Genomic DNA, 144179 nt, shown 5'->3' with positions numbered 1-144179 from the left:
ATTTGCTGGGAAGTGCAATGAATCTGTAGATTGCTTTAGGAAAGATCGCCATTTTACAATGCTAAACCTACAAAGCTATAAGTATGGTAAATATTTCCATCTATGTTAATTCTGACAAACCATGAGCTTTCCACCTTCTAATATCTTCTTCTAACTCTTTCTTCAGAGACTTGATATTTTTTCCTCATAAAAGTTGCTTGCTTATGTTCACACCAATGTACTTTATGTCTTTGACCAACTACAAGAACACATCAAAGTTATCATCCACTTTGACAAAATAGGCTTCATACCAGGTATGTGACAGTGGTTCAATATACAGAAATCTGTGAATTTGATCCACCATATTAAAAAAAGGAAATAAAAAAAAACTACATGATGATCTCCTGAAATGCTGAAAAAGCATTTGGAAATATCCAACATCCGTTCAAGTTTAAAGTATTGGAGAGAACAGGGATATAAGGCACATATCTAAATATAATAAAGGCAAAATACAGCAAGCCTATAGTCAACATCAAACTAAACAGAGAGTAACTTAAAGCAATGACACTGAAATCAGAGACAAGGCAAGGATGCCCACTTTCTCCATATTCTTCAACATAGTTGAAGTCCTTGCTAGAGAAATAAGACATTTGAAGGAGATAAATGGGATACAAATCAGAAAGGAAGAGTTCAAAGAATCACTATTTGCAAATGATATGATAGTATACCTGAGTGACCCAAAAAAATTCTACCAGGGAACTCCTAAGCTGATTAACACCTTCAGTAAATTGGCTGGATACAAAATTAACTGAAACAAAATCAGTAGCCCTCATGTATACAAAAGACAAAAGGGCTGAGAAAGAAATTAGGAAAATAACACCCTTTGCAATAGCCACAAATGACAAAAAGTTCCTTGATGTAAATGTAAGCAAGCAATTAAAAATTTCTATGAAAAACATTTCAAGTCCCTGAAGAAAGAAATAGAAGAAGATAATCAGAAGACAGAAAGATCCCCCATGCTCATGGCTTGGAGGGATTAACATGATAAAAATGGCCATCTTACCAAAGCAACCTACAGATTCAATGCAATTCGTATAAAATTACCAACACAATTCTTTACAGACATTGGAAGAAAAATCCTCAACTTCATATGAAACCACAAGAAACACAAAATTGCTAAAACAATTCTCTATAATAAAAGATCTTTGGAGTTATGTCCATTCCTGATCTCAATCTGTTCTATAGTGCAACAGTAATAAAAACTTCATGGTACTGGCATAGAAATAGACTGGTGGATCAATGGAACCAAAGTGAAGAACCAGAAATAATCTCACACACTTAGGGACACCTGATCTTTGGCAAAGATGCCAAAACCATACAATGGAAAAAAGATAGCAATTTCAACAAATGGTGCTGGTCTAACTGGTTGTCTACATATAGAAGAATTCAAATAGATCCATACTGATCACACTGCACAAATCTAAAGTCCAAGTGGATCAAAGATATTAACATAAAACCAGAAATATGAAATTGGTTAGAATAAAAATGGTGAAGAACCTATGATTCATTGGTACAGCAGATAACTTCCTGAACAGAACACCAACAATATAGGCTCTAAGAGCAACAATCAATAAATGGGACCTCATGAAACTGAAAAAGCTCCTGTAAAGTGAAAGACATGTCATCAAAACAAAACAACTGCCTACAGATTGAGAAAGAATCTTCACCAACACTTTGACAGAGGGCTAATATCCAGTATATATAAAGACCTCACAAAGCTGAAGAGCAACAAAACAAGTAATCCAATTAAAAAATGGGGAACAAAGCAAAATAGAGAATTCTCTGTAGAGGAATACCAGAATTTTGAATGGCAGAGAAACACTTAAAGAAATGATCACCATCATTAGCCATCAAGGAAATGAAAATCAAAATGACCCTGACATTACACCTTACACCCATCAGAATGGCCAAGATCAAAAACTCAAGTGACAACACATGCTGGAGAGATTGTGAACAAAGAGAACCCTCCAACACTGCTGGTGGGAATGTAAATTTGTACACCCACTCTGAAAATCAATCTGACACTTTCTCAGACAACTAGAAATAGCGCTTCCTCAAGATTCAGCTATCAACTTCTAGGCATATATTCAAACCAGACTCAAGTACACAATAAAAAATGTCTGCTCAACCATGTTTATAATAGCTTTATTTATAATAGCCAGAAACTGGAAACAACCCAGACACTCCTCAACTGAAGGATGGATACAGAAATTGTGATATACCTACACAATGGAATATTACTCAGCATTAAAAATAAGGAAATCATGAAATTTGCAGGTAAATGGTGGGAACTGGAAAATATCATCCTGAGTGAGCTACCCAGAACCACCAAGACACACATGATATATATTAACTTATACAACCTACTAAAATCTGTACACATAATAAAACTAATCAAAAGAAAGGACTGTGGCCAAAATGTTCAATCCCCATGCTGAAAGTCAAAGAGGATGGATATCAGAAGAAGGAGTAAATAGGGAACAAGTTAGGAATCTGCCATAGAGGGCCTCTGAAAGGCTCTGCCCTGCAGACTACCAAAGCAGATGCTGAGACTCATGGCCAACTACCACAGACACCATGAGCTCAGGTGGCACCATTGAACAAGCAGTCCTGGCTCTAACACTACAGAGGGTTCATCCAGAGGACCACAGCAGGAAACACAACTGCTCTTGTGTCCTAGGCATTTAACACAGATCAGTTTCTCTGTCCTGAAGGTCCAATTTTAACTGTATTTCCCAAGAACAAGATTGCTCACTGACCACTGAGGTAGCAATGTAATCACTAGTTCATGGCTATGATTCTCTGCTACATAATGAGTTCCTGGAAAGCATGCCTTACAAAGTCAAACTCTGTCCTCCTTTAGCAGAATGTTTTCTCCATGTTAAAAGTCATTGTAAAAGTTTTCAGCTTATTATTTTTATTGTTTTGTGGGAATTTCATATAATATATATTACACTCCTTTTCAATTCCTCCCTCTTTCAAATTCCTACCCATGAGTCACAATAATTCTTTTTCTTTAAAATACATCAATTGAAGTATATGTTGTTTATATACTCATTGGAACATTATCAGAGTCCCAGTGCCTAGTCCCTTAAAGAAAACTGAGTTCATCCTTGCTACACCTTGTCACCACCCACATAAAGAAGTCATCAGTCCTGTCGCCTCTATTCTTCATCACCTTGATCACAGTTTTTCTTATGTATATATTTATTGTGATTTTGAATCCTCTCTGCTTCCCCCTCTCTCTTCTCCTTTCAGTCCCATGCACCCTCTTTCTTCTACCCCTATGCCATTCATCTAATTCCCTGATATGGGCGATACTTTTCTGGCTTCTGTCTGACACTATCTTATCAGGTCTCATCAACGCTGGCTGCATAATCTTCCTTTTTGTGATCCTCCTTGTGTCCTCAATTGCCCCTACTTAACACATCTCCCGGCCTCCTCTCCTGCACATTCCAAAAGCTTTGAGTGGAGGGAGAATTTCATCAGGATATCCTCTTTGGAGCTGGGTGTTTTAAGGTCTGTCTCTGCATAATAATGGACTGTGGGTCTCAGTATGAAATCACATTTGATGCAAAAGGAAGCATTGCTGTGGATAAAAGAACATGGTACCTCTGTATCTCTTGAGAACAGAGAGCAACTTTTTTTTTTTTTTTTTAATAACAACAGCCTGGTTTGCCTGAAAATTTCCATAGGATACATTGGCCCAAAAACTCAATTCACTGCCACCCAATTCCCCTAGTGGAAGACTGGTTTGGTCACAATGGAAGGCCTATTGAAACTTTATCCCCCACTATAAAGAGGCCTCTTAATAAGTGAATACATACGATATTTGTTTTTCTCCATTTTATTTACTTTTCCCATACGATTTTTCCTAGTCACATCCATTGGCCTGGAAACATCATGATATCATTTTCTTATCTGAAGAATACTCCGTTATGGAAATATTCCACATTTTCCCCAAAAGAGATTCTCAGTCCTATTGTTTAGATCTTGGAAGTTGTTGGGACTTGAATCATTGTACTAAATTACAAACTATCAGGATAACTAAGTTCTTTTAGCCTAGAAATGCCTCCATCTTCTTCCACTTCCTGGTGATTTGAATTGAATGTTTCCTTGAAGCTCATCTATTTATATGTGAAGTCCCCATTGAGGAAAATGTCTAGGAAGTGTTAGGATGAGGACTTGTGAGATAATATAATTTCTATTGGAGTTTTATTATAGGAGGGTATGCTTTGAGGATGATATCCCAATGAAAGTGACCAGACAGAATGGAGTCTCTCTCTCTCAGTCTAGGTCAATTTATGTTTCTGTTTTTCTCAGTCTCTATTTACAAATCTGTTTCTCTAGATCTTTCTTTCTCTGTCACCCTCCCTCTGCCTGCACCTTGTGGTTAAGTATGAAAAGCTGTCTATTTTGCTGAAGGACTACAACAAGATGACTGCTTGCTGCTGTGATATCATGCATTTTCTCCATAAAAATACAAGCAAGGTCCCAATTAAATGTTTTTTGTTCAAAGAGTTGCCTTGGTCAGGGAACATTTTCCCAGTAAGTAATTCACTTACTGAGGACATATCTGTGCACTTAATAAATAATAAGGGAATCTGTGATGATGTGAAAGTCATATGTCCAGTGCTCATGACTTTATTAATGCTCACTTGAGAGAAATATGTGACAGATTAACTGAACTAAGAGTCTTGGACACAGGAACTGTCATTTCTGGGTTGTGTGCTTTCAGCTGCCCAGATTGAGGCATGTAGGGCTGCTAATCCTTTCTCTAAAGCAGACACTCACTTGGCCCTTTTAATAACTGTCTCCAGAAACTCTTACTGGCTTCCAGCTGTTTCATGACCTCATTCTCCCTCTCATCCAATCAGCATCTAACAATTGTGGTATCATATTGGGATGTCATGATGAATTTTCATGTCATGATGCCATTGTGATATCATAATAGCTTTGTGATGTCATCATAGCATTGGATGTCCTAGAATCATTGTGAAGTTTTACTATTGTGAAGTCCTGAGAGCTTTTTGATTTCAAAATTCCATTGTGACATCATAACACAATCATGTTGAAGTAACCAATACCAAGATATAATAGCATTGTGATGTCATAATAACTTTGTTTAATCATAACACCACTGGGATGTCATAATAATATAATGTATAGCATTGTGATGTCAAAATACCTTTGTGATGTCATAATACCATTGTGATTTCCTATCATTGTGATGTTGTAATAGCATTGAGATATAATAGCAATGTGAGGTCATAAGAGGATTCTAATGTCATAAAAACATTTAGATGTCTTAATATCATTGTACCGTCATTGTAATATCATAATTCCATTGTGATATCCTAACACAAACATATCCTAAGAGCATTGTGATGTCATCATCATTGTTATGTCATAACATTGTGAAATCACAGTATCATTGGAATGTCATAAAATTGTGATGTCATAATAACATTGTGAGGTCATAACACCATTGTCACATTAAAATACCATTGTGATGTCACGTCATTATGAGGATATTCTAGCATTGGAATTTCTTACCATTGTCATGTAAGAATTTAATTAGATGTCATAATAGCACTGTGATATCATAAGGCAATTTTGAAATTATAATAGCATTGGGATATCATACTATTTTGATATCATTATAGCACTGTGATATTGTAATACCACTGGTATTTCTTGACACTGTTTCTTTTTTATAACACAATTTTGATGTCACAAAAACATATTTGATGACACCTTTGTGATGACATAATATCATTGAGATGTCATAATAAATTTGTGTCATAATACTATTGTGGTGTGATTGTATCAATAATATATCATAATACCATTGTTATGTCATAATAGCATTTGGAGGTCAGAATGCCATTGTGAAATCATAACTCATTTGTGATTTTATACCATAATCATTTACAAAAAGCTTAGTGATGTCATAATTCCACAGGGATATCATGACACTGTTGTTATTTCATAATACTATTGTGGTGCATAACACCATTGTTATGATGAAATACTATTGAGATGACATTATAAAATTTTAATGTCATAATACCATTGTGATGTCATAGTAGCATTTTGCTGTCATAATAGCATTTTGCTGTCATAATGCCTTTGTGATGTCATAACACCATTGTGATGTCCTATCACTGTAATGTCATAATAAACTTTTGAGGTCCTAATGCCATTGTGACGTCAAAATTCTATTGTGATTACATACCTCAATCATGTTGAAATACCAATGTGTTGTCATAATAGCATTGTGATATTATAATGTCATTGGTGTACCATAATACCTTTGAGATATCATGACACCACTGTGATGTCATAATACTATTATGATGTCATAATAAGCTTGTGATATAATAATACAATTGTGATGTTATATTTGAGATGTCATACTACCATAGTGATGTCATCAGAGCACTGAGAATTCATGACACAATTGTGATGACATAAAAAATTTTGAGATATAATAAATAATGAATAAATAAAGATAATAGTAATAAAAAGTTGTGAGTTAATATTAAATTTGTGATGTCATAATTGAATTGCAATGTTATAATACCATTAGAAGTGAAATACCATTGTGATGTCATAATAGCATTTTGATGTCATAATGCCATTATGATGGCATAGTAGCATTGTGTTGTCCTAATAGCACTGTGATGTTGCAATACCATTGTGAAGTGATTATGCCATTTTGATGTCATAATACCATTGTGATGTCATATCATTGTGAACACAAAATAACACTGTGGTATCATAATAGTATTGTGATGTTATAATAGAATTGGGATATCATAATACCATTGTGATGTTATAATAGTATTTGGATGTCATACTGTTGTAATGTCCTAATATAATTATGATGTCATCATGGCATTGTGATGTAATAATGCCATTGTTATATCATAATATCATTGTACTGTGATGATGATGTACTGTAATAAGAGTACTGTGATGATGCAATAGTATTTTTAGGTCATAATGCCATTGTGATGTCATACCACAAATATGTTGAAATAGCATTATGATGTCATAAGAGCATTGTGATGTCATAAAAGCTTTGGAATGTCATGACAACTTTGTGATGTCTTAATAGCATTGTGATGTTCTAATCGCATTGTGAAGTAATCATAGCTGCTGCCAGAATAGCATTGTGATGTCATAATTGCATTGCTATGTTATATTATTTTGATTTTTCTAATTTCATTGTGATATTATACCATATGATGTCATAATTCCATTGTGATGTCATACAATCATTATGATATGAAATTAACTTTGTGATAACATAATAGCATTTTGAGGTCATAATGAAATTGTGATGTCAAAATTCCATATATATGTCATACAACAATCATGTTGTAATAGCATTTTGGAGTCATAATAACATTGTGATGTCATAATAGCACTGGGATGTCATGAGACTATTGTGATGTCATCATGGAATTGTGATGTCATAATTCCTTTCCGATGTCATACTATCATTGTGATGTCAAACTGCCATAGTGATATCATAATAGCATTTTGAAGATATATAATACCATTGTGATCTCAAAATTCTATTGTGATGTCATGCGAGCATTTTGAAGACAATATACCATTGTGATGTCAGCATAGCATAGGTTTAGCATTAGCTTTAGGGTTAGGGTTAATTAAGGTTAGGTTAGGATTAGGTTTAGGGTTAGGGTTGGGGATAGTGTTAGGTTTTAGGCTTAGGGTTAGTGTTAGGTTAGGGTTAGGGTTAGTTGTACCTGTATTTTGACATTTGTTTTGTCTATCTATTGTTTGTGTCCTTTCATATACAGGATGGACAGTTTTGCATTTTAAACATATGAAGTATAAATTTTGATGGTTTAATACTTAACTAAGCTAGTGTGTACTTTGCCAGCTGTAATCCTTCTTTGTCTATTTTGCATTAGAAATGACCAATATTTATCCCCCCATGAATATATCTCATGTTGAATGGATATAAGCTTTCAGAGCAGTGTGACATATTAATTTAGTCAGCATTTAAAAGTATATATATATATATATATATATATATATATATATATATTAGGCGTGCAGTTGTGCAGTTTGCATGTTTGTCTCCCATCCTAATTTTAGGTCCTCACATTGACCATCAGAATCTCTTAAGCCAAAATGCCCGTTTACACCAGTTCTCCTGTGCAACTCTCACTTTCTGAGATTGGCTGGACTTTTTAGAGCATTGTGACAACATCTCTCTTCATATAAACCTAAAATTGATGTGTATTCTATCTTTAAAACAACAAGGACATAAGTTAATCTATCATTATGAAAAAAGAACTTACATGATAAGTTACACTCACTGGCTTTCATCTATTTCATGACATCATTCTGCCTCTCAGCCAATTAGCAGCTGAGAGAATCTTGAAGTTTCCATAGAGATGAGTAAAAAATGGTCCTTTGTGTCCAGTATCTCTGATCCTGTGAACAAATGATTTTTTTCTTGTGAAACACAACAAGACTTTATCTCATTCCTTTATCCAGATTACACATCTTTAATCCTGTTTACCTTTGTGACAATAATAGGTAGAAAATGAAAGTTTGATGTTTATTGAATTGGATACCTTCCTAAGTAGGGAAGCTTCAAATTGATGTGCAATTAAGGGGAATATACCAAATGACAAGGTGGTCTCCTACTGTGGTTGTGGATCTGAAATTTTCATTTTTAACTGACCAGTTACTGGCGTGCTCACTAAACATACCTTCACATTATTTTTGATATAATTGGCTGGCATTGCCTACGGAATCCCTGGGGTATTGATTCTCTAAGAACAGGGGAAGAGACTGGAACCAGACAATTTCTGGGATTGTTTGGCTGGAAGAGTAAAAGATCAGTATATACAAAAGGAGAACTTAGGGGAAATTAAATATTTGACAGCCAGTGCTCTTCAACACTTGTGTTGCCAACCCACTATGAGCAGGTTTTCCTTGTCTGACCTGGCTAGATTGGCAGCAGTATCCTATTCAGTAGTCAGTGAGAAACCCTCCTGGTCCTGGGTTTTAAAGTAAAAAAATCATCAGTCAACAGAGAAATGGATCCCTGTTACATGCTGAGGATACAAGATCTGCTCTATTTCCTATATGTGTTCTCCATACAAACCCTAAAAATATAGTGTTAGTGCTAGAACAACTTGTTCAGAGGTGCCACCTGAGTTCATGTGGTCTGAGGTAGCTGGGTAAACACTAGTTCATAGATAGTAATCTCTACTCCATAATGAGTTCCTGGAAAGCATCCCTTCCTTTATCAGAATCTTTTCTCCTAGATAAACAAACTACTATACCCAGCAAAATTTTCAATCAACATAGACAGAGAATTCAAAATATTCCATGACCAAACCAAATTAAAACGATATCTACATAGTAACCCAGCTCTACAGAAGTTACTAGAAGGGAAACTCTAAACCAAAGAAAGCAACTACATCTAAGGAAACAGAGGAAATAGATAACTACACAACAACAACAAAACCTAAAGAATACAAGCAATGAAACTCAGTGACACCACCAACCCCACATCTAAAGTAAGTAACAATTGTTGGTCACTAGTCTCTATCAACATCAATGGACTCAACTCCCCAGTACAAAGACACAGACTAACAGAATGGTTGCGGAAACAAGATCCAACATTCTGTTGCACTACCTCAGAGTAAAGGGCTGGAAAAATGTTGTTCAAGCAAATGGTTCCAGAAAACAAGCTGGAGTAGCCATCCAAATGTCTAATAAAATAAACTTTCAACCCAAGTTAATAAAAAACATAAGGAGGGCCACTATATTCTCATCAAAGGAAAAATCCACCAAGAGGACATCACAATTTTGAATATCTATGCCCCAAATACAAGAGCATGTACATTCATAAAATGAAACAATATTAAAGCTTAAATCACACATTGATCCTAATACTTTAAGAGTGGGAGACTTCAACACTCCACTCTCACCAAGGGACAGATCAACTAGAAAGAAAACAAATAGGGAAATAAAAACACAGAGTCCCTAAGAGACATCTACAGATCTTTTCATCAAACTCAAAAGAGTATACCTTCTTTTTAGCACGCATGAAACCTTTTCCAAAATAGACCATATAGTTGGTCATAAAGCAAGCCTCAACACATACAAAAAGATTGAAATAAACCCGTGTATTCTATTTGACCACCATGGACTAAATCTGGACATCAACAACAACAGAAATAACAAAAAGCCGACATGCATATGAAAACTGAACAACTTGTTAATCAATGACAGCTGGGTTAAGGAAGAAATAAAGAAAGAAATTAAAGACTTCCTAGAATTCAATGAAAAGGAAGGCACAACATACCCAAATTTATGGGACACATGAAAGCAGTGCTCAGAGGAAAAATTATAGCACTAAGTGCCTGCAAGAAGAAATTGGTAACATCACATACAAACAACTTAATGGCCCAACTGAAAACCCAGAAAAAAACAGAAGCAGATACACCCAAGAAGAGCAGACAGCTGGAAATAATCACATAGTTGGTCACAAAGCAAGCCTAAACATATTCAAGAAGATTGAAATTATTCCTTATATCCTATTTGATCACCATGGACTAAAATTGGACCTCAATGACAAAATTAGCAAAAGGCCTGAACACACATGGAAATTGAACAACTACCTTCTAAATGACAGCTAGGTCAGAGAAGAAATAAAGAAATTAAAGACTTCCTAGAACTCAATGAAAATGAAGGCACGACATACTCAAATTTATGGGACACTTTGAAAACAGTGCTCAAAGGAAAATTTATAGCCTGCAAGAAGAAATTTGTAACATCACATACAAACAACTTAATGGACCAACTGAAAACCCTAGGAAAAAAGAAGCAGATATACCGAAGAGGAGCAGATGGCTGGAAATAATCAAATTCAGGGCTGAAATCAATCAATTAGAAATGAATAAAATGATTCAAAGAATCAATGAAACAAAAAGCTGGTTCTTTGAGAAAATCAACATGATAGACAAACCCTTAGCCAAACTAACTAATCCCTTGTATTCTATCGGACCACCATGGACTAAAGCTGGACATCAACAACAATGGAAACAACAAAAAGCCGACACGCACATGGAAACTGAACAACTTGTTACTCAATGACAGCTGGGTTAAAGAAGAAATAAAGAAATTAAAGACTTCTTAGAATTCAATGAAAATGAAGACACAACATACCCAAATTTATGGGACACATTGAAAGCGGTGCTCAGAGGAAAATTTATAGCACTAAGTGCCTTCAAGAAGAAATTTATAACATCACATACAAGTAACTTAATGGCCCAACTGAAAACCCTAGAAAAAAAAAAGAAGCAGATACACCCAAGAGGAGCAGAAGGCTGGAAATAATCAAACTCAGGGCTGAAATCAATCAATTAGAAACAAGTAAAACTATTCAAAGAATCAATGAAACAAAAAGCTGGTTCTTTGAGAAAATCAACAAGATAGACAAACCCTTAGCCAAGCTAACTAAAAAGCAGAGAGAATCTATCCAAATCAGCAAAATCAGAAATGAAAAGGGGGACATAACTCCAGACACTGAAGAAATCCAAACAATCATTAGCTCATACTACAAAAGCCTATATGCCACAAAATTTGAAAATTTAAACAAAATGGACAATTTTCTTGATAGATTCCATCTACCAACATTAAGTCAAGATCAGATAGAAAGACTGAATAGCCCTATATCCCCCAAGGAAATTGAAGCAGTCATTAACAGCCTCCCCTCCAAAAGAAGCCCTGGGCCAGATGGTTTCAGCGCAGAATTCTACCAGACCTTCAAAGTGCTAATACCAATTCTCCTCAAACTATTCCACAAAATAGAAACAGAAGGAACATTACCAAACTCATTCTATGAGGCAACTATTACCTTGATACCCAAACCACACAAAGACCCAACAAAAAAAAATCAGACCTATCTCTCTTATGAATATTGATGCAAAAATACTCAATAAAATACTTGCAAACCGAATCCAAGAACACATCAAAGATATCATCCATCATGACCAAGTAGGCTTCATCCCAGTCATGCAAGGGTGGTTCCACATATGGAAATCCATATATGTAATCCACCACATAAACAAACTGAAGGAGAAAAACCACATGATCATCTCCTTAGATGCTGAAAAAGCTTTTGACAAAGTCCAACACCCATTCATGTTTAAAGCCTTGGAGAGATCAGGGATACAAGGAACATATCTAAAGATAGTAAAGGCAATATAGAGCAAGCCTATAGCCAATGGAGAGAAACGTAAAACAATCCCATTGAAATCAGGGACAAAACAAGGATGCCCATTCTATCCATTCCTCTTCAACATAGTACTTGAAGTCCTGTCCAGAGCAATAAGACAACTAAAGGAGATCAAAGGGATACAAATTGGAAAGGAAGAGGTCAAATTGTCACTCAGTATTTGCAGATGACATGATAGTATATATGAGTGGCCCAAAAAATTCAACCAAAGAACTCCTCCAGCAGATAAACACCTTCAGCAAAGTTGCAGCATACAAAATCAACTCAAAAAATAAATAAATAAATAAATTAGGGAAACAACACCTTTCACAATACCCACTAATAACATAAAGTACCTTAGGGTGACACTAACCAAGCAAGTGAAAAACCTGTTTGAGAAAAACTTCAAGTCTCTGAAGAAAGAAATTGAAGAAGATATCAGAAGATGGAAAGATCTCCTATGCTCATGGATTGGTAGGATTAACATTGTGTAAATGGCCATCCTGCCAAAAGCAATCTACAGATTCAATGCAATTCCCATCAAAATACCAACTCCATTCTTTATAGACATTGAAAAAAAGATTCTCAGCTTCATATGGAGAAACAAAAAACCCAGAATCTCCAAATCAATCCTGTACAGCAACAAATCATCTGGAGGCATCTCCATCCCCGAACTTAAGTTGTACTACAGAGCAATAGTAATAAAAACTGCATGGTATTGGCATAAAACCAGAAAGGAGGATCAATGGAACCACATACAAGATCCAGAAATAAACCCACACACCTATGAATACTCGATTTTTAACAAAGAAGTCAAAACCATTCAATGGAAAAAAGACAGCATCTTCAACAAATGGTGCTGGTCCAACTGGATGTCTACACGTAGAAGAATAAAAATAGAGCCATACTTATCACTCTGCCCAAAACTAAAATCCAAGTGAATCAAAGACCTCAACATAAAACCAGATACTCTAAATCTGTTAGAAGAAAAATTGGGGAACAGCCTAGAACTCATTGGCACAGGAGACAAATTCCTGAACAGAACTCCAACAGCATAGGCTCTAAGAGCAACAATCAATAAATGGGATCTCATGAAACTGAAAAGCTTCTGTAAAGCAAAGGACACAGTCATAAAAACAAAAGGAGTGCCTACAGATTGGGAAATAATCTTCACTAACCCTTTATCTGACAGAGGACTAATATTCAGTATATACAAATAATTAAAAAGCTGAAAAGCAGCAAACCAAGTAAGCCAATTAAAAATGGGGAACAGATGTGTATTAGACTGCATGGCAAGATGGCAGCACTGGGAGGACTCTCATTCTGAGCAGCAGCAGCAGGATCAACACAGTGACCAGTCATAAAACACAGTCATTGTGATTCCCAGGTGAGAGGATACCCCACGATGGGGGATTCAATCAAGTTTTAACTCACCTAGCTAAAACGCGGAAGAGATCTCAGTTCCGCCAGACTCATGGCTGCCAGCAACCAGCCCCAGCCCAAGCCCAAAGCCACAAACCAGTGTCTCTGCTCATGGTCCCAGACTGAACCATGCACACCACACTATCAGAGACTGGAATTTTCAGTCGAAAGATAACCCCAGAATACAGGAAACGACGGGGACCGGCCTTAGGTCACCGAGACATCCCCTGGAAAAGACTCCGGTTCCACGGCACCCCAGGAGCCAGCCCGGAGCCAAAGCTAGGGACCCAGGCTCCTGCACAGAGCCATGCCTGCCTGTGCGCCTGACTTGCTGCCTGAGATAGAACTGTGGGCACCAGGACACCAGCGAATGAGTTTCACTGTCAGGTGCAAACACACAAGGAGGGAAACAGCTGGTCTAATCTCAGAGCACTCAACCAACACACCCAGCCTGAAAAGGTACCCGGAAAATTACCCATCTTAGGGAGGCACCTAGGCTCCCAAAGGCCGCAAAGGCAGACACAGGCAGTTTCTGTGCACCACACAGCTGGCAGAGACTGAGCCGCCATCATTCAGCTGTGCTCCAGGCACAGGCAGTTTCTGTGGCCAGCGAGCTGGCGGACACTGAGCAGTGTGCACCAGAGCAAAAAAAAAAAAAAAAAAAAGACACTGGGAGTCCTTGTCTCCAGAGAATCCACAGGGAAGGAAGGAACCTGTACTGACGTAAATCACCCAATCCTTCCCTAGAAAAAGTCTAGCAAACCAGTGGGGCTGAGGCACGATCACTCAGCTGTGCTCCAGACACAGGCACAAACAGTTGCTGTGCGCCTGATGTCCAACTGGGTCACAGCAGCTGATCATTAAATTTACAACAAGAAACCCAGAAACAGGGCAGCTGCCCTCAGGACTTCCCTGGGTGAGAGAAGAACCCTCCCGACTAACAAAGACCACAGTTACCACTCAGGTCTATATCCCTGAGGTGAGCAACTCCTGAAAAAACACCGGCCATCCAGGGACTATACCCAAAAAGCTGAGAAGAAATCCTTCAGGAAAAACGAGCTTTCTGCAAAGGGGATTCTCTCCACCACAGGATCCCCAGGAACCACCAGAAAATAACCCCAAACACCTAAGATAGCACAATGGGTAGACGCCAGCGTAAAAGCTCAAGCAACAAAAGACAGAGCAATATGGCATCTCCAGAACCCAGTTACCCAAGGACAAGTAGCCCTGGACACCCCACCATAACTGAAATCCAAGAAGATGACCTAACAACTATATTCATGAAGATGATAACAGAGGAAACAAATAAGATATGTAAAGACATAGAGGAAGATAAACTCAAACAGAATATTGCCATCCATAAAGCAATAGAGGAAGCTGCACCCAAACAATTTATGGCCTTTAGAAAGGAAATGCTTAAAGCACTGAATGAAATAAAAGAAACAGAGTTGAAGGAACTAAAAGAAAAACAGGAAAGTACAATCAGACAGGTGAAGGAAGTAAACAAAACAACTCAAGACATAAAGATAGAATTGGAAAAGTTAAAGAAAACACAAATGGAAGAAATAATGGAAAGGAAGAATCTAGGGAAGAAAACAGAAAATACAGAGGTAAGCATAACCAACAGACTACAAGAGATGGAAGAAAGAATCTCAGGTGTAGAAGATACAATGGAAGAAATCGATTTATCTGTCAAAGAAAATGTTAAATCCGAAAAATTCCTGACACAAACCATCCAAGAAATGCAAGACAATATGAAAAGACAAAAACCTAAGAATAATAGGTAGAGAGGAAAAAGAAGACTCCTTTCTCCAAGGCCCAGAAAATATTTTCAACAAAATCATTGAAGAAAATTTCCCCAAGCAAAAGGAGAGGCCAATTATAATACATGAGGCCTACAGAACACCCAACAAATTTGACCAGAAAAGAAAATCCTCCCGCCACATAATAATCAAAACAGTAAGTATACAGAACAAAGAAAAAATACTAAAAGCTGCAAGGGAAAAAGGCCAAGTAACATATAATGGCAAACCCATTAGAATCACACCTGACTTTTCAACAGAGAATATGAAAGCTAGAAGGGCCTGGACGGATATCATGCAGACCCTAAGAGAACACAGATGGCAGCCCAGGCGACTATACCCAGCAAAACTCTCAGTCCTCATAGATGGAGAAAACAAGATATTCAATGACAAAAACAAATTTCAACAATACCTACAAACAAATCCAGCATTACAGAAGACAATAGAAGGGAAAATACAACCAAAGAAAACTAGCTACATTCAAGAAAACACAGGAAATAAATAACCTCACTTCAGTAAAACAAAAAGCAACCAAGCACACAACCTGATGCCCACAGCCAATATCAAAATCAAGGGATCTAATAGCCAATGGTCATTAATCTCTCTCAACATCAATGGCCTCAACTCTCTAGTAAGAAGACACAGACTAACAGAATTCATATGTAAACTAAACCCAGCAATCTGTTGCATACAAGAAACACACCTAAGACACAAAGATAGACATTACCTGAGGGTAAAGGGTTGGAAGACGACTTTCCAAGCAAACGGACCCAAGAAGCAAGCAGGAGTAGCCATTCTAATATCTGATAAAATAGACTTTCAACCAAAATTAATCAAAAGAGATGGGGAAGGACACTTCATACTCATCAAGGGAAAATTCCACCAGGAAGACATCACACTCCTGAACATCTATGCCCCAAATACAAGGGCACCCACATTTGTGAAAGAAACATTGATAAAATTTTGAGCACATATAGATCCCCACACATTAATAGTGGGAGAATTCAACACCCCACTCTCAACAAAGGACAGGTCAACAAAATAGAAATTAAACAAAGAAACAATGTCTCTGACAGAGGTCATGAATCAACTGGACCTAAGAGACATTTACAGAACTTTACACCCAAACACAAAAGAATTCACCTTCTTCTCAGCACCTCATGGAACCTTCCCCAAAATAGACCATATAGTGGGTCACAAAGCAAGCCTCAACAGATACAAGAAGATTGAAATAATATCTTCTATCTTGCCTGATCATCATGGAATAAAGTTGGACCTCAACAATAACAGAAATAACAAAAATCCTACACACACATGGAAACTGAACAACTTGTTACTAAATGACAGCTGGATCAGGGAAGAAATAAAGAAAGAAATTAAAGTCTTTCTAGAAATCAATGAAAATGAAGACACAACATACCCAAACTTGTGGGACACAATGAAAGCAGTGCTAAGAGGAAAGTTCATAGAACTAAGTGCCTTCAAGAAGATATTCGAGACAGTGCATTCAAGCAACTTAATGTCTCACTTACAAACCCTAGAAAAAGAAGAAGCAGACACACAAGAAGGAGTAGACGGCTGGAAATAATCAAACTCAGGGCTGAAATCAATCAATTAGAAACAAATTAAACAATTCAAAGAATCAATGAAACCAAGAGCTGGGTCTTTGAGAAAATCAACAAGATCGACAAACCCTTAGCCAAGCTAACTAAAAGGCAGAGAGACACCACCCAAATCAACAAAATCAGAAATGAAAAGGGGGTTATAACTACAGACACTGAGGAAATCCAAACAATCATTAGTACTTACTTCAAAAGTCTATATGCCACAAAATTTGAAAATCTAATGAAATGGACAATTTTCTTGATCGATTTGACTTACCAAAGCTGAATCAGGACCAGGTAAATCAACTAAATAGACCTCTATCCCCCAAGGAAATAGAAGCGATCATCAAAAAATCCCATCCAAAAAAAGCCCAGGACCAGATGGCTTCAGCGCAGAATTCTACCAGACCTTCAAAGAAGAGCTAACACCAATTCTCTTCAACTATTCCACAAAATAGAAACAGAAGGAACATTACCAAACTCATTCTATGAAGCCACAGTCACCTTGGTACCTAAAACTGAAGAGCTTCTGCAAAGCAAAAAACACAGTCATCAAAACAAAGCAACCACCTACAGATTGGGAAAGAATCTTCACCAACCCTTTATCTGACAGAGGATTCATATCCAGTATATATAAAGAACTAAAGAAGCTGAAAAGCAGCAAACCAAGTAATCCACTTAAAAAATGGGGAACAGAGCTAAACAGAAAATTATCTGTAGAGGAATATTGAATGGCAGAGAAGCACTTAAAGAAATGCTCACCTTACTAGCCATTAGGGAAATACAAATCAAAACAACCATGAGATTTCACCTTACACCAATGAGAATGGCCAAGATGAAAAGCTCAAGTGACAACACATGCTGGAGAGGTTGCAGAGAAAGGGGAACCCTTCTCCACTGCTGGTGGGAATGTAAACTTGTACAACCACTCTGGAAATCAATCTGGCGCTTTCTCAGACAACTAGGAATAGTGCTTCCTCAAGATCCAGCCATACCACTACTGGGCATATATCCAAAAGAGGCTCAAGTACACAAAAAGTACATTTGATCAACCATGTTTGTAGCAGCTTTATTTGTAATAGCCAGAAGCTGCAAACAACCCAGATGCCCCTCAACTGAAGAATGGATGCAGAAATTGTGGTACAACTACACAATGGAATATTACTCAGCAATGAAAAATAAGGAAATAATGAAATTTGCAGGTAAATGGTGGGATCTGGAAAGGATCATCCTGAGTGAGTTGTCCCAGAAGTAAAAAGACACACATGGTATATACTCACTCATATAGACATACAACATAGGAGAAACTCACTAAAACCTGTGCATCTAAAGAAACTAAGCAAGAGAGATGACCCTAACTAAAATGTCCAATCCCCATCTGGAAAGGCAAAGAGGATAGACATCAGAAGAAAAAGAAAACAGGAAACAACCTAGGAACCTACCACAGAGGGTCTCTGAAAGCCTTTGCCTACAGACTATCAATGCAGATGCTGAGCCTGATGGGCAACTGTTGGGCAGAGTGAATGGAATTTTAGGTAAGAACTGGGAAATAGTAAGAGCTGGAGAGGACAGGGTCTCCACAAGGAGAGCAACAGAACCAGAAAATTTGAACACAGGGAACTTCCCAGAGACTCATACTCTAACCAAGGACTATTCATAGAGATAACCCAGAACCTCTGCACAGATGTAGCCCAGGGCAGTTCAGAGTCCAATTGGGTTACATAGTAATGTGAAGAGGGACTGCCTCTGACATAATCTGATTGGCCTGCTCTTTATCACCTCCCCCTGGGGGGGGAGCAGCCTTACCAGGCCATAGTAGAGGACAATGCAGCCACTTTTGATGTGAACTGATAGAATAAGATCAGAAAGGAGAGGAGAACCTCCCCTATCAGTGGACTTGGGGAGTGGCATGCATGCAGAGGGAGGAAGGAAGGGGAGGAGGGAGGGACTTATGAGGGGATGCAGAATGAATAAAGTGTAATTGATGAAAAATTAAAAAAATAATAAAAACATTTTAAATGCAAAAAAGGGGGGGAACAGGGCTAAACAGAGACTTCTCTTTAGAGGAATATTGAATGGCAAGAAGCACTTAAAGAAATGCTCATCCTCCTTAGCTATGAGGGAAATGCAAATCAAAACAACCCTGAGATTTCACCTTACCCCCATCAGAATGGCCAAGATCAAAAACTCAAGTGACAACACATGCTGGAGAGGTTGTAGAGAAAGGGGAACAATTCTCCACTGCTGGTGGGAATGTAAACTGGTACAACCACTCTGGAAATCTATCTGGCACTTTCTCATATAATTAGGAATAGTGCTTCCTCAAGACCCAGCTATACCACTGCTAGGTATATACCCAAACTTTGCTCAAGTACACAAAAGAGATACTTGCTCAACCATGTTTATAGCAGCTTTATTTGTCATAGAAAGAATCTGGAAACAGCCCAGATGTCCATCAATGGAGGAATGGATACAGAAATTGTGGTATTTTTATACAATGGAATACTACCCAGCAATCAAAATGGAGGAAATCATGAAATTTGTAGGCAAATGGTGGCATCTAGAAAAGATCATTCTGAGTGAAATATCCCAGAAGGAGAAAGACAAACAGGGTATATACTTGCTTATATAGACTTTTAAGATATGATAAACATAATGAAATCTATACACCTGAAAAAGATAATCAAGAGAGAGGACATGGGGTAAGATGATCAATCCTCATTTAGAAAGACAGATGGGATGTGCATTGAACGTATGACAGGAGTCTACTGAGTGCATCTGAAAGACTAACTAGCAGTGTTTTCAAAGCAGATACAGAGATTCATGACCAAACCTTTGGCAGAGTACAGGGAATCATAAGAAAGAAGGGGAGTTAGTATGATGCGGAAAGGATAGGAGCTCCACAAGGACCAAATATATCTGGGCACAAGGTCTTTTCTGCGACTGACATTCAACCAAAGACCATGTATGGATATAACCTAGAACCTCCACTCAGATGTAGCCTGTGGTGTCTCAGTAACCAATTGGTTTCCCATAGTGTGGGGAACAAGGACTTTTCTAACAGGAACTCAATGACTGGCTCTTTGACCTTCCCATCCCACAAGGGAGGAGCAGTCCTGTTAGGCCACAAAGGAGGGCTTTGCAGCTAGTCCTGAAGACACCTGATAAAACAGGATCGGATGAATGGGGAGGAGGTCCCCCATCAGTTGACTTGGAAAGGGGCATGGTGGAGATGAGGGCGGGAATGTGGGATCGAGAGGAAATGAGGCAGCAGGATATGGCTGGCATACAGAGTTAATAAAATGTAACTGATAAGAAAAATAAAATTATATAAAAAACCACATCATAAAGTGTCATCAATAGGAATGACCAAAAGGAAAAGCAAATTCCAGAGATGGAGGACAAAGTTGAAACAATAGTACCTTAAGATTTTTTGTAAAGGCTTGGCAGTGGTGGCATATGCCTTTAATCCCTGAACTCTGGAGGCAGAGGAAGAAGTAGGCAGATCTCTCAGTTCAAGACCAGCCTGGTCCACAGGGTTAGTTTGAGGATAACCAGTGTTATACAGAGAAACCCTGTCTTGAAAATAAAATAAAATAAAATAATAAAAATATACAAACAAAAAATTTGTAATGAAACACAATTAAAGAACGTGAACAAAACTAATAAAAACTCTGAGAAATAGTCAAGAGATCTTGCCTAAAAATCAATGGAGTTGAAGGAAGGAGATCAAGATGAAAGTTATGGATAAGCTATTCAATGAAATTATAGAAAACACCTTCCATCCCTAGAAATAACAATACAAACATAAAAACACAAGAAGCACTCAAAACCCAACAGACAGGACCAGAATAGAGCATCAGAGTCCAAACTCCAGAGCTGCTGTACAGGTACCTGGAGCAGTCTGCTGAGTTTTAGTTCATCATTCATCTCTTAACACCCTGTTGTGCTGGTGTGGTGGTACACACCTGTAATGTCAGCACTTGGGAGCCTGAGGAAGGAGGGTTGACAGTTTGAAGCCAGCATGAACTATATGGGCAGACTTTGTCTCAAAAGACAATATATATACACATATGTATATATATTTAAAAATCTTATTGAAAATCTTGATCCTTCTTTTGTTTAAAAATGCAAAAAAATATGTTAGAGACTGTGTATAATTCCCCTGAGCATCACTGTGAGGCACAGTTTAATGATCTTGATTGACTGTAGTGGGTTGTAACTTCCTAAATTAAACACAGTATGATTTTAAGACTTGCTTATCATTTTTCTAAATACAATGAGCAGAAAATAGTTCTGTAAATATGTGTAGTTCATCTTCCTCAGACCTGGTCTAGAGTTATCACAGGTATATGTCTCTGCTCTCTAATCTGAAAGACTTTGCAACTCACACACTTCTGTAACAGTTCTTCAATCCCATTGTATATCTGCAGAATCTCTCTTCCAGAGTTATCTTACAAATAAATTTACAAATCCAAATTTTCAAAAAAAGTTGTAAATATGTCATTTTTAATTGTTTATGTGGGAATTTTATATAATTTACATTACAATGCTTTTCCAATTGCTCCAATGCTCAACTTTCTACCCATGTGTCAAACTAATTTTTTTTTTGAAAATATACATCAGTTGAACTATTTGTTGTTGATATTCTCATTAGAACATGATGAGAATCTCAGTCAGGGCCAAGTCCCTGAAAGAACACCAAATTCATCCTTGTAGCATCCTGGCACCACCTCCAAGAAGAAGCTATCAATCCTGAAGAGCTCTACACTACATCACCTTGATAACAGTTTTTCTTATGCATATATTTATTATGATTTCTTCACTTTTTTTTCCTTCTCTGCTGTCCCTTCCCTCTTTTCTTCTCATTCTCTCCCACCCTTCTTCTTTTACCGTTAGGCCCTTTCTATAGATCTTTGATAGGGGAGGTCCTCTTCCCACTACTATCTGACCCTAGCTTATCAGATTTCACCAAGGCTGGCTGCATCATCTATCTCTGTGTCCTGATGCTCAGGGTATTGTTCTCCTTGTGTCCTCAATTCCCTGTATTTAAGACACTCTTGCTGCCCCTTCTCCTGCAGGTTTCACAGAGTTTTGAGGGGAGGGAAAATTTCATATGGATATCCCATTTAGAGCTGGGTGTTTTAGGGCCTCTCTCTGCATAATATCGGACTGTGGGTCTCTGTTTGCAAGCCCATTTGATTCAGAAGCAAACATCTCTGTGATAAAAGAAAATAGCACTGATCTATCAGTTGAGGGCAGAGAGCAACATATTTAAATAACAACAGCCTGGGTTGCTTGGAAATTTCCATAGGGTTCCCAGGCCCTATTAATTGACACCTAATGCCCCTAGTGGAAGACTGGGTTGGTCACAAAACATGCCCTACTGGAATTTTATCCACCACTATTAGGAGACCTCCTAAAAGTGAATACATACCATATTTATATTTCTGCCTTTTAGTTGCTTCACCCAGGATGATATTTCCTGGTTTCATCATTTGCCTGAAAATATCATGAGGTCATTTTCTTATCTGAATAATACTCTGTTATGGAAATATTCCACGTTTTCCCCAAAGGAGATGGTCAGTCCTATTCTTTAGTATTTGGAAGGTGCTGGGATGTTAAACATTGAGTAACAAACTATCAGGATAACTATGGTCTTTTAGCCTAGAAGTCCCTCCATCTTCTTCTAGTTCATGGTGATTTGAATTGTAATATTCCTTTGGAGTTCATCTATTTATATGAAGAATCCCCAGTGAGGAAATGCCTGGCAATGGTTAGGCAGTATGACCTTGTTAGATAATATAATTCCTATTGGAGTTATATTATAGGAGGTGTGTTTGAGGTTGATATGCCAATTAAAGTGACTGGACAAAATGGAGTCTCTGTCTCTCAGTCTCTGTCACTTTATATCTTTGTTTCTATCATTCCCAGTCTATTTCTGAATCTGTTGCTATAGCTTTCTCTTTATCTGCCTCCCTCTGTCTCTCTCTTTCTCTGGCTGCTGCTTGTGGATCAGTATGAAAAGCTCACAGTTGTGCTGAACTGCTAGGAGAAAATGACTGCTTACTGACATGACATCCCATTGTTCCCTGTAAAAATATTAAGAAGGACCATTTTTTTTTTTTGTTAAAAAAAGTTGCCTTGTTCAGCAAGCATTTTCCCAGTAACTAATTCACTAACAGAGGACATATCTATGCATTTAACAAATAATAATGCTATCAGTGATAATGTCAAAATCACATGTCAAGTACATGTGACCTTATTAATGACCACTTGAAAGAAATACATGGCACTTTTCCTTAACTAAGAGTCTTGGACACAGGAAATTCTTCTATGGGTTGTGGGCTTTCAACTGCCCGGATTGAAGCATGTAGCCATGCTTAGCCTTCCTCTCAAACAGGCTGTCCACTTGGCCCTTTTAATAACTGGCTCCTGAAACTACTACTGGCTTTCACATTTTATATGACATCATTCTCCCTCTCTGCCAATCAGCACCTGAGAGTCTTGAGGTGTCCATAGAGATGAGTAAACAAACTTTCCTCAGTGTCCAGTATCTCTAATCCTGTGCATATGTGAATTATTCTTGTGAAACCCAACAAGTCTTTATCTGAACCCTTTATCGAGATCCCACACCTTTACTCCTGTTTACCTCTGTGACAATGTCTGGTTGGAAATGACACTTACTGTTTATTTAACTGGACAGTTTCCTAAGTAGGGAAGTTTCAAAGTGATGTGGGATTAAGGGGAATGTATCAAATGACAAGGTGGTCTCCTATTGGGGTCTTGGATCTGAAGTTACGTAGGTTGTGACTTTGAACTGAGAAATTACTGAAGTCCTCACTAAATGTATCTTCATATTCTTATTGATATCATAGACTGGCAGGGTCAAGGGTTCCCTGGCATATTGATTCTTTAAAAGCAGGGAAATAAAAAGGAAACCAGACAATTACTTGGATACCTTTGGCTGAAACAAATAAAAATGGGTGTATAGAAAAAGAGAATTGTAGGGCAATAAAGTATTTGACATCTGTTGCTGTTCCTCATTAGTGTTGGCAATCCTCCATGAGCATGTTTGCCTTGGTTGACCTGGCTGGATCAACAGTTGTATCCTACCTGGTGGTCAGTGAGCAATCCTTCTAGTCTTGGTGTTTACAGTTAAAACTGGGCCCTCAGGACAGAGAAATGGGCCCTTGTTATATGCCTAGGATACAAAAACAGCTGTTACCTGCTGTGTTCCTCCAGACAAAACTTCTAAGCATAGTGTTAGTGCCAGGAGTACTTGTTCAGAGGTGCTACCTGAAATCATGGGTCTGTGTTAGCTTAGTCAACACTACTTCATGGCTAAGATTCTCTGCAACATAATGAGTTCCTAGAAAGCATGCCTTACAAAGTCAAACTCTGCCCTCCTTTAGCAGAATCTTTTCTCCATGTTAATAGTCATTGTAAAAGTTGTAAACATATTATTTTTATTGCTGATATGAGAATTTCATGTAATATACAACGTCCTCCTTTTCCATTGTTTCCAGCTTCAAATTCCTAACCATGTGTCACATTATTATTTTTTTCTTTAAAATACATCAATTTTAGTATGGGTGGTTATTATACACATTGGAACATGATCAGATTTTCAGTGCCAAATCCCTTAAAGAACATTGAGTTCATCCTTGTTATCGTACTCTGGCTCCAAACCCAAGAAGAAGCCATCAGACCTAAAGAACTATTTACTTCATCACCTTTATCACAATTTTAATTCTTATTCAATTTGAATCCTCTGTGATGACCCCTCCCTCTTCTGCTTCAGTCCCACATACCCCTATGCTCTTTTTCTACTTTCCTAAGTGGGGAGGTACTCCTCCCTCTTCTAACTGACTCTAGCTTATCAGGACTCATCAAGGCTGGCTGCATTATCTTTCTCTATGACCTGATTCTCAGGGCATATTTCTCCTTGTGTCCTGCATTGCAGGTATTTATGACACTTTTCGTGCCTCCTCTTCTGTGGAATTCCCAGAGATCTGAGGGGAGGGAGAATTTCAGGGGAAATCCCATTTTGAGCTGGGTGTTTTAAGGTCTTTCTCTCTGCATAATAATGGACTCTGTGTCTCTATAAAATTCCATTTAATGCAGAAGGAAGCATCTCTTTGGATGCAAGAACATGGCACTGAAATATGAGGTGATTACAAAGAGCAACTTATTTTAATAATAACAGCCAGGGTTGCTTGAAAATTTCCATATGATTCTCTGGCACAACAACTCAATTAACTGACACCCAATCTCCTTGAAGACTTGTTTGGTCACCACAGATGACATATTGGGACTTTATCCCCCACTATTAGTATACCTCCTAATAAGTGAATACATACCATATTTATCTATCTGCATTTAAGTTACTTCACCCAGAATGATTTTTTTTCTGGTTCCATCCATTTGCCTGAAAATATCATGATGTCATTTTCTTAGCAAAATAATACTCCATTATTGAAATATTCCACATTTCCCCAAAGGAGATTGTCAGCTATAAGTTTCTGGGACTTTAATCATTGTATTGAATGATAAACTATCAGGATAAGAACATTCTATTATCCTAGAAGTCCCTCCATCTTCTTCCACATCTTGGTGGTTTGAATTGCAATATCCCCTTGAAGCTCATCTATTTACTTGCAGAATCTCCAGTGAGGAAATATCTGGGAAAGGGTAGGAGGTATGGCCTTTTTAGATAATATATTTCCTATTGGAGTTACATTATAGAAGGTATGCTTTGAGGTTGATATGCTAATGAAAGTGACCAGACAAAATGGATTCTCTGTCTCTTGGTCTCTACCAATTTATATATTTGTTTCTGGTGGTCTTGGTCTATCTATTTCTGAACCTGTCTCTCCAGCTATTTTTCTCCTTGTCTCCCTCTCTCTTCCTACCTCTTGTGTTTCAGTATGAAAAGCTTTCAGTTCTGCTGAAGGACTACAACTAGATGACTGCTTACAAATGTGAAGTCCTGGTTGGTCTCTGTAAAAATATAAGCAAGGTCCCAATTATACTCTTTTTTTCAAAGATTTACCTTGATAAGATAGTGTTTTCCCTGTAAGTAATTCACTGACAGAGGACATATCTATTCATTTAATAAATAATAATGGAATCTGTCATAATGTGAAACTCACATGTCAAGGAAATATGACTTTATTAATAACCCTTTTTAAAGAAATATGTGACACTTTTTCTGAACTAAGAGTCTCGGACACAGGAACTGACATTTCTGTGTTTTGTGCTTTCAGCTGCCCATATTGATGCATGTAGGGCTGCTCAGTATTTTCTCAATCAGGCTGTCCACTTGCCCCTTTTAATAATTGGCTCCTGAAACACTTACTTGCTTTCACCTCTTTCATGACATCATTCTCCCTCTCAGCCAGTCATCACCTGAGAGAATCTTGAGGTTTCCATGGAGATGAATAAATACACTTTCCTCAGTGTTCAGGATCTCTGATCCTATGCACATATGAATTTTCCTTGTGAAACCCAACAAGTATTTATTTCATTCCTTTATTCATGTTTACCTTTGTGACAATGTCAGGTAGGAAATGAAACTTTAATATTCATTGAATTGAACACTTTCCTAAGTAGGGAAGCTTCAGATGATTAAGGGGATTAAGGGGAATGTACTGAATGAAAAGTGGTCTCCTACTGTGGTCTTGGATCTGAAATTTCCTAGATTGTGACTTTGAACTAAGCAGTTACTTATGTACTCACTAAATGAACCTTCACATTCTTATTGATGTAATAGGCTGGCAGGGTCTAGGGTTACCTGTGTTATTGAGTCTTTAAGAACAGGGAAATTAGAAGAAAAACAGATAATTATGGGGACTGGATAGGCTGAAACAGAGAAATTTCTGTGAGTGTAAAAGGAGACCTGAGGGGCAATAAAGTATTTGACAGCTATGGTTGTTCCTCACTGTTGTTGGCAACATTCTATGAGCAGGGTTGCCCTGGGTGACCTGGCTGGATCAGCAGCTGTGTCCTACTCAGTGGTCAGGAGGAACCCACTTGGTACTGTGATTTACACTTAAAAATGGTCCTTGAGAACAGAGAAATAGTTATGTGTTATATGCCTAGCTCACAGAACAAATGTTTTCTTCTGTGACATTCCAGACAAACACTCTAAATGTAGACTTAGTGCAGGACTGCTTGTTTAGAGATGCCACCTTATCTCATGGGGTCTGAGGTAGCTGGAAACCACTAGTTCATGGCTACTATTCTCTGCTACATAATGAAATCCTGGAAAGCATGCCTTACAAAGCCATACTCTGCCCTCCTTTAGCGGAATCTTTTCTCCATGTTAAAAGTCATCCCCAGGGTCCGAGGATTGTTCAAGGTTCCTGAATAAACTGCATTGAAAAAAAAAGTCATTGTAAAAGTTTTTTTTTTTTTACAATTTTTGTTGATTATGTCAGAATTTCTTATAATATACATTATACTTCTTCTCTATTGCTCCCAGGTTCAAATTCCTAACCATGTGTCACAGTTATTTTTTTTCTTTAAAATAAATCAATTCAAGTATGTGTTTTTCATATACTCATTGGAACATTATCAGAGTCTCAGTGGAAATCCCTTAAAGGAAACTGAGTTCATCCTGCTGCTCACTGGTACCAGTGAGAAGCCCAGAAAGAAGCCATCATTCCTAAAGATCTCTCCTAACTTCAAAACATTGATCACAGTTTCCTTTTTGTATTTATTTATTATTATTTGTCCACACTGTATCCCTTCTGCTGCTACCTCCCTCTTTTGCTTCCACTCCCACTGGCACTACTTCTTCTTCCCAATGTCCTTTCTCCAGTTCACTGATAGGGGAGGTCCTCCTCCCCCTTCTGTCTAACCCTAGCTTATCAGATCTCACCAGAGAGGGATGCATCATCTTCATCTGAGGCCAGATTCTCAGGGCATTGTCCTCAATTCCTTCTACGTATGACACTCTTCTTGCTCCCCTCCTGCAGGCTTCCCAGAGATTTGAGGGGAGAAAGAGTTTCATAGGGAAATCCCATTTAGAGGTTTTAAGGTCTCTCTGAATAATATCAAACTGTGTGTCTCTGGAGGCAATCTAATTTGATGCAGGAGGACACATCTCTGTGGATCAAGAACATGGCAGTGATCTATCATTTAAGAGTAGAGAGCAACATATTTTAATAATAACAGCCTGGTTGCTTGAAATTTTATATAGGATGCCCTGAGGCCTCAACTCAATTAACTGCCACCCAAAGTCCCTAGTGGTAGACTCGGTTGGTCATCTATTTACCCCTCTATTAGGAGAACTCTTAATAAGTGAATACATACCGTATTTGTCTTTTTTGCATTTTACTTACTCCCCCCAGGATGATTTCACCTGGTTTTATGCATTTACCTTAAAATATCATGATGTAATTTTCTTAGCTGAATAGCAATCCGTTATGGAAATATTCCACATTTTCCATGAATGAGATTGTCAGTCCTGTTTTTAGTCCTTGGAAGTTGCTGGGACTTTAATCATTGTATTGAATGACAAACTATGGATAGCTATGTTCTTTTAGCCTAGAACCCCCTCCATTTTCTTCCATTCCTGATGATTTGAATTGCAATATCCTCTTGAAGTCCATCTATTTACATGTATAAGGCCCAGTGAGGAAATATCTTGGAAAGTTTGGAGGTATGGCCTTGTTAGAAAACATGATTTCTTTTGTTTCCCTAATTTTTTCTTGGTCTTTCAGTCCTTTGTATATAGGAGGGCTATATTATTATTATTATTATTATTATTATTATTATTATTATTATTTTAGTTAATTTTATATCCAGCCCTTTGCTGAAGGTGTTTATCAGTTGTAGGAGTTCCGTGGTAGAATTTTTGGGGAACTCAGTTATACTATCATACCATCTGCAAATAGTGATATTTTGACTTCTTCCATTCTGATTTCTATACCCTTGATCTTCTTCAATTGTCTTATTGCTCTAGCAAGGACTTCCATAATTATGCTGAAGAGATATGAAGAGACTGGGCAGCCATGCCTTGTCCCAGATATCAACGGGATTGCTTTAATTTTCTCTCCATTGATTTTGATGTTAGCTAAAGGCATTCTGTATATGGCCTTTACTATATTTAGTTATGTGCCTTGTATCCTGGATTTCTTCATATACTTTAAACATGTACAGATGTTGGACTTTGGAAAATGCTTTTTCAGCATCTAAGGAGATTTTCATGTTTTTTTTTTTTTTTATCTTTCAGTTTGTTAATATCGTCAACCATCTTGATGGATTTTCATATATTGAACCACTCCTGCATACTTGGGATGAAGTTTACTTGGTCATAGTGAATGATATCTTTGATGTGTTCTTGTATTCAGTCAAAGAAATAAATTATCTTGGTGTGACTATAACAAAGCAATGTCAAGGAATTGTATGGAAAAAAATTCAATTCTTTGAAGAAAGAATTAGAAGAAGATATCAGAAAATGGAAAGATCTCACATTCTCATGGCTTGGCAGAATTAACATAGTAAAATGGCCATCTTACCAAAAGCAATCTATAGATTCAATGCAATTCCCATCAAATTACCAACACAATTCTTTACAGACCTTGAAAGAAAAATTTTCAAATTCATGCTGAAAAACAAGAAACCCAGAATAGATAAAACTATAGTCTACAATAAAAGATCTTCTGGAGAAATCTCCAGCCATGATCTCAAGCTGCACTATAGAGATACAGTAATAAAAACTGCATGGTACTGACATAGAAACAGAATGATGAATCAGTAGAACCAAAGAGAAGCACCAGAAATAAACTTAAACACTTAAGGACACTTAAGTTTTGACAAATATGCCAAAACCATATAATGGAAAAGATAGCATCTTCAATAAATGGTGCTGGTTTAACTGGATGTCTACATGTGGAAAAACTCAAATAGATTCTTACTTATCATCCTGCACAAAACTAAAGTCCAAGTGGATCAAAGACCTCAACATAAATCCAGACACATTAAATGGGTTAGAAGAAAAAGTGGAGAGGAGCCCTGAACTCATTGGTACAGGAGAAAACTTCCTGAACAGAACACCAACAGCACAGGTTCTAAGAGCATAAATTAGTAAATTGGACCTCATGACACTGAAAAGCTTCTGTAAAGCGAAGGACAACAGCATCAACACAAAATGAATGCCTACAGATTTTGAAAAAATCTTCAACAAGCCTCTATGTGACAGAGGTCTAATATCCATTATATATAAAGAATTAAAGAAGTTGAAAAGCAACAAAACAAGTAATCCAATTAAAAAAATGAGTAGCAGAGCTGAACATAGAATTTTTGATAGAGGAATATCAAATGGCAGAGAAACACTTAAAGAAATGTTTAATGTAATTAGCCATCAGGGAAATTCAAATCAAAACTACCCTGAATTTCACCTTATACCATCTCAATGTCTAAGATCAAAACCTCAACTGACAACACATACTGGAAAGGTGTGGACAAAAGGGAATCCTCCTACACTTCTAGGGGGAATGTAAACTTGTACAACCACTCTGGAAATCAACCTGACACTTTCTCAGATAACTAGGAATAGCACTTCCTCAAGATTCAGCTATACCACTCCTAGGCATATATCAAAATGAGGCTCAAGTACACAATACAGACATTTGCCCAACCATGTTTGCAGCAACTTTATTTGTAATTAGCAGAATCTAGAAACATCCCAGATACCCCTCAACTGAAGAATGTATACAGAAATTGTGGTACATCTACACAATGGAATATTACTCAGTGATGAAAAATAAGGAAATCATGAAATTTGCATGGAAAATATCTTCCTGGGTGAGCTATCCCTGATACAGAATGACACACACAGAATATATTCACACATATAGACACATAATATAAGATAAACCTACTAAAATCTATACACCTAACCAAAATAATCAAGAGGGAGGTCTCTGGCTAAAATGCCCAATAACCATCCTGAAAAAAATAATTGACATCAGAAGGAGAAATCAGGGAACAAATTAGGAACATGCCCCAGGGGGCCTCTGAAAGGCTTTGCTCTGCAGACTATCAAAGAAGATGCTGAGACTCATGGCCAACTGTTGATTGGGGTGTATGGAATCTAATGAAAGAAGTGGGAAATATTAAGATATGGAGAGGACAGGAGCTCCACATGGAGAGCAACAAAACAAAAATTCTGCACACAAGAGTCTTTCTTGAGACTTATACTCCAAGGAAATCCATGCATGGAGATAACCCAGAATTTCTGCACAGAAGTAGACCATGGCACTTCATTGTTCAGGTAGGTTCCATAGTAAGGGGAATAGGGACTGCCTCTGACATGAACTGGTTGGCCTACTCTTTGAAAACCAAACCCTGAACAGTGAGCAGCCCTAACATGCCACAGAGAAAGACAATGCAGACACTCCTGATGATATCTGATAGACTAGGGTCAGAAAGAAGAAGAGGAAGACCTCCCCTATCAGTGGACTTGCGGAGGGCCATGGGTGGACAGGGGTGTGATTGGGAGGGGAGGAGAGAGGAGTTTATGGAAGAATACAAAGTGAATAAAATGTAATTAATTAAATTTAAAATAAAAAGTATTTAAATGCATAATTCCTTTGGGTGTTATTTATAGAAGGGTGTGCTTGGAGGTTGATATGCCAGACAAAATGGCGTCTCTTTCTGTCTCTGTCAATTTATATCTTTGTTTCTATCGGTCTAGGTCTTAATATTTTTGAATATGTTTTTTCTGGCTATTTCTCTCTCTTGCTCTTTCTGTCACCCTCTCTCTGCCTGCTGCTGTGGTTCGGTATGAAAAGCTCTCATTCTGCTGAAGGACTACAACAAGATGACTGCTTGTCAATGTGACATCCTGGAAGGTCTCTGTAAAAATATAAGCAAGCAGCCAATTAAACACTTTTTCTTCAAAGATTATCCTTTGTCAAGGAGCATTTTTGCAGTAAGTAATTCACTGGCTGAGGAGATACCTGTGCATGTAACAAATAATAATAGAAACTATCATAATGTGAAACTCACATGTTGAGCAGTGGTGACTTTATTAAAGACCACTTGAAAGAAACATGTTACACTTTTCCTGAACTAAGAGTCTTGGAAACAGGAACTGTCATCTCCGGGTTGTGTGCTTTCAGGTTCCCAAATTGAGGCACGTAGGCCTGCTCAGCCTTTCTCTCAAGCAGGATGTCCACTTGATCCTTTTAATAACTGGCTCCTGAATCTCTTACTGGCTTTCACCTTTTGCATGGCATCAATCTACCTCTCAGCCAATGAGTACCTGAGAGAATTTGGAGGTTTCCATGGAGATGAGTAAACAAACTTTCTTCAGTGCCCAGTATCTCTTTTTCTGTGCACATGCTACTTTTTCTTGTGAATCCCAACAAGCTTTTATCTCATTCCTTTATCCAGATCCCACATCTTTACTACTGTTTGCCTCTGAGAGATTGTTAGCTAAGGAATGAAACTTTAATGTTTATTAAACTGGACATTTTCCTAAGCAGGGAAGCTTTAATGTGATGTGGGATTTAGGAGAATGTACCAAATGACAAGGTGGTCTCCTACTGTGGTCTTGGATTTAAGAGTTCCTAGGTTTTGACTTTGAACTGAGCATTTACTGGTGTACTCACTAAATGAATCTTCACATTCTTATTGATATAATAGGCTGGCAAGGACTAGGGTTCCCTGTGTTATTGAGTCTTTAAGAGTAGTAAAAAGAGAAGGAAAGCAGACAGTTCCTGGGACTGGTTTGGCTGAAACAGAAAATGATCTACGTATGTAAAAGGAGAACTGAGAGGCAATAACATATTTGAGAACCTGTGCTGTTCTACCCTAGTTTTGCCAACCCATTATGATTATGGTTGACTTGGCCAATCAGGCTGGATTTTCAGATTTGTAGTACTCAGTGTTAAGTATGAAACCCTCCTGGTGCTGCTGTTTAAAGTTAACACTGGGACTTTAGGACAGAGTAATTGTTCCATCTTATATGCTTAGGACACAAGATCAGCTGTATATCTTGAATTGTTTCTCCAGACAAAGCATCTAACAGTAGTGTTAGGGCCACGACTTCTGGTTCAAAGTTGCCAGCTGATCTCATGCGATTTGAAGTAGCTGGCTCATCACTAGTTCATGGCTAGGATTCTCTGCTACATACTGAGTTCCTGGAACGCATGCCTTACAACTTCAAACTCTGTACTACTTTCATGGAATCTTTTCTCCATGATAAAGACATAATAAACATTGTCAGATCCTGGGGGCAAGATGGCAGCGCCTGGAGGACTCTCATTCTGAGCAGCAGCACAGCAGGATCAGCACAGTGACCAGCAATCAGAACTCTCGGCCATAAAACACAGTCATTGTGTTTCCCAGGTGAGAGGATACCCCACGGTGGGGGATTCAATCAGCTTTTAACTCACCCTGCTAAACCACAGAAGAGATCCCGGTTCCGCCAGACGCTTGGATGCCAGCCGCCAGCCCCAGCCCCAGCGCTGAGCCACAAGCCAGTGTCTCTGGTCACGGTCCCAGACTGAACCTTGTGCACCACACTATCAGAGACTGGAATTTTCAGAAGAGAGATAACCCCAGGGTACAGGAAACGATTGGGACTGGCCTTAGGTCACACAGACATCCCCTGGAAAAGACTCAGGCGGGTTCCACGGGCACCCCAGTAGCCAGCCCTGAGCCAGAGTTGGGGACCCAGGTTCCTGCACAGAGCCCTGCCTGCCTGCGCGCCTGATTTGCCACAGGACATAGAAATGGCGGATCTGATCTCAGAGCACTCAGCTCACCGCCAACCTGAAAAGGTCCCCGGAAAATTACCCATCTTAGGGAGGCACTCAGGCTCCCAAAAGCCGCAAAGGCAGACACAGGCAGTTTCTGCACACCAGACAGCTGGCAGAGACTGAGCCGCCATCACACAGCTGTGCTCCAGGCACAGGCAGTTACTGCGGAGAGCCAGCTGGCGGACACTGAGCAGTGTGCACCAGGGCAAAAAAAAGACACTGGGAGTCCTTGTCTCCAGAGAATCCACAGGGAAGGAAGGAAACTACTGACCTAAATCACCCAATCCTTCCCTAGAAAAAGTCTAGCAGTCTAGTGGGGCTGAGGCGCCAGCACTCAGCTGTGCTCCAGACACAGGCACAAACAGTTGAGGCGCACCTGATGTCCAACTGGGTCACGGCAGCTGATCATTAAATTTACAACAAGAAACCAAGAAAAAGGACAGCTGCCCTCAGGACTTCCCTAGGTGAGAGGAGAACCCTCTCGACTAACAAAGACCACAGTTACCACTAGGTCTATATCCCTGAGGTGAGCAACTCCTGAAAAAACACCAGCCATCCAGGGACTATAGCCAAAAAGCAGAGAAGACATCCTTCAGGAAAAACCAGCTTTCTGCAAAGGGGATTCTCTCCACCACAGGATCCCCAGGAAAAACCAGAAAATAACCCCAATCACCTAAGATAACACAATGGGTAGAGGCCAGCATAAAAGCTCAAGCAACAAAAGACAGAGCAATATGTCATCTCCAGAACCCAGTTACCCAGGGGCAAGTAGCCCTGGATACCCCACCATAACTGAAATCCAAGAAGATGACCTAACAAGTATGCTCATGAAGATGATAACAGAGGAAACAAATAAGATTCGTAAAGACATAGAGGAAGATAAACTCAAACAGAATATTGCCATCCGTAAAGAAATAGAGGAAGCTGCAAACAAAAAGTTTATGGCCTTTAGAAAGGAAATGCTTAAAACACTGAATGAAATGATAGAAACAGAGTTGAAGGAACTAAAAGAAAAACAGGAAAGTACAATCAGACAGGTGAAGGAAGTAAACAAAACAACTCAAGACCTGAAGATAGAATTGGAAAAATTAAAGAAAAAAAAAATGGAAGAAATAATGGAAAGGAAGAATCTAGGGAAGAAAACAGAAAATACAGAGGTAAGCATAACCAACAGACTACAGGAGATGGAAGAAAGAATCTCAGGTGTAGAAGATACAATGGAAGAAATCGATGTATCTGTCAAAGAAAATGTTAAATCCGAAAAATTCCTGACACAGACCATCCTAAGAATAATAGGTATAGAGGAAAAAGAAGACTCCCTTCTCCAAGGCCCAGAAAATATTTTCAACAAAATCATTGAAGAAAATTTCCCCAAGCTAAAGGAGAGGCCAATTAGAATACATGAGGCCTACAGAACATCCAAAAATTTGACCAGGAAAGAAAATCCTCCCGCCACATAATAATCAAAACAGTAAGTATACAGAACAAAGAAAAAATACTAAAAGCTGCAAGGGAAAAAGGCCAAGTAAAATATAATGGCAAACCCATTAGAATCACACCTGACTTTTCAACAGAGACTATGAAAGCCAGATGGGCCTGGACGGATATCATGCAGAACCTAAAAGAAAACACAGATGTCAGCCCAGGCTACTATACCCCGCAAAACTCTCAGTCCTCATAGACGGAGAAAACAAGATATTCAATGACAAAAAACAAATTTCAACAATACCTACAAACAAATCCAGCATTACAGAAGACAATAGAAGGGAAAATACAACCCAAGAAAGCTAGCTACATTCAAGAAAACACAGGAAATAAATAAACTCACTTCAGTAAAACAAAAAGCAACCAAGCACACAACAGTATGACCACAGCCAACATCAAAATCAAGAGATCTAACAGCCACTGGTCATTAATCTCTCTCAACATCAATGGACTCAACTCTCCAATAAAAAGACACAGATTAACAGAATGGATACGTAAACTAAACCCAGCAATCTGTTGCATACAAGAAACACACCTAAGACAAAAAGATACACATTACCTGAGGGTAAAGGGTTGGAAGACGACTTTCCAAGCAAAGGGACCCAAGAAGCAAGCCGGAGTAGCCATTCTAATATCTGATAAAATAGACTTTCAACCAAAATTAATCAAAAGAGATGGGGAAGGACACTTCATACTCATCAAGGGAAAATTCCACCAGGAAGACATCACACTCCTGAACATCTATGCCCCAAATACAAGGGCACCCACATTTGTGAAAGAAACATTGATAAAATTTTGAGCACATATAGATCCCCACACATTAATAGTGGGAGATTTCAACACCCCACTCTCAACAAAGGACAGGTCAACAAAACAGAAATTAAACAAAGAAACAATGTCTCTGACAGAGGTCATGAATCAACTGGACCTAACAGACATTTAGAGAACTTTACACCCAAACACAAAAGAATTCACCTTCTTCTCAGCACCTCATGGAACCTTCCCCAAAATAGACCATATAGTGGGTCACAAAGCAAGCCTCAACAGATATAAGAAGATTGAAATAATATCTTCTATCTTGCCTGATCATCATGGAATAAAGCTGGACCTCAACAATAACAGAAATAACAAAAATCCTACACACACATGGAAACTGAACAACTTGTTACTAAATGACAGCTGGGTCAGGGAAGAAATAAAGAAAGAAATTAAAGTCTTTCTAGAAATCAATGAAAATGAAGACACAACATACCCGAACTTGTGGGACACAATGAAAGCAGTGCTAAGAGGAAAGTTCATAGCACTAAGTGCCTTCAAGAAGAAATTCGAGACAGCTCATTCAAGCACCCTAATCGCTCACTTAAAAACCCTAGAAAAAGAAGAAGCAGACACACAAGAAGGAATAGACGGCTGGAAATAATCAAACTCAGGGCTGAAATCAATCAATTGGAAACAAATAAAACAATTCAAAGAGTCAATGAAACCAAGAGCTGGTTCTTTGAGAAAATCAACAAGATCGACAAACCCTTAGCCAGGCTAACTAAAAGGCAGAGAGACACCACCCAAATCAACAAAATCAGAAATGAAAAGGGGGATATAACTACAGACACTGAGGAAATCCAAACAATCATTAGGACTTACTTCAAAAGTCTATATGCCACAAAATTTGAAAATCTAAATGAAACAGACAATTTTCTTGATCGATTTGACTTACCAAAGCTGAATCAGGACCAGGTAAATCAACTAAATAGTCCTATATCCCCCAAAGAAATAGAAGCGGTCATCAAAAGTCTCCCATCCAAAAAAAGCCCAGGACCAGATGGCTTCAGCGCAGAATTCTACCAGACCTTCAAAGAAGAGCTAACACCAATTTTCTTCAAACTATTCCACAAAATAGAAACAGAAGGAATATTACCGAATTCATTCTATGAAGCCACAGTCACCTTGGTACCTAAACCTCACAAAGACTCAACGAAGAAAGAGAATTTCTGGCCAATCTCCCTTATGAACATTGATGCAAAAATACTTAATAAAATACTTGAAAACCGAATCCAAGAACACATCAAAGATATTATCCACTATGACCAAGTAGGCTTCATCTCAGGTATGCAGGGGTGGTTCAATATACGGAAATCCATCAATGTGATCCACCATATTAACAAACTGAAAGAAAAAAAAAACACATGATAATCTCCCTAGATGCTGAAAAAGCCTTTGACAAAATCCAACATCCATTCGTGTTCAAAGTATTGGAGAGATCAGGGATACAAGGCACATATTTAAACATAATAAAGGCGATATACAGCAAGCCTATAGCCAACATCAAACTGAACAGAGAGAAACTTAAAGCAATCCCACTGAAATCAGGGACAAGACAAGGCTGCCCACTCTCTCCATATCTCTTCAACATAGTACTGGAAGTCCTTGCTAGAGCAATAAGACAGTTGAAGGAGATCAAGGGAATACAAATTGGAAAGGAAGAAGTCAAATTATCACTATTTGCACATGATATGATAGTATGCGTGAGTGACCCCAAAAACTCTACCAGGGAACTCCTACAGCTGATAAACACCTTCAGCAAAGTGGCCGGATACAAAATTAACTCAAAAAAATCAGTAGCCCTCCTGTATACAAAAGACAAAAGGGCTAAGAAAGAAATTAGGGAAACAACACCCTTCACAATAGCCACAAATGACATAAGGTACCTCAGAGTAACCCTAACCAAGGAAGTCAAAGACTTGTATGAAAAAAATTTCAAATCTCTGAAGAAAGAATTAGAAGAAGATATGAGAAGATGGAAAGATCTCCCATGCTCATGGCTTGGCAAGATTAACATAGTAAAAATGGCCATCTTACCAAAAGCAATCTACAGATTCAATGCAATGACCATCGAATTTCCAACACAATTCTTTACAGACCTGGAAAGAAAAATTCTCAACTTCATCTGGAATAACAAGAAACCCAGAATTGCTAAAACAATTCTCTACAATAATAGATCTTCCGGAGATATCCCATCCCTGATCTTAAGTTGTACTATAGAGCAACAGTTTTAAAAACTGCATGGTACTGGCATAGAAACAGAATGGTGGATCAATGGAACTGAACAGAGGACCCAGAAATAAACCCACACACTTATAGACACCTGATCTTTGACAAAGACGCCAAAACCATACAATGGAAAAAAGATAGCATCTTCAACAAATGGTGCTGGTCTTACTGGATGTCTACATGTAGAAAAATGCAAATAGATCCATACTTATCACCCTGCACAAAACTGAAGTCCAAGTGGATCAAAGACCTCAACATAAAACCAGACACATTAAATCGGCTTGAAAAAAAAGTGGGAAATACCCTAGAACTCATTGGTACAGGGGAAAACTTCCTGAACAGAACACCAACAGCACAGGCTCTAAGAGCAACAGTCAATAAATGGGACCTCATGAAACTGAAAAGCTTCTGCAAAGCAAAGGACACCATCATCAAAACAAAGCGACCACCTACCAATTGGGAAAGAATCTTCACCAACCCTTTATCTGACAGAGGACTCATATCCAGTATATATAAAGAACTAAAGAAGCTGAAAAGCAGCAAACCAAGTAATCCACTTAAAAAATGGGAAACAGAGCTAAACAGAGAATTCTCTGTAGAGGAATACCGAATGGCAGAGAAGCACTTAAAGAAATGCTCAACCTCACTAGCCACTAGGGAAATACAAATCAAACCAACCCTGTGATTTCACCTTACACCCATGAGAATGGCCAAGATCAAAAACTCAAGTGCCAACACATGCTGGAGAGGTTGTGGAGAAAGGGGAACCCTTCTCCACTGCTGGTGGGAATGTAAACTTGTACAACCACTCTGGAAATCAATCTGGCGCTCTCTCAGACAACTAGGAATAGCGCTTCCTCAAGATCCAGCCATACAACTACTGGGCATATATCCAAAAGAGGCTCAAGTGCACCAAAAGGACATTTGTTCAACCATGTTTGTAGCAGCTTTATTTGTAATAGCCAGAAGCTGGAAACAACCCAGATGCCCCTCAACTGAAGAATGAATGCAGAAATTGTGGTACATCTACACAATGGAATATTACTCAGCAATGAAAAATAAGGAAATCATGAAATTCGCAGGTAAATGGTGGGATCTGGAAAGGATCATCCTGAGTGAGTTGTCCCAGAAGCAAAAAGGCACACATGGTATATACTCACTCATATAGACATACAACATAGGACAAACCCACTAAAACCTGTGCATCTAAAGAAACTAAGCAAGAGAGATGACCCTAACTAAAATGTCCAATCCCCATCCAGAAAGGCAAAGAGGATGGACATCAGAAGAAGAAGAAAACAGGAAACAACCTAAGAACCTACCACAGAGGGCCTCTGAAAGCCTCTGCCCTTCAGACTATCAAAGCAGATGCTGAGCCTGATGGGCAACTGTTGGGCATAGTGAATGGAATTTTAGGTAAGAACTGGGAAATAGTAAGAGCTGGAGAGGACAGGGTCTCCACAAGGAGAGCAACAGAACAGGAAAATTTGAACACAGGGAACTTCCCAGAGACTCATACTCCAATCAAGGACTATTCATGGAGATAACCCAGAACCCGGCACAGATGAAGCCCAGGGCAGTTCAGAGTCCAATTGGTTTACATAGTAATGTGAAGAGGGACTGCCTCTGACATAATCTGATTGGCCTGCTCTTTGATCACCTCCCTCTGGGAGGGAGCAGCCTTACCAGGCCATAGTAGAGGACAATGCAGCCACTTTTGATGTGAACTGACAGACTAAGATCAGAAAGGAGAGGAGAACCTCCCCTATTAGTGGACTTGGGGAGTGGCATGCAAGCAGAGGGAGGAGGGATGGTGGGATTGGGAGGGGAGGAGGGAGGGGCTTATGGGGGGATGCAGAATGAATAAAGTGTAATTGATGAAAAATTTAAAGAAAAAACATTGTCATCATATTATTTTTAATGATTATGTGGGAAATTCATACACTCCTTTTTCATTGCTTTCAGGTTCAGATTTCTACCCATGTGTCACATTATTTTTTTTGTCTTTAAAAGATATCAATTGAAGTATGTGTTGTTCATATACTCATTGAAACATGATCAGATTCTAAGTGCTAAGTTCCCTAAACAAAACTGAGTTCATCCTTGCTGCATGCTGATACTACCCAGAAGAAAAAGCCATAAGTCCTGGAGAACTCTACAATTCATCATCTTGATCAAACTTTGTCTTATGTATTTCCTTATTATAATTTGTTCACTTTGTATCCCCTCTGCTACCCCTTCCCTCTTCTTTCAGTCTCACCCAGCCACCTTCTTCTACCTCTGTGCTTTTTCTCCAGTTCCCTGATAGGTGAGGTCCTCCTCCCCTTCTATCTGACCATAGCTTATCAGGTCTCATCGAGGCTGACAGCATCATCTTCCTCTGGGGTCAAATTCTCAGGCCATTGTATACCTTATGCCCTCAGTTCCCTCTAATTATGACACTCTTCCCGCTCCTCTCCTTCAGGCTTTCCATGGCTCTTAGGGGGAGGGAGAATTCCATAGGGAAATCCCTTTTAGAGCTTTTTTTTTTTTAAGTCTCTCTCTTCATAATATTAGACTGTGGTTCTCTGGATACAATTCCAACTGATACAAAAGAAAGCATCTCTGTGGATGCAAGATCTCTTAATTAAGGGCAAACAGCAACATATTTTAATAACAACAGCTTGGGTTAATTGAAAATTTTCATATGATGCCCTGTATCATATGATACCCACAGCTCTATTAACTGCCACCCAATCCCATAGTCAAACACTGGTTTGGTCACAATGGATGGCATATTGGTACTTTATCCCAGATTTTAAGAGACTCTCTAATAAGTGCATACATACTATATTGGTCTTTCTGCATTTTAGTTACTTCACCAGGATGATTTTTCCTGGTTACATCCATTTGCCTGAAAATACCAAGATGCCATTTTCTAGCTGAATAATACTTTGTTATGGAAATAGTCCACATTTTCCAAAAAGGAGATTGCTAGTCCCCTTATGTAGTCTTTGGAAATTGCTAGGCCTTTAGTCATTGTATTGAATGAGAAACTTTCAGGATAACTAAATTCTTTTAGCCTAGATCCTCAATCTTCTTCCACTTCCTGGTGGTTTGAATTGCAATTTCCCCTTTAAGCTCTTCTATTTACAAGATTAATCCCCAGTGAGGAAATGTCTGTGAAAGGCGAGATTGTATGGCCTTGTTAGATAATGTAATTCCTTTTGGAGTTATATTATAGGATGATGAGCTTTGAGATGATATGCCAATGAAAGTGACCGGACAGAATGGAGTATGTGTCTCTTGGTCTTTGTCACTTTATATCTTAGTTTTGTCTGTCTTGGTCTCTCTATTTCTGAATCTGTCAGTCTAGCTAGTTCTCTCTCAGTCTCCTTTTCTCTGCCTACCAGAATGAAAAGCTCTCAGTTCTGCTAAAGGACTACAACAAGATGAATGCTTGCTTACATGACATCCCGATATTCTCTGTAAAATATAAACAAGGTCCATATTGAATGCATTTTGTTCAAAGAGTTGCTTGTTCAGAGAGCATTTTCACATTAAATAGTTCACTGACTGAGAACATATCTGTGCATTTAACAAATAATGAAATCTGCGATAATGTGAAAGTCATAAGACTTTATAATGACCACTGGAAAGAAATATGTGACACTTTTCCTTAACTAAGAGTCTTGGACACAGGAACTGTCATCTCTGGGTTGAGTGCTTTCAGCTAGCCAGATTGAGGCATGTGGGGCTGCTCAGCCTTTCTCTCAAGCATGCTCTTCACTTGGCTCATTTTAATTACTGACTCTTGAAACTCTCACTGGCTTTCACTGTTGCATGACTTTGAACTGAGAAATTACTCCCGTCCTCACTAAATGTACTTTCATATTCTTATTGATATAATCGGCTGGCAGAGTCTAGGTTTCCCTGGGGTAATGAGTCTATAATAGCAGGAAAAAGAGAAGGAAAGGGGGTAATTCCTGGGACTAGTTTTGGTGAAACAGAGAAAGAACAGTGAGTGTAAAAGGAGAAGCGAGGGGCAATAAACTATTTGACAGCTGGTTCTGTTCCACACTAGTGTTGCCTTGGCTGACTTAGCTGGATTGGCAGCTGTGTTATCTTCAGTGGTCAGTGAGGAATCCTCTTGGTCCTGAGGTAAACAGTTAAAACTGGTCTTCAGGACAAAGTAATGGGTCTGTGTTTTATGAATAGGACACAAGAGAAGCTGTGTTTCTAAGTAGTTTAGCATCAGGACTGCTTGTTCAGAGGTGTCAGCTGAGCTCATGGTGTCTGAGGCTGGCTGGGTAACTACTAATTCATGGCTAGGATTGTTGTAGGCGGTAACTAATATTTACTATTGTTTTATCTTCTTGCAATGCTGCTGTTAACCCTCAGCAGCTGTATAACCAAATCACCACACAGAGACTGGGTTTTTAGTTAACCTAGAACACAATGTTGGGCAATATTTATTCCCTCCTAAACCTCTAAGCCCTCAGTTTCCTAACATTTAGATTTCCCACATTATACTTGCTTTTTGTGAAATCTTAGGTCTGGTTCATGCTCCATGTCCTCCAAGCTCTCTCCTCCAGCTCTCCCTCCTCATTCTCCTCTCTTCCCTTCTCCTCTGACTCCTCTCCTGCTTTCTCCTCCTCCCCTCTTTCCTGTCCTCTGGCTCCTCCCATTGTACAACATTGTATCTAGTTGCTTTATTTGTGTCCTGTTTACACAGGAGTTGAGACAGGATGCTTATAGTGAGTATCACAATGCAATATCCAGATTGAAACCAGAGAGTTGGGGGTGGGGAAATCAGCATTTGAATTAAAAAGGGTAAGGCATATACATTTTCAAAGAACATTATACCAACATAGGATTCTCTGCTGCATAATGAATTCCTGCAAAGCATGCCTTACAAAGTCAAAATCTGCTCTCCATTTGTGAAATCTTTTCTCCATGTTAAAAGTCATTGTAAAAGTGATCAACATATTATTTTTACTGATTATATGGGAATTTCATATAGTATACATTACAGTCTTTTTCCAATGATCTGGGGTTCAAATTTCTACCCATGTGTCACAATTTTTTTAAATACCTCAATTGAAGTATGTGTTGCTCATATACTCATTGGAACATGATCAGAGCCACAGTGCCAAGTCCCTTAAAAAAACTGAGTTTATCCTTGCCACAACCTGGACTACCCTCAAGAAGAAACCATCAGTACTGATGATCTCTTTATTTCATCACCATGATCACAGTTTTTCTTATGTATGTATTTATCAAAATTTGTTCACTTTGTAACTCCTATGCTGCCCCCTCTCTCTTCTCCTTCATGTCCCCTATCTCCATTTAAGCCCCTATGTCCTTTCTCTAGTTCCTTGGTTTGGAAGGACCTCCTCCCCCTTCTATCTGACCCCAGCTTATCAGTTCTTATCAAGGCTGGCTGCATCATCTTCCTCTGAAATCTGATTCTCATGGCATTGTTCTTCTGTCCTCTACTAATCTCATTCTTCCTGCCTCTTCTCCTACCGCCTTCCAAGAGCTCTAAGGGGAGGGAGAATTTCATAATGAAATCCCATTTAGAGCTAGGTTTTTTAAGGTCTATCTCTGCATAATATCAGATTGTGGGTCTTTATACATTCCCATTTGATGCAGAAGGAAGCATCTCTTTATGTACAAGAAGATGCCACTGATCTATTAGTTGAGGGCAGAGAGCAACAGTCTGAGTTGCTTGAAAATTTTCATAGGATGCCCTGGCCCCACAACTCAAGTCACTGCCACCCAGTCCTCTTAATTGAATACTGGTTTGGTCACAATATATGACCTATTGGAACTTTATCCCCCATAATTAAGAAATGCCTTAATAAGTGAATACATACCAAATTTGTCTCTGCAATTTGATTTACTTCACCCGTGATGTTTTTTCCTGGTTCCATAAATATGCGTCAACTTCGATGTAATTTTTTAGCTGAATAATACTCCGTTATGGAAATAAACCACATTTTCCCCAAAGGAGATTGTGACTCCTGCTCTGTAGAACTTGGAAATTGCTGGGAAGTTAATCATTGTATTGAATGACAAACTAACAGAATGACTATGTTCTTTTAGCCTAGAAGTCCCTCCATCTTCTTTTTCTTGTGATTTGAATTGCAATATCCCTTTGAATCTCATCTATTTACATGTTGAGTCCTCAATGAGAAACCTTCTGGGAATTGTTAGGAAGTATGGCCTTGTTAGATAATATTATTCCTTTTGGAGTTATATAATGGAAGGTTGTGCTTTGAGGTTGATATGCCAATGAAAAGGGCCAGAGAGAATGGAATATCTTTCTCTTGGTCTCTGTCACTTATATCTTTGTTTGTGTTGGTCTCTCTGTTTCTGAACTGACTCTCTAGCTCTTTCTCTCTCTGTTTCTCTGTCTCCCTCTCTTTGACTCTCTGTCTCTCTCTGCCTCCTCCTCTCTGGCTGCTGCCCGTGGTTCATTATGAAAAGCTCTCAGTTCTGCTGAAGGACTATAAAAAAAGTGAGTGCTTGCTGACATGACATCATGGATGGCCTCTGTAAAAATATAAGCAAGGTCCCAATTAAACACTTTTCATTCAAATATTTGCATTAGTCAAGGAGCATATTCACAAAAAGTAATTCACTTAATGAGGACATATCTGTTCGTTTAACCAATAATAATGGAATTTGTGATAATCTGAAAGTCATATGTCAAGGACCCGTGACTTATTAATAAACACTTGGTAGAAATATATGACACTTTTCCTGAATTAAGAGTCTGGAAGATGGAGCTGGTTTCCGCCTTCCACCTTCCCGATGGTGAGTGCTCTCTGTCACAAACAACTCCATATTTGGCTAAGGCTGAGGATCTGGCTTGCTTCCATGTATGTGGACCTATCTGCATTGCCCACGTGGTGGCATGCTGAGGTTGGTTACCCAGAGGCTATTTAAAGTGGGCTGGCTTTACCCAGGGTCAGATGATTGTTCAAGGTTCCTGAATAAACTGCATTGAAAAAAGAAAAAAAAAAAAGAGTCTGGAAACAGGAACTGATATATCCAGGTTGTGTATTTTCAGCAGCCCAGATTGAGGCATGTAGGGCTGCTCAGCTTTTTCTTAAGCAGACTGTCCACTTGTCCCTTTTAATAACTGGCTCCTGAAACTCTTACTGGATTTCACCTGTTTCGTGATATCATATTACCTCTCAGCCAATTAGCACCTGAGAAAATTTTGAGCTTTCCAAAGAGGTAAATAAGCTAATGTTCCTCAGTGTCGGGTATCTCTGATCCTGTGCATACTTTACTTTTTCTTGTAAAACCCAACAAGCCTTTATCTCATCCCTTTATCTAAGAGCCACAACTTTACTCCTCTTTATGTCATGACAATATCAGGTAAGAAATGAAACTTTTGTGTTTATTTAATTGGACATTTTCCTAAGTAGGAAAGCTTCAAAGTGATATGGGATTAAGGGGAACGTACAAAATAACAATGCGGTCTCCTACTGTGGTCTTGGACCTGAAATTTCCTAAGTTATGACTTTGAACTGAACAGTTACTTGTGTACTCACTAAATGTAACCTCACATTCTTATGTGAGGTATGTGGAGTCTAGAGTTCCCTGGGATATTGAGTCCTTAAGAATAGGAAAAAGAAAAGGAGCCCTAATAATTCCTGGGACTGTTTTGGCTGAAATACAGAAATATCAATGAGCATAAAAGGAAAACTGAGAGGTATAATGTATTTGACAGCTGGTATTGTTCAGCACTAGTGTTGGCAAACTACAATGAGCATAGTTGCTTTAGGTGACCTGGCTGGATCAGGAGCTATGTCCTACTCAGTGTTCAGTGAGGAACCCATCTTATCCTGGGATTTAGTTTAAAATGTGCCTTCAGGACAGACAAATGGATCCGTGTTACATACTGATGGCACAAGAGAAGCTGTGTTTCCTACTTTTGTCCTCCAGAAAAATTTTCTAGAGGTCGTGTCAGTGGCAGGACTGCTTGTTCAGAAGTACTACCTTAGCTAATGGGGTCTGAGGTAGCTGGGTAACCACTAGTTCATGATTACCATTCTCTGCTACATAATGAGTTCCTGGAAACATGCCTTATAAAGTCAAATTCTGCCATCCTTTAGCAGAATCTTTTCTCCATGTTAATAGTCATTGTAAAAGTTGTCAACATTTTCATTTTATTTGATTATGTGGGAATATCATATAATATACATTATAATCTTTCCATTGCTCCCCAGTTCAAATTCCCACCCATGTGTCACACTAAATTCTTTTTTCTTTAAAATATGCCAATTGAAGTATGTATTTTTCTTATACTCATTGGAACATGATCAGAGTCTCACTGCCAAGTCCTTTAAAGAAAACTGACTTCATGCTTGATGCACACTGTCACCACCACCAGGAAGAATCCTTCAGTCTTAAAGAGTTCTATACTTCATCAACTTAATCATAGTTTTATTATATATTTATTTATTATGTTCATTTGTATCTCCTCTGCTGCCCACTCCTCTTATCCTTCCTGTCCCACCCACCCTTCTTCATCTAACCCTATGCCCTTTATCTAGTTCCATGATAGGGAGGCCCTCCTCCCCTTTCTATCTGAAGCTAGCTTATCAGGTTTCATCATGCTGGCTGCATCATCTTCTTCTGTGGCCTGATTATAAGGACATTGTTCTCCTTGTGTCCTAAATTCCCTCTACTTATGACACTCTTCCTGTCTCATTTCTTGAAGGCTTCCCAGAGCTCTGAAAGGAAGGGGAATTTTATAGAGAAATCCTATTTAGAGCTGGGTGTTTTGAGGTCTCTCTTTATGACTAATATCCGACTGTGGGTCTCTGTATGCAATCCCTTTTGATACATAAGAAAGCATCTCTGTGGATCCAAGAACATGGCACTGATCTATCAGTCAAGGGTAGAGCAACATATTTTAATAACAACAGCCTGGGATGCTTGACAATTTCCATAGGATGCCCTGGCCCAATAACCGAATTAACTGCCATCCAATCCCCCTAGTGGAAGATTGGTTTGGAGACAGTAGATGGCCTATTGAAACTTATCCTCCACAATTAGGATACCTCCTAATATGTAAATAAATACCATATTTATCTTTCTGCATTTTAGTTACTTCACTCAGAATGATTTTTCCTGGTTTCATTAATTTGCCTGAAAATATCTTATTGTCATTTTCTTAGCTGAAGTATACTTCATTATGGATATATTTCATGTTTTCCCTGAAGGAGTTTTTCATTCCTGTTCTTTAGTCTTGGAAGTTGGTGGGATTTTAATCATTGTATTTAATGACAAATTTTCCAAAGTAACAATATTCTTTTAGTCTAGAATTCCATCCATCTTCTTCTACTTTCTGGTGATTTGAATTGCAATCTTCCTTCAAAGTCAATCTATTTTCAGGTGGAGTCCCCAGAAAGGAAATGTCTGGTTAGGGTTAGGAGGTATGGACTTGTTAGATAATATAATTTCTTTTGTTTCCCTGATTTATTTGTCAGGCCTTTTGTCTTTTTATATCAGTAGGCTACTGATTTTTTTTTAAATTACGTTTGTATCCAGCCACTTTGCTGAAGGTGTTTATCAGCTGTAGGAATTCCCTGGTAGGTTTTTTGGGGTGACTCAGGTATACTATCATATCATGTGCAAATAGTGATATTTTGACATCTCCCTTTCTTATTTCTATTTCCTTGATCTGCTTCAATTGTCTTATTTCTCCAGCAAGGACTTCTAGAACGATGTTGACGAGATATAGAGAGAGCAGGCAGCCTTTACTTGTCCGTGAATACAGTGTGATTGCTTTAATTTTCTCTCTGTTTAGTTTGATATTGGCTATAGGCTTGATGTATATTGCCTTTACTATATCTATATATGTGCCTTGTATCCCTGATCTTTAAGCATGAATGGATGTTGAATTTTGCCCAGTGCTTTTTCAGCATCTAAGGAGATCATCATATGTTTTTTTTTCTTTCATTTTTTCAATATAGTGGATCACCTTGATGGATTTCCATATATTGAACTACCCTTGCATACCTGGGATGTAGCCTACTTGGTCATATGGAAGATTTTATTGAGGTGGTCTTATATTCAGTCAAAGATATAAAGTAAATTTGGATGACACTAACCAAGCAAGTCTAAGGCTTATATGAAAATAAATTCAAGTCTCTGAAGAAAGAACTAGAAGAAGATATCAGAAGATGGAAAGATCTCCCATGCTCATGGCTTGGCAGGCTTAACATGTAAAAATGGCCATCTTATCAAAACCGATTTACAGATTCAAAGCAATTCCCATCAAATTACCAACACAATTTTTATAAACTTTAAAAAAAAGACCTCAAATTTATATGGAAAAACAAGAAACCCAGAATTGCTAAAACCATCCTTTATAATAAAAAATCTTCTGGAGGTATCTCCACCACTGATCTCAAGTTGTGTTATACAGCATCAGTAATAAAAACTGCATGGTACTGACATAGAAACAGAATGGTGAATCAGTAGAACCAAAGAGAAGCACCAGAAATAAACTTAAACACTTATGGACACTTAAGCTTTGACAAAGATGCCAAAACCATATAATTAAAAAACATAGCATCTTCAACAAATGGTGCTGGTCTAACTGGATGTCTACATGTAATAAAAAAAATGCGAATAGCTCCCTACACTTATTACCCTACAGAAAACCTAAGTCCAAGTGGATCAAAGACCTCAATATAAAACCATACATATTAAATCAGGTAGAAGAATAAGTGGGGAAGAGCCTTGAAATCATTGCCACAGGAAACAAGATCCTGAATAAAACACCTAAAACACAGGATATAAGAGCAACAATGAGTAAATGAATGGGAACTCATGAAACTGAAAAGCTTCTGGAAAGCAAAGACTGTCATCAAAACAAAAGGAATGCCTACAGATTTTGAGAGAATCTTCACCAAGCTTCAATGTGACAAAGGACTTTTATTCAGTATATATAAAGAATTAAAGAAGTTGAAAAGCAACAAATCAAGTAATCCAATTTAAAAAGGGGAGCAAAGCTATACTGAGAATTCTCTATAGAGGAATATTGAATGGCAGTGAAACACTTAGAGAAGTGCTCAATGTCATTAGCCACCAGGGAAATGCAAATAAAAATGCCCTGGAGATTTCACCTTACACCCATCAGAATGGCCAAGTTCAAAAACTCAAGTGACAAAACATGCTGGATTGATTGTGGACAAAGGGGAACAGTCCTCATTGCTTGGGGGAATGTAAACTTGTATAACCACTCTGGAAATCAGTCTGGTGCTTTCTCAGACAACTAGGAAAAGTGCTTTCTCAAGATTCAGATATCCACCTCTAGTCATATATCCAAAAGAGGCTCAGATACACAATAAGGGCATTTGCTCAACCATGTGTGCAGCAGCTTATTTGTAAAAGCCAGAATTTGGAAAAAAAAAACAAAACAAAACAGGATGCCCCCCTCAACTGGATACTGAACTCCTGGTACATCTAAGTAATGGAATAATACTCAGCAATGAAAAACAAGGAAATCATTAAATTTGCAGATAAATGGTGGGAACTGGAAAGTATCATCCTGAGTGAGCAATTCCAGAAATGGAAAGACCCATATGTAATGGACTCACTAATGCAGACATAAAATATAGGATAAACCTACTAAAATATTTACACTGAAAGAAACTAATGAAAAGGGAGGACTCTGGCTAAAATGCTCAGTCTCCATTCCAAAAGGCAAAGAGGATGGACAGCAGAAGGATGCGAAAATAGGGAACAATTAGGAGCCTGCCACAGAGGGCCTCTTAAAGGCTCTGCCTTACAGACTATCAAAGCAGAGGCTGACACTTATGGCCAACTGTTGGGCAGAGTGCATGGAATCTAATGAAAGAAGTAGGAAATAGTAAGATATGAAGAGGACAGGAACTCCACAAGGAGAGCAACAGAACCAAAAAATCTGAGCACAGGAGTCTTTCCTGAGACTCTTACACCAACCAAGTACCATGCATGTTGATAACCTAGAACCTCTGCACAGGTGTAGCCCATGGATGTTCAGTGTCTAAGGAGCTTCCAAAGTAATGGGAACAGGGACTGTCTCTGACATGAACTAATTGTCCTCCTGTTAGGTCACCTCACCCTAATGGCGGAGTACCCTTACCAGTTCACAGAGGAAGACAATGCAGCCACATGATGAAATCCGATAGCCTAGGATCAAAAGGAATAAGAGGAAGACCTCCACTATCAGTGTACTTGTGGAAGGGCATGCTTGGAGAAGGGGGAGGAAAGATTGAAAGGAGGAAATGAAAGTAGTAACTTTTAAGAAGCAAATTTTCCTTGGTGTCCAGTATCTGTGATCCTGTGAACACTTGCTTTTTCTTGTGAAACCCAACAAGCTTTTATCTCATTCCTTTATCCAGACCCCACACCTTTACTCCTGTTTACCTCTGTGACAATATGAATTACAAAATGAAACTTTAATATTATTTAACTGGACAGTTTTCTAAATTGGGTACCTTCAAAGTGATGTGAGGGGAATGTCCCAAATGACAAGGTAGTCTCATAATGTGGTCTTGGTTCTGAAATTTGAACTGAGAAGTTATTCATGTACTCACTAAATGTACCTTCACATTCTTGTTGATATAATAGGCTGGCTGGGTCTAGGTGTTCTGGGGGTAGTGCACCTTTGAAAGCAGTGAAAAGACAAGGTAACTAGACAATTCCTGGGACTGGTTTGGGTGAAACAGTGAAAGATCTGTTTATGTGAAAGAAGAACTGAGGGGCAATAAACTCTTTGACAGCTTTTGCTGTCCCACACTAGTGTTGGCAAACCTCTATGAGGAAGGTTGCCTTGCCTGACCTGGCTGGATTGGCAGCTGTGACCTACTCAGTGGAAAGTGAGCAATTCTTCTTGTCCTGGGGTTAACAACTAAAACTGGTCATTTAGAACTGAGAAATGGTTCCCTGTTATATGCTGAGGACACAAGAGCAGAAGTGTTCCTTGATGTTGTCCTCCAGACAAGCCATCTAAACGTAGTGTTAGTACCAGAACTGCATGTTTAGAATTGCCACATGAGCTCATGGGAGTCTGATGTAGCTAGATTACCAATAGCTTATGGATAGAATTCTCTGTTGCATAATTAGTTCCTGGAAAACATTCCTTACACAGTCAAATTCTGCCATCCATTGGCAGCGTCTTTTCTCCATGTTAAAAGTCATTGTAAAAGTGGTCAACGTATTATTTTTATTGATTATGTGGAAATTTCCTATACTATATATTATTCTACTTTTCCAATGCTCCCAAGTTCAAATTCCTATGAATGAGTCACACTAATTTTTTTTTAATACACCAATGCAAGTATGTGTTATTCATATACTCATTGGAACATGATCAGAATCTCAGTGCCAACTCCTTTAAAGAAAACTGAGTTCATCCTTGCCACACCCTGACACCACCCCCAAGAAGAAGCCATCAGTCCTGAAGAGCTTTATATACTTCACCACATTCCTAACAGTTTTTTTAATGTATTTCTATATTATGATTTTTAAATTTTGTATCTCCTCCACAGCCCCCTCCCTCTTCTCCTTCCAATCTCACCTACCATCCTTCTTCTACTTCTATGCCTTCTCTCTAATTCCCTGATAGAGAAGGCCCTCCTACTCATTCTATCTACCCTATCTTATCAGGTCTCAACAAGGCTGGCTGCATCTTCTTTTTTTGTTGCCTGATTCTCAGGGCATTTTTCTCCTTGTGTCCTCAGTTGCCTCTACATATGACACTCTTCTTGCCTCCTTTCCTCCAGGCTTCCCAGAACTCTGAAGGGAAAGAGAAATTCATAGGGAAATTCCATTTAGAGCTGGGTGTTTCAAGTTCTCTCTTTCTGCCTAATATCGGACTGTGAGTGTCTGTATGCAATCACATTTGATGCAGAATGAGATGTCACTTCTGATGCAAGAACATGCCTCTGATCTATCATTTGAGGGCAGAGAGCAACATATTTTAAAATAATAGCCGGGGTTGCTTTAAAATTTCTGTAGGGTACCCAGGCACCAACTCAATTAATCACCCAATCACCCTAGTGGAAGACTGGTTTGGTCACAATTAGATGGCTTATAAGAACTTTAACACTCACTATTAGGAGACCTCCTAATAAGTGAATACATACCATATTTGTCTTTCTGCATTTTAGTTACTTCACATTGGATGATTTTTCCTGGTTCCATGCATTTACCTGAAAATATCTTGTTGTCATTTTCTTAGATAAATAATACTCCCTATGGAAATATTCCTCATTTTCTCCAAAGGAGATTGTGAGTCCTCTTCTTTAGTCCTTAGAAGTTGCTGGGACTTTAATCATTGTATTGAATGACAAACTATCAGGATAACTATGTTCTTTTAGCCTATAAGTCCCTCCATCTTTTTCTACTTCCTGGTGATTTCAATGTCAATGTCCTCTTGAAGCTCTTCTATTTACATGTTGAGTCCCCAGTGAGAAAATGTCTGGTTAGTGTTAGGTGGTATGGCCTTGTTAGATAAAAATATTTCTTACTGGAGTTACATTATAGGATGGTGTGATTTGACGTTGATATGACAATGAAAGTGACCAGACAGAATGGGTCTCTGTCTCTCTGTTTCTGTCACTTTACATCTTTGTTTCTGTATGTCTAGGTCTCTCTATTTCTGAATCTGTCTCTCTAGCTTTTCCTCTCTCTGTTTCTTTCAGGCTCCCTCTCTCTGCCTTCCACTTGTTCAGTAGGAAAAGCTCCCAGTTCTGCTGAAGGACTACAACAAACTGTCTGTTTGCTGATGTGGCATCATGGATAGTGTGTGTTAAAATATAAGCACAGTCACTATTAATATCTTTTTGTTCAAAGATTTGCCTTTTCAGGGAGTGTTTCTCAGTAAGTCATTCACTGACTGAGGACATATATGTGCACTTAACAAATCATAATGGAGTCTGTGATAATATGAAAGTAACATGTCAAGGAAAAGTGACTTTATTAATGACCACATGAAAGAAATATGTGATATATTTCCTGAACTAAGAGTCTTAGTCACAGGAACTGTTATTCCTGTGTTGTGTGTTTTCATCTGCTCAAATTGAGGCATGTAGGGCTGCTCAGCCTTTCTCTCAAGCAGGCTGTTCACTTGGCCTTTTAAATAACTGGGTCCTGAATCTCTTACTGGATTTAAATTGTTTCATGACATTATTCACCCTCTCAGTCAATCATTACCTACCCATTGTGATGTAATATTAGCATAGAGATTTCATGATACCATTGTAAATACATAATTGTGCAGTCATATTACCATTGTGAAGTCATAGAGCATTGTTTAGTCATAACACCATTGATTAGCATAACACCATTGTGATATCAAAATTCCATTGTGATATCAAAATTCCATTGTGATGTCATACCACAAAGGTCATAATACGATTGTGCTACCATAATTACATTGGGATGTCATGATGAATTTTGATGTCATAATGCCGTTGTGATATCATTTTAGCATTGTGATGTCATCATAGCATTGTGATATCGTAGCATTGTGATGTCATAAAAGCATTGTGTTGTCATAATAGTATTGTAATGTAATAACAGTTTTGTGAAGTCATAATAACATTGTGAAATCATAAACCATTTGGATGTTATAACCTTGTGATATCATAATAGCATTTGGAGGTCAAAATACCTTTGTGATGTTGCAATAGCAGTGTGAATTTGTATCATTTTGATGACATAATATCATTTTTTGGTCATAATAGTACTGTGATGTTAAAATAGCACTGAGGTGTCATAATAGCATTGTAATATCATATCTCAATCATGTCTAAATAGAATTGTGCTTTCATAATAGCATCGGAATGTCATGATGAATTTTGATGTCATAGTTCCTTTTTGATGTCATAATACCATTGTAATATCATATAATTGTGAAGTCATAATGGCATTTTGAAATCAAAACACCATTGTGATAGCATAAGAGCATTGTCATGTCATAATAACCTTTTAAGGTCATAATAGTATTGAAATGTCATAGTACCATTGTGATTTTATATTACCATTTTCCGTTATAACAACATTGTGATGTTAAAATAGCATTGTGATGTCAAAATTTCTTTGTGATGTAGTAATAGCATTCTGACTTCACATCATTGTATGTCAAAATAGCATTGATATATCATCATTAAAATGTAATATCATAATACCATTGTGATGTCATATTACTCTTTTGCAGTCATAATACCATTGTGATGTTATAATAGCATTGTGATGTCATAAAAGAATTTTGATGTCATAATACCACTTTGAGGTTCTAATAGTATTGTGAGGTCATAACAGAACTGTGATATCATAATAGCATTTTAATGTCATAATAACATTTTGAAATCATAACACCATTGTGATAGCATCATAGCATTGTGTTTTCATAAAACCATTTTGCAGTCAAAATGGTGTTTTGAAGTCATAATAGTATTGTGATGTCTTCATAGCATTGCAATATCATAATACCATTGTGATATGAAAATTCTATTGTTGTTATGTCATACCACAATCATGTCTTTATTGCATTGTGATCTCATAACAACATTAGAATGTCATGATGAATTTTGATGTCATAATGCCATTGTGATATCATCATACCATTGTGATGACAAAACATCATTGTGATTTTATAATACGATTGTGATGCATATCAATGTGAAGTTATAACACCTTTGTTTTGTCATAATAGATTTGTGATCTCATAATAGCATTGTAATGTCATAATAGCAATTTAATTTCATAAAAAATTGTGATGTCATGATAGCATTGTGATATCATAATAGAATTGTGATGTCATAGCAAATCATGTTGTAAAGCTTTTTGTTGTCATAATACCATTGGGGTGAACTGAAAAATTTTGATGTCTTGATGCCAATGTGATGCCATCACAGCATTGTGATGTCATTACATCATTGTGATGTCCTAAATGATTGTAAAGTCTTGCCGTTGTGAATTCATAATAGGTATTTGATGACAAAATTCAATTGTGATGTCATATGACAATCATGTCATAATGCCATTGTGATGTCATAATAGCACTATGAAGTCATAATAGCTTTGGGATGTCATAATACAATTGTGATGTCATATGTGATGTCATAATAGCATTTAGATGTCTTACCATTTTTATATCATATTGCCTTTTTTAAGTCATAATAACATTGTAATGTCTTAATAACATTGTGATGTCATATTACTGTATTGAGGTCATAATAAAATTGTGATACCATAATATCATTGTGATGTAATAATAGCCTTGTAATGTCATAATAACATTATTATGTTATAATATCTTTGTGATGTCATAATAAAATTTTGCAGTCATGATAGCATTGTGAGTCATGATAGCATTGTGATGGACTAATACAATTGTGATGTCATCATAGCATTGTGATGTCAAAATTACATTGTGATGACATACCAAAATCATGCATGAAGAACACTGTGATATCATAATAGCATTGTGATGTCATCCTAGCATTTTGATGCCATGATGGCATTATGAAGTCATAATTCTATTGTGATTTCATATGTCATACCTTTGTGATGGCATAATAGCATTGTTGTGTCATAATAGCATATGATTTCATAATTCCATTGTGATGTCATGTAAATATCTTATAGTTAATAGTATTGTGATATTTTTATAAAATTGTGATGTCAAAATTCCATTTTAATGTCACACAAAAATCATGTAATTATAGCATTCAGTCTTCATACAATTGTGATGTCATAATGACATTGTGATGTCATAAAATTAGGATGTCAGCATAGCATTAAGATATCATACCTTTGCTGGATTCCGCCAAGACATACTAAGCAAGTCCTAAATCTTTTCTCCTTCACATATATGTCTGTCAAATATTCTGAGCCAGAAGGCTGAATATTGTGCTCCAATGTTACAGATAGTTATGGGTGACTGTTCAGGTAACAATTTTTTTTGTCAATATTTTTTTGAAGCTGCTAACATGCAACTTACTATTTATTTACTATTTACTCACTTTACTTATTTACTTACTTTACTTTCTATTTACTCTAGTAACTAATTTAATTCCTTCTCAAGTCTCTGATGGGGTTGAAGACCAAATAGTTATAGTGCCACAAGAAAGCTTAAGTTGTTTAGAAGTTAAGAAATGCTTTCATATAAGTAATACCAATGAGTATAAAAGCCAATTTAGGTATAGAACTCTAAACTTTTCAAAATAGTTAGGATAATTTGATACTTTCGCCTAAGTTGCTAAATACACATGGACTGGACATTGAACATGTAGATTTTACCTAACAGATTTCATAATTATTATTGTATTGAAATTAAAGGAAACTTTTGTAGGACTTAAAGGGGGAAAGGTTGGTAAAATGTAGTTTTAAAATATATACAGCTTAGGCTTGTTAATTAAAATGCTGATTTTTACCCCTAACTCTTTGGTTTCAATCTGGTTATTGCATTTAATACCTATTTTATGCATCCTGTCTCAAGGCCAATATAAAACAACTAGCCACAATATAGAGCAAGAAGAGGGGAGGAGCCAGAATACAGGAAATGAGTAGGAGAAAAAAAGGGGGAGGGCAGAGCAAGGAGAGATAAGCTGTGTGGGGAACTAGGAACTCTGTGGAGAATGAACCAGAATTAAGATTTCATAAAAAAGTAAGTGAAATGGGTAAAATCTAAATGTTAGAAAACGATAAGGTTTTGGAGGTTTAAGAGGGAATAACTATTGGCCAGCATTGTGTTCTAGGTTAACTAAATAAAACCAGAATCTGTGTGGTGATTAGGTTACACAGCTCCCTACTCTTAACAGCAGCTTTTCCAGATGATGTATCAAATGTAAATATTAATTTTCACATACAGCAGAGATGACATACCATTGTGATGTCATAATACCATTATGAAGTCATACTAGCACTGAGTACAGGGAATTAATGAAAGAAGTGGGAAATAATAAGATCTGGAGAGGACAGGAGCTCTACAAGGAGAGCAACAGAAACAAAAACTCTGAGCACAGGGGTCATTTCCTGAGACTTATACTCCAACCAAGTACTACACATAGAGATAACCTAGAACCCCTGCACTGATATTGCCCATGGCACTTCAGTGTCCAAGTGGATTCAACAGTAAAAGAAACAGGAACTGCCTCTGACATAAACTGATTGGCCTGCTCTTTGATCACTTTAACCTGATGGGGGAGTAGCCTTATCAGGCCACAGAGGAGTTCTGATAGACTAGGATTAGAAGTTAGGAGAGGAAGTCCTCCCCTATCAGTGCACTTGGGGAGAGGCAAGCATGGAGAAGGATGAAGAAGGATGGGCTGGTGAGGGGAGATAGAAGGGGTTTATGGAGAGATACAAAGTGAATAAATTGTAATTAATAAAAATTTAAATAAAAATGTTAATATAATTCCTTTTGGATTTACATTATAGGAGGGTCTGCTTTGAGTTTGATATGCCAATGAGATTGACCAGACAGAAGGGAATCTCTATCTCTCGATCTCTGTCAGTTTTTATCTCTGTTTCTCTTGGGCCCAGTCTCTATATTCTTTAAATTTGTTCATCTAGCCCTTTCTCTGTCTTGCACTCTCTGTCTCCCTCTCTGGCTACTGCTTGTGTTTCAATATGAAATGCACTCAGTTCTGCTGATGGAAAAAAAATTGACTGCTTGCTGACTTGAAATCAGGATGGTCTATGTAAAAATATAAACAAGGTTCCAATTAAACACTTTTCGTTCAAAGATTTGCCTTGGTCAAAGAGCATTTTCACAAGAAGTAATTCACTGACTGAGGGCCTATCTGTGCATTTAACCAATAATAATGGAAACTGTGATGATGTGAAAGTCACCTGACTTTATTAATGACCACTTGAAAGAAATATGTGATGACCACTTGAAAGAAATATGTGACACAGGAATTGTCATCTCTGGGTTGTGTGCTTTCAGATGCCCAGATTGAGGCAGGTAGGGTTGCTCAGCCTATCTCTCAACAGGCTGTCCACTTGGCGCTTTTAATAAACGGCTCATGAAACTCTTGCTTGATTTCAGCTGTTTCATGACATCATTCTCCCTCTCAGCCAATCAGCACCTGAGAGAATCTTGAGGTTTCCATGGAGATGAGTAAACAAACTTTTCTCAGTGTCCAGTGTCTCTGGTCCTGTGAACACAGATTTTTCTTGTGAAACCCAAGAAGGCTTTATCTCATCTCTTTCTCCAGATCCCACACCTTTACTCTTGTTTACCTCTGTGACAATGTCAGGTTTGAAATTAAATTTCAATGTTTATTCAATTGAACAGCTTCCTAACTACAGAAGCTTCAAAGAATGTGGGATTAAGGGGAATGTACTGAATGGCATGGTGGTTTCCTACTGTTGTCTTGGTTCTGAAATTTCCTAGGTTGTGACTTAGAACTGAGCAGTTACTAGCATACTCACTAAATGTACCTTCACATTTTATTGATAATAGGCAAACCAGCCCTAGCAATACTTAGGGTATTGAGTCTTTAAGAATAGGGAAAAATTAAGCAAACCTGACAATTCCTATGAAAGGTATGGCTGAAAGCTATAAAGATCAGTGAGTGTAAAAGGAGAATTGAGGGCAAGCTATTTTTTGACAGCTGCTGCTGTTAAATACTAGTGATGCCAACCCTCTATTAGCAGGGTTGTCTTGGCTGACCTGACTTTATCGGCAGTGTGTCATAACAGTGGTCAGTGAAGAACCCTCTTGGGTTTTACAGTTAAAACAGATCCTTCAGGATAGAGAAATGATTCCATGTTTTAGACCTAGGACACAAGAGCAGCTATGTCCTCCACACAAACTCTCTAAACGTAGAATCAGTGCCAAGACTGATTGTGCAGAGGTGCCAACTGAGCTATGTGGTCTGAGGTACCAATGTAACCACTAGTTCATGGCTAGGATTCTCTGCTACATAATAAGTTCCTGGAAAGCATGCCTTACAAAGTCAAACTCTGCCCTCCTTTAGCAGAAAATTTTCTCCATGTTAAAAGTCAGTTTAAAAGAAGTCAACATATTATTTTTATTGATTATGTGGGACTTTCATAGAACATACATGACACTCTTTTTCCATTATTCCCAGGTTCAAATTCTTACCCATGTGACACACTATTTTTTTTCTCATCCATTAAAATAAATCAAGTGAAGTATATATTTTTGATATACTCGTTGGAACATGATCATTATCTCAGTGCCAAGTCCCTTAAAGAAAACTGAGTTCATCCTTGCCACACCCTGCTACCACCCTCAAGAAGAAGCCACTAATATTGAAGAGCTCTATACTTCATCACCTTGATCACAGTTTTTCTTATGAATTTATTTATTACAATTTGTTCACAGTTTATGCAGATTGCTGCTGCCTCCCTCTTCTCCTTCCAGTCCCACACACCCTCCTTCTTCTACCTCTATACCCTTTCTCTATTTCCCTGATAGGAGAGGTTCTCCTTCACCTTCTCTCTGAGCCTATTTTAACAGATCTCATCAAGGCTAGCTGCATCATTTTCCTCTGCGGCCTGATTCTCAGGTCATTGTTCTTGTGTCCTCAATTGACACTGCTTATGAAACTCTTCTTACATTCTCTCCTTTAGGCCCCACAGAGCTCTGAGGAGAGGGAGAATTTAATAGGAAAAATCCCATTTAGATCTGGGTGTTTTAAGGTCTCTCTGTGCATAATATTGGACTGTGGGTTTCTGTATGCAATCCAATTTGATGCAGAAGGAAGCATCTCTGTAGATAGAAGAACATGGCCATGATCAATCAGTTGAGGGCAGAGAGCAGCATATTTTAAAAACAGCATCCTGGGTTGCTTGAAAATTTTCATAGGATGCCCTGGCCCAACAGCTCAGTTCACTCCCACCCAGTCCCCCTAGCAGAAAACTAGTTTGGTCACAATTAGATGGCCTATTGGAATTTTTTCCAAAACTATTAGGAATCTTCTTAATAAGTGAGTACATATCATATTTGTCTTATTGCATTTTAGTTACTTTACCCAGTATGATTATTCCTGCTTCCTCCCATTTGCCTGAAAATGTCATGAGGTCATGTTTTCAGGAGAATAATACTCCACTATGGAAATATTCCACATTTTTGCCAAAGGAGATTGTCAGTCCTGTTCTTTAGAACTTAGAATTTGCTGGGACATTAATCTTTGTATTGAATAACAAACTATCAGGATAACTATGATCGTTTAGCCTAGAATTCCTTCCATCTTCTTCCACTTCCTGGTGATTTAAATTACAATATCCCCTTGAAGCTCATCTGTTTACATGATGAGTCCCAGAAGGAAATGTCTGGCAATGGTTAGGAGGTATGGCCTTGTTAGATAATATAATTCCTATTGGAGTTATATTGTAGGAGGGTGTGCTTTGAAGGTGATATGCCAATGAAAGTGACCAGACAGAATGGGTCTCTGTCTCTCTGTCTCTGTCACTTTATATCTTTGTTTCTGTAGGCATCGGTCTCTCTATTTCTGAATGTGTCTCTCTAGTTCTTTCTCTCTCAGTCTCCCTCTCTCTGCCTGCTGCTTGTCATTCAGTATGAAAAGCTCTCAGTTCTGCTGAAGGACTACAGCATGTTGTCTGCATGCTGGTGTGACATCATGGATAGTCTCTTAAAATGTAAGCACGATCCCAATTAAACGCTTTTTGTTCAAAAAGTTTCCTTGGTCAGGAAGTGTTTTCCCAGTAAATATTTCACTGACTGAGAACATATCTCTGCAGTTAATAAATAATATTGGCATCTGTGATAATATGAAAGTCACATGTTAGGGACACGAGACTTTATTAATGACCTCTTGAAAGAAATATGTGACAGATTAACTGAACTAAGAGTATTGGACACAGGAACTGTCATTTCTGTGTTGTGTGCTTTCAGCTACCGAGATTGAAGCATGTAAGGCAGCTCAACCTTTCTCTCAAGGAGGCTGTCCGCTTGATGCTTTTAATAACTGGATCCTGAAACTCTTACTGGCTTTCATTTTTTTCATGATATCATTCTCCCTCTCATCCAATCAGCATCTAACCATTCTGATATCATAATAGCACTGGGATGTCATGATGAATTTTCATGTCATGATGTCATTGTCATGCCATAATTGTATTGTAATGGCATCATAGCATTCATTGGATGTTGTAATATCATTGTGAAGTCTTAGAGTTGTGAAGTCATAATAGCTTTTGATTTCATAATTCCATTCTGGTGTCATAATAACATGATGTCAATCATGTTGAAATACCTTTTCAAACTCATAATAGCATTGTGTTGTCATAATAACATTGTAAAATCATGATACCATTGGGATGTTATAATATTGTAATGTCATAATATAATTATGATGTCAAAATACCTTTGTGTTGTCATAATAACATTGTGATTTCATATCATTGTGATATCATGATAGCATTGTCATGTCTTAATATCATGAGATATCAAAATAGCATTGAAAATATATCATAGAATTGAGATGTTTTAATATCGTTGAAAATTCATACTGGTGTGAAGTCAGAATAGCAGTGTAATTTTATAATTCCATTGTGATATCATAACACAATCATATTGTAAGAGCATTGTGATGTCAATCAAGCATTGCAAAATCATAATATTATGATGTCATAACATCATTGTGTTGTCATAATATCATTGTGAAATTGTAATACCATTATGGAATGTCATAATATTGTAATGTCATAATAGTATTATTATGCCATAATACCTTTGTGATGTTGTAATAGCATTGTGATTTTATACAATTGTAATGTTGTAATAACATTGAGATATCAGAATAGCATCGTGAATCCATAATAGCATTGTGATGTCATAATTCCATTGGGATGTCATATCATTGTGATGTCATAATCACATTTTGAGATCATAATAGTGTTGTGATGTCATATTATCATTATGATTGTCAAATTTTCTTTGTGATGTTATAAAACAATCATGATGTAGTAGTCCTTTTATGTCACAATTCCATTGTGATGTCATGATGAATTTTGATGTCTTAATGCCATTGTCATAGCATAATCGTAGTGTGATGTCATCAGAGCATTTTGAAGTTATATAGTTCTAAAATCATAATAGCACTTTGATATAAAAATTCCATTGTGATGTCATAGCACAATCTTGTAATACCACTGTATTAATAGCTTCGTGATTTCATAATACCATTTTGAATTCATAATACCATTTTGATGTCCACATAGCATTGTGATGTCATATCATTGTGGTGTCATAATCTTGTGATGCCATACCCTTGTGATGTCATCATAGATTTGTGATGTCATCATAGCATTATGATATCCTAATACCATGGTGATGTCATAATTTTTTAATCATCATATAATTGTGAAGTCATAAAACCATTGTGAAACCATAATAGCAGTGTGATATCATAATACTATTGTGATGTCATCATAACATTGTAATATCATAATAGCATTTAGGAGTTTTATCATGGTGATTTCATGATTGCATTGATATGTTGTAATACCTTTGTGAAGTTATCATACCTTTGTAATGTCATAATAGCATTTTGAGAACATAATAGAATTTTGGTGTTATAATACCATTGTGAAGTCATAACACCATTGTGTGTTTCAATACCATTGTGAAGTCATAATTGTGAGGATATTATAGCATTGAAATGTCTTACTATTGTCATGTAATAATTCCATTAGATGTCATAATAGCTCTGTGATATCATAATGCCATTTTGATAAAATAATAACATTGGAATGTCTTACTATTGTGATGTCATAATAGCATTGTGATGTCATAACACCATTGGGAAGTCATGACACCATTTTTATTTCATAATACCATGTGATATCATAAAATCAGTTATACGTGATGACACACATGTGATGACATTATACCACTGAGATGTCATAATAAAGTTCTGATGTGATTGTATCAAGAAGGTATCATAATAGCATTGTGATGTCATAACAGCATTTTGATGTTACAATGTCATAATGTCATAATTCGATTGGGATATCATAACAGAATTTGATGTAATAATAGCAGTTTTTTGTTTTTTTTTATTCTTTATTAATTACCCTTTATGAACTTTGTATCGCCCCTGTGGTTTCCTACCTCCTCCCCTCCCAGTCTTTCCTTTTCTCCACCCTCTGCATGCATGACCCTTCCCATGTCCACTGATAGGGGAGGTCTTCTTTTCCTTCTGTCTGATCCTAGTCAATTAACTCTCATCAGGAATGGCTTCATTGTCTTCTTCTGTGGCCTGGTAAAGCTGCTTCCACCTCAGGGGGAGATAATTAAAGAGCAGGCCAATCATTTCATGTCAGAGAGTTTACTTGGACCCTGAGCTGCCATGGGCTACTTCTGTGCAGGAGTCTTAGGTTATGTCCATGCATGGTCCTTGGTTAGAGTATCAATCTAAGGAAAGACCATTGTGCTCTTTGTAGAGTTCCTGTCCTCTCCAGATCTTACCGTTTCCCACTTCTTTCATAAGATTCCCTGCACTCTGCCCATAATTCTCAGCATCTGCATTGATAGTCTGCAGGGAAGAGCCTTTCAGAGCTCCTTGTTTCAGGCTCCGGATTTGTTCCCTTTTTTTGCTTTCTTCTATGTCCATATTCTTTGCCTTTCTGGAGAGGGATTGAGCATTTTAGCAATAGTCCTCCCTCTTGATTAGTTTCTTTAGGTGTACAGTTTGTAGTAGGTTTATCCTATATTATATGTCTATATGAGTGTGTATATACCATGTACATTTTTCTGTTTCTGGGATAGCTCACTCAGGATGATCTTTTTGAGATCCCACCATTTATCTGGAAATTTCATGATTTCCCTGTTTTTTTTTTAATGCTGAGTAATATTCCATTGTGTAGATGTGCCACAATTTCTGTATCCATTCCTCCACTGAGGGGCATCTGGGCTCTTAGCCCATTCGCACCGGAGACAACTTCCTGAAGAGCACACCAATAGCACAGGCTCTAAGATCAACAATCATTAAATGGGACTTCAAGAAACTGAAAATATTCTGTTAAGCAAAGGACACTGTCGTCAGAACAAAATGACTGCCTACAGATTGGGGAAGAATCTTCACCAACCCTATATCTGACAGATGACTAATATCAAGTATATATAAAGAACTAAAGAAGTTAAACAGCAAAAAATCAAGTAATCCAATTAAAAATGGAGTACAGGGCTAAAGACAGAATTCTCAATAGAGGAATATCAAATGGCAGAAAAATAAACAAATGTTCAACATCCTTAGTCATAAGGGAAATGCAAATCAAAACAACCCTAAGATTTCACCTTACACTGATCAGAATGGCTAAGATAAAAAACTCAAGTGACAACATATTCTGGAGAGGTTGTGGAGAAAGGGGAACCCTCCTCCATTGCTGGTGGGAATGTAAAATTGTAAAACCACTCTGGAAATCAATCTGGCACTTGCTCAGACAAATAGGAATGGGGCTTCTTCAAGATCCAGCTATACCACTCCTAGGCATATACCCAAAAGAGCCTCCAGTATACAATAAAGACATTTGCTCAACCATGTTTGTAGGAGCCTTATATGTAATTTATAATAATAATATTTTGATGTCATAAAGCCATTGTTATATCATAATCGCATTGTGATGTCAAAATCCCCTTGTGAGGTCATAATTGCATTGATATGTCATACTATTTTGATGTCATAATAGCATTGTGATGTCATAATATCATTTTGAAGTCATAATACCATCATGATGTCATAATAAGATTATGATGTTATAATACTCTTTTGAGGTCATAATGCCATTGTGAATTCAAAATTCTATGGTGATTACATATCACAATCATGTTGAAATACCAATGTAATGTCATAAAAGCATTGTGATGTTATAATACAATTGGTGTGTCATAATACCATTGGGATATCATGACACCATTGTGATGTCATAATACCATTGTGCTGTCATAAGAACACAGAGATGTCATGACACAATTGTGATGACATAAAACCATTGAGATGTCATTACAAATTTGTGATGTAATATTACATTTGTGATGTCCTAATAGATTTGTGATGTCATAATATAATTGTGTAGTCAAAATATCATTGTGATGTCATAAAAGCATTTTATGTCATATTGCCATTGTAATATCATAATAGTGTTGTGTTGTCATCATAGCATTCTGATGTTGTAATAACATTGTTAAGTAATTATGCCATTGAGATGTCATAATACACTGATGCCATATCATTGTGAAGACATAATAACATTGTGATGTCATAATAGTATTGTGATGTTATAAGAGCATTGTGATGATGTAATTGTATTTTAAGGTCATAATGCCATTGTAATGTCAAAATTCCATTGTAATGTCATACCACAATTGTGTCTGAATAGTATTATGAAGTCATAATAGCATTGTTATTTCATGAAAGCATTGGGACATCATGACAATTTTGTGATGTCATGATAGCATTATGATTTTTAATACCATTGTACTCATAATAACACTGTGATGTAATAGCATTGTGATGTCAAAAAACTGTTGTGAAATGATAATACCATTGATTGTCATACCATTATGCTGTCATAATAACACTGTGATATCAAAATTCCATTATGATGTCATACAACAATCATGTCATTATAGCATTTTGGTGTCATAATAACATTGTGATGTCAAAATAGCATTGGGATGTCATGACACTATTGTGGTATCATCATAGCATTGTAATGTCATAATTCCATTGTGATGTCATACTATCAATGTAATGTCAAAATGCCATAGTGATATCATAATAGCATTTTGAGAGTATAATTCCATTGTGATGTCAAAATTCCATTGTGATGCCATAATAGCATTTTGAAGCTATTATACTATTGTGATGCCAGCATAGCATTGGGTTAAGATTAGGGTAGGTTTAGGGTTAGGATTAGGGTTAGGGTTAGGGTTAGGGTTAGGGGTTAGGTTTAGTGTTAGGTTAGGCTTCTTGTACGTGGGTTTTGACATTTGTTTTGGCTATATTTTGTTTGTGCCCAACCTGCTTGTGAATGATAATAGCATTGTGATGTCATGATAGCATTGTGATATCATCATTGAATTGTGATGCCATAATAGCACTGTGAAGTCAGAATACTGTTATGATGTTCTACTACCATTGGAATATCATACAATTATGTCATAATACCCATGGGATATCATAATAGTACTGAGATGTCATCATAGGATTGTGATGTCATAATTCCATTATGATATTATACCACATGATATCATTATAGAATTGTGATGTCATAGTAGCATAGAAATATCATAATACTTTTGTGATGTCTTCATTCCCTTGTGATTTCATCAGAATATTGTGATGTCAGAATTCCATTGTGAAGTCATACATACCATTGTGAGACCAAAAAGCTTTTTGATGATAAAATAACATTATGATGTCATTATGCCATTGTGATGTCATAATTCCATTGTGATATTATAAGTTATGATGTTGTCATTACTTAGTCATGTCATAATTTCATGTTTATATCAAAATATCATTGTGATGTCATAATAGCATTGTGATGTCATAACATTAGGATGTCAGCATAGCTTTGAAACATCATACCTTTACTGGACTCCACCAAGACTTGGTAAGGAAGTCCTAAATAGTTCTTCCTTCACATATATGTCTGTCAAATATTCTAAGCCAGAAGGCCGAAGATAATGCTCCAATATTATAGAGAGTTATGGGTGACTATTCCAGTAAGAAATTGCTTCTGTCAATTTTTTTTTGAAAGCTGCTAACATGCACTTCCTATTTACTCTAGTAACTAATTTAATTACTTCTCAAGTCTCTGATGGGCTTGAAAACCAAGTAGTTATAGTGCACAAGAAAGCTTAAGTTGTTTAGAATTTAAGAAATGCTTTCATATAGGTTATACCAATGAGTATAAAAGTCAGTTTAGGTATAGAACTCTAAACTTTTCAAGATAGATAGGACAATTGGATACTTTCTTCTAAGTTAATAAATACACACAAACTAGGTATTGAACATGTAGATTTTACCTAATAGTTTTCATAATTCTGTAATTATTATATTGAAATTAAAAGAGCCTTTTATTGGGCTTAAAGGGGGAAAGGTTGGTAAAATGTACTTTTGAAATATATGCAGCTTAGGCTTGTTCATTCAAATGCTGACTTCTACCCCCGACTCTCTAGAATAAATATGGATATTGCATTGTGATAGTTATTTTATGCATCCTGTCTCAAGGCCAAAATAAAGAAACTAGCCACAATTTTGATCAAGGGGAGGGGAGGAGCCAGAGTGCAGGAAATGAGTGGGAGGAAAAAAGGAGGAGGGCAGAGCTAGGAGAGCTGAGATGGGAGGGGAACTAGGAACTAGATGGAGAATGAATCAGACTTAAGATGTTACATAAAAGCAAGTAAAATGGGTAAAATCTAAATGGTAGGAAACTAGAAGGGCTTAGAGGTTTAGGAGGGAGTAACTATTGCCCAGCATTGTGTTCTAAGTTAAATAAATACAACCAGAATCTGGGTCCTGATTTGGTTATACAGCGCTATAGGATTAACAGCAGCTTTACCAGAAGATACATCAAAAGTAAATATTAATCACAAAGTACAACAGGGATGTCATACAATTATGATGTCATAATAGCATTGTGATGTCATAAAGCATTATGATGACATAGAAGAATTGTGAAGTCCGAACTAAGATGACATGAAACCATTGTGAAATCATAATACCATTGGTATGTGATACCCCTGTGATGTCATCATAGCATTGGGATGTCATAATAACACTGTTAGGAAAAAATAGACTTCAGATGCCATACCATTGTGATGTTATCATAGCATTGTGAGGTCATCATAGCTTGTGATGTCATAGTAGCATTGTGATGTTATAATATAATTGTGATGTCTTAATAGCATTTAAATTCACCATATTACTGTTATGTCTTAATTCCATTGTGAAGCCATACCTTTGTGACTTCATAATGGAATTGTGATGTCATAATACCATTGTGATGTCACCATATCATTGTGATGACATATAATTATGAAGTCATAAAACCATTATTATATCATAACATTGTGATGTCATACTAGCATTGAGGTGACATACATTTGTGAAGTGCTTATAGCATTTTGATGTCACTGTGAAGTTATAATTCCATTGTGACGTTGTCAAAACAGAATTGTGATGTCATAATTCCATTGTAATAAGATAATACTCATGTGATCTCAGGATAGCATTGGGATGTCCTAATTGTGTTGTTATGTTATATTATTATTATTGTGATATTATAAATCCATTGTGATATCATATCATATGATGTCATAATAGCAGTGTGATGTCCTAATAGCATTGTAAAGTCATAATAGCACTGAGATGTCATAACTTAATTGAGATGACATAACACCATTATGATGTCATAAAAATTATTGTGTCATAATATAATTTTGATAGCATAATATAATTGAGATGTCTTAAAAGTATTGTGATGTCATCTTATTGTGTTGTCATACCATTGAAATATCATACCGTTGTGAAGTCATAATAGCACTGAGATGTCACAAAAGAATTGTGATGTCATATTGGCATTGTAATGATGTGTTACCATGGTGATGTCATAATACCATGGTGATTTCATATTAGTATTGTAATATAATTATGGCTTTGTGATGTCATACAATTGTGTTGTGATAATAGCTTTGAGATTTTTGAAAAATTGTGAAGTCATAATAGAATTATGATTTCAAATCACAATCATGTTGAAATAACATTTTAATGTCATAATGCCAATATGATGTCAAAATTCCATTGTGATTTCATACCACAATCATGTTGTAATAGTGTTTCGATGTCATACTATTGTGATGTCATAAGAGTACTGTGATGTCATAATAACATTGGGATATCATAATAGCATTGTGAAATTAAAATACCATTGTGATGTCATAACAGCACTATGAAATAATACATTTGTGATATTGTACCATTGTCATGGAATTATATCATTGTAATGTCATAATAGCATCAAGGTGTCATATGAGCATTATGATGTCATAATACCATTGTGAAAAAAATAATACTTTTATGATTTCATATGACCAGTGTGATGTCATAATTGTATTTTTCAGGTCATAATGCCATTTTGATGTCAAATGTTCCATTATGATGTCACTCTGCAATGATATTGGAATAGCATTGTGATATCATAATACAATTGTGAAGTCATACTATCGTTATGATTTCAAAATGCCACTGTGATATCATAATAGCATTTTGAGATCATAATGAAATTGTGATTTCAAAATTCCACTGTGATGTCATAACAATATGAAGCCATAATAGAATGGTGATGTCATAATACCTTTGAGATATCATGACACCATTGTGATGACATAATACCACTGAGATATTATGATGTCATAATAGCATTGTTATGTCTTAATATCCATGTGATGTCATAATAGCATATTGAGGTCATAATCCCATTGCAATGTCATAATAGCATTGTGATGTCATCATAGCCTTGTTATTTGTCACAACATTATTGGTATAATGTTCTTTTGAAATGTATACATCTTACCCTTGTTCATTCAAATGCTGATTTATACACCCCACTCTCTGGTTTCTATCTGTATATTGCATTATGTTACTTATTCTATGCATCCTCTCTCAATTTTGTGTAAACAGGCCAGAATAAAACACACTGTTGAGTGAAGGGAGAATAAGCCACACCGTTGAGTGAAGGGAGGAGTCAGATGGCAGGAAATGAGGGGGAAAAGAGATGACAGGGGAGCAGAGCTTGTAGAGCAGAGAGGGAGGAAGGATCTTGGAACAGCATGGAGAGAATGAACCAGACCTAAGACTTCACAAAAAGCAAGTATAATGGGTAAAATCTAAATGTTAGGAAACTATGAGGGCTTGAAGGTTTAGGAGGGAGTAAATATTGACCAGCATGTGTTCTAAGTTAATTAAATAAGCCCATATAGCTATTTAGGATTAACAGCAAGCATTAATAAAAGATAAACCAATAGTAAATATTATTCATCACCTACAAAAAAATACCATTATACTATGAATATGAAGCCATTATACTATTGTTATATCATAACACATTTGTGTTGTCATGTCATTGTGAAGATATAATAACATTGTAATGCCATAATAACATTGTGATCCCATATTAGCATTGTGATGTCAAAATAACATTGTGATTTTATTTTAGCATTCTGATATCATATCACTGTGAAGTCATAAAAACATTGTGATGATGTAATAGTATTTTGAGGTCATAATGCCACTGTGAAGAGAAAATTCCACTATGAAGTCATACCACAATGAAGTCTAATAGCACTGTGATGTCATAATTTTGATATAACAAAATGTGATGTTATGATAGCATTGTGATGTCATAAGTGCATTGTTATGTTATATTATTATCGTGATGTTATAATTTCACTGTGATATCATACCATATGAGGTCAAAACACCCTTGTGATATCATAATAACATTGTGATGTAATAATTCCATTGTGATGTCATAATATCAATGTGATGTTAAAATAGCATATTGAGATCATAACCCCATTGAGATGTCATACTAGCATTGTGAGGTCATGATAGCATTGTGACATCATAACATTGTGATGTCAAAATTCCATTTTGCTGTCATTCCAGGCAATTTATTACTGACCTCTTAAAAGAAATATGTGGCACTATTCCTGAACTATCTTGGACAGGGACTATCAATGCTGTGTAGTGTGTTATCAGCTGCCCAGATTGAGGTATGTAGGGCTGATCATCCTTTCTCTCCAGAAAGCTATGTCCCACTCAGTGGTCATTGATCAACCCTCCTTGTCCTGGGGTTTACAGTTACACCTGGGCCTTCAACAGATAAATGGGTTCACAATATGTGCCTGGGAAACAAGAGCAGCTGTGTTTCCTTTAGTGGTGCTCCAGACAAATCCTCTAAATGTGTTGTTAATGCCAACACTGTATGTTCAGTGGAATCTTTTCTCTATTTTCATAGTCATTGCATAAGTTGTCAACATATAATTTTACTGATTATGTGGGAATGTCATAAAATATACAATACACTCCTTTTCAATTGCTCCCAGTTTCAAATTCACAACCACATGTCACACAAATTTTTGTTGTTGTTGTTTAAAATATACCAATTCAATTCATCTACTCATTGGAACATGATCAGAATCTCAGTCCAAGTCCCTTAAAGAAAACAGAGTTCATCCTTGTTGTACCCTGAAACCACTTCCAAGAAGAAATCATCAGTCCTTAAGAGGTCTATACTTCATCCCATTGATAACAGCTTTTCTTTCATATTTATTTATTATGACTTGTTCACTATGTATCACCTGTACTGCCCCCTCACTCTTCTCCTTTCAGACCCACCCAACCTCCTCCTTCTAACCCTTCGCCCTCTCTCTAGTCCCCTGATAGGAAAGTTCCTCCTCCCCTTCTATCTGACACTAGCTTTTCAGGTCTCACCGGGGCTGGCTGCATCATCTAACTCTACAGCCTGATTCTCAGGGCATTGTTCTCCTTGTGTCCTCAATTCCCTCTACTTATGACATTCTTCCTACCTCCTCTCCTGAAGTCTTCCCAGAGCTCTGAGGGAAGGGAGAATTTCATAGGGAAATTCCATTGAGTTTTAAGGTCTCTCTCTACACAATATTGGACTGTGGGTCTCTGTATGGAATCCCATCTCTGTGGATCCGAGAATATGGCACTGATCTATCAGTTGACGGCAGAGAGCAGTATATTTAAATAACAACAGCCTGGGTTGCTTGAAAATTTCTGTATGATACCGTGGCCAAACAATTAAATTCCCATATTGACACACTTGTTTGGTCACAATAGATGGCCTATTAGAAATTTATCCCCCACAATTAGGAGAGTTCCCAATAAGTGAATAAAAACCATATTTGCCTTTCTGCATTTTAGGGACTTCACCCAGGATTTTTTTTTTCTGGTTCCATCCATTTCCCTGAAAATATCATGATGTCATTTTCTTAACTGAATGATGCTTCTTTATGTAAATATTCCACATTTCCCTAAAGGAGATTGTTAGTCCCATCTTTATACCTTGGAAGTTGCTGGAACTTTAATCATTGTATTGAATGAAAAACTATCTTGATAACTATGTTCTTTTAGCCTAGAAGTCCCTCCATGTTCTTCCACTTCCTTATGTTTTAAATTGCAATGTCCCCCCAAATCATCTATTTACATATTAGGTCCCCAGTATGCAAATATCAGGAAAGGGTTATAAGGTATGGCCTTGTTAGATAATACAATTCCTATTGGAGTAATGTTGTAGGAGGGTGTTCATTAACATTGATATGCCAATGAAAGTGACCACAGAGAATAGAGTTTCAGTCTCTCAGTCTCTGTCACTTTTTATCTTTGTTTCTGTTGGTCTCAGTCTGTGCTTCTCTGAATCTATCTCTCCAGCTCTTTCTGTCTCTGTCTACATCTCTCTGCCTGCTGCTTGTGGTATGAAAAGCTCTCAGTTCTGCTGAAGGGCTACCACAAGATGATTATTGCTGACATGACATCCTGGATGGTCTCTGTAAAAATAAAGCAAGGATCCAATTAAATGCTTTTTGTTCAAAGATTTGTCTTGGTCAGCGAACATTTTCTAGGTAAGTAATTCATTGACTGAGGGCATATCTGTGCATTTAAAAAATAATAATGGAATCTGTGATGATGTGAAAGTCACATGTACAGGACAAGTGACTTTATTAATCACAAGTGACACTTTTCTTGGACACAGGAACTGTCATCTCTGAGATGTGTACTTTCAGCTGCCCAATTCGAGGCAGGTAAGACTGCTAAGACTTTTTCTCAAACAGTCTGTCCTTTTGGCTCTTATAATAACTGTTTCTGAAATTCTTACTAGCTTCCATTTGTTTCATGACATCATTCTGCCTCTCAGACAACCAGAAACTAGAGAATATTGAGATTTCCATGAACGTGAGTAAACAATATTTCCTCAGTGTCCAGTGTCTCTTTTGTACTTGTGACATTTTTTTATGGAACCCAAGGAAATCCCATTTAGAGCTGGGTGTTTTAAGGTTTCTCTCTGCGTAATATTGGACTGTGGGTGTTTTGGTATAATCTTTTTAAATGTACACACCTTACCCTTGTTCATTCAAATGTTGAATTCTCCTCCCTCACAGTCTTTGGTTTCAATCTGGATATTGCATTTTGATATTTATTCTAAGCATCTTGTCTCAACTGTATTTGTAAACAAACCAAAATAAAACAACTAGCCACAATTTTGTGCAAAGGGAGGAGCCAGAGAACAGGAAAGAGGGGAGTAGACAGAAGGAAGGAAATAAGTGGGGGGAAGGGACGAAAAGAGAGCTAGGAGAGAGAGCTGGAGGAAAGGTCTTGGGATGGCCACATGGAAAGATGGACTGGACCTAAAAGCAAGTATAATGTGGTGAAAACTAAATGTTAGGAAACTCTGAGGGCTTGGACTTTTAGGATGGAGTAACTATTGCTCAGCATTTTGTTCTTGGTTAACTATATAAATCCAGTATCTGTGTGATAATTTGGGTGTACAGCTATTTAGGCTTAACATCAGTATTACTAAAATATAATTATTAGTAAATATTAATTGTCATCTACAACAAATGGCACACACCCCTTAAATCATACTATTTCATAATGTGGTGGGGAAATAAGCTCCCAGTGATAAAACCTAAAAACTCCCAGGTCAATTACTGTATCTTTAAGAGAGACTCTTAAACCAGTCCAGGAGCAAAAGAGAGCCTTCTGTGTGCAGACCTGAGACTTAACAAAACTGGCGGCTGCTGCAGTTTAACTAAGGGGTAAACAAGCATGTCTCCTTCATACTGTGGCTGGCTCAAATGACTGAGCTCCACAGCCATGGCAGGAAAGAAAGGAACTAGAGGCAGACAACCCTCTAGTCAGAGTTTGGCCTAAAGTGCATCTAAAATAAAAAAATAAAATAAAATAAAAAATTGCCATGGCAGAGGTTATTTAATCCCTTTTGGCTTCATTTGGCTGCCATAGTAACTGATCTGTTTGCAATATGTTTAATCGTCTTGGTTCTTCTCCATGCCTTCTCCAAGAAAGTAGAAGGAGAAAATGGAGAAGAAAAAGCAAGGTTTGGAATACTGAGGTACAGTCCAGAAAAGGGGCGTTCATTTTAGGAATTAAATTAATAACAGCTAAAATTCAAAGCTATCTGGCTGCAATATATTTGTCAGCTCTTTCTAGTAAGGGTCCTCCAATTTAATGAAACATTAACTAAAATAATCAACTGGGCTTTGTTTGTAACAGCATAAATTGGCACAACAGACCCCAAAATTAAAATGTTCTTGTCTCTTTGTTTGATTTTTATTTAAAGTGTTTGAGTTACACTGATACTGATTTGAAAAAAAATATGTATATATTATATGTGTGTGTGTGTGTGTGTGTGTGTGTGTATACTAACAAGTTAGTGAAGGCATACGCCTTTCTTTCCAACACAAAGTAAAAAGAAACAGGCATGTATTTGAGTTCAGGATCAAGCTAATTTACATAATAAAATCCATGATGTTAACCACTGTTTAACCACTTACAGAGATAGTCTAAGACTCAAATGGTAAACTTAAAGTTACCATGTAAATTCTTTTTTCTTAATAATAGATATTATATCCTTACTCGTCTAAAGGCTGGATTCACATCATTTTTAGGTTTATGTAAAGAGAGATGTTGTCACACTGCTCTGAAAACTGCCTTATCCTTTTAAATGTGAGACATTTTCACAGGGGAAAAATGTTGATCATGCATATGTAAAAAAGACACAAGAGGCTTAAAGATGGCAAAATACATGTCAACCTAGTTTAGTCCTAAAAACTCAAAAATTATATTCATATGTTTAAAAAACAAAACAATCCATCCCATATCAAAAAGGAGGCAAGCCAAAAATAGCCAAAACCAATGTAAAAACTGAGGTACAAAATGCTCAGGGATAGGCTTAAATGCTGATGCTAAGAGAGTTTATATAAAGTTCATCTATAAAGACATAACTGCCCGTCCTGTCTAAAAAAGGGGCAAGCCATAAAACAGCCACTATCAATGTAAAGCCAAGGTAGAAGATGCCTAGGGTATTTTTAAATGCTAAATGTAAAAGGGAATTTAAATAAAGTTTGGCTATAATATAACTGCCCATTCTATAAAAAAAGGGGGGGATAGGACAAATAGCTACAACATATATAAATATCTGGGGCTAAACCTCTAAACAGGTACAAGATATCTACAGTATGTTTATATTCTAAATTAAAAAGGAGTTTATGTAAAGTTATTTAAAACATGTGTTGCTCAAGGCAACCAGCTTTTCTCTCAAGTGGGAGGTTTCTCCAGGTAAATAGGTAGCTGCTTGGCTTAATACAAGAGGCACACAAGAACCCAAATCTATCCAACCTTGTTTTGATTTCAAGATGAAAATGATTGTATTTTCAATAAAAATGGTAATTTATATTGCTCTGATCCCTTTACATGGGAACAACTCTAAAACTGACTGAGACAAGAAATATGTCTCCAGAATCCCAACAAAAATTGGCCAATAATCCTTGGCTATAATATCCTCAATATGTATTATGTTAATATTTTAATTTCATAGATAAAATTGTCTTAAAGTATAGGTTCATCCTGCATATCTCATATTCATAATTTTAAAGCACTATAATGCTTGTGAGAAAGTATATGTTTGCAGAACAAAAAAACTGGACAACATAGATGCTGGATCAAAACTAACAGAATCTAAAACTAACAGAATTCTTCAGCATGCTGAGACATTGATACATCTGTTCCAGCATCTTGCATATTCCATCATTCTTCTTGTTCCTGCCTCAACTGCTTCAATTTGCTGTTTCTCATCAAAGCCTGCTCCCTTTAAAAGATCTTTCAAGAAAGCTCTAATCTTAATTGGTCCAGCATTTCAGATTGTTCCTAAGAAGACTTTTATTAAGCTTGAAATATCTCAACATTCAAAGACTTGACCACAAATGCTATTGCTTGCTAAATGAACCAATTTTTCCTAATTTTATTTGAGTCCCCTGCAAGATTTCTATATGTCCAAAATGTGAGCTAGAAGAAATCCTGCAATTTTCCTTAAAGGGGGTTGGGTATATTTTTGGTTGTTTGCTATGACTATGAAATTTTATTGTCATTGGGAGATGTTTGTTATTAATGGTCTTATTGAAAGTGAAACACGGAATATACAGGGATATATTTTAGGAATAGAAAAAAAAGGTAGATTATTGAATCTACTTAATTTAGGGTTTTATTTGTTATTCTCAAGGTTAATTTTAACTCTGGTATAGGATTCACATATTGATGCAAAATAAGTATTTTTGATACATTGTTATAAGCTTTAGTGTATTGATAGAAGTCAAGGTTACTTCCAATACTTTTAAACTGCTATTAAAAATGGTTAGGATATTAGTTATGCAAGTTGATTGCTAGTTATTCAACTCATACTCATGTCAGACACTAGTTTAATTTATCACAGGAGTATATATCCTAGGTGTAACAGATAGATATGATTTTGTAGACAGACCGATAATATAAAGAAAGGTAGTCTTCAAAAACTTCAGAGACCTACAGAATATGACATTTTAATAAAGGGTCTTTATTATTTTAAGGATTCTTTGAAAATGTGACAAATCATTTCCTGGCAGCATCCTGCCTACCTCAAAGATAATGAGCATTGAAGAACCTCCATATGGACATGGCAACAAATGTAGCAAACAAACCAGTTGGCTAAAGAAAATACCCTTCCTTCACAACAGAAAAATTCTGCCCAAAATGGACAAGCTTAAATGCACTACAAGTCAACTGCTGGGTTCTGCCAAGACAGGGTAAGCAAGTCCTAAATAGTTCTTTCTTCACATATATGTCTGTCAAATACTCTGAGCCAGAGGCTGAAGATGATGCTCCAACGTTACACAGAGTTATGGGTGACTGCAGCAAACAGTTTCTGTCATTGTTTTTATTTTTTGGAGGCTGCTAATGTAAGACCTGGGGTCTCACAGCTCAGGAGTTCAATCGCGCCCTTCCCAGAAACTCCCCCAGACCAAGACTCGTTGCAAAAGCAAGAGGTTTATTAACCATTGTACAACGGGGTCACCCTTGCTGGTCAGCAAAGAGTGGCACTGGGAGACAAAGGCCTTTAGGTTTTTAAAAGAAAAATTGTGGGAAATTTGAAGTTTTAGTTTTGGCAATTTAGGATTGGATGAGGAAGCTATAAAGTAAGATCATTGGTTAGTCTTAGGTGCTCAAGCTTGGCCAGTCCTGCCAAGTGTGGATGCAGCTGCACTTTAAGGTGGGGGTGGTTAGCTCATCCTTGAAGATTAGGGCTGCGGGCTCTTGGCTGGAGGTCAAAAGCTATTCAGAAGAAGTTTAGGTTTGTTGCTAAGGAACGCTATCTCAAGGACAAGGGTCTGGTCCTTCTTTTGCTGAGTGAAGGTCATTGCTTGCTTGCCCTTTTTTTATATTTGTCCTCACAGATAGGGTCATATTCCTTCACTCTCTGGAAAGGTACTAAGAGGCTTTAGCTTAACCTGGACCTAAAACTCAAAACTATAGGCTTTAGAGGACATATAGGTTACAAAGTTAGCCTAACCCTTTCACTAACATGCACTTCCTATTTACTCTAATAATAAATGTTATTCCTTCTCAATTCTCTGATGGGACTGAATACCAGATAGATGTAGTGCCACAAATAAACTTAAGTTGTTTAGAAGTTAAGATAGCCTTTTTATAGATAATACCAATAAGGATAAAAGTTAATTTTGGTGTAGAACTTTTAACATGTCAAGAGAGATAAGATAATTCTCCTAAGTTGCTAAATACATATGGACTAGACATTGAACATGCAGATGTTACCTAAAAGTTTTCATAATTTCATAACTATTATTGTATTGAAAGAAAAGAGCCTTTTATTGGACTTAAAGGGAGAAATGTTGGTATAATGTTCTTTTGAAATATATACACCTTAACCTTGCTCATTCAAATGATGATTTCTCCCCCCAACTCTCTGGTGTCAATCTGGAAATTTCATTTTGAAACTTATTCTAAGAATCCTGTCTCAACAGTGTATAAAGAGGCCAAAATAGAACAACTAGCCACAATGTTGTGCAAAGGGAGGAACCAGAGGACAGGAAAGAGAGGAGGAGTTGGAGGGAAGGAAATGAGTGGGAGGAGAAGGGGTGAGAGAGAGCTAGAAGAGAGAGCAATAGGAAAGGTCTTGGAATGGCCACATGGAGAGAAGGACTGGACTTAATATATCACTAAAAGCAAGTATAATGTGTTGAAATCTACATGTTAGTAAACTATGAAGGCTTGTATGTTTAGGATTGTCAAGCATTATGTTCTAGTTTAACTAATTAACCCAGACTCTGTGTGATGATTTTGGTATACACCTGTTACGACTAACAGCAGCATTACCAGAAGATAAATCAATAGTAAATATTAATAGTTATATACAACTGCATCTCTGCAAGGAATCCTATTTGAGACAGAAGGAACCATCTCTGTGGATACACAAACATGGCACTGATCTATCAGCTGAGGGCAGAGACCAACATATTTTATTAACAACAGCCTGGGTTGCCTGAAAATTTTTGTAGGATGCGCTGGTCCAACAAGTTAATTCAGTGCCACCAAATATCTCTAGTGGAAGATTGGTTTAGTCACAATAGGTGGTCTATTGGAATTCTATCTACCACTATTAGTATTCCTCCTAATAAGTGAATACATACCATATTTGTCTTTTTGCATTTTATTTACTTCACACAGGATGATATTTCCTGGTTCCATCGATTTGTCTGAAAATAATATAATGTCATTTTCTTAGTTGAATAATACCCGTTATATAAATTTTCCACATTTTTCCCAAAGCAAATTGTCTGTCCTGTTCTTTAGAACGTGGAAGTTTCTGGGACTTTAATCATTGCATTGAATGAGAAAGTATCAGCATGATTGTCTTCTTTTAGCCTAGAAGTCACTCCATCGTCTTCCACTTCCTGATGATTTGAATTACACTGTCCAATTGAAGCTCATCTATTTATTTGTTTAGTCCCCAGTGAGGAAATGTCTGGTAAGGGATAGGAAGTATGGCCTTTTTAGATAATATAATTCCTATTGGAGTTATATTGGAGGAAGTTGTGCTTTGAAGTTGATATGCCAATTAAAGTGATGAGACAGAATACAGTCTCTCACTCTAGATCTCTGTCAATGTATATCTTTGTTTCTTTCAGTCTCTATTTCTGAGTCTGTCTCTCTAGTTTTTCTCTGTTTCTCTCAGTCTCCGTCTCTGTGCCTGCCTCTTGTGGTTCAGGAAAAAAATCAGTTCTGCTGAAGGTAACAGGATGACAGCTGGCTGACATGATATCCTAGATAGTCTCTGTAAACAATTTAAGCAGAGTCCCAATTAAATGTTTTTTTGTTCAAATATTTGCCTTGGTCAGGAAGCATTTTCCCAGTAAGTATTTCATTGAGTATTTCATTAACATGTCAAACTCTACCCTCCTTAGCGGAATCTTTTCAGCATGTTAAAAGTCATTAGGACATATCTGTGCAATTAACAATTAATAATGGAATCAGTGATAATGTGAAAGTCACATGTCAAGGACAAATGAGTTTATTAATGTCTACTTTAAAGAAATATGTGACATTTTTCCTGAACTAAGAGACTTATTCACAGTTGTTATCTCTGGGTTGTGTGCTTTCAGCTGTCCAGATTGAGGCATATAGGGCTGCTCCACTTGACAATTTTAATAACTGGCTCCTGAAACTCTTACTGGCTCTCACCTGTTTCAAGACATCGTTCTCTCTCTTATCCAATTAATACCTGAGAGTATCTTGACTTTTCCATGGAGATGAGTAAACAGATTTTCCTCAGTTTCCAGTATCTCTGATCCTGTGCACCTGTGACTTTAAACCCAATAAGCCTTTATCTCATAATTTTATCCAGATCCTACAAACTTATTCCTGTTTACTTCTGTGACAATGTCATGTAGGAAATCAAAATTTAATGTTTATTTAAGTAGACAGCTTCCTAAGTAGAGAAGCTTCAAAGTGATTTGGAATTAAGGGGAATGTACAGAATGACAATGTGGTCTCCTACTGTCGTCTTGGATCTAAAATTTCCTAGGTTGTGAATTTGAACTGATCAGTCACTCAAAAACTCACTAGATGTACCTTCACATTCTTATTGATATAATAGGCTGGCAAGGTCTAGGGTTTCCTGGGGTATTGAGTCTTTAAGAGCAGGGAAAAGAAAAAGAACCAGACAATTCCTGAGACTGGTTTGCCTGAAACAGAGAAAGTTCAGTGTATTTAACAGGAGAACAAAGGGGCAATTAACTATTTGACAGCTAGTGTTCTTCCAAACTAGTGTTGCCAACCCTTGTTGGGCAGGGTTGTATTGCCTCATCTGGCTCTATTGGCAGTTGTGTCCTACCCAGTGGTCAATGAGGAACCCTCTGTTCCTGGGGTTTAGAGTTAAAACTGGGCCTTCATTACAGAGAAATATGTCCCTGCTATATGCCTAGGATACAAGAGCAGCTGTGTATTCTTCAGCAGTGCTCCAAACACTATGCATGTAGTGTTGGTGCCAGGACTTCTTGTTCAGAGGTGCTACCTGAGCACATGGAGTCTGAGGTAGTGGGTAACCACTAGTTCATGGTTAGGATTCTCTGCTCCATAATGAGTTCCTGGAAAGCATTCCTTAACATGTCAAACTCTACCCTCCTTAGCGGAATCTTTTCAGCATGTTAAAAGTCATTGTAAAAGTTGTCAATGTATTATTTTTATTGAATATTTGGGAATTTCATATAATATACATTAAACTGCTCTTCCATTGCTCCATGTTCAAATTCCTATCCATGTGTCTATCTAAAAATTTTCCATCTTTATAATTCTTCAGTTAAAATATGTGTTGTTTATACACACTCATTAAAGCATGATCAGAAATCAATGCCACTTCTCTTAAAGAAAAATAAGTTTATCCTGATGCAGCCTGGTACCATCCCCATGAAGAAGCCATCAGTCCAGAAGAGCTTTATACTTCATCACCTTGATCACAGTTTTTCTCATGTATTTATTTACTACAATATGTGCACTTTGTTTCCCATCTTCTGACCCCTCCCTATTCAAATTCCAGTCCTACCCTTTTCCTACCTTTAGGCCCTTTCTCTAGCTCCCTGTGAGGATAGATCTTCCTCCCTCTTTTTATCTGACCCTAGCTTATGGGGTGTCATCAGGGGTGACTTCATCATCTTCCTCTGTGTCATGATTCTCTGGGCATTGTTCTCTTTGTGTCCTCAGTTCCCTCTTCTTATGACACTCTTCCTGCCTCTTTTCCTGCAGGCTCCCCAGGGCAGTGAGGGGAGGAAGAATTTCACAGGGAAATCTCATTTAGAGCTGGGTGTTTTAATGTTTCTCTCTCCATAGTATCAGACTGTGGGTCTCTGTATGCAATCCCATTTGATGCAGAAGGAAGCATTTCCATGGATAGAACAACATGACACTAATCAAACATTTTAGGGCAGGTAGCAACATATTTTAATATCAACAGTCTGCATTGCTTGAAAATTTCTATGGAATGCCCAGGCCCAACAACTCAGTTGTTGCCACCTAATCCCCCTAATGGAAGACTTGTTTGGTCACAGTAGATGTCCTAATGGACCTTCATCTCCCACTATTGGAGACCTCCCAATAAGTGAATACATACCATATTTGTCTTTCTGCCTTTTACTTACTTCACCCAGGATGATTATTCCTGGTTCCATCCATTTGCCTGATAATATCATGATGTCATTTTCTTAGATGAATAATTCTCTGCTATGAAAATATTCCAGATTTTCCCCAAAGGAGGTTGTCAGTCCTTTTCTTAATCCTTAGAAATTGCTGGGAATTTACTCATTTTATGGAATGACAACTATTAGGATAACAATGTTCTTTTAGTCTAGAAGTCCCTCCATTTTCTTACCCTTCCTGGTGATTTTAATTGCAATGTCCCCTTGAAGCTCATCTATTTCATTTGGAGTCCCCATAGAGGAAATGTCTGGGAAGGGTTAGGACGTATGGCCTTCTTAGATAATATAATTCTTGTTGGAGTTATATTATGGGAGGGTGTGCTTTCAGGTTGATATGCAAATGAAAGTGACCAGCAAATGGAGTCTCTGTCTTTCAGTCTCTGTCACTTTATATCTTTGTTTCTGTAGGTCTAGGTCTCTATTTCTGAATCTGTCTTTCTAGTTCTTTCTTTCTCTATATCTGTCTCTCTTTCTCTACCTGTCACTTGTGGTTCAGTATATAAAGCTCTCAGTTCTGTTGAAGGACTACAAAAAGATCACTGCTTGCTTAGTCATCAATATTACTTAGCAATAAAAACACAAGTAAATCAGGAAATTTGCAGGTAAATAGTGTGAACTGTTAAAGATCATCCTGATTAAGCTATCTCAGAAGCAATAATACATACATGGTATATAATAACACATATAGACATGTAATATAGAAAAAACCTACTAAAATCTATACACTTAAAGAAACACATTAAGAGGAAGGATTCTGGCTAAAATGTTCAATCCTGAAAGACAAAGAGGATGAACATCTGAGATGGAGTAAACAGGGAACAAGTTAGGAGCCTGCCACACAGAGCCTCTGAAAGGCTCTGCCCTGCAGATTATCAGTGCAGATGCTAAGACTTATGGGCAACTGTAGGGCAGAATGCAAGGAATCTAATGAAAGAAGTAGAAAATAGTAAGATGTAGAGAGGACATGTGCTCCTCAAGGAGAGCACCAGAACTAAAATATCTGAACACAGGTGTATTTCCTGAGACTCCTACTCTAACCAAGTACCATGGATAGAGGTAACCTAGAACCCCTGCACTGATGTAGCCCATGGCATTTCAGTGTCCAAGTGGGTTCCACAGTAATGGGAAGAGGGACTATCTCTAATATGAAATGATTGGCCTTTTCTTGATCACTTCTCCCTGATGAGGGAGCAGCCTTACTAGGCCACAAAGAAAGACCATGCAGTAACTCCTGATGAGATATGATAAACTAGGATTAGAAGTAAGGACAGGAAGTACTCCCTGTCACTGGACTTGGTGAGAGGGGTACATGGAATAGGGGGAGGAAGGTGGGATGTGGAGGGAAGAAATGAGCAGTTTATGGGGAGGTACAAAATGAATAAATTGTCATTAATAAAAATTAAAATAAAAATATAGTAAAAATATATAATTACTTTTGGATTTATATTATAGGAGGGTGTGCTTGCAGGCTGATATGCCAATAAAAGAGACAGGCTGAAGGGAGTCTCTGTTTCTTGGTCTCTGTAAATTTATATCTCTGTTTCTGTCTGTCTTGGTCTCAATATTTCTGGATCTGCCTATCTTGCTCTTTCTCTTGCTCTGTCTTCCTCTCTCTGTCTGCTGCTCCTGTTTCAGTATGAAAAGCTTCAGTTCGGCAGAAGGACTATAAAAAGTTGACTGCTTGCTGTCATGACATCAGGGATGGTCTCTGTAAAAAATAAAAGCAAGGTCCCAATTAATTACTTTTTTTCTCAGAGATTTGTCTTGCCAGGGATCATTTTCACAGTAATTCAGTGACTGAGCACATATCTGTCCATTTATAAATTATAATGGATTAATAAATCATTTATTAAATGATAATGTGAAAGTTAGAGATCAAGGAAATGTAACTTTATTAATAACCACTTGAAAGGAATATGTGACATTTTTTTCTGAACTACCAGTCTTGGACACAGGAAATCTCATCTCTGTGTTGTGTTCTATCAGGTGCCCATATTGAGGCATGTAGGGCTGCTCAGCCTTTCCCTCAAGCATGCTGTCAACTTGGCCCTTTTAATAACTGGCTCCTGAAACTCTTACTGGCTTTCACCTTTTGCATGACATCATTCTCCTTATCATCCGTTCAGCACCTTGAGAGAATTTTAGGTTTCCATGTAGATGAGTAAACAAACTTTCCTCAGTGTCCAGTATCTCTGTTTCTGTACACGTGATGTTTTTCTTGTGAAATCAACAAGCCTTTATCTCATCACTTTCAACATATCCCACAACTTTACTCCTGTGTACCTCTGTGACAAGGTCAGGTAGGAAATGAAACTTTAATATTCATTTAATTGTACATTTTTCTAAGTAGGGAAGCTTCAAAGTAATGTGGGATTAAGGGGAATGTACTGAATGACAAGGAGGTCTCCTACTGTGGTCTTTGATCTGAAATTTCCTAGGTTGCAACTTCGAACTAACCAGTTCCTCATGTACTTGTTAAATATACCTTCACATTCTTACTAATATAATAGGCTGGCAGGGTCTAAGTTTCCATGGGGTATAGAGTCTTTAAGAGCAGGGAAATGAGAAGGAACTAGGCAATTCCTGTGACTTGTTTCACTGAAACAGAGAAAGTGACAGTAAAAGGAGACCTGATGTGAATGATATTATTTGATAGCTGGTGCTCTTCCACACTTGTGTTGCCAAACCTCTATGAGCAGGGTTGCCTTGGATGATCTGGCTGGATCTGAAGCTGTGTCCTATTCTTGGTTCACTGAGGAACCCTCCTGTTCCTGGGGTTCAGAGTTAAATCTAGGCTGTCAGGACAGAATATATATCTGTGTTATATGCCTAGGACACAAGAGCTGCTATGTTTTCTGCTTTGTTCCTTCAGACAAATCCTCTAAACATAGTGTTAGTGTCAGTACTGCTTGATCAGAGATGCCACCTGAGCTCATGGGGTCTGAGGAAGCTGGGTAACCAATAGTTCATGGTTAGGATTCTTTGCTCCATAATGAGTTCCTGGAAAGCATGCCTTACAAAGTAAAACTTTGCCCTTGTTTAGCAGAATCTTTTTCCATGTTGAAAGTCATTGTAAATTTGTCAACATATTATTTTTACTGATTATTTGGGAATTTCATATAATATACATTACACTCTTTTTCCGTTGCTCCCAGGTTCAAATTCGTAACCATTTGTCATACTAAAATCTTTTTTTTTCTTTAAAATGACTCATTTGAAGTATGTGTTGTACATATACTCATTGGAACAATATTAGAGTCTCAGTGCCAAGTCCCTTAAAGAAAACTTAGTTCATCCTTTCATCCTTGCTGCAGTCTGGTACCAATATCTAAGAAGAAGCTATTGTCTAGTCCAGTTGTAGTTCATCGGGTTCCTAAAGAGGGGCAAATCAAGTCTGTGATTATGAACTTGTATGGGTTTAGATGCCAGATAGTCAATTTGCTGTTTTACAAAGCTAGTAAGAATGGGACAGACATGTGAACAATGGAGACCAAGTCTGTTTTTCAGATCAAGGCCTCATTTATTTGAAAATTTTACACAACTTATATAGGGAGAAAGCAGGGAAGGTGGGAGGCTAATTTACCGCTGCAGCAGACAGCAAGAGTGCTTTCATAGATTGAATATTGCAGTGCAAGATGTTTATCTAAGATATCTTAAGGATGCTCTAAGACTAACATGCAGATGTTCTCACACAAACCTATCACCCATGACCTAGGGTCCTAGTGCAGCTGTTGGTAACTTTTCTACTAATTGGCTTTGTCTCCACTAAATGGCCTTTGCTTACTATTTGGCTTTGATATCAGTAAATAGCTTTGTGTCCACTAAATAGCTTTGGCTCCCCACATCTCCTCGCTTCTCAAACAGTTTAAGAGGTGGCATTAATCAGAACGGGGAAGCAGTGACCAGATCCTCCCAAGGCATTTTACAGACTTTTTGGGTGTCTTTTTGGGGAGGAGAGGAAGACCCCATCAATAACTGAGGGCATCCCCATTAGGTTGTGGTTAGGGGTAATGAGACACCAACCTCTATACAATCAGGTTTGCTTCTCCAGGGAATCAGAAGGGGGCAATTGGGCCCTTCCACTGCAGTACCTCACCCTACATCCCGGTGGTGCCAATGCCATACCAGGCAAGCATTTATCTGAGTTTTATGCTGTTCTCATGAGAGCCAACTGCAAGCAGTCAAGACCCATGTGATGGACTGTTAGCAGTCTTCCTCGGGCTCAGATAAGCCTCTGTCAGCCAAATCAAGTCTGTGATAATGAACTTGTATGGGTTTAGATGCCAGATAGTCAATTTGCTGTTTTACAAAGCTAGTAAGTCTCTTAATGGCCCATGGAATGAAAGCTATGAGAAGGAAACCCACATGGGTCCCATAATTGAAGGGAGGAGAGTGGTGAGCCAGGGAGAGGTTGAAAACAAATTATGAAAACAACTCTTTTCTTGTTCTCTCTGTTTCTTTCTCTCTTCTAGACTTTCCTTAACCTTAGCCATGCTGTCCCTTACAATTCCAGTATAATCTGTGTAAAAGAAGCACTCTTCCTTAAGAGCAGCACAGAGTCCCCCTTGCTGGAGGAAGAGCAAGTCTAGCTCTCTTCAATTTTGTAGGAAAATTTCAGACAGTGAGACAAGAGATTTTTCCAAGCTGGTGATGCCAATCTCTTAACATCTCTGTCAATTGTCTGGCAAAGGTCAGAGAAGTGCTTATTGGAGAGAACGAGAAAGGTTATGCCCGTCCCAGCACCTGCACCTCTGAAGCCTAGGAGGACAGTTAGTGTAACAGCTGTTATGGCCTCTCTTTTTGTTCTAAGTAATGCATGGACATAAATGGGGTCCCAAAACCAGGCAAAATCTTCCACAGAATAATAAGTCAGGTGGGGAATTAATTTGACAAGGACACAGAAGGTAGTAAAATTGCTTTTGTGGTGAGGGGTGTATATACAGGGAGTAAGGTCATCACTGCAAGTCCACCAGCTATTATTGCCTGGTAGGATATAATTGGTAATGTGGCTTGATGGTGTAATGGTTACATTACAAAGATGTCTGTATTTCTGAGGAATAGTATTACCGATGCATAACTCAAGACCAGAAACCGAAGTCAGTGTCAATCTAGCCTCAGCTTGTTGTGATCCTCTGCATTTGGAATGGTCAGAGGCGTAGACTATTTCCTCAGTGACAGCAATACCTTCATAAAAAGGAGAGGCAGAATCATAACAAAGCCAACAGGACTCAGTAAGCTTGGGATGTGTATGATTCAAGGCTAAAAAAATATTACTAACAAGGTCCAAAATAATATGGCATGTATCAATCCCATTTTCCATTAAGGAGAGGTGCCAACACCAAATCCAATGTCGCCATAGTAGCATAAGCTACAGGGTGGGGGATATGCTTTCTCTGGAAATTCGCCCCCTGGAAGGTCCCTGGCAAACTCCTCCCAGTTGAAAAAGGGATGTGTTCTGAGATTTCTATGCTTTTTCAGTTGTGGCTTTGGGGCTGGACTAATGAGTTTTTTTATCTTTCTCTGTGACTCCTGAAACAGCACAACTAATTTTATAAAGAAATTTATTATTAGTAGATTGTTAAAGGCTTTAATAAAATAATAATTTTAAGAAAAGTAATAAATTAGATTTAGTATTAATAGGCATTAAGAATAGTGAAATAACAATAGGCTCCTTCTTAAGAAAGAATAACATGAGAAGTACAGCTGGCACAAGTTTATCTCTCCCTTCAGCGTCTTATTCCTAGGGAAGATCATAAATCTTTAGCAGGACATAAGGGAGAATGGTTGACAAAGGTGTGTTTAGACTTTGGCAGGTATTCAACTTGGCTCGGAGGACTATTACAGCTCCTGACTTTCCTCTTCACTAGTCACTGATAATGAAACCATAGTTTGAGGTTTTTGTTTCTTGTTTGCATTGATCAGAAAGTTTCTAGGCAAAGATTTCTTGTGGGCACTGCCTATGTTAAAACATAAACTTTTATCCTTCATAAAAGTCTAAATGTTCTGGAAAGCATGCCAATTTTAAGGTGCTTCCTTGTGAGATTACTATAAAAATACTAGCTTGACTTCAGTAAAATTGCAGCAGAGTCAAAACCATCAAGGTGTCTCTGTTTGCCAATTCTTCGCTGAAACTGTGTCTTTCTGTCCAAAGCCTTGTTCTCATACAGACGATGGGAGCCCAACTGGGCCGGTCCATGGCAGAGAGGATAAGCTTATCAGCAAAGGAAGGAGTCAGGGAGGCAGGGACATTTTGCTTAGGCTTTGTCTTTGCAGGAAAATAATTTTTCTGGGTTCCTGTCTGTGTGAGTGAGGTGAGGACAGGATTGGGTCCAGTAGCTATGGGTGGAATAGCTGATTCTTTTCTTAGGGTGATGTAAATTATAAGTCCTGGACAATTCTTGCCCCAACCATAGTATAGGCGTAGGTCCCAAGTGAGGCCCCAATGCCAGGGAACTGATTTTTGTTTTCCTTTAGAAGTGAAAGACAGTTTTAAGATGGGGAAGCTGGAGCTGCTGCCAGCTTGAGAACCATCTTAGCCTGTCACAGGTGTTTGTTAAATAATAATGTAATTTTCAGGAGTTAATATCAGTCTTAAATGTAATAGTTATCATACTGTAATCATCACTATTAAGGTTTTCCCTGCTTCTGGTGGCAATTACAGCTGAGGTTTCAAATCCCCAGGAGGTGCTGTGAAATCTCTGGCAATACCACATCCTTTAACTCTATTATAACCTGGGCAGGCATAAAGTTCAATTGCTGATTCCCATTGTTCACAGGTGAAGAGTGACTCGGGGACATGAAAGGACATGCCTGGGTATCACTCAGTATCAGAAGTGACTTGTGATTGTTGTAATATACCTCACCATATTCTCCAGAAATTTCCCAAGTATATTTAATGGGTTGGTGGACATTGTTCTTCTGGTTTTTAATCACCTTCTGGCTTTGCATCATTACTCTGAGAAATATCCAAAGTGGTCTTATCTGTAAAGAAAAGAGAAGGATCTCAGGGAGGCTCACCACCCTGGATTTTAGGAGTGTATCATTTGTTCCTGGATGGCTCTATTTTCTTTTTTCTGTTTAGAGGAGAGGGCGTCTATTTGTTTTACTAGCCTTTCTGGCAGCCCTCTGGCTGCTCTCTCCTTGGTGTCAAAAAGGCACATTGATCCTCAATCCCAGATAATGACTGGGTCTGCGCCTTTCCATATGGAAGTGAGAAGGTCTTTCCACATAACTGTGGTATAATTTTTAGTTTCAGGGGGCCAAAGGTGATCAGTAGCGGACTTGCTATAGGCATCCAAGGTTAAAAAGTAAAGAACAAACAGTGCATGAAGAAGAATATTTCTTGGAGATCCTTTCATAGGACATGACTCCCCCTTCTTTAACTTATGAAGGGTGTTTTTAATAGTTTGATGGGCATGTTCCACAATGCCTTGTCCTTGAGGATTATAAAGAATGTCAGTGATGTATTTAATTTGTAATTGATGGCAAAATTCTTCAAAGTTTTTTTTTTGTTTGTTTGTTTGTTTGTTTTTTCCAGTGTAACTGAGATTATTATCTGCTTTTAAAACCTTAGGTCTGCCCATAACTGAGAGGCAATTTAAAACATGAGCTATAATATTTTTTGAGGCTTGTCCTTCATGTAAACAGGCAAAAATGAATCCACTGAAAGTATCTATTTTTACGTGAAGATATTTAAGATTGCCAAATTCAGGAGAGTGAGTAACATCCATCTACAAGATGTGATTTGGGATGAGATCTCTAGGTTTAACTCTCAAATGTGGAGTGGGCAAGAAAGTGATATAGGTAAGACATTATTTGACAAATTGGTGTGCCTGTTCCCTGGTTATTTTAACAAGCAGTCCAAGTGTGTGGGTATTTAAATGTTGCAGTGCATGGTTCTTTCTGGCCTGCTCAACAGGGTTAACTGAAGCAAGGAAAGCCAAGCAAGTAGCAGCATTGGTTCAAGCATTTCCCTCAGAAAGAGGGCCTGGAAGGTCTGAATGTGTGTGGAGGTGACCAAGGTAAAAAGGTTGACTTCTAGAGTTAATTAACTCCTGGAACTTGACAAAAAGAGGAACAGCATTTGTAGAAGGTCTAATATAGGGAATCGTTTCAAGAAGTGGAACAGAGTGGGTAATGTAGGCACTGTCAGTATATATGTATAATGTAGGCACTGTCAGTTTTTCAGGTTCTAGAAATTTCCTAGAACTTGAAAAACCTTAACTACTACAAAAAGCTCTACAAGCTGTGCAAATTTAAAAGGAGATTGGATAGAATTGGTTTGTCCATTTATAGTATAGGCAGCTACACCATTAGAGGAGCCATCTGTAAACACTAAATATGCTTCTGATAACAGTTGAGGGGAATAAGTTTTGGGGAGATGAAAGGGTGGGTTTTATTAAATTGAAGTGATTTGTTAGCAGGATAATGGTTATCAATTATCCCAGAAAAGGAAGAACAGACAATGGGCTAAATATTGGTAGTTCACATGAGCCATTTTAACTGATGTTTAGGATAGGGTAGTATTATTTTATTAGGATCTTTGCCAAAAAAAAATGATGGCTTTGTCTGCACCCCAAAAGGATGAGTTCTGCAACCAAAATAGTATCAGGGGTGAGAATCTTAGTGGGAGAGGTGGAGAGATGAATCAACAACAGGGGATTATGTTGCCAAAACACTCCTGTGGGTGTATGAGATGAGGTACATACAATAAATAGAGAAGGGGTTCCTTATAGGAAATAAGTGTAACTCCCTGATTTTGGATAGCTGTTTCCACAACCCATAGGGCATGAGTCTCTGCATTGGTTAACGAGCGACTGGAGGAGGGGTCATTCTCCCTTGAGAATATCAAAGAGAGGTTTAAGTTTCCCTGTGGTGAGTTTAAGATAAGGTCTAATCCAATTGACATCTCCTAGGAGCTTTTGAAAATCATTTAGTCTTTAAATTGCTAGTTTTTAACTACATTTTTGTGTAGTAATTTTTTGATGATGGAGCTCAAATCCTAAGTAAAAATAGGGTCTATTAATTAAATTTTCTCTGGTGCAATTCACAAACCATTATCTGTTATTTTTTATGAAAGCTTCTGACAGCAATAGAGCAACAGGGAACCATCAGGTCCAGCTAAAAGGATGCTCCAAGACTAACAAGCAGATATTTTCACAAAAATCTATCACCCATGACCTAGGGTCCTACTGCAGCTTTTGATATCTTTTCCACTAATTGGCTTTATCTCCACTAAATGGACTTTGCTTACTATTTGGCTTTGGGTCCAGTAAATAGCTTTGTCTCAAATAAATAGCTTTGGCTCCCAGCAAGCCATCAGTCCTGAAGAGCTCTATACTTCATCCCTTTGATCACAGTTTTTCTAATGTATTTATTTCAACTTGTTCACTTATATCCAATCTGCTATCCCCTTCCCCTTCTATCTCCAGTCCCACGCACCCTCCTTCTTCAAACCCTATGATCTTCCTCTATTTCCCTGATAGGGACCTCCTCCTCTCCCTTTTATCTGACCCTAACTTATCAATTTTCATCAAGGCTGGCTGCATCATCTTCCTCTGCAGTGTGGTTCTCAGGGCATTGTTCACCTTGTTTCCTCAATTCCCTCTACTTATATCACTCTTCCTGCCTCTCTCCGTGAGGCTTTCCAGTGCTCCAAGGGGAGGTAGAATTTAATATGGAAATTTTATTTAGAGCTCAGTGTTTTAAGGTCTCTCTCTGCATAATACTGGACTGTTGGTCTCTGTATGCAATCCCATTTAGTGTAGGAGGAAGCATCTCTGTGATCTAAGAACATGGTACTTATCTATCAGTTGAGGGCAGACAGCAACATATTTTAATAACACTAGCCTGGGTTACCTGAAAATTTCCGAAGGATGCCCTGGACCAACATCTCAATAAAATGCCACTCATTTGCCCTAATGGAAGACTAGTTTGGTCACATTAGATGGCCTATTAGAATTTTATCAACCATTATTAGGAGATTTCCTATATAAGTCCATACATACCATATTTGTCTTTTTGCATTTTAGTTACCTTACCCAGGATGATTTTTTCCTGGTTCCATTGCTTTGCCTGAAAATATCATGTTAGTCTGGGAAGGATTAGGAGTTATGGCCTTATTAGATAATATAATACCTATTGTTGTTATATTACAGAAGGGTTTGCTGTGAGGTTGATATGGCAATGAACATGACCACACAGAATATAGTCTCTATCTCTCAGTCTCTGCCACTTTATATCTTGGTTTCTGTTGATCTCTGTTTCTCTATTTCTGATTCTGTCTCTCTAGCTATTTCCCTGTCTCCCTCTCTCTGTTTGCAGCTTTTGGTTCAGTATGAAAGCTCTTAGTTCTGCTAAAGGACTACAACAAGAAGACTGCTTACTGATATAATATCATGGATGGTCTCTGTAAAATTATAAGCAAGTTCCCAATTAAACACTTTTTGTTCAAAGAGTTGCCTTGTTCAGGAAGCATTTTCACAATATGTAATTTACTAACTGAGGACATATCTGTGCATTTAATGAATAATAATGGAATCTGTGATAATGTGAAACTCACATGTCAAGGAACAAGTTTTTTATTAATGAACAAGATTTTATTAATGAACACTTGAAAGAAATATATGACAATTTTCCTGAAATAAGAATTTTGAACACAGGAACTGTCATTTGTACGTCCTGTACTTTCAGCTGACCAAATTGAGGAATGAAGGGCTGCTCATCCTTTCTCACAAGCATGCTGTCCACTTGGCCTCACTAATGGCTGGCTCCTAAAACTCTTACCTGCTTTTACCTGTTTCTTGACATCATTCTTAGTCTCAGCCAATAAGCACCTGAGAGAAACTAGAGTTTTTCTTGGAGATGAGTAAACAAACTTTCCGCAGTGTCCAGTATCTCTGATCCTGTGCATATATGACTTTTCTTGTGAGAGGCAATAAGCCTTTATCTCATTCCTTTATGCAGATCCCACACCTTTACCCCTTTTTACCTCTGTGACCATGTGAGGAAGAAAATGAAACTTTAACGTTCATTTAATTGGACACCTTCCTAAGTAGGGAAGCTTCAAAGGGATGTGGGATTAAGGGGAATGTACTGAATGACAAGGTGGTCTCCTGATGTGGTATTGAATCTGAAATTTCCTAAGTTGTAATTTTAAATGAGCAATTACTTGTGCACTCACTAAATGTACCTTCACATTCTTATTGATATAATAGGCTGGCTGGACCTAGGATTCCCTGGGGCATTGAGTCTTTAAGAGCAGGGAAAAGAGAAAGAAATCAGACAATTTCTCAGACTCTTTTGGATTTATGTTCTTTTAGTTCTTTATGAAGAACTAAAGACCAATAAAGTATTTGACTGCTGGGGCTATTCCACACTATGTTGGCAACTCTGTATGAGCATGGTTGCCTTGGCTAACCTGGCTGGAATGGTCGCTGTGTCCTACTCATTGGTCAGTGAGGAACACTTATAGACCTGGGGTTTAGAGTTAAAACTGGGCCTGAGGACAGAGAAATGTGTTTGTTATATAGGACTAGGACACAAGAACAGCTGTTTCCTGCTATGGTCCTCCAGTCAAACCCTCTAAATGTAGTGTTAGTGACAGGACTGCTTGTTTAGAGGTGCCATCTAAGCTCATGGGGTCTGAGGTAACTGGGTAACCACTAGTTCATGGCTAGGATTCTCTGCTACATAATGGGTTATTGGTAAGCATGCTTTTAAATGTCAAACTGTGCTTTTTTATCAGAAATCTTTTCAACAGGTTAAAATTCATTGTAAATGTTGTCAACATATTAATTTTTTTGACAATGTGGGAATGTCATATCATATACACTACACTCCTTTTCCAAAGCTCCCATGTTCAAATTCCTAGCCATGTGTCAATTTTTTAATACATCAATTGAAGTATATTTTGTTCATATCGTCACTAGAATATGATCAGATTCTCAGTGACAAATCCCTTAAAGAAAACTGAGGTCATATTTTCTGCATCGTGGCACCACCCCCAAAAAGAAGCCAGTCTTGAAGAGCTGTATACATCATCACTTTGATCACAGATTTTATTATGTATTTATTTGTTATAATTTGTTCACTTTAAATTCCCACTGCTGCTCTCTCCTTCTTTACCTTCCAGTACCATCCAGTATCCTTCTTCTACCCTTATGTCCTTTCTCTAGTTCACTAATAGTGGAGGTCCTCCTCGCCCTTCTAACTGACCCTAGCTTATCGGTCTCATCAAGTCTGGCTGCATCATCTTCCTCAAGCTGATTCACAGGGCATTGTTGTCCTTGTGTCCTCAATTCCTGCTACTTAAGATATTCTTCCTGCCTTCTCTCCTGCAGGCTTCCCACAACTCTGATGGAAAGGAGAATTTCATAGGAAATCCCATTTAGTGCTGAGTGTATTAAGGTCTGTCTCTGCATAATATCAGACCATGGGTCTCGCTATGCAATCTCATTTGATGCAGATGGAGGCATCTTTGTGGATACAAGAACATAGCACTGATTAATCAGTTGAGATATTTTCTGGTGAAACCCAAGAAGCATTTATCTCATCCCTTTATCTAGATCCCACACCTTTACTCCTATTATATCTGTGACAATGTCAGGTAGGAAATGGAAATTTACTGTTTATTTTATTGGACAGCTTCATAAGTAGGTAGGCTTCAAAGTGATTGGAATTAAGGGGAGGATACCAAATGACTAGGTGGTCTCCTACTGTGGTCTTCGATCTGAAATTTCCTAGGTTGTGACTTTGAATTGAGCTAAATACGTACTCACTAAATGTACCTTCACAAACTTTTTGATATAATAGGCAGGCAGTGTCTAGGGTTACCTTGGGTATTGAGGCTTTAAGAGCAGGGAAAATAGAAAGAAACCATACAATTCCAAGGACAGACTCTGAGAAATGAAACTTAGATGGCATACACATTTACCAAGGCCAGGAAGCAGATTTGCAATTGCCAGACCTTTTCAGAAACCAGACAATTTCTGGGATTGGTTTGGCTGAAACAGAAAACCTGTGAGTATAAAAGGAGAAATGAGGGGAAATGAAATATTTGACAGCTGGTTCTGTTCCACACTCCTGTTGCCATACCTCTATGAGCAGGGTTGCCTTGGCTGACCAAGGTGGATGGGCAACTATGTCCTACTCAGAAGTCAGTAAGGTACCCTCTTGTTCTGGCATTTACATATAAAACTGGGCCTTCAGGAGAGTGAAATGTGTCAGTTTTATATGCCTAGGAAAAAAGAGCAGCTGTGTTTCTTCTTGTGGTCCTCCAGACAAACACTCTAAATGTAGTGTTAGTGACAGGACTGTTATTTCAGAGGTGCCAACAGAGCTCTTGAAGTCAGAGGTAGCTGGATAATCACTAGATCATACTGTGCTACCTCAGACCCTATGAGCTCAGGTTGCACCTCTGAATGAGCAGTCCTAGCATTCACACTACCTTTTGAGAATTTGTCTGGAGAACCACAGCAGTAAACTCAGCTGTTTTTAAGTCCTAGATAAATAACACTGACCCATTTCTCTATCCTGATGGCAGAACTTTAACTGTAAACCCCAGGAACAGGAGAAATGCTCACTGATCACTTCGTAGGACACAGCTGCCAATCATGCCAGATCACCCAAGGCAACCCTGTTCATAGAGGTTTGGCAAAACTAGTGTGGAACATCATCAGCTCTGAAATAATATTTTGCCCCTTAATTCACCTTTTTACACACTCAGCTCTTTAACTGGTTCAGACAAACCAGTCAAGGGAATTGTCTGGTTTCCTTTTCTTTCCCTTGCTCTTAAATATTCAATAACTCAGGGAATCTTAGACCCTGCCAGCCTATTATATCAAGAAGAATGTTAAGATACATTTAGTGAGTAAAGGAGTAACTACGCAGTTCAAACTGACAACCTAGGATATTTCAGATCCCACACCACAGTAGGGGATCACTTTGTCATTCTGTATATTCTCCTTAACCCCACATCACATTTTAGCTTCCCTACTTAGGAAGCTGTCCAAATAAATAAACATTAAAGTTTTATTTTGTACCTGATATTGTCACAGAGGTAAGCAGGAATAAATGTGTGTGATAAAAGGAAGAGATAAAAACTTTTTGGGTTTCACAAGTAAAAAGTCACCTGTGCACAAGACCAGATATACTGGACACTAAGAAAAGTTGTTTTACTCATCTCCATGGAAACCTCAAGATTCTCTCATGTGCTGATTGGCTGAGAGGGAGAATGATGTCACAAAACTGGTGAAAGCCAGTAAGAGTTTGAGGAGACAGTTATTAAAAGGACCAAGTGGACAGCCTGCTTGAGAGAAGCCTGAACAGCCCTACATGTCTCAATCTGGGAAACTGAAAGCACAACCCAGAGATGTCAGTTCTGGTGTCCAAAACTCTTAGCTCAGGAAAAGTGTCACATATATTTTTAATGTGGTCATTAATAAAGTCACGTGTCCTTAATATGTGACTTTTATATTATCTCAATTTCCATTATTATTTGTTAAATTTACAGATATGTTCTCAGTCAGTGAATTACTTACTCAGAAAATGTTCCCTTACCAAGGAAACTCTTTGAACAAAAAGCATTTCATTGGTACCTTGTGTATATTTTTAGAGAGACCATCAAGGATATCACATTTGCATGTATTCATCTTGTTGTAGTCCTTCAGGAGAAATGAGATCTTTTGCTACTAAACCAAAATTGGCAATGAAGAGAGAGGGAGATTGACAGAGACAGTGAGAGAAAGAGGTAAGAAAGATTCAGAAATAGACCAACACTGGTAGAAATAAAGATATAATGTGACAGAAAATGAGAGACAAAGACTCCATTCTGTCTGGTAACTTTCATTGGCACATCAACCTCAGAACACACCCTACTATAGGAATTGAATTATCTAACAAGGCCATACCTCCGAATACTTCCCAGAAATTTCCTCAACATGTACACAGATGAGCTTCACATAGACATTATAATTCAAATCACCAGGAAGTGGAAGAAGATGGAGGGACTTCTAGGCTAACAGAACATATTTATCCTGATAGTTTGTCATTCAATACAATGATGATTATCCCAGAAAATTCTAAGGACTAAAGAACAGGTCTGACAATCTCCTTTGGAGAAAATGTGGAATATTTCCATAACAGAGTTTCTTCAGGTAAGGAAATGACAACAAGGTATTTTCAAGTAAATGGATAGAATCATGAAAAACCATCCACGATGAAGCAACTAAAATGCAGAAAGACAAATACGTTATGTATTAATTTATTTTGAGGTCTCCTAATATGGGTAGATAAATTTCCAATAGGCCATCTATTTTGAACAAACCTGTCCTCAACTAGGGTGGTTGGGTGGTAGTTAATTGACTTGGTACCAGGGCATCCTCCAGAAATTTTAAAGCAACCCAGACTGTTGTTATTAAAATACGTTCCTCTCTGCCACCAACTGATAGATCAGTGCCATATTCTTGTATCCACAGAGATATTTACTTCTTCATCAAAAGGGAATGCATTCATCAAATGGGATATTCTTGTATCCACAGAGATATTTACTTCTTCAGCAAATGGGAATGCATCCACAGTTTAATATTATGCAGAGAGAGAGAGAGAGAGAGAGAGAGAGAGAGACCTTAAAACACCCAGCCCTAAATGGGATTTCACTATGAAATTCTCCCTCATGTCAGAGCTCTAGGAAGCCTGCAGAAGAAGAGGCAGGAAGACTGTCATAAGTAGAGGGAATTGAGGACACATGGAGATAAATATCTTGAGAACCAGAACACAGAAGAAGACAATGCAGTCATCCTTGATGAGACCTGATTAGCTAGTGTCAGATAAAAGGGGGAATAGGCCCTTACCTTTCAGTGAACTAGAGAAAGGATACTAGGGGTAGAAGAAGGAGGGTGGGTGTGAATGGAAGGAGAAGAGGGACTTTGCAGCAGAGGGTATACAAATCATAATAAATAAATTAATAAGAAATCCTGTGACAAGGGGATGAATTATCAAGCTCTTTATTACTGATGGCTTCTTATTGGGGGTGGTGCCAGGGTATGGCAAGGATATATTTTGTTTACTTTAAGGGACTTTGCACTGAGACTCTAATCATGTTCCAATGGGTATATGAACAACACATAATTGAACTGAGGTATTTTAAAGAAAAAAGAAAATTTTAGTATGAAACATGGGTAGGAATTTGAACATGGGAGCAATGAAAAAGGAATGTAATATATATTATCTGAATTCTCCACATAATTAATAAACATAATATGTTCAAACTTTTACTATCTAGCTAGGATTCTCTGCTACCTAATGAGTTCCTGGAAAGCATGCCATCCAATGTCAAACTCTGCCCTCCTTTAGTGGAATATTTTCTCCATGATAAAAGTCATTGTAAAAGTTGTCAACATATTATTTTTATTGACTATGTGGAAATTTAATATAATACACATTATAGTCCTTTTTCATTGCTCCCAGGTTCAAATTCCTACCATGTGTTAAACTACAATATATATCTTTAAAATACAATTGAAGTATGTGTTGTTCATCTACCCATTGGAACATGATCAGAGTCTTAGTGTCAATTTCCTTAAAAAAAAATGAATTCATCCTTGCTGTACCCTAGCACTCCCCCCCAAGGAGAAGCCATCAGGCCTGAAGAGCCTTATAAATAATTACCGTGATCACAGTTTTTCTTATCTATTTATTATGATTTGTTCATTTTGTATACATTCTGCTCCTCACTCCCTTTTCTCCCCAGTACCACCCACTCTCCTTCTTCTACTTTTATGCCCTTTCTCTAGTTCCCTGACAGGGTAGGTCCTTCTACCCTTTTAATGGACCCTAGTTTATCAGGTCTCATCAAGGCTGGCTGTATCATCTTCATCTGCGGCCTGATTCTCAGGGTATTGTTCTCCTTGTGTCCTCAATTGCTTCTACTTATGACACTATTCCTGCCTTCTCTCCTGCAGGCATCCCTGAGCTCTGAAATGAGGGAGAATTTCATAGGGAAATCCCATTTAGTGCTGGCTGTATTAAGGTCTCTCTGTGCATAATATCGGTCTGTGGGTCTCTGTATACAAATCCATTTGATGCAGAAGGAAGTCCTTTGTGGATCCCAGAGAATGGCACAATCTATCAGTTGAGGGAAGAGAGCAAAATATTTTAATAACAGCACCCTTGTTTGCTTGAAATTTTCCATAGGATGCCTTAGCCCAACATTTCAATGAACAGCCACCCAATACCCCAAGTGGAACTCTGGTTTGGTGACAATAGTTGGCCTATTGGAACTTTATCCCCCATTATTAAGAGACCATCTAATAAATGAATACACAGCATATTTGTCTTTCTACATTTTAGTTACTTCACCTAGTTTGATTTTTCCTCATTCCATCCATTTGCCTGAATTATCTTGATGCCATTTTCTTAAAAGAATAATACTCCCTTTTGGAAATATTCCCCATTTTCCCCAAAGGAGATTGTCAGCACTTTTCTTTAGACCTTAGAATTTGCTGGGTATTTAATCTTTTTTTTTTTTTTTAATGACAAACTATGTTCTTTTAGCCTGGAAGTCCCTCCATCTTCTTCCACTTCCTGGTGATTTGAAATGTTGTGTCCCCTTGAAGCTCTCTATTTACATGTAGATTCCCCAGTAAAGAAATGGCAGGGAAGGGTTAAGTCGTAAGGCCTTGACAGATAATATTATTCCTATTGGAGTTAAATTATAGAATGGTGTGCTTTGAGGTTGATATGCCAATAAAAGTGATCACACACAATGGAGTCTCTGTCTCTCAGTCTCTGTCACATTATATCTTTGTTTCTGTCATTTTTGGTCTCTCTATTTCTGAATCTATCTCTCTAGCTCTTTCTCTGTCTATGTCAGTCTCCCTCTCTCTTCATTGTTGCATGTGGTTCAGTATGACCATCTTTCAATTCTGCTGAAGGACTGAAACAACATTACTACTTGCTGAGATGACATCATGGATGGTCTGTGTTAAAATACCAGTAAGGTCCCCAAAAAATGCTTTTTGTTCAAAGAGTTGTCTTGGTCAAGGAGCTTTTTCACAGTAAGTAATTCACTGACTGAGGACATATCTGTGCATTTAACAAATAATAATAGAGGACAACATGGCAGAGCCAGGAGAACACTGCATCTGAGCAGGAGGACAGCATTTTCTACATGCTGACCAAGAGACTGAACACTGGGCCATAAAACAACAGTGATAATGTTTCCCAGGTGAGAGGAAACCCCCACAGCATGGGAATCAGTTGGGTCCACTCTCAGGTCACCCATCCGGAACCCAGAAGAGATCCTAGGTCGAGCAGGCACTAGGTCCCCAGACCTGAGCCACATGCCTGCATGTCCTGATCACCTTCCCAGGCTAAACAGTGAACACAAAAGCACCAGAGACTGGGAGTCCCAGTTGTGAGACAAACCCACAAGTAAGGAAGGAAACATTACTGGCCATGGTTCACCCAGTCTTTCTCTGAAAAAGGTCTCGCAGAATGGCAGGTGGAAGCAGCCATCACTGAACTAGGCTCAAGCCAATAGCACAGAGACTTGTACCCAGCTTTCCATTACAGACAGAGCTGTGCGCCCCAGGGCAACAGAGACTGGGAGTCCCTGTAGGGAGTAAACCTCACAGGGAAGGAAGGAAATGAAGACTGGAATTAGGTCATCCAGTATATCCCTGGAAAAGTTCACACAGACAAGCACGTGCATGCTGCCAGCCCAGAGACATGCTCTCTACCAACTATTCCTCACAGACAGAACTGTGCACACCAAAGATTTGGAGTCCCTGTCAAGAGAAATCCTCACAGGGTACAAAGCAAATGAGACCAGCATAGGCAACACAGTATATCCCTGGAAAGAGTTCCAGAGACCAGCCCAACCCAGGGACTTGCTATGCACCAGATAGCCTGCTGCTACTAAGAGAGCAGTGCTCACCTGCCACAGATTATTGCATGGGTACTGGGGCACAGAGCCCCAACCTCAGACTTACAGAAGCCCCAGATCCCCAAGACCAACCACCAAATACTGCTCCAAGGGGCACACAGTTATTCCTAACAAAATGACTAACCCACTGGACACCCAGGTTACAAAAGAAGCTCACTAAACTTACAACAAGAAACACAGAAGCAGGGCAGCTGTCTTCAGGACATGTCTGGGAGAGAGGAGAACCCCCTCGACTAACAAGGACCACAGTTACCACTCAGGTCTCTACCCTGAGATGAGATGTGGCAACTCCTGAAAAACACTGGCCATGCAGTGACCATACCCAAAAAGTTGAGGAGGCTTCCTTAAGGAAGAACCATATTCCTGCCAAGGGGTTTCTCTCCATCACAGGATTTTAGGAACCACCAGAAACTAACTCCAAACACCTAAGATAGCCTAATGGGTAGAGGCCAGCATAAATGCTCAACCAACAAAAGACAGATCAATACAGAATCTCCTGAAACCAGTTATCCAGGGGCAAGTAGCCCTGCACACCCCAGCATAATTGAAATTCAAGAAGATAACCTAACGTCTATGCTCATGAAGACTATAACAGAGGAAACAAAATGCATAAAGATCTAGAGGAAGATAAACCCAAACAAATTATGGCCATACATAAAGAAATAGAGGATGTTAAAACACATTATGGCCATCTGTAGAGAAATACAGGAAGTTGCAGCCAAACAATTTGTGAACTTTAGAGAGAAAATAATTAAAACACTGAAAGAAATAAAAGAAACAGAGGATTGTTCAAACAAAAAGCTGAAGGAACTGAAGGAAAACCAGGAAAATACAGTTACACATGTGAAGGAAATTAACAACAGCTAAAGGTATAAAGATAGAATTGGAGAAATTAAAGAAAACACAAATGGAGGAAATCATGGAGAAAAAGACTTAGGGAAGAAAACAAGAACTACGGAGGTTAGCATAACCAATAGACTACAAAAGACAGAAGAAAGAATGTCATTTATGGAAGATATAATGGAAGAAATAGATGTATCTGTCAATGAAAATGTTAAATCTAAAAAAATCCTGACACAGACCAGCCAAGAAATTCAAGAAAACATAAAAAGACAAAACCTAAGAATAATAGGAATGCAGGAAAAAGAAGATTCCCTCCTCCAAGGCCCAGAAAATATTTTGAACAAAAATCATTGAAGAAAATTTCCCCAACTTAAAGGAGAGGCCAATAAGAATACAAGAGGTCTACAGAAACACCCAATAAATTAGACCAGAAAAGAAAATTCTCTCACCACAAAATAATCTAAACAGTAAGTACACAGAAAAAAGAAAAAATACTAACAACTGCAAGAGAAAAAGGCCAAGTAACATATAATGGCAAAACCATCAGAATCACTCCTGAATCTCAACAGAAACTATGAAAGCCAGAAGAGCCTTTGTGAATACATGCAGGCCCTAAGAGATGTTAGCCCAGGCTACTATACCCATAAAAAACTCTCAGTCTTCATAGACTGAGAAAACAAGTTGTTCAATGGCAAAAACAAATTTCAACAATACCTACATACAAATCCAGTATTACAGAAGACACCAGATGGAAAAATACAACCCACAAAAACTAGCTACTTTCAAGAAAACATAGGAAAGAATTAACTTCACTACAGAACAAAAGGCAACCAAGCACACAAACTTGCTACCACAGACAACATTATAACCAAAGGCTCTAAAAGCCACTGCTCATTAATCTCTCTCAACATCAATGTACTCAATTCTCCAATAAAAAGACAAAGACTAACAGAATGGATGGGTAAACAAGACCCAGCAATGTGTTGCATGCAAAAAGACACACCTAAGTCAAAAAGACAGATGTCACCTGAGGGTAAAGGGCTGGAAGAGAGCTTTCCAAGCAAATGTACCAAGAAGCAAGCAGGAGTAGCTATTCTAGTATCTGATAAAATAGTCTTTCAACCAAAATTATTCAAAAGAGATGGGGAAGGACACTTCATACACATCAAGAGAAAATTCTACATCACAATCCTGTACATCTATGCCCCAAATACAAGGGCACCGACATTTGTAAAAGAAACAATGATAAAACTTAAACCACACATAGATCCCACATATTAAAATTGGGAGACTTCAACATACCACTGTCAACAAAGGACAGGTCAACAAAACAGAAATTAAACAAAGGAACAATGTCTCTAACAGAGGTCATGAATCAAATGGACCTAACAGACATTCATAGAAACTTACACCCAAACACAAAAGAAGACCTTCTTCTCAGCATCTCATGGAACCTTCTCCAAAATAGACCATATGGTTGATCACAAAGTGAGCCTCAAAAGATACAAGAAGATTGAAATAATCCCTTATGTCCTATTTGATCACAGTGGAATAAAGGCTGACCTCAACAAAAGCAGAAATAGCAAAAAGCCTACACACACATGGAAAATGAACAACTTACTACTAAATGACAGCTGGATCAGGGAAGAAATAAAAAAAGAAATTAAATTCTTCCTAGAATTCAATGAAAATGAAGGCAAAACATACCCTAACTTGTGGCACAAATTGAAAGCAGTGCTAAGAGGAAAGTTCATAGCAATAAGTGCTTTCAAGAAGAAATTTGAGACAGCTCATTCAAGCAACTTAATGGCTTACCCTAAAAACCCTAGAAAAAGAAGAAGCAGATACACCAAAAAGGAGTAGAAGGCTGGAAATAATCAAACTCAGGGTTGAAATATATAAATCAGAAACAAATATAACAATTCAAAGAATCAAGGAAACCAAGATCTGGTTCTCTGAACAAATCAACAAGATAGACAAAACCCCAGACCACTAAAAGGCTGAGAGACACCATCCAAATCAATAAAATCACGAATGAGAAAGGGGATATAACTACAGACACTGAGAAAATCCAAACAATCATTAGGACTTACTTCAAAAGTCTGCATGACACAAAATTAGAAAATCTAAACGAAAGGGACAATTTTCTTCATCTATTCCACTTAGCAAAGTTGAATAAAGACCAGGTAAATCAGTTATATAGTTCTATATCCCCCAAGGAAATAGAAGCAGTATTCAAAAGTCTCCCATCTAAAAATGTCCAGGAATAGATAGTTTCAGCACAAAATTCTACCAGACCGTCAAAGAAGAATTAACTCCAATTCTCTTCAAACTATTCCACAAAATAGAAACAGAAGGAACTATAATAAACTAATTCTATGAAGCCACAGTCACCTTGGTATCTAAACATCACAAAGACCCAACAAAGAAAGTGAATTTCATGCCAATCTCCCTCATGAATATTGATGCAAAAATACTCAACAAAATACTATGCCCAAGTAGGCTTCATCCCAGGTATGCAGGGGTGGTTCAATATATGCAAATCTATGAATGTGATGGAAACATGAAAATTTCCTTAGATGCTGAAAAAGCATTTGACAAAATCCAATATCCAATTATGTTTAAAGTATTGGACAGATCAGGGATACAACACACAGATCTAAACATCGTAAAGGCAATATACAGCAAGCCTGTAGCTAACAGCAAACTCAATGGAGAAAAACTTAAATCAATCCCACTAAAATCAGGGAAAAGGCAATGAAGCCCACTCTCTCCATATCTGTTCAACATAGTTCTGGAAGTCCTTGCTAGAGCAATAACACAGATGAAGGAGATCAAGGGGATATGAATTGGAAAGGAAGAAGTCAAATTATCACTATTTACAGATGATATAAAAGTATACTTAAATGGCCCTTAAAATTCTACCGTAGAACTCCTGTAGCTGATAAACACTTTCAGCAAGGTGGCCAGTTACAAAATTAACTAAAAACAAAAACAAAAACAAACAAACAGACAAACAAAACAAAACAAAACAAAAAAAACAGTAGCCCTCCTGTATACAAAAGACAAAAGGGCTGAAAAAAGAAATTAGGGAATCAACACCCTTCACAATACCCACAGAAGACATAAGGTACCTGGGTGTAACCCTAACCAAGTAAATCAGAGTCTTGTATGAAAAAAAATTTCAAGTCCATGAAGAAGGGAGTAGACATATCAGAAGATGGAAAGATCTCCCATGTTTCATGGCTTGGCAGGATTAACATAGTAAAAATGGCCAACTTACCAAAAGCAATCTGCAGATTCAATGCAATTCCCCAAAAAAATTGCCAACACAATTCTTTACAGAATTGGAAAGAAAAATTCTCAACTTCATATGGAAAATTAAGAAACCCAGAATTGCTAAAACAATACTCTACAATAAAATATCTTCTGGAGGTATCTCCATCCTTGATCTGAAGCTGTACTATAGAGCAAAAGTAACAAAAACTGTATGGTATTGGCATAGAAAGAGAATGGTGGATCAATGGATCCATAGAACCAGAAATAGAAACAGACACACTTATGGACACCTGAATTTTCAGAAAGATGCCAAAACCATATTGTGGAAAAAAAGAGAGCATCTTCAACAAATGGTGCTGGTCTGACTGGATATCTACATAAGAAAAAAATGCAAATAGATCCATATTATCAGCCTGCACAAAACTAAAGTCCAAGTGGATCAAAGACCTCAACATAAAACCAGAAATATGAAATGGGTTAGAAGAAAAAGTGGGGAATATCCTAGAACTCATTGGTACAGGAGACAAATTCCTGAACAGAACACCAAAAACATAGGCTGTAAGATCAACAATCAATAAATGGGACCACATGAAAATGAAAAGTTTCTGTAAAGCAAAAGACATTGTCATCAGAACAAAACAAATGCCGAAAGATTGGGAAAGAATCCTCACCAACCCTTTATCTGACAGAGAGCCAATATCCAGCATATATAAAAAACTAAAGAAGATGAAAAGCAGCAAACCAAGTAATCCAATTAAAAAATGGGGGACAGAGCTAAGCAGAGAATTCTTGATAGAGGAATGTCGAATGGCAGAGAAACACTTGAAGAAATGATCAATGTCACAAAGCCATCAGGGAAATGCAAATCAAAACAACCCTGAGATTTCACCTTATGTCTATCAAAATGGCCAAGATCAAAAACAGAAGTGACAACACAAGCTGGAGAGGTTGTGGAGAAAGTTCCACTACCACTGCCGGTGGGAATGTAAACTTTTACAACTACTCTGAACATCAATCTAGTGCTTTCTCAGACAACTAGGAATAGCACTTCCTCAAGATCCAGCCATACCATGCCTAGGCATATATTCAAAAGAGGCTCAAGTACACAATAAGGACATTTACTCAACCATGTTTGTAGCAGCCTTATTTAAAATAGCCAGAATCTGGAAGCAGCCCAGATGCCCCTCAACTGAAGAATGGATGCAGAAATTGTGGTATATCTACACAATGAAATATTACTCAGCAATGAAAAATAAGGAAATCATGAAATTTGCAGGTAAATGGTAAAACTGGAAATAATCATCCTGAGTGAACTGTCCCAGAAGGAGAAAGACAAACACTCACTCATATAGATATATAATAGAGGATAAACCTACTAAAATCTGTACATCTAAAGAAACTAATCAAGAGGTAGGAAGGTTACTAAAATACTCAATCCCCATCCTGAAAGGAAAAGAGGATGGACATAAGAAGAATAATACAGGAAATAATTTAGGAGACTGCCACATAGGGCCTCTGAAAGGCTCTGCCCTGCAGACTATCAAAGCAGATGATGAGACTTGTGGCCAACTGTTGTGTAGAGTGCATGGAATCTTATGAAAGAAGTTGGAAATAGTAAGATATGACGAGGACAGGAATGCCACAAGGAGAGCAATAGAACCAGAAAATTTGAACACAGGGGTCTTTCCCGATACTCCTACTCCAACCAAGTACCATACATGGAGATAACCTAGAAACCCTGCACAGATGTGGCCAATGGCAGTTTAGTGTCCAAGTGGGTTACTTAGTAATGAGAATAGGGACTGCCTGTGACATAATCTGTTTGGCCTTCTCTTTGATCACCTCCCCTTGAGGGGAGAGCAGTCTTACCAGGCCACAGAAGATGACAATGCAGCCACTCCTGATGAGATCTGGTAGACTACGAGCAGAAGGAAGGACAAGAGAACCTCCCCTATCAGTTTACTTGAGGAGGAGCATGCATGAAACTGGGTGAGAGAAGGTAGGATTGGGAATGGAGAAGAGAGGGATTTATGTGAGGAGACAATGTGAATAAAATATAATTAATAAAAGTTAAAACAATAATAATGGAATCTCTGATAATGTGATAGTCACATGTAAAGGACACATGACTTTATTAATGAGCCCTTATAAGAAATATGTCACCTTTTCCCAAAATTAAGAGTCTTGGACACAGGACTTGACATCTCTGGGTTGTGTGCTTTCAGCTTCCCAGATTGAGGCTTGCAGTGCTGCTCAGCCTTTCTCTTAAGCAGGATATCCACTTGGTCCTTTTAATAACTGGCTTCTGAAACTTCTACTGGCTTTAACCTGTTTCATGACATCAATTTGCCTCTCAGCCAATTCAGCCAATAAGTGCCTGAAAGAATCTTGAGGTTTCCATGGAGACCAGTAAACAAATATTTCTCAGTATCCATTATCTCTAATCCTGTTCACAGGTGACTTTTTCATGTGAAACTCAACAAGCCTTTATTTCAATCCTTTATCCTGGAGCCACACCTTTCTCCTGTTAACATCATGAGAATGTCAGGTAGGGAATGAAATTTTAATGTTTATTTATTTTGACAGCTTTTTAAGTTGGGAAGCTTGAAAGTGATGTGGAATTAAGGGGACTGTACTGAATGATAAGGTGGTCTCCTACTGTTGTCTTGGATTTGTCTTGATCTCCTAGGATGTGACTTTGAACTGAGCAGTTACTGGCATACTTACTAAATGTACCCTCATATTGTTATTGATATAATAGCCTGGCAGAGACTAGGGTTCCCTGTGTTATTAAGTCTTTAATAGCAGTGAAAAAATGATGAAAACCAGAAAATTACTGAGACTCGTTTGGCTGAAACAGAGAATGATCTTTGAGTTTAAGAGGAGAACTTAGGGGCAATAAAGGATTTGACAGCTGGTACTGTTCTACACTAGGGTTGCCAACCCTTTATAATCACTGTTGGCATGGCTGACCTGGCTGGATGGGCAGTTGGATCCTACTCAGTGATCAGTTAGCAAGTTTTCTGGTCCTGGGTTTTAAAGTTAAAATAGGATCATCAGGACAGAGAAAAGGTTTGGTGTTACCTTCCTAGGATACAAGAGCAGCTGTGTTACCTGTTGTGGTCCTCCTTATGAACTGAACCCTCTAAATATAGTGTTAGTGCCAGGACTGGTTGTTCAGAGGAGCCATCTGACCCCATGGGTCTCATGTAGCTAGTTCATGGCTAGGATTCTCTGCTACCTATAATGAGTTCCTAGAAAGCATACCTTAAAAAGCAAAACTCTGCCCTTAAGCACAATCTTTTCTCCATGTTAAAAGTCATTGTAAAAGTTGATTATGTGGGAATTTCATGTTACATTTATTACACTCCTTTTTCCATTGCTCTCAGGTTCAAATTCCTACGTAAGTGTCACACTAATTTTTTTTCCTCTAAAATACATCAATTAAAGTAAGTGTTGTTACATCTACTCATTGGAAAATGATTACAGTCTCAGTGCCAAGTCCTTTAAAGAAAACTGAGTTCATCATAGTCACACAGTGACACCACCTCCAAGAAGAAGCCTTCAGTCCTGAAGATCTCTATACTTCATCACTTTGTTCACAGTTTTTGTTATATATTACTTTATTACGAATTGTTCACTTTGTATCCCCACCGCTGCCACACTCTTCTCTGTCCAGAACCATCCACCCTCCTGCTTCTATCTCTATGTCTTTTTTTCTAGTGCCCTAATAAGGGAGGTCCTCCTCCCCTTCTATCTGACCCTAGCTTATCAGGTCTCATCAAGGATGGCTGCATCATCTTTTGTAGCCTGATTCTTAGGGGATTATTCTACTTATGTACTGAATTGAATCTACTTATCACACTCTTCCTTCCTCATCCCCTGCATACTTAGCAGAGAACTGAGGGAAGGTAGAATTTCTTAGGGAAATCCCATTTAGAGCTGGATGTTTTAAGGTCTCTCTGCATAATATCGGACTGTGGGTCTCTATATGCAAACTCGTGTGATGCAGAAGGAAGCATCTTTGCAAAGATCTATCATTTGAGGGCAGAGAGGAACATATTTTAATAACAACAGCCTGGGTTGCTTGACAATTTCTGTAGGATATCCTGCTCTAATAAATCAATTAACTACCATCCAACTCCCCTAGTGGAAGATTGGACACAATAGATGACTTATTGGAACTTAATCCTCCACTATTAGAAGACTTCCTAATAAGTGAATACAAACCATATTTCTTTTTCTGTATTTTAGTTACTTCACCCAGGATGATTTATCTTGTGTCTATCCATTTGCCTAAAAAATATGTCATTTTCTTAGCTGAATAATACTCCATTATGGATATATTCCACATTTTCCCTGAAGGGATTGTCATTCCTGTTCTTTAGTTTTTGGAAGTTGCTGGGACTTTAATCATTGTAATGAATGACAAAATTTAAGGATAACAATTTGATTTTAGCCTAGAATTCCCTCCATCTTCTTCTACTTCCTTGTGATTTGAATTACAATGTCCCCTTGAAGCCCACCTATTTACAAGTGAAATGCCCAGAGAGGAAATGTCTGGGAAGTGTTGGGAGGTTTGGCCTTGGTAGGTAATATAATTCTTTTATTTCCCTAATTTCATTCTCAGGCCTTTTATCTTTTGTATTCAGGAGGGCTACTGATTTTTGAGTTAATTTTTTATCCAGCCACTTTGGTGAAGGTGTTGTCAGCCGTAGGAGTTCCCTGGTAGAATTTTTGGGGTCACTCAGGGATACTATCATATCATCTGCAAATAGGGATACTTTGACTTATTATTTTTCGATTTCTATCCACATGATCTCCATCAATTGTCTTAGTGCTCTAGGAAGGACTACAGATCTTTGTTGAAGAGATATGGAGAAAGTGGGCAGCCTTCCATTGTCCCTGATTTCAGTGGGATTGCTTTATCTTTCTCTCCCTTTAGTTTGATATTGGGTATAGGCTTGTTCTATGAACTTTACTATATTTAGGTATGTGCCTGGTATCCCTGATCTCTCCAATACTTTAATATGAGGGAATGTTGGATTTTGAAACATGCTTTTTTAGATTATCTTGTGTTTCTTTTTTTCATTTTTTAATATGGTGGATCACATTGATAGATACCCATGTATTGAACTACCCAAGCATACCTGGAATAAAGCCTGCTTGGTCATAATGGATGATATATTTTATGTGTTCATGTATTCAGTCTAAGACATAAAGCACCTTTGTATGACTAAGCAAAGATACGTATGAAAAAAAAATTAAGTTTCTGAAGAAAGAATTAGAAGATATCAGAAAAAGGAAAGATCTCCCATGCTTATAGCTTGGTAGACTTATCATTATAATAATGGCCATTTTACTAAAAGAAGTCTACAGATTCAATGCAATTTCCATCAAAATACAAACAAAATTCTTTTTTTTTCCAAAAATATAGTTTATAATTATTTCAAAAATATTACGTACACTAGCTGGGGAAAGGACTCAGAGGAGGCATGCTTGCTTCTAACATGTGAGACTCTAGTTTTGATAGTCACAGAGAAGGTCATGGGAATGAACTTAGCAAATACATGTAGGATCAACAGACAGAACCTCAGAAAACATTGTTGTAAGCAAATAACAGTAAATAACAAAGCTCTTTATCAACAAAAGGAAACACATTATTTCACGCATTAGAAGACTAAACTGGGCTGTAGATTTGATACCATCTCAATCAATTTCGCTTCACTTGATTTTGGAATTTGGTAACTTTTTAAAATTTTTTAGTAAAATATGATTTTTGGTATTTTATTAGCTATAAAAAGTGAAAAGAAAATTGAAAAACTCACATGTACTGAGTTCAAGACAAATCCTAACAATGAAATAATCAAATAGTTAAAATAATCTACCTTATGTCTTGATATAATTTAGTTGAACAATCAGAACAGAAACAGCAATCCTCACATACAAAAAAAAATGTTTTCAAAAAGTATGTGCAAAGACAATTTGATGAGTAAATTTATCAATAAATTATTTTTGAATACATAGTGCTCTCTGGCGGAGGTGACAGGTGACAGTGGTGTCCCAAAGCGAGTATATGGGGAGGGAGGCTTGGGCAGGTCGACCAGAAGGCTTATAGCTGTCGCCTCCGGGGCAACCCAGGCTCGTTTTTGAATTGGAGACCCCGGCGGCCAGTCTCTGGATCCCAGAAACAAAATTCTTTATAGAAATTGAGAGAAAAATTCTCAACTTCAAATGAAAAACAAGAAACTCAGAATTGCTAAAAGAAATAGTTTACAATAAAAGATCTTCTAGAGGTATCTGCATCCCTGACATCAATCTGTATTATAGAACAACACTAAAAAAAAAACAAAAAACCTGTATGGTAGTGGCATAGAAATGGAGTGGTGCAATAGAACCTAATAGTTAGAAGACCCAGAAATAAACCCACACACTTATGGACAACAGATTTTGGAAAAAAAAATAGAAAAAATATTATCTTCATCAAATGTTGCTGGTCTAATTGGATGTCTACAAGTAGAAAAATGCAAATAGATCCATAATTATCACAATGTTAATCCTACCAATCCATGAGCACGGGAGATCTTTCCATCTTCTGATATCTTCTTCGATTTCTTTCTTCAGAGACTTGAAGTTTTTCTCAAACAGGTCTTTCACTTGCTTGGTTAGAGTCACACCAAGGTACTTTATGTTATTAGTGGCTATTGTGAAGAGTGTTGCTTCCCTAATTTCTTTCTCCTCCTTTTTGTCTTTGGTATATAGGAGGGCTTCTGATTTTTTTGAGTTGATTTTGTATCCTGCCACTTTGCTGAAGGTGTTTATCAGCTGAAGGAGTTCTCTGGTTGAATTTTTGGGGTCGCTCATGTATACTATCATATCTACACCTAAAAAAGATAATCAATTGAGCGGACATGGGGTAAGATGATCAATCCTCGTTTAGAAAGACAGATGGGATGTGCATTGAACGTATGACAGGAGTCTACTGAGTGCATCTGAAAGACTCTAACTAGCAGTGTTTTCAAAGCAAAGACTCATGACCAAACCTTTGGCAGAGTACAGGGAATCATAAGAAAGAAGGGGAGTTAGTCTGATGGGGAAAGGATAGGAGCTCCACAAGGACCAAATATATCTGGGCACAGGGTCTTTTCTGAGACTGACATTCAACCAAGGACCATGTATGGATATAACCTAGAACTTCCACTCAGATGTAGCCTGTGGTAGCTCAGTAACCAATTGGTTTCCCAAAGTGAGGGGAACAAACACTATTTCTAACAGGAACTCAATGACTGGCTCTTTGGTCTCCCCACCCCTGAAGGGAAGAACAGTCCTGTTAGGCCACAGAGGAGGGCTTTGCAGCCATTCCTGAAGATACCTGATAAAACAGGATCAGATGAATGGGGAGGAGGTCCCCCCATCAGTGGACTTGGAAAGGGGCATGGTGGAGATGAGGGAGGGACTGGGAGGGAATGAAGGATCAGAACACGGCTGGGATACAGAGTTAATAAAATGTAACTGATAAAAAAATAATAATAATAAAAATCCATAATTATCATACTGCACAAAATTAAAGTCCAAGTGGATCAAAGACCACAACATAAAACCAGACACATTAAATTGGTTAGAAGGAAAATTGGGGAAGAGCCTTGAACTCATTGATACAGGAGACAACTTCTTGAACAGAACACTAACAGCACAGGCTCCAAGAGAAACAATGAGTAAACAGGACCTCATGAAACTGAAAAGCTTCTGTAAAACAAAGGACAGTGTCATCAAAACAAAACAAATGCCTATAGATTGGTAAAGAATCTTCACCAAGCCTCTATGTGACAGAAGGCTATTATCCAGTATATATAAAGAACAAAAGAAGTTGGAAAAACAACAAATCAAGTAATCCAATTAAAAAATGGAGTACAGAACTAAACAGAGAATTCTTGATAGAGGAATATTGAATGGAAGATAATCACTTAAAGAAATGCTCAATGTCATAAGAAATCAGGGAAATACAAATAAAAATGAACCTGAGATTTCCTGTTACACTGATCAGAATGGCCAAGATCAAAAACTCAAGTGACAACACATGCTGATGAGATTATGGACAAAGGAGAAACCTCCTACACTACTGGTGGGAATGGAACCTTGTAAAACCACTCTGGAAATTAATCTGGTGCTTTCTCAGACAACTATAAATAGAGCTTCCTCAAGATCCAGCTATACCATTCCTAGGCTATATCCAAAAGAGGCTCATGTACACAATAAGGACATTTGCTCAGTCATGTTTATAGCAGCTTTATTTGTAATAGCCAGAATCTGGAAACAACCCAGATGCCCCACAACTGAAGAATGGGTACAGAACTTGTGGTATATCTACACAATGGAATATTACTCAACAATAAAAAAAAAGGAAATCATGAAATTTGCAGGTAAAGGGTGGGAACTTGAAAGGATCATGCTAACTGAACTGTTCCAGAAGCAGATAGACACATATGGTATATACTCATTCATATAGACATATAATATAGGATAAAGCTACTAAAATTTGTACACCTACAGAAACTAATCAAGAGGTAGGACTCTGGCTATAATGCTCAATCTCCATTCTGAAAGGCAAAGAGGATAGACTTCAGAAGTAGAAAATAGGGAAGGAGTTAGGAGACTGCCACAGAGGGCCTTTGAAAGGCTGTGCCCTGCAGACTATCAAAGCTTATGGCCAACTGAGTTCATCCTTGCCACACTCAGGCACACCCCCAAGAAAAAGGTATGAGTCCCGAAGACCTCTGTATTTCATCATCTTTATCACAGTTTTTTTAAAATATGTACTCTTATGATTTGTTCCCATTTTATATCCTCTGCTGCCCCCCATTTGTCTCCTTCAATTACCACCCCCCTCCTTCTAATACATCCTTGCCCCTTCTTTCGTTCACTGATAGGAGATATTCTCCTCACTTTTCTATATGACCCTAGCTTATCAGGTCTCATCCATGCTGGTTGCATCATCTTCCTCTGAAGCCTGATTCCCAGGGTATTTTTCCCCTTTTGTGCTCAATTCCCTTTACTTATCACACTTTTCCCACCTCCTCTCCTGCATGCTTCCAAATAGCTTCACTTGAATGGAGAATTTCATAGAGAAATCCCATTTAGAGCTGGGTGTTTTAAGGTCTTGCTCTGCATATTATCAGACTGTGGGTGTCTGTATGCAATCCCATTTGATGCATATGGAAGCATCACAGTAATTATAAGAACATGGCATTGATCTATCAAATGAGGTCAGAGAGCAATATATTTTAATAACTACAGTGTGGGTTGCTTGACAAATTCCATAGAATATCCTGTCCCAACAACTCAATTAACTACCACCCAATTCCCCTAGGGGAAGCCTGGTTTAATCAAAATAGATGGTCTGTTGGAACTTTAAACCCCACTATTAGGAGACTGCCTCATAAGTGAAAACATACCATATTTGTGTGCAATTTAGTTACTTCAATGAGGATGAATTTTCCTGGTTGCATCCATTGGCCTGAAAATATCATGATGTCATTTTCTTTTTTTTTCTTTATTAATTGCACTTTATTCACTTTGTATCCCCACTGTGGTTCTCTCCCTCCTCCCGTCACAATCCCTCCCTTCCTCCTCCTTCTGCATGCATGCCCTTCTCCAAGTCCACTGATAGGGGAGGACTTCTTTTGTTCTTTCTGATCCTAGTCAATTATCATCAGGAGTTATCATCAGGAGTGGTTGTGTTGTCTTCTTCTGTGGCCTGGTAATGCTGCTTCCCCCTCATGGGGAGGTAATTTAAGAGCAAGCCAATCAGTTCATGTCATGTCCTATTACAATGGAACCCACTTGGATATTGAATTGCCATGGGCTACATCTGTGCAGGGGTCTTAGGTTATCTCCATGCATAGTCCTTGGTTGGAATAGCAGTCTCAGGAAAGACACCTGTGCTCATATTTTTTGGTTCTGTTGCTCTCCTTGTGGAGTTCCTATCCTCTTCTGATCTTACTGTTTCCCACTTCTTTCCTAAGATTCCCTGCACTCTTCTCAAAGATTGCCCATGAGTCTCAGCATCTACAGTGATAGTCTGCAGGGCAGAGCTTTTCAGAGGTCCTCTGTGTCAGGCTCCTGACTTGTTCCCTCTTTTCTTCTTCTGATATCCAGTCTATTTGCCTTTCTGGATAGGAATTGAGCATGTTAGCAAGAGTCTGCCCTCTTGATTAGTTTCTTTAGGTGTACAGATTTTAGTAGGTTTATCCTAGATTATATGTTTATATGATGAGTATATAGTGTGTGCATCTTTCTGCTTCTGGGATAGCTCACTCAGGATGATCTTTTCCAGATCCTATCATTTACCTGCAGATTTCATGATTTCCTTGTTTTTTATTGCTGAGTAATATTCCATTGTATAGATGTACCACAATTTGTGCATCCATTCCTCCACTGAGGGGCATCTGGGCCATTTCTAGCTTCTAGCTATTACAAATAAGGCTGCTACAAATATAGGTGAACAAATGTCCTTATTGTGTACTTCAGGCTCTTTTGGGTATATGCCTAGGAGTTGTATAGCTGGATCTTGAGGAAGCACTATTCCTAGTTGTCTGAGAAAGCACCAGATTGCTTTCCAGAGTGGTTTACAAGTTTACATTCCCACGAGCAGTGGAGGAGGGTTCCCCTTTCTCCACAACCTCTCCAGCATGTGTTGTCTCTTGAGTTTTTGATCTTAGCCATTCTGATGGGTGTAAGGTAAAATGTTAGGGTCATTTTGATTTGCATTTCCCTGATGGCTTGTGATATTGAGCATTTCTTTAAGTGTTTCTCTGCCATTTGATATTCCTCTGCAGAGAATTCTCTGTTTAGCTCTGTCCCCCATTTTTTAATTGGCTTACATGATTTTTTTTTGTTGTTGTTGAACTTCTTTAGTTCTTCATATATACTGGATATTAGCTCTCTGTCAGATAGAGGGTTGGTGAAGATCCTTTCCCAATCTGTAGGCTGTCGTTTTGTTCAGAGGACAGTGTTCTTTGCTTTACAGAAGCTTTTCAGTTTCATGAGGTCCTGTTTACTCATTGTTTCTCTTGGAGCCTGTGCTGTTGGTGTTCTGTTCAGGAAGTTGTCTTTTGTGCCAATGACTTCAAGGGTGTTTCCCCAATTTTTCTTCTACGCGGTTTAGTGTATCTGGTTTTATGTTGAGTTCTTTGATCCACTTAAACTTTAGTTTTGTGCAGGGTGATAAGTATGAATCTATTTGCATTTTTCTACATGTAGACTTCCCGTTAGACCAGCACCATTTGTTGAAGATGCTGTAATTTTTCCATTTAATGGATTTGGCATCTTTGTCAAAATCAGGTGTCCATTAGTGTGTGGATTTATGTCAGGTTCTTATATTCAATTGCATTGATCTGTCTGATTGCATTGACCAGTCTGTTTCTACGCCAGTACCATGATGTTTTTAATATTGTTGCTTTATAGTACACCTTGAGATCAGGGATGGAGATACCTCCTGAAGATCTTTTACTGTAGAGAATTGTTTTAGCAATTCTGGGTTTCTTGTTGATCCATATGAAGGTGAGAATTTTTCTTTCAATGTCTATAAAGAATTGTGTTGGTAATTTGATGGAAATTTCATTGAATCTGTAGATTGCTTTGCTAAGATGGCCATTTTTACTATATTAACCCTGCCAAGCCATGAGCATGGGAGATCTTTGTATCTTCTCATATCTTCTTCTAATTCTTTCTTTAGAGACTATAAATTGTTTTTCATACAATTTCATACAATTTTATTTCATACAAATCTTTAACTTGCTTGATTAGGTTCACACTAAGGTACTATATGTCCTTTGTGGCTATTGTGAAAGGTGTTGTTTCCCTATTCTTTCTCGGCCCTTTTGCCTTTTGTATAGAGGAAGGCTACTGATTTTTTTTTTTGAGTAAATTTTGAATCCAGCAACTTTGATGAAGGTGTTAATCAGCGTAGGAGTTTCATAGTAGAAATTTGGGGGTCACTCAGATATACTATATCATCTACAAATAGTGATACTTTGACTTCTTCCTTTCCAAATTGTATCCCCTTGATCTCCTTCAGTTGTCTTATTGCTCTAGCTAGGACTTCAAGAACAATGTTGAAGAGATATTGAGAGAGTGGACAGCATTGCCTTGTCCCTGATTTCAATGGGAATGATTTAAGTTGCTCTCCATTGAGTTTGATGTTGGCTATAGGCTTGTTTTATATTGCCTTTACTATGTTCAGGAAATGTGCCTTTTATACCTGAGCTCTCCAGTACTTTAAACATGAATGGATGTTGGATTTTGTCATATGCCTTTTCAGCATCTAAGGAGAAGATCATGCGGTTTTTTTTTTCCTTCAGTTTGTTTATGTGGTGGATCACGTTGATGGATTTCTGTATATTGCACCAACCTTGCATGCCAGGGATGAAGGCTATTTGGTCATAGTGGATGATATCTTTGATGTGTTCTTGGATTCGGGTTTTCAAGTATTTTGTTGAGTATTTTTGCATCAATGTTCAGGATGGTAGATTGGCCTGAAATTCTATTTTCTTGTTGGGTCTTTGTGAGGTTTAGGTACTAAGGTGAGTTTGGCTTCATAGAATGAGTTTGGTACTGTTCCTTCTGTTTCTATCTTGCGGAATAGTTTGAAGAGAACTAGAATTAGCTCCTTTTTGAAGGTCTTTGCTGAAATCATCTGGTCCTGGGCTTTTTTTGCATGGGAGACTTTTGATGACAGCTATTTCCTTAGGGGATATAGCACAATTTAATCAATTTACCTGTTCTTGATTCAGCTTTGGCATGTAAAATTGGTCAAGAAATTGTCCATTTCATTTAGATTTTCAAATTTTGTGGCATATAGTCTTTGGAAGTAAAACCTGATTATTGTTTGATTTTCTTCAGTGTCTGTGATTATGTCCCCCTTTTCATTTTTGATTTTGTTTATTTGGATAGTTTCTCTCTGCCTTTTAGATAGTTTGGCTAAGGGTTTGTCTATCTTGTTGATTTTTTTCAAAGAACCAGCTTTAGCTTCATTGATTCTTTGAATTGTTTTATTTGTTTCTAATTGATTGAAGTCAGCCCTGAGTTTGATTATTTCCAACTGTCTACTCCTCTCTGCTTCTTCTTTTTCCAGGGTTTTTAAGTGAGCCATTAAGTTGTTTGAATGCACTGTCTTGAGTTTCTTCTTGAAGGCACTTAGGGCCATGAACTTTCCTCTTAGCACTGCTTTCATTGTGTCCCATAAGTTGGGGTATGTTGTACCTTCATTTTCATTGAATTCTAGGAAGTCTTTAATATCTTTATTTCTTCTCTGACCCAGCTGTCATTTAGTAGCAAGTTGTTCAGTTTCCATGTGTGTGTAGGCCTTTTGCTATTTTTGTATCAGACGGGATACAAGGGATTATTTCAATCTTCTTGTATCTGTTGAGGCTTGCTTTTTGACCAACTATTTGGTCTATTTTGGAGAAGGTTCCATGAGGTGCTGAGAAGAAGTAAATTCTTTTGAGTTTGGGTGAAAGTTTCTGTAGGTGTCTATGAGGTCCATTTGATTCATGACCTCTGTCAGAGTTACTGTTTCTTTGTTTAATTTCAGTTTTGTTGACCTGTCATTTGTTGAGAGTGAGGTATTGAAGTCTCCCAATATTAATGTGTGGGGGTCTATATGTAGTTTACATTTTATTAAAGATTCTTTTACAAATGTGGTTGTGCTTGCACTTGGGGCATAGATGTTCAGGATTGTGATATCTTCCTGGTGGATTTTTTCCTAGATGAGTATGAAGTATCCTCCTTTATCTCTTTTGATTAATTTTGGTTGAAAATCTACTTTATTAGATATGAGAATGAGTACACCTGCTTGCTTCTTAGGTCCATTTGCTTGGAAAACCGTCTTCCAGCCCTTACTCTCAGGTAATGTCTATCTTTGTTATTTAGGTGTGTTTCTTGTATGCAACAGATTGTTGGGTCTTGTTTACACATCCATTCTATTAATCTGTATCTTTTTATTGGAGAATTGAGTCCATTGAAGTTCAGGGATATTAATGACTAGTGGCTGATAGATCCTTTGATATCGATGTTGGCCATGGTAGTGTGTTTGTGTGTTTGGATAATTTTTGTTTTGCTGTAGTGAGGTTATTTATTTTCTGTGATTTCTTGAAAGTAGTTAGTTTTCTTGGGTTGTATTTTTCCTTCTAGTATCTTCTGTAACCCTGGATTTGTATGTAGGTATTGTTGAAATTTGTTTTTGTTGTTGAATATCTTGTTTTCTCTGTCTATGAGGACTGAGATTTTGGCTGGGTACAGTAGCGTAGGCTGACATCTGTGTTCTCTTAGAGTCTGTATGATATTCATCCAGGCTCCTCTGGCTTTTATAGTTTCTGTTGAGAAGTCAGGGGTGATTCTCATGGGTTCACAATTATATGTTACTTGGCTTTTTTCCCTTGCAGCTTTTAGTATTTTTTTCTTTGTTCTGTATACTTACTGTTTTGATTATTATTTTTCGGGAAGATTTTCTTTTCTGGCCTAATTTATTAGGTGTTCTGTAGGCCTCCTGTATTCTTATAGGCCTCCCCTTTATGTTGGGGAAATTTTCTTTAGTGATTTTGTTGAAAATATTTTCTGGGCCTTGGAGGAGGGAATCTTCTTTTTCCTCTATTCTTATTATTCTTAGGTTTTGTCTTTTTATGTTGTCTTGGATTTCTTGGATCATTTGTGTCAGGAATTTTTTAGATTTATTATTTTCTTTGACAGATACATTGAAGTCTTCCATTGTATCTAACATACCTGAGATTCTTTCTTCCATCTCTTGTAGTCCGTTGGTTATGCTCACCTCTTTAGTTCCTGTTTTCTATCCTAGATTCTCCCTCTTCATGATATCCTCCATTTGCGTTTTCTTTAATTCTTCCAATTCTATCTTCAGATCTTGAACCGTTTTGTTTATTTCCTCACCTGTCTGACTGTATTTTCCTTCAATTCCTTCAGCTGTTTGTTTAAACATTCCTTTGTTTCTCTTATTTCTTTCAGTGAGACAAACTGTTTGGATACATCTTCCTCTATTTCTTTTTGGATGACCATAATCTGTTTTATTATATCTTCCCCTAATTTCTTACACATTCTATTTACTTCCTCCATTAACCTTTTCATTAGCATATATGTAAGGTCATCTTCTTGAATTTCACTTATATTAGGGTGTCCAGGGCTACTTGCCCCTGGATAACTGGGTTCTGGCGATGCCATATTGCTTTGCCTTTTGTTGGTTGTGCTTTTTTGCTGGCCTCTACCGATCTCTCCGTCTCAGGTGTTGTCTGTTAATTTCTGGTGCCTGCTGAGTCCTGGGGCAGGGAAAATCCACTTGGCAGGTTCTGAAGTTCTCCTCTGCTTTTTGGGTATGGTCAACTGAATGGTGGTGCTTCTCAGGAATCGTCACAGTTCCCTTCATGTGTATGGGCCTGTATTGTAACTGTGGTGTTCAGGAAGGCTCTCCTCTTATCAGGAAAGGGCCTGGTGATGGCTGATCTGCTGCTGGGCTTCTTGCTCTGAATTTAGTGAGCAGCAGCTGTTTCTCTTTGGGTGTAATTTTTGGGTGCAGCCCTATTGAAGAACCAGGGATTCCCACAGTTTTTCAGTCTAGCTATGGATAACTGGTTGATCCTTGGCACAGTATTTGAGGGCTGTTGTAATGGCTGTCTGGCTTTTGTAGTTCTGAGGATGCAGCTGTGTGCCCCAGTGCCCAGATGGTACTCAATAATGGTAGGTGAGCACAATGCTCATGACTGCAGTAGAAGGCTAGAACCTAGAGTCTGTGTGAATCCAGAAAGTCTTTTGGAGCTGGGTGTCCTGAGCGTTGGACCTGATGATCCCACTGCTGTGAGGTTTCCTCCTGACAGGGACATCCAGTCTTTGTTTTGAGGATAACCTTTCTGTCTGTGATAGCAAGTATAACCTGCATGCATAGACTTATGTGGCTCTGCCTTTCTGCCTTTTGGGCGATTGGGTGCCTGGGCATCTGCTGAAACTTGGTAACTTTTCCTGAGACCTTTTCAGGGTGGTGGTATCAGCTGAGTGCTCTGAGATCAAACCAGCTGTTCCCCTCACTGTGGGTTTTCACCTGACATAAACACAGTCCGTGGTCCCCTGGGGCCCACAGTTATATCTGGGGCAGTGAATCAGGCATGCAGGCAGGACCCTGTGCTAGCGCAGAGTCTCTCAGTCTCTGATGTTGTGGTGCCCAAAGTTCAGTCTGGGACAGTGATCAGAGCACGCTGGCTTATGGCTCAGGGCTGGTGAACAAGCATCTGGCAGAACCGGAATCTCTTCCGAGGTTTAGCCAGGTGAGTTAAAGCTGATCGAATCCCCCACAGTGGGAAATCCTCTCACCTGGAAAACACAATCACTTGTGTTTTATGGCCATGAGTTATGTGAGTTATGACTTCTGGTCATTGTGCTGATCCTGCTGTGCTGCTGGTCAGAATGAGAGTCGTCCCGGTGCTACCATGTTGTCCTCTTTCTCTCATGATGTTTTTTTCTTAGCTGAATAATACTTCATTGTAGAAATATTCCACATTTTCCCCAAGGGAGATTGTCAGTCTTGCTCTTTAGTTCTTTAAGTTGTTGGTACTGTATTCAATGTATTGAATGAGAAAATACCAGGTTGACTATGTTCGTTCATCCTAGAAGTCCCTCCAACTTCTTCCACTTCCTAGTGATTTGAATTGCAATGTCTGCTTGAAGCTCATGTATTTATGTGTGGAGTCACTAGTAAGGAAATATCTGGGAAGGGTTAGGAGGTATGGCCTTGTTAGATGATATAATTCACATTGGAGTCATATTGTAGGAAGGTGTGCTTTGATATTGATATGCAAATGATAGTGACCACACTGAATGGAGTCTCTGTCTCTCAGTCTCTGTCACTTTATATCTTTGATCCTGTTGGTGTTAGTCTCACTATTTCTGAATCTGTCCCTCTAGGTTTTTCTATGTCTCTCTCAGTTTCCCTTTTATCTGTCTGCCACTTGTGATTCACTATGAAAATCTCAAAGTTCTGCTGAAGGCTACAACAAGATGGCAAATGGATGGAACCAGGAAAAATCAACCTGGGTGTAATAACTAAATGCAAAAAAGAGAAATATGTTATGCTTTCACTTGTGAGGAGGTATCCTAACAGTGGGGGAGTAAGTTCCAATAGTCAATCTGTGGTGACAAAATTGGTGGCAGTTAATTAAGTTATGGGGCCTGCAAATCCTAACAAAATTTTCAAACAACCCAGGCTGTTATTTAATATGTGGCTCTCTACCCTCAACTTATAGATAGGTGCTATGTTCTTGCATCCACAGAGATGCTTCCTTCTGCATCAGATGTGATTCTACATAAATAACCACAGTCTGATATTATGCACAGAAAGACCTTTAAAAAAAACAGGTCTAAATGATCTTTCCCAAAGAAATTCTCCCTCCATTCAGAGCTCTGGGAAGCTTGCAGGAGAGGAGTCAGGAAGAGTGTCATAAATAGAGGAAATTGAGGACACAAGGAGAACAATGCCCTGAGAATCAGACAGCAGAGGAAGATGATGCAGCCAACCTTGATGAGACCTGATAAGCTAGGATCAGGTAGAAGAGGGAGGAGGACCCCCCCCATCATAGAGCCAGAGAAAGGACATAGGAGGACTCACCCAACTTGCTCAAGCCTTAATCTTTAATAATAACTGCTGATTTTTAATCTTTTAGTCTCTCATTCCCCTCTTTCATTTGAAGACCCAACCTTGGGTCTTCCGGATAGGACTCTTTGTATTTCATAGATTTACCTTTCTACACAGGGATCTGAGTACAATTAGTGTATTGCTCTCAAATATTTTTTATGAGAACCATCAAGCAATTTAAAATACAAGTCCCAAAGATAAAAATATAGCGTTATTTTTACTAGGGGTAGTAAACCAAGGGAAATTTTTATCCTTTCACTCTAGGTTTTCTCTAGGCCTTTAACCCAGTTGCTGCAATATTAGTTGCCATTTCAGCTAAGCAGATGCCCAAGATAATAGTTAATGTCAGGGAGCCCCTTTTGACATAGCCTTTCAGACTGTTAGGTGGGATTTTGGGACCAGGGTCTCCTCTTCTGAAATTGCTTAAATGTAACAAAGGACTGTTGGCATCAGGGGCTAGGAAGGCTGAAATGCCAGTCAAAGGCTGGGCAATGGGGCAGTCCTCAGAAGCATCTGGTTAGTTGATCCACCCAAAGAGGCCAGGAGCAATTGTGTCAGTTTCCAGGAAATGCAAATTTCAGCTTGCAGTTCATAGCTGATCCTGGAACAGAGTTCAAACAAGTGAAAATCTACTGAGACAAATTTAAACTGGAGACAGAAGTTAAAATTTGTCTATTAAATGGGAAAAGTGAGGAGTCCAAAGACAAGAGAAAAATTCCTCTGGTATCCACTTGAGCTATGCCAGATCCAGGTAACATAACTTATTGATTTCCAGAAACTCATATGAATTTTTTGGTATGCAAAAGGAAATATATATTTAAAAAAATACTCAGAAAAGTAACATATCAACAAATCTAATATAACAACATTCTGAGAGTAATAGGTAAATCTGAATTGCACTGAATGAGTATCAGTTAGCTGTTTGTTTTATAACCTTTATAAACAACTTACGTGTGTCCACAGTTTGGAAGTCTAACACTTCTTCTGTGGGCACAGCTGCTGGTAATCAGCCAGTAATGGAGCTCGGCCATTTTTTGTACACTCAGTATCTACCTTTAGCCCCTATCTCCATGTTCACACTGAAGAGTTAGGCAAAAATACATTCATGGATTTGTTGCTAAACCTTGGATACTTGGACTTTCCTTAACAAATCAATGAGAAGGAATATGTTTAGGATATTCCTAAATCCAGTCTACCTCAGAAATGGCAGATATTAAGAATACTATAGAAAAGGTTATGGCTTTTGGGCCAGATATACACATTAAACATATGTTTTTAGTATGATGAAAAGCATCTTTAAATCTATGTTTAGAAAACTACCAAAGAAAATTAAAATCTCAAACTGGTGACTGGAAAAAAAAAAGTTAGTGTTCCAGTTCCATTAACTTGTCAGAACACTATTGATCAATACCAAAAACTCTAAACTTCTGAAATCTTATAAAATAAGTACAACAGTAGAAAGGGGGGTGGAATCTTTTAAAGTATCTCATGTTTTTAGTATGTTTTAAATTATTTTTATATCTTTATAACTCATATTTATATAAATTAAAAATGTTAAACTCCTTATCTTTTTATCCAGCCATATATCTTAAGACACAGGCAATTGACAGGAATTCTGTGATCAACGCAAACAAGTTTTTCTTTTTAAATAAGAGATCTAATACCTAGTAGTTCTAGCTAGCTAATGAACTGACCAAAGACATCTCTTTGGTTGGTTCTAACTGTCTGCTCTTTAGCTGCAAAACTAGCATTAGCTTAGCATAGCCATCAAAGTGATCAGAGACCTGAGAAGGATAAATTATATCAATTTATAATAAAATATACCAATCTATGTGCCAAACAAAATGACAGAGATAACTACTTAGTCCATCACCTAGGAAGTATCCCTGGCTCCTGTGTACTTATGGCATCATGAGCAGAGGCAGTCCAGCCATTTGGCACAAAAGATGAGAGACTGCTTTTGTGGAAATAGGAACATGAGTATTGACCTCAACTTGCCTCTCACAATGTGAAACAATGGATCTCCAGGTGTCCAAAGTTTAGGCTGGGCCTAGAAGTGGGCCAGTTGAGTCAGTATTACCCACTAGTTAGCATATCACAATCCAGATTGCCATCATCTGTTGATTTTATAGGCAAAGCCAAATCTCTGAGACCTTGGAGGAACTACTGCCATGATTTTGGACTCTTGGTCACAACAAGCTTATACATGCTAAAGTGCTATATTTATCAGGGTTCTTGACAAGCTTGAGGGCCAGCATGTCTCAGTTACTCTGTGTCTATCTTTATCAACTGCTCTAAACTGTGTCCTATAAAACAGAATGTGATACTCTCTAATTCTGGCATATTCCTAAAATGCATGTTTTAGAACTATATATTTTAAGTAGATCTACATAGACAAACTTTATGATTACCCATCCTAGGCTTAACCTTAAAAAAAACCTAAAGAAAGACACTAGGTAAAGCTACACATCTTAACCAACTGGAGTTGTTAGCATAACTTTAAATCTGCTCTTTGTGAACTAAAATTACAACAAATCTTTTAATCAGATACAGTTTATAGAGAGGCTAACAAATCTTCCATTAAAATTGAAAAGTAAAATGCTAAAGGACAAAAGTTGAATTTAGCACTAAACAGGGAACTGAATTCAGCTGGCAGCCCTAAAAAAATATTGTGCCCAAATTATGATAGTTCCACTCCCTTTATCTCTGAACCAACATGCCAGGCTAGCCACCTGTTGCCACAGGCTGTGGCTAACAAAATAAAACATAGCCATTAGGTGCTGATGATATAAAAAACACTGTGGAGCATCCACAATCTCTAATAACCAAAAGTTCTAACAATGTAACCAAACAAGCCCTAGAACCAACAATATAACATAACAGTACAGAAGAATTTTAAACTATATGAAATATTCTTGCCACACCAAACCTATCAGCCAGAATTCTTCCCCCTTAAAAAAGCATAAGAAAACATTTTCCAATGCAGAATCACCAGCCCTTTAAATGAAGTACAACATATTTTTAAATACAGTTCTTTCTCAAATCATATTTACCCTCTGGTTATTTATACATACAGTAACCTTTTGCAACATTCTATATATCTTCAGGTTTCTAGCTTCATTCTTCTGGCTTAACCACACATTCTTACTTTAGACAAGCTATTCTTTTCTTTAATATCTCTTGCTTTTTAGAAAACAGGAAACAACCTAGGAACCTTCTACAGAGGGCTTCTGAAATCCAGAAGAACAACACAGGAAACAAACTAGGAACCTACCACAGAGGGCCTCTGAAAGCCTCTGCCCTGAAGACTATCAAAGCAGATGCTGAGCCTGATGGCCAACTGTTGGGCAGAGTGAATGGAATTTTATGTAAGAAGTGGGAAATAGTAAGAGATTAAGAAGACAGGGTCTCCACAAGGAGAGCAACAGAACAAGAAAATTTGAACACAGGGAACTTCCCAGAGACTCATACTTCAACCAAGGGCTATTCATGGAGATAACCTAGAACCCGTGCACAGATGTAGCCCATGGCAGTTCAGTGTCCAAGTGGGTTACATAGTAATGGGAAGAGGGACTGCCTCTGACATAATCTGATTGGCCTGCTCTTTGATTACCTCCCCCTGAGGGGGGAGCAGCCTTACCAGGCCACAGTAGAGGACAATGCAGCCACTTTTGATGAGAACTGATAGACTAAGATCAGAAAGGAGAGGAGAACCTCCCCTATCAGTGAACTTGGGGAGTGGCATGCATGCAGAAAGGGAAGAGAGGGGATTATGGGGAGATACAAAATGAATAAAGTGTAATTAATAAAAAATTATAAAAAAATAAAAAGTCAAAAAAAGTCAAAACCAGATTTTAAAACCAAAATTTACCAATGCAAACAATTTAATTTTTAAAACCAATACCCACATAAAATAACTAATTAATCTAGAATGAAATGAAAATTATTTGACTAAGGTTACTCCTGCTTTTTTTTTTTTTTTTGACCCAAACCATGTGGCCATCAAGATCACATTATAGTGCACGTGGCAATCTCAAGATGGCAGTCACAGGTCACATTACAGTGCACATGAGAATCTCGACATGGCAGTCTCATTATAGCCCACATGGCAACTTCAAAATGGTAGCAAGGCACATCACATACCATGTGGCAACCTATATTTTTGCTATTTAATCAGATGTGTTCATAGACCTCATAAACACATAGGCACATATATAAATTTTAAACAAGTATTAATTTAACCTTTAAACATACCCAACTATTTTTGTTCATATTAACCATGACCTACAGAGCATAGGATTAATCAAACACAAACATGATGGCCATACATACATTTAATCAGAAAGATAAAACTTTACTTACTTCCTCCAGCACTTCCATTGTAAGCACTTTCTTTTTACACTCAGCAGCTGCTAGACAACCAGAAACACAGAAACAAAAGAATAGATTCCCCTAGTACTCCTGTCTCTGTGGTAGTGACATACTTTCTAGGCCTATCAAACAGATTTGGGACCCTGTGTCTCTCACAGTGCTATTGGGGAACACTGCCCCACTGGGATCTAGAACATCTCCCAAGATCCCCTGTGGTATGATGATATGTCAGCCAGTGCACTGTGACACAACCAATCCCTGGCCATTCACTGAATATTACCTTGAGATCTCAAAAATACATAGAACAACTGAAGAGAGACGTAGAACTTGGCCAAAAAATATGCTTCCAATCCTCCAGCTCACGAGTCCAGCAAGGCCTTGGGGATCCAGGAGAGCCCCCAAATTATGTTGAACCCATATCATGATACCCCAAAAGACAAGCACCAGGAGCCAAGTCCTTTTTCAAACCACATGAGAATCTTTTTATTATAAATCATTACAAGCTGCAGCTTGGGCTCACACCGCCCACTCTGAAGCAGTGAGAGCCAAGAGCCCCATGCTCAGGATAGTTGGGTGATTTAAAGATTCTGGTCCCTCCCAGCATGTCCAAGGCAGCAGTGTTTCTTTTCTGGCAAGCATCTATTGGTCAAAATGTTGCATTTTTGTACCTGCCTGCGGGACTAGTAATTTGTGGGGTCTTCGAAGAGGACCAAGCCTGAAAAAAAACAGGCAAGAGAGAAGAATGGGACCAAGCAGTTTTCCTTGTCAAAGTCCCGTTTATTATGGGGCAAAGCTTTTGCTTTTAAGATTAAAGAATAAGGAAGTAAAAAATAGGAGGGAGAAGGAATGGAGGCTATCTCGTGATTCCGGTCAGGTGGGGGAAAGAGGTGGTAGAGTCAGGTGGTGGAATCAGGTGGGGGATCAGGTGGGGGGATCAGGTGAGGGGTGGTTCTCGGTCTCAGGAAGCAATCTATCCAGGTGGTCAAAGCTAGTTGCAGCCTCTCGCGCCAGCATCCGTCTTGACTACATGACTGGGATTCTTGGTCTCTGGCATTTCCCCCTTTCTTGTAATAAAAAAAAAAAAAAAAAAAATGGGCGAAGTATCTGTCTTAGGCTATATGATGAGCATCCAAGCCCAGCACCATTATATAAGGTGATCTGCCTGTCCTAGGCTATGTGAGTTGGCTCCACACTTGGATTCACAATAATCCCATCATCGGCTGTGGTCAAAGCTATTGTGAAGTGACCAGCCTGTCTTAGGCTATGTGAATTGCCTCCAAGGTGTGGACTCACAATACTCCCATCACTGGCTGCGATCACAGCTTCGCAGGTGTGCCCCTGGGCTTGGCATCATAATATTCCCATCACTGATAGCTCTGCAACCATTTAAAATATTTACAGGGGTGAGACTCTCTGGCTAGCTGGGTGAAGTCAAACGCTGTTGAGGTATCTTCCTCAGGCACATCAGGGGACTCCTGACTGCTATTGGTATCAGCCAGCTGATGGTAATGAACTAGCGCAGAGCCTTTGTTAAGCGTTTCCACCTGTTCTTTAACAAAGGAAGTTAGTCTTTTAAATGCCAAAGGTCCAAAGGAGAGGAGAAGGACAGACCCACAAAAGGACCGAGGATAGAACGAAGAAGGGTGGATAATAAAGGAGAAGTGAAAAACCAATTTTGATACCAGGACTCTTGTTTCTCTCTGTTCCGTTTTCATTCCTCCAAACTGGAGCGAACCTTATCAATATTGCTTTGCACTAAACCTGTTTTGTCAGTGTAAAAGCAGCATTCTTCCTTGAGTGCGGCGCAAAGTCCGCCTTCCTGGAGAAAAACCAAATCTAGACCGCCTGTTTTGTAAAACTACCTCAGATAAGGACACCATAGAATCTTTTAGGTCCTGTAAGCCTTTTTGCAAATCTTGTAGGTCTTTGTCCACTGCCAGGGAGAGTTGATTAAATTGTTGCTGGGAGGCTATCCCTGTACCAGCTCCAGTGGCTCCAAGCCCCAGAATTACAGTAAAAGTAATGGCAGTCAAGGGCTCGCATTTAACTCGAGATGGACGTACCCATTTTCCCCAAAATTGAAGGAATTCATCCTTAGAATGTACAGTCAGTCTTGGGAAAAGCTGTACAAGGACACAATAATCTCTATGGGCTTAAAAGGTGGAGCTTACAAGATAGGGAGTAAGACCAGTGGAGCAGGCAAAAATAAGTGCCACTAGGTGCAGCAATATAAAGCTTGAATTTACAACAAGAGTAATACTGCAAGTTTCTTGTAGGGCCACCGGGGGAAGCATAAAAGGTCCCAATAGGCACGTTCCAATTCCAGACACCTGTGTGACTATAAGGCTGACCCCTTCTGGGTGCTGCCACCGTAAGGCATTAGGATCATTAGTTGTAATTACTTCTAAGGATAAGGCTATGCCCTCATAGAAGGGTGGCCGTGGTGAGTAACAAACCCAGCATTCCTGAAAATCAGTGGTGTTGGTTTGATGTATGGCCTCTATAGAAGCATTAATCATAGATGAGATAAAACCTGAAGATGAGGGTGGCCCTGCAGGCAATGTGGGCTGGAATGGAGTGTGCCCGGTGATGGCACTCGGGGTCCAGGAAGTAGGAAATGTTTTTGCCTGAGGCTTTCCTATTTGATTTTTTGAAGGTTGATGCAAAATAGGATTTGGTTCTATTGCAACCTTTGGGTATTAAGAAGGTGTCTGAAGTAATTTAATTTTAAAAGTGAGACCAGGATTTTTTCCAATAGAATATAGCCTAAGACTCCAGTCATATCCTCGAAGGTTTTCCCATTGAGCCTTTTTGCCTGCTTCCTTGAAGGAAATTTGAATGGGGTTACACCACTGATTTTTGCATAGCTCAAGCAAACAATCAGCAGGGTCTTTTCTTCTTACAGTAATATAATCCCAAGAGGAGGAAGGTTTCCAATAGGTATCTCCCATGGTTTCACAGCCCCAGGAGGCACAGAAATAGTCCAAATTGAGGCCACAGCTAGAAAGGGATCTGCTTCTGTGGGTGGGTCCTGGGCAAACATAGATAGGTTCCAAGGAAAGGAAGGATCTAGCCAAGAAATTATCGCATCCTGGTTGAGAATGGAGGGGGCCTACATTTAAAGGCTTGGGTTGAGGCATGTAATGCATAGGTGTACCCCAGGCCTCGTTGGCACCAAGTGCAAGGGTGCATAAATCAACCTCCAGAGTGGGCCAGGATATTTGGTAACTCACCTGGGAAGTGGCATTGACAACATCACCTGCTTCATTAATGACTTGCCAAGTATAATTGAATACTTGATAGGCTGACTTGCTGGAGCCAATCAGAGGTTCTATGGTGGCTATCATTATGAATAATAGTCCAGTGGTCTCCATTTCTTTGCTGTAATTAAACACAAGCAGAAATATTCTCAGGGGTTTCCCTGGGTGGGTTATATGGTTTTATTAACCTTTCAGGTAGCCATCTGGCATTAACAGCTTGTGTATCATAGACACAGGCATGTCCCTTGCCCCAGATAAGTACAGGGTCAGGCCCTTGCCATTTAAATGTTAAGGGATCTTTCCAAAGCACTTGTGCATACTTATTGGCAGTGGTAGGGTGCCATAAGCGATCTTCAGCAGATCTCCCTTCTTGATCCAATGTAAGAAAATTTATTACAAAAAGTGCATGATTAAGCAAGTTTTTATAATTTTCTGTGAGAGGGTAAATCATTCCCCCATTTGACTGTAATTTAATTATTGTATTTTTAAGCATTTGATGGGCTCTTTCCACAATACCCTACCCCTGTAGGTTATAGGGGATGCCCATGACATGTCGGATGCCCAATTGCAGGCAAAACTGTTTAAAGGCACTGCTTGCATATCCAGGCCAGTTGTCTGTTTTTATCCTTTTGGGTTGAGGAAGAACCATTAGGCAAGCCAAGACATGATTAATAACATTTTTTGTAGCTTCTCCAGCCTGAGGAGTAGCAAATATGAACCCACTATAGGTATCAACAGTGACATGATTATATTTTATTTTGCCAAAGGCAGTTATGTGGGTGATGTCCATCTGCCATAATTTTCCAGGGATAAGCCCACGGTGATTTATTCCCAAGTGGACCTCAGGCAGGAAGGTTACACATCCTTTGCATTGACGAACTATTTGTCTAGCTTGTTCTCTAGTAATTTTAAATTTTTGTCTGAGCGTTTGAGAATTTAAATGGTGCAGTTTATGGGTGAGCTGCGCCTGCCTCAAGGGATCAGGAAGTCCGGTGCCAAGGTCTTATGTCAGGCCTATAAGTTGTGTTGCCTGATCCACCAACCTATTACCTTGGGCCAGAGGTCCTGGCAGTTCCGAATGTGCCCTTATGTGTCCAATAAAGAAGGGTTGAACACGATTATAAATAAGGCATTGGAGGGCTGAAAATAAGGGAGCTGCATTGGTTGTGGGTTTTATATATGGGGCTGTTTCTAAGAAGGGAACAGAATAGACAAGATAGGAACTATCAGTATACAAATTAACAGGGGAATTTGGTAAGACTTTAAAAACCTTGATAATGGCTTGTAACTCAACCAACTGGGCTGAGAAATATGAGGTAGGCAACTGTATAATTTTGACATTAATAGAATAAGTGGCTTGGCCATTAGAGGAGCTGTCAGTAAAAACCAAATTAACATTGGGAATTTGGTAACATTTGGTGACCTTAGGAAAAATGATGGGTATCTTATATAAAATTTGAATTAGTTTATCTGGTGGGTAATGATTATCAATTTTTCCCTGAAAGGACACACAGCTTATAGCCCACTGATCATCGTTTTGGATTAACCAAGAGACTTGGGAAGAGCTATATGGAATGATTAATATATCAGAATCTTTTCCGAAAAGTATGCGGGATTGTTCCCTCCCTAGCCATATTATTTGGGCCACTAATGAGGAGTAGGTGGGAAGAACTTTTGGGGATGTGGCAGGTAGGTGGACCCAAAAAAGTGGGCTGTCCTGCCAAAAAACTGCAATAGGGAAAAAGGTGTAGGAAACACAATAAAATTTAAAGGCTTAATGGAAGAAAAATAAGTGACAAACTGATCAGCAATGGCAGCCTCCACTAGGGTTAACGCATGAATGGCTTCTTTGGTAAATTGGTGGAGAGATGAGGGGTCGGTATTTCCCTTAAGGATGTCAAAGAGAGGTTTTAGCTCTCCAGTGGTTAATTTTAAGTAGGGACATAGCCAATTGACTTCACCTAAAAACCACTGAAAATCATTTAAGGTGTGAAGGGAATCCTTTCTTATTTGTATGTTTTTGAGAAACAACTCGATAAGGGAATAGCTCGAATCCTAAAAATAAGTAGGGGGGGTTTAAAGACCATAGAATGGAAAAAAGATAGTATCTTCAACAAATGGTGCTGGTCTAACTGGATGTCTACATGTAGAAAAATGCAAATAGATCCATACCTATCACCCTGCACAAAACTGAACTCCAAGTGGATTAAAGACCTCAACATAAAACCAGACACACTAAACTTTTTAGAAGAAAAAGTGGGGAAGAGCCTTGAACCCATTGGCACAGGAGATAACTTCCTGAACAGAACACCAACAGCACAGGCTCTAAGAGCAAAAATCAATAAATGGGACCTCATGAAACTAAAAAGCTTCTGTAAAGCAAAGGACACTGTCATCAAGGCAAAATGAATGCCTACAGCTTGGGAAAGACTCTTCACCAAGCCTCTATGTGACAGAGGGCTAATATCCAGTATAAATATAAAGAAGAAAAGAAGTTGAAAATCAACAAATCAAGTAATCCAAATAAAAAATGGGGAACAGAGCTAAACAGTGGATTCTCAAAAGAGGAATAACAAATGGCAGAGAAACACTTAAAGAAATGCTCAACATCACTAGCCATCAGAGATGCAGGTGTAAATAAAAACCTCTTGCTTATTGCATCAATTGTGTCCTCTGAGTTTCCTTTGCAGCAAGCCACTCTGGTAGGTAGGCTCCCTGTTGGGCCTAAAAGCATGGTGCTTTGCCCAGGAAGACAGGTGCTGAGGGGAACTCTGGATTTTGGCTAGTGGAGGAACTAGCTCAAGCTTCTAGTAGATACCATGGCTGTTGTCTGTCCCTGTCTCTTTTCTGTTACATATTTGTTCTGCTATTGTTTGTCATTTGCCTATTACAAGTTTGTTTTGAAATTCTCCTTTAACTGACAGTGGCAGTGGTGGATTTCTGTTTCTTCTGCATGCTTTTTAATTTGGGTTGCTCAGGATCGTTTGTAGTGGGGGTGGGGTAGGTGGGGGTGGTTTGGAGTCCCCTGGGGAGATTCAAGTCCTCTCAATTTGGTACGGACAATCTAGAGGATACTTCAACTGCCCTAGGAGGGAGACAGAGGGACTCCGCTCCTCCAACAATTTGTCCAGGACAGTCTGGAGGACTGCCCGAGGAGGAGGAGGAGGAGATGGAGAGATTCTCCTCCTCAAATTTGTACGCCTTGAACCTGGCTTAAGCTGACCAAGGCTACCTTTAGTCTCAAGATCATGCATTAAACAACCTGCATTCTGGTTTCCCTATTCTCATTGTTTTTTTTTTTAATTGTTAGAATTAAATTTAATAAATTAATTAAATTTAATTTACTTTTAATTTTTTATTGGCCTGAAAAAAATTTTTGGACATGGACAGTTTAAATTAACATCTCTAAATCTGGCCTTGAACCATTGGTGTAAAATTAAAACTATCTGTTATAATCAAAAAAGAAAGAAAAAGAGAGTACTGCCCGGGAGGGGAATGGCAAATAGAGAACTAAGCAGGAATGAGGCCTGAGACCTGCCTCAGGAGGGAGCCAGCAGCAGGAGCTCACACCCTGCCCCTCCCTCCTCTCCTTTAGCAGGAAGAGGCAGCTAACCACCCAGCAATGAGCGCCCCTCCTCCCATGGGCTTTAGTCCATGGCAGCTAGTAAACCATTTGGCACAGCATGGGAATGGACATGGGATGTAATGTTTAAACTTACAGCTAAATCCAGTAAAAATAAGTTTTATCTGTCTGTTTAAATATATGGCCATTATATGATTATTTTCAACTTATCCTAATGGTTAATATGATCAAAATTAATTGGGTATATTTAGAGGTTAAATTCAAACTCTTGTTTAAAACTTGTATATGTGCCTATGTTTATAAGGTGTATAAATGCATATATTTAAAAAGCAACAATGTAGATTGCCTTATGCTATCATTCAGGGAAAGAACAAAGATTGTAAGACCGCTTAGTCAAAATGATTTTGTTTCCATTTAGGCTAAAGTGGTGAGTCTTATATTAAATTAATATTGGTTTTAAAGATTAATTGTTGCACTGATCAATTTTCAATTTTGAGTTTAAAATCTAGTTCTGACTCTTAAAATTATGGTTATGCTTTACAAATTCATTCCTAAAAAGGTTAATTTGTTTTGATATTGCAAAAAGAGGCTTAAAAAATGTTTAACTGTTTAAGATAATGAAACATTCAAAGTTTTTTTTTTTTTATCAATAACCCTTGGGCAGTCTAATAAAGAACTTGGGACAGTTTCCCAACCCATTGGGAAATTAAAAATACTTTTGTTTCTTATTTATTTATTAAGTTTTTGGCCAAATGAAACCAAGCCATGCTATTTGAGCAAATTAAAAAAAAACTGCAATTATTACAATGAATCATGTCAAGATGGTAATGGTTCAATATGATCTAGACTTCTAAAAGACAAAAAAAAAAAAAAACACACACACAAAGAAGGAGAATTTTGATGGGAGTTTTTCTGTTGTTTGAAAAGCAAGAGAGAGATCAAGAAATATTTAAAAAAAAAGCTTGTCTAAAGCAGGAATGTCTGGTTAAGTCAGAAGAATAAAGGTAGGAACCTGAAGGTACTTAGGATGTTATGAAAGATCCACATATGTATGTAAAGCAGGGGACACATGAATGGTATTTGCTTTGATTCTTTATACCTGTGAATATGATTAGAAAAAAAAAAACTGTAAAATATGTTGTACTTCATTTAAAGGGCTGGTGATTCTGCATTGCAAGATGTTTTCCTATGCTCTTTAAAAAATTCTGGCAGATAGGTTTGGTGTGAACAGAATAATTCGTACAGTTTAAAATTGTTCGGTACTCTTCTCTTATACCGTTGGTTTTAAAACTTATTTGATCACAATGTTAGAACTTTTGGTCATGAAAAATTGTAATGTTTCACTGAGCTTTCTGTACCATAGCAGGTAACAATACCATGAGCTAAACATAATGGCTGTTTTATACTGACAGCCACAGCCTGTGACAACCTGTGGCAAACCACCATGTTGGTTCAGAGATTAATAATAATAGAGCTTCTTTATAGTTTTACCACCATTTTTGTTTAAGGCTCTCAACCATGTCCGGTTCTCTGGTTAGTGCTAAGTGCAAAACTTTCTGCTGTTAAGTTTTAATGCAAATGGTAAGATTAATAAGGTTTGCTAGCTCCTTTATAAATTGTTCCTAATTAAAAGTTTTGCTTTGATTTTAGTTCAGAAAGAGCAGATTTAAAGTTATGCTAAGTACTGCAGTTGGGTACAAGATTGAGCTTCAGCTTTACTTGGTTTTTTTGCTTAGTTTTTTTTTAAGGTTAACCCTAGGTTAGGTAAGTATAAAGTTTGACTATATAGATCTACTTGAAATTTGCTTCTAAAACATGCTTCTAAGGAATATACCAGAATTAGAGATTATAGCATTCTGTTTTATAGCATGCAGTTTAAGGCAGATGATAGAGATAGACAAAAATATATGCTGGCCCTCAAGCTTGTCAGAGATCTGATGAATATGGCATTTTAACATGGGTAAGCTTATTATCACAAAGAGTCCCAAAATCCTGGCAGTAGCTCCCCCAAAGTCTCCAAGAAAATTTGGGCACAATGACAGACTACGACTCTGTATTGTGCTCTTCTAACCACTGGGCAAGACTGCCTTAGCTGGCTGGCTCATTGCTAAGACTCATATAAAGCTATGGACAAAGCCGTGGACACCTGGAGAGTCTTGCTTCATATTGTCTGAGGTGAGGTAAGGTCAGTCTCTCACGTTCCTCTTTTCACAGAAGTAACTTCTCACCCTTTATGCCTGACAGCTGGATCTCCTCTGCTTAGAATGCCATGAGACCATAGGAGCCAGGGATACTGCCTAGGTGATGGACTAACTAGTCATCCCTGTCATTTTTATTGGCACATGGATTGGTATATTTACTTAGCTTATAATTTATCCTTCTCAGATTTCTGATCACTTTACTAATGGCACACTAAGCTACACTAAGCTAATGGTATCTTAGCAACTAGGGAGCAGACAATTAGATCCACTGTTAGCTCACTGGACAGTTCATTAGCTACTTAAAAGTACTAGGTGCTAGATCTCTTTTAAAAAAAACAGGTTTGTTTTGCTAACAGGATTCATGGTAGTTGCCTGTGTCTTATAACATATAGCTAAATAAAAAGAGATAATGTTTATATAGGGTCTAAAGATGTAGAGTTTAGGTTTAAAAAAAGCTAGAGAGTATTGTTTGGTCTGCAAAATGTTTCGGGGCTGATAAATGTAAAAAAGATTAGAGAGTTGAAATAGATGTTTTAAAATATAAATTATGAAAGCATGACAATTTAAGGCATATTAAAATGGGAGACATTTTAGATTTCTCCCCTCCTTGATACTGTTGAGTTTATTTTCTTATAAGATTTCAGAAGCTCAGAGTTTTGATATTGATCTATAGAGTTCTGATAAGTTAATAAAATACTGACTGCTTATTATTCAGTCACAAGGTTGAGGTTTTAAGATAAATCTAAAGGTGCTTCTCATCATGCTAAAAACATCTGTTTAATCTGTATATTTTAGCCAAAAGCCATAGCTGTTACTGTGGTATTCTTAATATCTGCCATTTCTGAGGTAGACTTTGACACAGGAATATCTTAAAACTATTCCTTCTAGTTGCTTTGTTAATATAAAGGTTCAAGCATCCAAGGTTTAGCACTAAAGCCATTAATGTATTTCTGCTTAACTTCCCAGTATGACATAAAAAAGGAGGCTAAAAGTAGATGCTGCGTGTGCAAAAACTGGCTGAGTTCCTTTATTGAGTGATTACCATTAAAAGTGCCCACAATTAAAATGTTAGAGTCTCAGACCATAGATACACTTAAAGTTGTTTATATAGCTTATGAAAAAAAAAAACAGCTGAGAAGAACTGATGCTTATTCCTTTGGCTGTTACTCACAAAATGTTGTTATATTAAATTTGCTGTTATGTCATTTTTCTAAGTTTTTAAAATATAATTCATTTTCTGTACTAAAAATTCTTATGAGTTTCAGAAAGTCAAGAAATCATAAGACCTATATCTGAAATAGCTCAAATGGACCCCAGATAAGTTTTTCCCCTGGTTTTTGGTTCCCTCACTTTTCTCATTTAGTAGTCCATTTTTGACTTCTCTTTCTAGTCTAAATCATTCTCAACAGATTTTCATGTGATTGACTTTATTTTTGAGATCAGCTGTGGACTGCAAGCTAAAATCTGATATTGCTGAAAGCTGACATGATTGCTCTCTCTCTCTTCATTTGGATGGACTAACAGGACACTTTTAAAAACTATCATTATTCAACCTTTGACTGGCATTTCAGCTTTTCTAGCCCATAATGCCAATGGTCCACTTGTCACCACTGAAGCAGTTCCAGAAGATGGGACTCTGGCCTCTTATCCCACTGAATAGGCTGCAATGCTAAAGGGGAAATTTCTTGAGACTAACCCCCATTCTAAAGGTGCTTCATGATTGAAGAAGTTACTAGAAAGAGGGGGGAATGAAAGAATCAGACTAACCTTATAACTTGTGTTTTTTAATTCTCTCAGTACTCTTCCAGAAAACAGAACAATGTAATAGCCCTACCTGATCCTAAGCCATCTGCATGGATAGAAATAAGGAGAATACCTCTGCCTGGTTGCAGAAGGAAATAGCAGTGGATCCAGGTGGTCCTAATTCCCCTTCCAAATAATCCCTTATCTTTTGACTAAAGGCATGTAGCCCCGTTTCTCAGAGAGACCACAGGATGAGCAAATTGCTTTTCCCACCATTAACAATGGCCTAGTCTAACCACAAAATGTGCTAATCCTTTCCCAAGCTTTAACAATAGCCTGAATCTGCACATATCAGAAACCCCAGATGTCTAGCCAACCGTACCTGGTGTCCACAATAAACCCTATATCTGCTCCCAGATGACAGAACTGTAACCCCCTCATCTACCCTTTTAAAACCTGGAGGTTACTGAGAGTTAGTGATTATTCTAACCTGAATGTAGATTTAGCACCAGCATGATGGTGTAAATAAAAACGTCTCGCTAATTGCATTAATTGTGGCCTCCAAATTTCCTTCACAGCAAACCACTCTGGTAGTTAGGTTCTCTGCTGTGCCTAACAGTGCCACCTGAGCTCATAGGGTCTGCAGTAGTTTGCTCACTACTACTTCATGTCTAGAATTCTCTGCTACAAAATGAGTTCCTGGAAAGCATGCCTTACAAAGAAAACCTCTGCCCTCCTTTAACAGAATATTTTCTCCATGTTATATGTCATTGTAAAAGTTGTAGACATGTTATTTTTATTGATTATGTGGGGATTTCACATAATATACATTACACTTCTTTTCCATTACTCCCAGGTTCAAATTCTTACACATGTGCCACTCAATTTTTTTTCTTAAAAATGCATCAATTTAAGTATGTGTTGTTCATGGACTCTTTGAAACATGATCAGTCTCAGTGCCAAAGAAAACTTTACTTAAAAACAGTGCTTAAAGAAAAGTGACTTCATCCTTGCCACTCCCTGGCACCACCCCCAAGAAGAAGCCATCAGTCCTGAAGAGTTCTATACTTCATCACCTTGATCACAGTTTTTCTTATATATTTACTTATTACATATCCCCCTCTTCTGCCTTCTTCTCTTCCTATGTCTTTTCTCTAGTTGTCTGATAGGGGAGGTACTCTTCTCCTTATATCAGACCCTAGCTTATCAGATCTAATCAAGGCTTCCTGAATCATCTTTATCCATGGTCTGATTTTCAGGGCATTGTTTTCCTTTTGTCCTCAAGTCCCTCTACTTATGACACCCTTAATGCTTCCTCTCCCGCAGTTGTTGAGAGATCTGAGGAAGGGAGATTTTCATATGGAAATCCCTTTAGAGCTGCATATTTTAAGGTCTCTCTTTGTGTAATATCAGAGTGTGGTTCTCTGAATGCTATCCCACTTGATGCTGAAGGATGCATCACTGTGTATCCATCAGTTGAGGGCAGAGATCAGCATATTTTAATAACAACAGCCTGGGTTGCTTAAAAATTGGCCAAAATGCCAATCTCCATAGCAAAAGGCAAAAAGGATAGACATCAGAAGAAGGAGAAAATAGGGAATAAGTTAGGAGCCTGCCACAGAGGGCCTCTGAAAGGCTCTGCCCTGTAGTCTTTCAAAGCAGATGCTAGGACTTATGGCCAACTGTTGGGCAGAGTGCATGGAATCTAATGATAAAATAGGAAAATAGTAAGATCTGGAGAGGACAGGAGCTTCACAAGAAGAACAACAGAACCAAAAAATCTGAGCACAGGGGTCTTTCCTGTGATTCATATTCCAACCAAGTATCATTCATGGAGATAACCTAGACCCCTGCAAAGATGTAGCCAATGGCAGTTCAGTGTCCAAGTGGATTCCATAGTAATGGGAAGAGAAACTGCCTCTGACATGAACTGATTGGCCTGATCTTTGATCACCTCACCCTGATATGGGATCAGCCTTACAAGGCCACAGAGAAAGACAATGCAGCCACTGCTGATGAGATATGATAGACTAGGAAGGAAGAAGAGGAAGACCTCACCTATCAGTGGACTTGCAGAGGGGCATGCATGGACAAGAGAGAGGGAAGTTGGGAATGGAAGGGGAGAGACGTTACGGGGTATACAAAGTGAATAAAGTGTAATTGATAATAATTGAAAGAAAACATATTGAAATATATAATTCCCTTTGGACTTATATTATAGGAGGTTGTACTTTCAGGTTGATATGCCAATGAAAGTGACCAAAGAGATGGAGTCTCTGTCTCTATGTCTCTTTCACTTTGTCTCTTTGTTTCTGTTTATCTTGGTCCTTCTATTTCTGAATGTGTCTCTCTAGCTTTCTCTTTCTCTTCTCTTTCAGTCTCCCCTCTCTGCTTTCCACTTGTGGTTTGGTATAAAAAGTTCTCAGTTCTGCTGAAGGACTACAACAAGATGACTGCTTGCTGACATGATATCTTGGATGGTCTCTGTAAAAATATAAACAAGGTCCCAATTGAAAGCTATGTTCAAAGAGTTGCCTTGGTCAGGGAGCATTTACCCAGTAAATATTTCCATGACATAGGACATATCTGTGCATTTCACAAATGATAATGGAATCTGTGATAATGTGAAACTCACATGTGAGTGACATTTGACTTTATAAATGACACTTGAAAAAAATATGTGACACTTTTTTTAAACTAAGAGTCTTGGACACAGGAACTGTCTTCTCTTGGTTTTGTGAATCCAGTTGCCTAAGTTGCATTGAGCTGCCTAAGATAGGTAGGACTGCTCACCCTTTCTTTCAAGAACTTGACTCTTAATAACTAGCTCTTGAAACTACTGGGTATCACCTATTTCATGACATCATTCTCCCTCAGCCAATCAGCACCTGAGAGAACCTTGAGGTTTCCATGGAGATGAGTAAACAAACTTTCCATAGTCTCCTGTATCTCTGATCTGGTGCAAAGTTGACTTTTTCTTGTGAATCCCAACATGCCTTTATCTTATCCCTTTATCCAGATCCCACATCTTTAGTACTGACTACCTCTGTGACAATATCAGGTAGGAAATGAAACTTTAATTTCATTTAACTGGACAGTTTGCTAAGTAGGGAAGCCTCAATGTAATGTGGGATTGATGCGGATGTAACAAATGACAATTTTGTGTCCTAGTGTAGTGTTGGATCTAAAATTTCCTAGGTCATGACTTTGAAATTAGAAGTTACTTGTGTATCCACTAAATGTACGTTCACATTTTTATTGATATAATAGGCTGGCAAGTTCTAAGGGTTTCCTGGGATATTGAGTCTTTAAGAGCAGGGAAAAGAGAAGGAAACCAGACAGTTCCTGGGACTGCTTTGGCTGAAAGAGAAAAAGACTGGTGTATGTAAGAGGAGAACTGAGAGGCAACATACTCTCTGACAGCTGGTGCTGTTGCACACTAATGTTGCCAACCCTATATATATCAGCAAGGTTTAGTTGTCTGATCTGGCTGGACTGGCACATGTGCACTCTTCAGTGATTAGTATGGAACCCTCCCAGTCCTGGAGTTGACATTTAAAACTGAGGCTTTAGAACAGAGAAATGGCTCTGTGTTTTTGGTCTAGAACACAAGAGCAGCTGTGTTTCTTGCTCTGGTCCTCCAGAGAAACTTTCCAAACATAGTGTTAAGGCTATGACTGCTGGTTCAGAGGTGCCACCTGAGCTCATGGGGTCCAAGGTAGCTGGTTAACCACTAGTTCATGGCTAGGATTCTCTGCTAAATATTGAGTTTGTGGAAACTGTGCCTTAGAAAGAAAAACTCTGCCCTCCTTTAGTAGAATCTTTTATCCATGATAAAGTCATTGTCAATAAAATAATATGCCAACATATTATTTTCATTGATTATTTGGGAAATTCATATAACATTCATTACAGTCTTTTTCCATTGCTCCAGGTTCAAATTCCTACCCATGTGTCACACTAATTTTTTTTCTTTAAAATACATCAGTTGAAGTATGTGTCGTTCATATCCTCAGTGAAGCATGATCAGGGTCTCAGGGCCAAATCCCTTAAACAAAACTGAGTTCATCCTTGCTGCTGCTGGTACCACCCTGAAGAAGAAGCCATCAGTCTTGAAGAGCTCTATACCTCATCGCCTTGATCACAGTTTTTAAGTATTTATTTATTATAATTTGTTACATTGTATCTGCACTGCTACCTCCTTCCCTTCTCCTTCTAGTGTCACCCAGCTTCCTTCCTCTACCCCTAGGCCTTTTTTTTCTAGTTCCATGATTGGGGAGGTACTACTCCCCCTTTTCTCTTACTCTCGTTTATTAGGTCTCATCAAGGCTGACAGCAAAATCTTCATCTGTGGCCTGATTCTCAGTGTACTGTTCTCCTGGTGTCCTCAATTCCTTCTCCTTATGACACTCTTCCTGCCTCCTCTGCTGCAGGCTTCCCAGAGCTCTGTGGGGAGGGAGAATTTAATAAGGAAATCTCATTTGGAGCTGGGTGTTTTAAGGGCTCACTCTATATAATATCAGACTGTAGGTCTGTGTATGTAATTCCATTTGATGCAGAAAGAAGCATCTCTGTGTGTATGAGAACAAGGCACTGATCAATCAGTTGAGGGAAGAGAGCAACATATTTTAATAAACAACAGCCTGGGTTGCTTCAAAATTTTCGTAGGATGCCCTGGCCTCACAGCCCAATTCACTGCCACCAAATTTCCCTAGCAGAAGACCAGTTTGCTCACAATTGAAGTGCTATTGGAACATTCCCTCCCACAATTAGGAAACCTCTTAATAAGTAAATACATTCCATATTTGTCTTTCTGTGTTTTATTTACTTCACCCAAGATGATTTTTCATGGTTTAATAAATATTCCTTAATACTGATGTAATTTCTTAGCTCAAAAATACTCAATGATGGAAATAATACCACATTTTTCCAAAGGATATTGTCACTCCTGCTCTGAAGAACTTAGAAGTTTCTCGGATGTTAATTATTGTATTGAATGACTCTATCAGGATAACAATGTTCTTTTAGCCTAGAAGTCCCTCTTTCTTCTTCTTCCTGGTGATTTGAATTGTGATATATCCTTAAAGCTCATCTATTTACATACTGAGTTCCCAGTGAGGAACATTCTGGAAAATGTTAGGAGGTATGACTTTTTAGATAAAATGATATCTGTTGGAGTTATATTATGAGAGGGTGTGCTTTGAGATTAATATGCCAATGAAAGACAGAATGGAGTCTCTGCCTCTTGGTCTCTGTCACTTTATACCTTTGTTTTTGTTAATCTCAGTCTCTCTATTTCTGAATCTGTCTCTCTAGCTCTTTCTCTTTCTGTCTCCCTCTCTGCCTGTCACTTGTGGTTCAATATGAAAATCTCTCGGTTCTTCTGATCACTTCTGCTGATGTGAAATCATGCATGGTCTATGTAAAGAAGGCCCTACTTAAATGCTTTTTTTCAAAGAATTTCCTTGGTCAGGGAACATTTTCACTGTAAGAAATTCACTGACTGAGAACATCTCTGTGCATTTAAGAAACAATAATGGAAGCTGTGATAATGTGAAATTCACATACATGTGACTTTATTAATGACTACATGAAATACACATGTGACAGCTTTCCTGAACTAAGAGTCTTTGATCCAGGAGCTGTCATCAATTTGGTTGTATGCTTTCAGCTGCCCAAATTGAGGCATGTAGGGCTGCTCAGTCTTTCTCTCTAGTAGGCTGTACAGTTGGCCCTTTAAATGTATGGCTCCTGAAACTCCTATTGGCTTTCACCTGTTTCATGACATCATTCTCACTCTCAGCCAATCAGCATCTGCGAGAATCTTGAGGTTTCCATGGATATGAGTAAACAAACTTTCCTCAGTGCCTGAGTATCTGATCCAATGCACACATAAATTTTTCTTGTGAAATCCACAAAGACTTTATATCATCTCTTTATCTAGATCCACACCT

Source organism: Meriones unguiculatus (assembly GCF_030254825.1).
Source record: "Meriones unguiculatus strain TT.TT164.6M chromosome Y unlocalized genomic scaffold, Bangor_MerUng_6.1 ChrY_unordered_Scaffold_25, whole genome shotgun sequence".
Taxonomy (NCBI): Eukaryota; Metazoa; Chordata; class Mammalia; order Rodentia; family Muridae; genus Meriones; species Meriones unguiculatus.
The sequence above is the reverse complement of the archived record's forward strand: the minus strand, read 5'-3'. Positions refer to the sequence as shown.